This window comes from Pan troglodytes, chromosome 18, assembly GCF_028858775.2.
Source record: "Pan troglodytes isolate AG18354 chromosome 18, NHGRI_mPanTro3-v2.0_pri, whole genome shotgun sequence".
Taxonomy (NCBI): Eukaryota; Metazoa; Chordata; class Mammalia; order Primates; family Hominidae; genus Pan; species Pan troglodytes.
The window spans coordinates 37272830-37417008 of record NC_072416.2 but is presented as its reverse complement, the minus strand read 5'-3'; the positions used below and the strand labels follow the sequence as shown (position 1 = coordinate 37417008).

Sequence of the window (144179 nt, the reverse complement as noted above, 5' to 3'; positions counted from 1 at the left end):
ATGACAGATTGATAGGTGCAGCAAACCACCATGGCACATGTATACTTATGTAAGAAACCTACATGTTCAGCACATGTATCCCAGAACTTAAAGTAAAATTTAAAATAGAAATAAATAGTAATCAAAAATAAAAAAAGAAATACATACTTCATATTTTCTTAACAAAAATGAAACAATATAGGAAAACCTACACTAATATATTTGAAACAGCTTTGCCTATAATATTCATAAAATGGAAACAAATTTAAAGTACATCAACAGGAAAATAAATCAAAATATTCTCATTTATTTACTTAATGGACTGATTCAGATATACAATCTTTCTCCTTCCTCTCTCTCTCTCCATATGTACATGAAAACTTTGAGGTTTCATATCAGAGTCAGTCTACGAATTGAATAAATGACAATATGTTGATCTAATTTTATACATTAAATAGTATGAATTAATCTCAAAAATATCAAAGCCCCTTTCGAAGAAAAGGTCTATAATGTTTGATTCCATTTATATAAAGTTCAAAACAGAAAAAAAATGGATCTGTAGTGTCAGAAATCAAAACATTTCCCCTTGCAGGAGTTGACCGCAAGAACAGGGAAAACCCGCGATGTGGGGATGGACTTGCTCTTCAGCTACCTTAGGTATTGAGAACAAGGGTATTCACATTTGCCAGAAACTCTCTAGTGATACATTTCAGATCTATGCATATTTTATTATATGTAAATTTTATCTCATAAAAACAAAAAATAAAAAACTATAGAATAGTTTAAAATTCAGTAAATAATAAAATTAATATTAAAACCCTATCCAAAATATGAACATTATTATATGAATTAATAAAATGCATTCAAGTGTATGTACTAAAATTAAATCCCAGAAATCAAAAAGACAAAGGTAACATCTTAAACTTAATAATTAATATGCATGCATTTCATAGAGAAGAAAAAAAGTCAAGACATGAGGAACATATATTCTTTTTTTCCAATCAAATGTAATTAAATTATTTATACAATATTTTAACCTGTGTCATTAGTATAAATTACTAATATTTTGTGTGATATTACAACTGATAACAACTTTTAAAGAAAAAAAAGATGCTTGAGAGCACGTGAACTAAATTGAATGTATTCTCAAAGTTGGTCCAACTATTACACTTCAAAGTTCTAATAATACCCTGGTTTGAGTGGGACTTTGAAAAAATTAATTTTAAGAGATAAATTTAAAAAATAAACTGATAATCTGTAATAAAGAGAAATCAGCATTCCATATCAGAGAAAAATGAAAATTTGCAAATACATGTAAAGTCCTGAGAAGAAACCTTGAAGCACGGAAAGGGTCTCATGTATAGTAGGTTGTAATACGTCTATTGTTAAAATTATCACCTTTATGTTGTTTTGAAAAATTAAAGCTAAGCATAATGAAATTAATGTTTTTGTGCTCATCTGGTATAACAGCATGTTGAGAAAATGGAAGAGCCCTGTAACCCTGAGGAGGTGGCTTAATCCAAGGAGAGGCATCAGATTTAAAAATATATAATTAAAATTTCATTGAAAATTGAGAAATTTTGGTTGTATATATTTATGGGGCACAAAGCTATGTTATGGTTTGTGAATGCAATATGGAATAATTGAATCGAGTTAATTCACATATATATTACCTCAAATCGTCAAATCCTTATCTTTTTTGTGACAAGAACATTTGTAATTTTTTCTTGACTATTTTAAAATGACGAATACACTATGTTAAAGCTTAGAAATAGACATCCATTTATGTAAACTATAGAGAACTGTTGAAATCAATTATAGATTACTCTAATTTATATTTAGCTCATCATTAAGTTTAATTCTTTAGAAAATATTTTAGAATTATTTTGTTATAATGTTAAATATAAATGACTACACATGTATGTATAGGCTTGTGTATTTACACATATGTCTGCAGATGTAAATTAATGTCCCCATAGGTATGTAGTTGCTGGTATGGACAGACATTAATAAAACTAGGCCGGGCGTGGTGGCTCATGCCTGTAATCCCAGCACTTTGGGAGGCCGAGGTGTGCAGATCACGGAGTCAGGAAATCGAGACCACACTGGCCAACATGGTGAAACCCCGTCGATACTAAAAATACAAAAATTAGCCAGGCATGATGGCGCGCACCTGTAATCCCAGCTTCTCGGGAGGCTGAGGCAGGAGAATTGCTTGAACCTGGGAGGTGGAGGACGTTGCAGTGAGCTGAGATCGTGCCACTGCACTCTCCAGCCTGGCGACAGAGCAAGACTCCGTCTCAAAAAATATTTATAATATGAGCATGATTATATTGCCAAATATAAAATAAAATATCATAATGGCAACAATCAATTTTACCTGTCACCTTGACTAGACCGTAGTCTCATCTATTCAATCACACACTAGCCTAGGTATTGCTCCCATGGCATAATACAGGTGTTAGTGGAGCCTGCCATTATTTTTTCCTAAGTCATGAAGAGTGTTCCAGATAATCTAGTTGGGACTGATTCAAAGACAGCATAACAGAAGACGATGGGGCTCCGTGGTGGACGGCAGATGCAGATCTTCCCAGGAATTCCAGCCTGTCTTTCCCGAAGGCCAGTAGTATTGACCTTAAACTGCCTAGCCAGATTCTACAATTATTTTTACCCAGAGCTCACAGCACAATGGAATGCCCATCCCCAGCTCTTCTCAAAGTCACAGGTGAGAGTCCAAACTCAGATAGTGTGAGAAGCACAAGATCAGCTCTACATCAATATCCCATTGGAGAAAACTAGTATTATTCCCTTCATGGCTAATGTCCACTACATTTTCCAAATGCCTCCATGCACAGAAGACAACAGGAGTGTCCAGACAATGGTGAGTGAGAAAGTCCCCTCAGCCTACCCAGGTCCTGCAGACCCAAGCCCTGGAATTTTGACTACAGAAAACACATCGTCTGTTTTCAGGGAAGAGAAGAAGAAAGGGAACTGTGAGAATCAAGTCTACAGAGATGGAAAATGGATCAGCAGAAAGAGGGTCAGCTGAATCAGTCTGAGTCAGATGGGCACAGTTTTACAAGTTGAGAGGGGATAGCTGTGAAAACCATCAGGTTTTAAGGACCCTGACCCTGGGTGAGCCTCTCTCTTGGCTCCCATCAGAGCTCAAGGCCTGTTCTAATCAGAGATTCCCATGGAGGTCTCTGCTCTGAGTCTAATTGGAAAACACTCTCCAGGTTTCCCTGAGATTCCTCAGGACTCTCATCCTGACCATGAAAGGATTATTTCTGCCCCCAAAGTGACACCCTGGCTTCTGTGGAGGTGAGGGTGTTTCCTCTTGTTACAAAAACAAAGGAACAAAAAAAGAAAAAACGTTTTCCATTTAGAGACATCAAATGTTAGTATAGAATTGTAAATCTGGAGAAGTTCCCTGGGGAAATTTGACGATGAGGCTGCCCCAGGCCATGACAGAAAGCCAGCCCTCAGCAGCACCTGCACCTGCCCTGGAGACAGCCCTGTGCACAGTGTCCTGGTGCCCCCTGGTGGTCTCTGGGACCCCTTCAGGGAGGTTTGTGCCTGGGCTCTCACTGACTTCCCCTCACTGTGTGTTTCACACAGTAATACACAGCCGTGTCCTCGGCTCTCAGGCTGTTCATTTGCAGATACAGTGAGTTCTTGGCGTTGTCCCTGGAGATGGTGAATCGGCCCTTCACAGAGTCTGCATAGTTTGTGTAACCACGATCACCACTAATGTATGAAACCCACTCCAGTCCCTTCCCTGGAGCCTGGAGGACCCAGCTCGTGTAGTGGTTACTGAAGGTGAATCCAGAGGCTGCACAGGAGAGTCTCAGGGACCCCCCAGGCTGTACCAAGCCTCCCCCAGACTCCACCAGCTGCACCTCACACTGGGCACCTGCAAACACAGAGACAACCTGGTCAGAAACTGCCACATATATTCACTGCTTATCTCACTCAGGTCCTCTCAATGTCTCTAGTTCGCCATAAATCACCTTTTATAATAGCAACAAGGAAAACCCAGTTCAGCCCAAACTCCATGGTGACTCCTCTGTGTTCAGTGCTGATCACCAGATGGAAATTCCTGGGAATTCTGGGGCTGGGGCTCTTCTCCCAGAGCTGCAGGGTCAGGGCTGGGCTGGTTTTTATCAGCAGACGGAGGGCCCTATTTGCATGTCTCCTACTATATAGCAAGCTCTGTGGTGGGACAGCTGAGGAGAGGGCAGTGCCCAGAGCAGATGAGAGCATCCCAGAAAACATTGGAGGTAATCCTATCTCTCAGGAAAATATAACTTCAGATTATGTGATTGTGCCTTGATGATCAATTAGCAGTCATCATCTTATTTAATGTTTACACATTTGCAGAATATATTCAGTGCAAGTGTCAATGTTACATTTGTAGAGAAGATGAATTACATACATAACAGAGCAGTTGTGCAATGTGTCCAATATCACACATCTGGCCAGAGTTAGCCCTATTACCTGTGTCTGTGCCTCTAAACACTGGAGGAGACTGCTCCCCTGAGACAGCTCCAGGGCGATGTGGGACATGCCTAGTGAGGTTTTCAGGATGTCCCACCTGTCATAACAACTTTATGTGACTTTGCTTTTTCTAGTGTTTACCTGAAATATGCAATCAGTGTTCACATGTGTGTATTTTCAGGAGTCCGTGATTATTCAAGTGTCAATATTCATCTCTTTCTTCCTCTTCCTCAGCCAATATACTCATTTTTTGTTACTGCTTTGTTCAAAAATTCAATCCATAGTGAATTCAAATTTATAGTGTACAATTTGGAAAATGTTGGTATATGTGTGCAGCCTTTGAATCAGCACTTCAATCATGCTATTAGCAATTAAATTAACCTCTAATTTTTTTCTCTCACTTCTCTGTAATTTTATTTCACCATCTTGTTACTTTCACCACACTTTTCTCAGAAAAATTTAGATCTTCTCCATGTTAATTTAGAATAGTTGCATTTTCTACAATTTATACAAATGAAATCACAGGAGATTTACTGTGAATTCTTTAGCTTCCTACACTCAGCACAATTATTTGATAATGTCCTCACATTCTTATGTGACTGAGGCATGCCTTGATTTCAATTGTTCATTGTATTTCAGTATATGAATATTTCTCAAATTGTTTAACAATGCACCAAATAGTGGATATTTGATATTTTGTCTTCGTTTCTGAATTTTATTTAGAAAGCAAATACTAAGCATGGGAATGTAAAAAAAAAATGAGAAAATGATCTTCTTCTGGCCTCATTAATAAGAAACTTGAACAACTATGAAAAATGAACGCTTCAACATATCTGAGTTGATGTCACAGAGAAAAAAAACCCTGAAATCTGAGAAATAGGGGCCTGCAGAGAGAACTAGGGTCCATTTATTAGAGTACCTGGAGCAGGTGCCACTCGTTGTATAGTATTGAAGATAGGAAAAAGCTAACCTGGAAATGTTTCATGAGTTGTTTAGGATGTATGTGCTAAGGGTGTGAGAGTGTGAAACTCCCGGCACTTGCAGGCTTTTCCTACAGAATTGGGGAAATCCCTAGACAAGTCACCCACCTGCTGTCCTGTGGTGTTGACTGGGGAGGAAGAATAGCAGCTGTGTTCAATGCTGAATCCCCTTTCACGATATGTGGGAGACATTTATTAAATCTTGTGTCCTTCAGGCACTGGTAGAATCAACTAGAACACAAGGAAACAGAGGACACCAAGGAAACTCTACCCAGAATCACCTCCCATCTCTTTCCTGAGGAATGAAGTCCTGAGTCTGTGGGGTAAGGACAGTGGGTCAGAAGCTGAGGACACTGACGAAAAACCACTGTGGCTGGGAAGAGACACTCTGACTTGGAGAAGGGAAGGAACAGGAACACTTGGAAGACCATGCTTCAGAGCCACTCTCACCACCCATAGCTAAGAAGGAGGCTCGGTCAGAAGGTTGGAGAACATCCCCCTGTGTCCAAGCCCCTTCACCCCACAAACAATCACCAAGTAAAAGTGTCAGCAGGATGCACCTGCCACAGATGAAAGAGACAGGCTCTCTCTGGGGAGAGAAATGGGAAGAGCCAAACCGGGACACAAAAGTGGGTATCACTGGAGGAACCTGAACTTTTTGTGAACAGGAGAAGCTGACTTCAACTCTGATAGCCGTGGCAACCATACACTTGAAATCCAACCCTGACTAGATTCATAGAAATGTGGTTAATAAAGGCCCAGCAGAATGTAATGTGTGGTCGTCTCCATGAATAAAATAATAAACACAAGAAAATAAATTACAAGTGAAATGCAAACTGGAATTCTACATGCATTGTCAGCACATTCATGCTTCAGTGCACATTTTAACAAACTTTCTCTGCTAGTAGCCATGTGATATACATTCAAAACATAAATCTATACGAAGAAATTAAGACTGTACAAAATGAGAAAATCAAGATGAAGTGCAGTTTTTATCTTTGTAATTGCTATATTATATAACTGTAAAAGGAATAAAAAATTACATATTTTATAGCATATGTAAGTGCAAACTGGGAATAAACAAGAAAGAGTGGTGAGAAGGAGGAATTCAAAGCACACAGTTACACTGTCTCTGTTCTTCATATCAAGGCCATCACAGTATCTGCATTAGAATCTAATTATATACAATTCTTATAGAATCTAATTATTTACAATTCTTATTGTAAACCTTATGGCAAACAATATAATATTTATAAAAGTGAATTAGATTATATGTTAATAGAGAAATAAACGTCATTGTGAAGTGCTAATTTAAACAAGATAACAGAAAAATAATATTAGTTTAAAAATAGAACTTACTATAGTTGATTTAAAAAAAACAAGCCCCAACTAGAAGCTATGTATTAGAAAATTACAGTACATATTCACAAATGTAAAAACTAAAGATGAGAAAACATGGATTATGAAAATGTTAACCAAAATAAATCTATAGTAGCTGTATAATGTTAAGAAAAAATAGACATCAAAAAAGACTTTTAGGACTTAACAGGGATATTACATAGGATAAAGTTACCAGTTTTTTAAAAGATGCCAAAAATACTTAACAAGTATAGAATAGATGAAGAATGCACCATTCTTTGTGATTTACAAAACAAACATGATAAAAGAAGTAAAGATGTCAGTGAGACCGTGCACGTAAGGGTGCATGTAAAAACTTCCTCTTGAATTTCTCCCTGTTGCCACCCACACCAACCCCAGGCCTGGAGTCTGCTGGCCCAAGCTGATGCTGCAATCTGTGAAGGTGAATCCAGAGTCTTTGCAGGAGGGGCTCAGTGAACCGCTGGGCTGTACAATTATTCCCCCTCAGACTCCACCAGTGAACTTCACATAGGACTTCTGCAAACACAGAGAGAATGGACTGAGAACAGCCGCATGTGAAGCAGCCCCAGCTGGACCTGATTCACAAGGCCCACTAATACTGAGGGTGATGAGAAGGGAAGCCCAGATCAGTGCAGATCCCACAGTGTGGACACTGAGGAAGGGCACACACTTGGGATGGCTCCTCACCAGGGCCTGAAGGAACAGGGGATGAGCTGCCTTTCATGAGGAGGGGAGGGGACACATTTCCATGTCTTTCTTTTTGTGGTCCTGGGTGCACCGCTCGGCATTGCTCATCTGTCCTCTGTGTCTCCATTTCAGGGAGGGCAGGGTCAAAGGATTCCCGGGTCTGGAGGCACAGGGTTAATCTGCCAATTACTCTTTCTTATTCTCCAGTGTGGACACTATTCAGGTATCTTCATAGTAGAAAACATTATCATCAAATACATCCAGTAAGAACATAAAAATACATTTCCAGAGAAAACAGACATCTCTCTGTAATCAGTACACTTAGAGCTGGAAACCACTGTTCCTGACCATGTGGCAAAGTTGAGTTACAATGAAAATAATGCAGATCTACACCTTGTTAGGGAGGGGGTTTATAATTATCATTATCTTGAGATCACTTTTCGCAACATATTTCAACATCAGATATATGGACTTGTGTCAGGAAACAGTCAATGTGGACATATGTGTACTTATCTGAGTGAAGAGTTCACATGGGGACATGTTTGCTTGTCTGAGACAAGAGTAAACGTGAGGAAATGTCTGTTTTCTGAGGAAAGAGTAAATGTAAGGACATATGTGGTAGTCTGAGGAAAGAGTCCATGTGGGGACATGTGTGTTTGTCTGATGGAAGAATCCACATGAGTAAAGGTGTGTTTGTCTGACAGAAGAGCTCACATGTTGACAGGTGTGTGTACCCATTTGAGGGTAAATGAGCATTCAGGGACAGGGTATGCCTGAACTCAGCTGACGTTTGGGAAAAATCTTTCTCAATCTAGGAAAGAAAAGGAATCCTCTGGGTTACTTGCTTGTCAGGAAGAGAAAACCTGGGTCAAGTAGAAAATTGATTTTTTTCAAAAAAATATCTTTAGTAAATGGAAACATCTTATATGTAAATGAGGAAAATTACTTCCTTCTTTGTTGCATGCATCTCATAATATCCCCACACTCCCAAATATGTTATTAGATAATTTTATACAGTCTGCATTTTATCCAGGGGTTAATGAATTCCTAAATATATTTTTAATTGTGTATATTTAGGTTTATATTGTCCATCACAAAATTATGAGCTGGGACAAATTAATTGTGTCTTGTCTCAACCATTGCATATCACTAAAATAGTCTTAACTCTTCTTAAACAAGGCCTGTTTTACTTATTTCACACCCACTCTCTAAATTCTTGGAATATCCTCTCTGTTACAGAATTTCAAATAAATGAAACTATACAGTGCAATTGAAATGACTTCACAGAAGAAAGTGGAAAATGAGGTTCCTGAAGTAAGCAACTTCGAAAATGAGGTGGTTCTCTAAGTTTAAATTGTAAAGAAATCACACATAAGTACTCTATCTAGTAGATAAACATGTTTCCTACAAGGGTACAGCTTTACATTTCTGAAACCACTATGCATGTGTCCTGAAATCGTGCAACTAAGTAATCAAATGGCATATGGTTGGATGGGATTCCTCACTTTGTAGTGGATGGTTATGGACAGTCAAGAAAGGAAGGTTAGAAAGGTCCATGTGGCAGCATAGTTGGGTGGAGAGACCAGTGCGTGCTCATTTTTAATGTAATCAAGTTACAGAAGATTAGATACATAGTTTCAATGGGTCCATAAACATGATTCATATAAAAATGCTCATTTACTAGAACAGAAGGTTGAGAGGTCCCAGAAGTACTTATACCACATTAACAACACACATACCCATTATCACAATATTTTATTTTAACACTATTCTTTAAAATCAGAAACAAGCAATCTTTATATAAATGGCTAATTCTATGTATGAAAAAGGTGATAAAGAAACAAGCTTAGAATCTATTTTAATATCAGGAAACAGGGAAGTGTTCAAAAACAAAAGGATCAGCTTTGCTGTAAGGATGCAGGATCCAAACTAAATGAGCTCCCAGCACCTAATAAAGCTGTGGAGATTTGAACAAGAAAATGAATAATGTAGCATGGATCTTCTTCAGAGTATGAAACAGACATCCATAAACCAATATGGATGTTAATAGATGATTAAACAAAGAAACGATGGGAAGAAGAACACGTCTTCTTGTAGAAGTATTCCAAATATCTCAGGCAGATATTCCTCCAGTCAATAGGTGAAGGCGAAACACTCATGAGTTGATTGTGTCCTGAGATTAGAGACATGGAATAAATAATCACTATTAGTGTATTTTATAATGAGACTTCAGATATAATGCCAAATACATGATCTATGAATGAATAATTTTTTATGTTTTTTGTCTAAATTTGTGCACACACACACACATATTTTTTGAAATACCCACTGATAAGAGAGAAAAAGGCAACCACAGACTGGGAGAAAATACTTCCAAGTCATATATTTGTTAAATCAATTCTTTCAATTTGTTAAATGACTTTTATAATCAATATGCAAGTAAACTTACAACTAATGAAAAGAAAACAATGGAGATAAAAATGAACCAAATATCAGGAAAGGCATCTCAGCAAAAATTATATAAAAATTGTTTAATATAAATTTTTTTATTTGGGACATGTGCATTTAAATAAATATTAGATGCCATTACTCACCTATCAGCATGGCTAAAACTCACAATACTCATGATGATAAATGGTAACATGAATGTGGAAAAACAAGAAATGTCATGCATTGATGGTGGGAATTCAAAACGTTACATCCACAAAATGAGATTTTTTGGCATTTTTTAAATAGAGATAAAAGTAGAATTAAAATGTGAACTTGTGCTTGTGTTCCGAAGTATTTACAACGTTGATTCAGAAATTGATGTTTACAAAGATTGATTCAGAGGAAGTTCTGTATCAGATTTGTTAACGTGATTCATTCTACAATCCCTGAAATTTGCTTGCAGAATAAATGTTGTATGAAAAATATCTCAAATAACTAAAATCCTGTCCACTCAAGCCCTTGTCCAGGGGCCCATCGCACCCAGTGCAAGTAGCAGTAGGTGAAGGTGTATCCAGAAGCCTTGCAGGAGACCTTCACTGAGGCCCCAGGCTTCTTCACCTCAGCCCCAGACTGCACCAGCTGCACCAGGAAGTGGGCACCTGTGGGGAGGACACAGGATGGATGAAAGCCCCCTTGACTGGACTCCATCCCCTCCTCATTACTGGGAACTGGGAACCCCTTACCTGTGGCTGCTGCCACCAAGAAGAGGATCTTGCAGGTCCAGCCCATGGTGAGATGTGCTCTCAGGGGATTCTCTCAGGTGATTCTCTCAGGGCACAGAACATATTTACCTCAGTGGATATCAGTATATTTGCATATTCATAAGACAAAGCCTTTCTTAACTCAAAGCCCAATCCGTGATAAGAAAGGGAAGATAAATGACACATCAGCCTTACAAGAGTGAGATGAAGATGGTCGAAGTCCTAATCCTGCTTGAGGAAATGCATGCCCTGCTCCATTTACAAACATTTGTGGACAGACATCCTTTCACTGAAGAATAAGCCCATATAGAACAGGCTCCTCACTGTAAGCCTATATTTGATTAGCATAGAGACCACCTGGATCATTTTTGGAACCATCACTCTCCATCACACTGAGCAGGTGCCTTGGTCTTTTCCTGGACCCATCAGGCACCAGCACAGCTCATTGGTGACTCTGAGAAAGTGACGCTTATGTCCCACATGAGTGTCCAGGAGGGACCTCTGAGATCTACTGGGTGCTCCTGAGACACTGTCTCCAGCACCTGACTCATGTCCTGATCCCCCAGGATCTTCAATTCTATTGAACACTGTTGGTTTACAGATTTGCCCTGTGATGCATAATTAGAGCTGATTTTCTCATCTCACAGACAATGGGAATCAGAAGAAGATAAAGCAGGAGTTTGGAGTCCATTATGAACTCTCTACTCCCAAAGTAATTGTCAAGGAATTTGTGTTTAGAACAATTTTAGGTTATTTTTGAACTCCATTTATTAGTATTTTGTCAAGTATTTACATACTTTCAGTTCATATCCACAGACCCTCACCTTTCCATATTGATTTCTGACTCACTTGGTCTGTGCACCTGCCACACTCTCAGATCCACTACTGCCCTGTCACTCATACAATGTAAGCAACATTACTTAACACTGAAATCTGAATTTCTTATTCATAGGAATGAAGTTTCTTCAACTAATCTGTACCCATAGAATTAGTAAAAACATGCCCATCCTTCATATTCTCACTACTAAGATATTATAGTTCTAGAAACCCACTTCAAAAAATAGTTCTCAGTGCCTTAAGTTATATGAATGGTTTTGATGTGATAGAATATTTAAAGCACGTCAGCGACTTTTTGAACAGTTATTTTAGATTGTTTTTTCCTGACAAAGGAAAACCCAGGCCCTGAGAGGAAACTTCCTCCCCAGCTGTGCACCTGCTCCAGGGCTGGAACCTGTGCTTGGTGGCTCCCAAGTGCCCCCTTTCACCCAGGCTCTTGCCTTGCAATGAGGTTTCTGTCGGGGCTCACAGATATTTTCCTTCAGAGTCTCTAGCCCAGCATGAAGTGGCTGTGTCCTGGTTTAGAATTCTCTGCCAGTGACACCATATGCTGCCGACACCATGTCTTTTAACAATTGATTAGCCTCACTAAACCTACTGAGGGATACCCACAGAAAAGATTCTATGACTCAGAAGGGAGTCCCTTTTCTGAAGCTTCACATTTCCTGAATCAGTGGACACATAATGAGTACAAAAACTTGTAGGATTTGGGGAATGCCTAGTTTCTTCGTTGGGCTCCTGCAGTTGAATGTTGCATCTGAGAATATCTGCAGGTACAGATACATTCAGAATAAAGACACCTTTGTATATGCTATTCCAATAACACATATTCTCCTTTCTTACTATTTTCTAGCCTATAAAAGCGCCTCCTACACAGACACTAGGCCTAGGTTTATGGCTTTTTTCTCTTAGCGATCTAAGGCAAACAGAATACAAGTGGAGACTTGGGAAGTGCATGAATTTTTTTTCTCAGCTAGGAACCCTGAAAATGCCCCATGATAAAAGAATCTGAGGTCAATGGATTTGCCAAGACCTTGTCTTCAAAAAATTTATGTCAGAGGCTTCAGATTTTCCTACTGTCCTTGTCTTTTTCTCTGCCATTGTCTTTCAGTTTCCCTATGTTCTCCTCCTCAGATAGAGTCTGTGCACTGCCACACTTTCATCTTTAACCCAGATTATACTGGTGAGAAAACAAAGTGTGCATCCTGGAAGTATTATATGTTCTTACAATTGATTCTTAATAATTCAATCATCCTTTTTTTCTCTGGGCTGTGACCTATATGCAGAGTCTCCAGAAATGAAACTGATGCTTTCCCTTTTCTGGCTATAATATTATAGGATTATTTCAGTATCGGCTAATTTTATCCACTTTCATGATAAAGGAAGGCTGCTGGGAGGGTCTGTAATGGAGATGGACTACCTTACCCAATACAGATAAGGTTCTAGATATGTCTTTCCCCTGGATGGTCTATCTGGAGAAATGTACGTGTGTATTTCTCAGAGATTAGGTCTTTGGATGATTTATCCAGGAAAGGATCTATGTCGATTTTCACTCGAAGAACCTGGAGGTTCCTGGAGCAAATAAGCACAAGAGTGTGAGGTGTGGGACCTCTAAGATCTCTCACCCTCACACTAGTTCAGACATGCCCTTTATGTTTACATAGTTCAGATTTACATATAACATACCACACAGCCAGGCGCATCTAAATTGCCACATGCTCATTTAAACTCATTGGAGCAGCAGCTGAGTGCAATCATCACATTGAACTCAGAGAAACCTGGGTCCAATACACTGTTTATTGTAGCTCAGAGAAGCATCACTGAGTCCCTTGAGTGGACGTTTCTTCCCTGAAAGAGCTTCACTACCAAGTATACTAAAGAGTTGCTATGGAGCCACTGTGGGGTTGGATTTCTTTCTGTCAGCCTGTCATGCAGGGTGTTTTGAGTGATGCAGACCTTTATACTTAGATGCTAATCATTCCCAGTATTGTTGAAATGGCTGGCCACCCCTAGTCCTGTTTCTCCCCTCCACTCACCTGAATGTCTCCAAAAACCCCATGAACCTAAGGATTCTCTTTTCCATGGATGACTCTGAGGATTCTCAATCTGGTCAGTGCCACAGTCAGAGGCAGCTAATGGAGGATTCTCAGTCTGCTAATATGTTGAGCCCATAATATAGGATACATATCCAAGAGTGGCCAATTCATGTCAGTGCCAATCCACATTTAATTCAAGGGGCATGATTTTCAGTGCATTGAAGTTTAAAAGCTTCATAATTCTTAATGGAGGCACAAACTGAATGGTTTGCTGAAGAAGTGAGTTCATGGTTAAAAGAAAGCTGGCTGCACCCAGGCAGAGTCTCTTTAAGTAAAACACCTGAAATGTGATGTCCTGAAACCTTGTGGAAATTCATTTCCTTGAGTAAAAAAACAGGAAAGCTATTCTCAAATCATTGGGAGAAAACTTATCAGAAATTTTATGAACACACCAGTTGAATTCCAGTAAGTCAATCCTTGGGTTTATGTTTCACAACTCAAGAAGCAATAAAGAAATCTACATAATTGGAAGGCTGCTCCAACAGAGAGAATTTTGAACTATTTAATTAATAGACCAGTATTCATTCAAAGACACTCTCCTATGGAATCTGCAACTTAAACAGATCTCTGCAACCTGGAAAAATTCTCTCACTTATTTTTCTCTAGACATCCATAAATGCAAAAACACATTTTGTGTGTATATGCATGAGTGATCTATAGAAATACTTTGCATATCAATGAAAGTTTGGAAAAATGATAACTTCATCACTTATTGTGAACTCACACTTCACTGGTTTCCAAAATTCTCCACCTGTGTCATGGGGCAATGGGTGCCTCTGAGAATATGCTGATTTTCAGACTGAACATGTTCTCTACTCCTCACTTGACTTCATGGTTTCTCACTCACACTGATGTCTCTGTGAATGAAAACCCAACACTGATATCCAGCAGATTTTCCTCTTACAAGATTCATATTCTCTCTATCTCTTTCTTTCTCTGCATGTCTCTAACTCCCTATTTTTCTGTGCCATTACTATTTATTACTGAATCATCCTGAATCCTGCCAACAGACTCCATCTCACATTCTGCAAATATTCTGCCTTAAAGATAATTAGGGGCAAACTCATCCTTGCCCAAGGTGGGAAAACTTTCTGGACTTCCACTAGGTTTATTAGAGCCTCATATGAGAACCATGATCAAACACTATGTGTTTTTGGATTATACCTCAAATATAAAACTGTTCTTCATAGTGACTATGACATTCTACATTCCCATCATTACCATTATGCAAAACAGTGTGGTGGCTTCTGAATAAATTAAAACAGACATACCATATGACCAGCGATCCAGCTTATGGAAATATACCCAAATGGGATGAAATTACCACCTTGTGAAGATACCTGCTCTCTTGTGATTATTGTAGCATTATTCACAACAGCCAAGATATGGAAACTAAGTGTCTGTCGATGGACAAATGGATAAAGACAATGTGGTATGTGTACACAATATAACATGATTCTGCCTTATAAAATAAAGAGATGCTGCCATTTTCCACAAGATGGATGGATTCCCACCACCTCTAGCAATGCATTTTACCCATTTCAGCCCCTCCCTGGGAGCCGGCAGATCCAGGCCCAGTAGTAAGGACTGGTTGTGATGGAGTGTCCAGAAACAGTGCAGGTGATGCAGAGGGGCAGTGCAGGCTCTTCAGGTCCAGGGCTGACTCCTGCAGCTGCTCCTGGGACAGGGCATGTGAGTACATGGGGAATCAGTCCCTGTCAGTCACATGTACCTACACTCACCCCATAGACCCACATCTGAGACACTCACCCTGGGGGAGCCGTCACCAGGCACAGGAGAAGACAGACATAATGCCATCTTCTTTGTGAACACAACTCTGCATTCCCCAGATACCTTAGCCCTGCCTGAGGGGAGAGCTGTTAGCTTCCACAGTCCAAAAGCATTTTATACCCTGGAGCCTAAAGGATAGTTTGGATGTGGCAAAGCCTTGTACTTATATGAGAGAAGGACATAGGTCTGACTCCCTGTGGGTTTGAATATGTTTTATTGTTGCCCGTCTGTTTTCAGGTTGACATGAAGCACTTCCTTGCCAAAAACTACAGTCATGACATTTAATAAAATTTGCTTTATTCCTATTTTCTCACCTGTGACATTTGACCTTCTGTATCGAGTGAGCAATGTGCATACCTTACAGGAGAAATTACAAAATAATTCTCTAAGTCATCAGTATCACACAAATGCTACCCTGTCCTTACTGCCAAATATCTTCTGGAAAAATTTAAGTAAAAATAAATGACAAGTTGCATTCTTAAATTGAAAGTAGCATAACATTCAGAAACTCATGAAATCCCTTTGCCAAAGGTACTCCCACTAGAACTTAACAGCCCATGGTCTGCTTCCTCAAGGGCAAAGACAATATCACCCTATGACTTGATTCATCAAAAGCCCATGTATTTTCCATTTTACCTTCAGCATTATACTCTGATTTATCACATGCCAATACAGCGAAGTATTTTAGGGGATCGATGTGCTATGCAGAAATATTCAACAGGATGTTAAAAATGTCCTAAATAGCTTCTTTACTGCCATCAACTTGTAAATTATTTATTTTCCAAGAGACATCGGAGAAAAACAGTCACAGACATTGTAAAAGGGGCTAATTACAATTAACAACAAATGCAGCAGTGACTCCAGGATGTCAATCCATAGGTTTATGAGTGAAAATGAGGTGGGTTACATAAATTGTTTTGAGAGTATTTTCCTTGCTTGTAGAGTCAATACCAAGGTTGGCATCAATATAGGGTTAAACAGTGATTTTCTGGGAAGATGTCCTTGTAGAAGTGATTTTTATAAGGTCATGGTGGCTTCCATCAAAGGTTGTGGTTAAGCAGAATCCATTCATGGTCATTCTTGTTATCAGGAGTATGTGCATGGGAAACCTCCTTCATGGTCATTCCTAGTTCCATTTGTCAGGGTTTTAACACAAGTGGATCTATTTTGATTCTGACAACTTTCACACCCTCTTTCTAACACTACTGGTGAGGAAGGTGACTCACTCTGTGGTACTTTGCACAGCACAGGATAAATTTCACATCCACATCCCATTTTGACCACACAAGCTCATCCTCTTCACTACTGTTGGCCACTTGCATTCCCAGGTGAGTCTCCACATGACACACTGGAGGGTGCTGAGCAATGGGAGAGAGGAAAGTCCTATCAGCCTCTCCCACGTGGCTGCAGGAGCCACAGCCTGAGCCCCACCTCAGCTGCAGGGAATGGGCTTGAGACCTCGAGCTTTGGCAGCAAGAACCACATCCCCACTTTACAGGAAGCACGAACAGCACAAGGAAGAGCAAGAACAACAACAACAAATAAAAAGAAATAGAGTGGGCTAAGAGCAAAAGGGGCCCCAGATCAGTGCTGATACTAAGTTGCATACTTTAGTGTCAGGAGAAGGGTCAGGCATGAAAACTGTGAGGTTCTACACGACACTGACCCTGGCCCAGACTCTATTGGCTGTGATCACAATTCCTAAAGACCGTCCTAGTCAGGGAATCTCACTGAGGTTTCTGTCCTGAGTCTGACTGGAGAAGACTCACCAGGTATCCCTGAGTTTCCTCAATACTCTGATCCTGGTGACAATGGTTGAGGGCTTTTCATCTCTGTAAGCATCAATCGGTGTTTTGTGCATAGGAGAATAGGTTTTCATATTAAAATAATCATTTAAAAAATATGTAGAGATGACATTGGTAAGCACAAAATTCTGAACTTAGAGAGATTCCCTAGAGAAACTCTAAAAAGATGAAGTCCCACATCCTGACAGGAAACCAGCCTCCATCTGCAACTTGCCTCTGGGGATGACTCTGATCAGTGGGTCCTGTGCGCCCCCGCAGCTGATTTCCCCCAAGCATTCTGCAGAGAGGTTTGTGTCTGGGCTCACACTGACTTCCCCTCACTGTGTCTCTTGCACAGTAATACACAGCCATGTCCTCGGCTCTCAGGCTGTTCATTTGAAGATACAAGGAGTTCTTGGCATTGTCTCTGGAGATGGTGAATCAGCCCTTCACGGAGTCTGCATAGTATGTGCCACCACCAGTACCAATAGCTGATACCCACTCCAGACCTTTTCCTGGAGCCTGGCGAACCCAGTGCATAGCATAGCTACTGAAGGTGAATCCAGAACCTGCACAGGAGAGTCTCAGGGACCCCCCAGGCTGTACCAAGCCTCCCCCAGACTGCACCAGCTGAACCTCACACTGGACACCTGCAAACAGAGAGACACAAAGGTCAGAAATTGCCACACATCACATACCCACTGTTTCTCTCATTCATGCCCATTCACACTCAATATCTCTAGTTCTCCATGAATCACCTTTTAATATAGCAACAAGGAAAACCCAGCTCAGCACAAACTCCATGGTGATTCCTGTGTGTTCAGTCCTGATCACTGAATGGAAACACCTGGGAATCCCAAGGCTGGGGCTCCACTCCCAGAGCTGCAGGGTCAGGGCTGGGCTGGTTTTCATCAGGAGAGGGAGGGCTCTATTTGCATGTCACCTACTATATAGCAAGCTATGTGGTGGGACTCCTGAGGAGAGGGCAGGGCCCAGAGTAGATGAGAGCGTCCTGGGGGATTTTGATGACAATGATTGTGTTTGGGAAAATGCTGTCTTAATGTGAAATTGTTGTGCGATAAACATTTAACAACTATCATATTTTAAATTATTTTTACCTATGTGTATAAATGATGTTATTTAGCAGTCAGTGGTTTCTTCATTTACAGATGTAAAAGTGAACCCACACATGGAGGGGCTATGTATGTGTCTAAGGGCTTATATCTGGCATGAGTGAGTCCTAGTACCTGGGCCTATGCTCCTCACAGCTGGCCTCAATTGCTCTCTTAACCAACTATTGGACAGAGCTAAATGGGCCTAGTGTGGTTTGCAGAATCCACTTCCTGCCACGAGAACCTGTGTGATTTTGCTGCATTTACCTAAAAATACGGAAACATCTAGGCATCAGGCAGATAAATTTTTGATGTATCTGATATTTAATGTATTCATTTGTTCCTTCTTATCATCCCTTTTTTGTCTAAAATTTCACTTGTTTACTTGTAATAAATTTTATGAGTTTTAATTGACAGATGATAAAATTCACATATTTAACCTGCACAATAGTAAACTTTGATAAAGAAAATCTCTATTTTCAAGAAGGTGACAAGTCAACTCACCTCAGAATTCCTCTTGCTCTTTTACAGACATATTTTTGTTTTTCTCCTCTTTTCTTCTACCATTTCTTTATAAAAGTACTGATGTTTTCATATTTCTTTAGACTAGTTTTTATTCTCTAGAATTTATAAGAATGAAACAATATAGTATGTACTCTTATCTATTTGGCTTATTTTTCTCAGTAGAAATACTGAGAATTAAACCTTTTATGTTGTATTGTTTATTTTTTAATAAATAATAGGTAGCATTTCAGCAAACAAATGTAGCATAATTTGTTTTTCTAAGTTGCTAATTGGTATTCAAACTTTTCATTACTTTGGGTCTTACTAATAAATCTGCTACTCAATTTGGTAATATACATAGATGATAAATTATATATAAAATATATTATTTTTGCAACAACAATAACACATAAACAAGAGAATGTGCTATTTGGCAAATTTTCTTTAGCATGTCAAATAATTGAAGTTATGAAACAAAAAACCTGTAAACCAAAGAGTATCTGAGACTAATCTCAATAGATTTAGGAAGTTCATTTTCCAAGATTAAGGACATGCCTGTGACACCGCCTCAGGGAGTCCTGATGATGTATGCCCAAGCTTGTGGGCACAGCTTGGTTTTATACAATTTAGGGAGGCATGAGACATTAATCAATATATGTATATAAGATGTACATTGATTTAGTTCAGAAAGGCAGGACAACTTGAAGTGGGGAGAGGGCTTCTAGATCATAGGTAGGTTTGAGAGAAATGGTTGCATTATTTGAGTTTCTGATTAGCCTTTAACTGAATGCACAATTTACAGGAATAGTCACGTAGGCCTTAATCTGGCTTAGTGAAACAATAGAGCAAAGGGAGCAATCAGATATGCATTTGACTTACATGTGCAGAGAAATGACTCTGTCTGTCTTTGGCCCACAAGGATTTTACTTGTGGTCAAATTTTGAAGGAGGTCTGTAGCTTTTAAAAACCTTAGTAGCTATCATTTTAGTGAAATAATGGAGGTGGATTTGCCCCAAACAGTTTTCAGCTTGACTTCCCTTCGGCTTAGTGATTTGGTGGTCCCAAAGGTTTATTTTCCTTTCAGGAACATGGAAATCTTCAAAGAAATGAGTTCTTGTAGAGAGAAATGAAGCCATAGTGTTAGCTAAACTGAGGCCAAGGCTGCCACATGAAATATAGCCTATTACAAGACAAAGCTACAAACGTGTTGGATTGCTTAAATTCCAGTGTGGTAAACGTGTTGTCATGTAAAATTCTCAGGAACCACATACTGAAGGGCACTGATAAAGTGAATTAAATATGGCATGAGAAGGACTCCGTACTTCTGTGTTTGAGTCCTTCTGGACAAACTGTAACCTACCTGAATAGGTGGACAAGATTGAAAAGCCAACTTCAGAGCATGAGCCTGTAACAATAGCAGAGTCTTGGCCAATTCCAGCAGCCATACCTCAACCACTCATACACTCTTGAGTGTGCACATTTTGTTTAAATAAGACAAAAGCAACCTGTAACCAATCCAGCTGTTTCTGTACCTCACTTCTGATTTCTGTACATCATTTTTCTAATCTATAAACCTTCTTCCACCACGTGACTGCACTGAAGTCTCTTTGAATCTGCTGCGGTTCTGGGGGCTGCCCAATTCATGAATCATCCATTGCTCAATTAATCTCATTAACCTTAATTTGGCTGAAGGTTTTCTATTATCTGCATTCCTATACAATTGAATCCCTTTGTTCTAGAATGAGGACACTCAGATAAATCTTCCTTTCCCAAAGTGTCTGTCTGAGACAGAAGGAGAGCCCATACTACTGAAATGCGTTCAGACCCACCTCCCTCATCAGCACTACAGAATAAAGGGATTACCTACCATACAGGGGCAAGCCACTGAAACCATGATTCCAGAGGCACTGGTGGAGCCCCAGAGGAAATGGGATAAAAACCAAGGTTCTCACCAAAGTTCCATCGAAATGTACCTCCTCTCTGTCATGGAATCAAATCCTTAATCTCCAGGGCATTGCAGAAGATCTAGAAGACGATGATAATAGTGGAGACTATTGGAGGTGTGGGAGGGAACACCTGGGAAAAACAGGAGAAAATATATGTATTTAACTCAGTAGACTTCAAGCTATTTACATGTTAATTAACTGGAATATTTCATAGCTAAATACCTGATCTAGCATGAGAAATAATAGAGATGACACATGGAGAATGCAACAGTGGGAAGCTGAGGTTCAAGTTCTGATGTTTGTTTACTGATATTTGTCCGCTGGCATGTCCAGAACTTCATGAGTACAGAACTCCTCTAATAGTGAAACAAACACTCACAGGACATGCATTTTTGTTTGAAATAAGTGTAATTCAGATGCTGGTAAAATTTTCTCCTCAGACTCCTTTGCACCAGCTCCAGGGCTGACGTCTGTGTTGAGTGGGTTCTGGGCCTGCCCTGCAGCTCTGCCCTCACCCTGCTGGGGAGGATGCTGTTTGGGCTCACAGAGCATATTCTCCCAATGTTGCTCTCCCAGAATGAAAGGGCTGTCCCCTGGTTCACAATCCTCTTTCAGCAGCATCTGATGCTTTTGAAATTGTCTCTTGAAACAGTGATTTGTCACTACTATACCCAGTAAACTGCAGGGAGAGCCCAAGCACAGATTCATGAAACCACCAGAGAGTCACTTCCCTGGGACTGTCAGATGCAATGACACAGTCAAGATCCATGGTGAGTCCAGAAACTTTCAGATAATTCATAGCAGCCTCTTATTTCTCTTACAACTCTCTATTCAAAGGTCATGCCAAAAAGTATCTTCACAGAGAGAACTACATGGCTTAAAGCCCACAGAAATGAAAACATGCATGTACACACACATATACACCAACCACCCCCCCCCCCACACACACACACACGCAGAGTGGTATGGCTGATTTTTACAGTAATCGGCTCCTAATTTGGGATCTTTCCTAGTGTAAACCAAAGGTTTCTGAGACAGATCTCAATCAAATTAAAATTAATTTTCCCAAAGTTAGGACAGCCTGGAAGAAAAATAAAAGTAACCACAGAAACTGTGTGTGGTTAGTGCCATTCCTTAAAGACGATTTTTAGGGTTTTCAATATACACAGAGGAAAAGCTGGGTAGAGGGGAAATTTGGATGGTAAGAAAATTTACATGTGTAATGAAAAAGAAGCACATAGGGAAATATAAAATTACGTAGTTCTCCTGCAGTAAGTCAGCACTTTCCCATGCTGTTCTCATGATAGTGAATAAGTCCCATTAGATCTGATAGTTTTATCAAGGGGAGTTCCCCTGCACAAACTCTCTCTTGTCTGCCACCATGTAAGATGTCCCTTGCTTTCCTGACATGATTGTGAAGCATCCCCAGCCATGTGGAACTATAAGTCCATTAAACCTCATTCCTTTACAAATTACCCAGGCTTGGTTATGTTTTTATCAGTAGCAGGAGAACAGACTAATACATTTATTTTGCCAAAGTTAAGAACCCACCCATGACAAGCCTCAGGAAGTCCTGAGACATGTGCCCAAGGTGATAGAAGTACAGCTTGCTTTTATACATTTTAGAGAGACATGAGACATCAATCAATATATGTAAAATGTACATTTTTTTTTCCTTCAAGACAGGACAAATTGAAAGGTGTTTTTGCAGTTTAGAAGTAGATAAGACACAGTAGATTGCATTGTTTTAAGTCCTTTATCAGCCTACCACTGAATCCACAATTTAGTCAGACTTAGTGAATCTTCATTTTTTCATAAATGATGCTGAAGAGGAAGCAATCAGATATGTATCTGTCTCATGTGGGCCTCAGAGGAATGACTTTGAATAGAATGGGAGGCAGGTTTGCCCAAAGCCCTTTCCAGTAAAGCACGCTTGTTGTCTGGAATATCACCGAAGGTTCTTTGTGTCGTGGCTATGAAAATCAAGGACACAGACACACAAAAGGTGAGGTTGGAGCAGAAATTTAATATGTAAAAGGAAAAAAAAAAAGCTCTCTGTCACAGAAAGGGGTCCCAAATGGGTTGCTGTGCTGCAGTAAAATGTAAGGATTTTTATAAATGTGCTACTGGGGAGAGGGTATCTTATCAACATAGGGTGCAAAAACAGGACCAGGTGTGCCATCTGCATAGAGCGAAGTCTCTGGCAGCCCCATCTCATGCTTTTATTATGCAGGTGGGGACTTAGCTTGGTCTGCTCCACGTTCCTTATCTCCTTCCACCATGCATGTGCTGAAAAAGGAGGGAGGACTTTCCATGCCAGGTCCCAGGTACCTCCTTGCAGCTGGGGGCATCCCAAACCCCATACAAGCTAACAGCTTTCCTAGCTCAGTGTGACCCCAGAAAAGGAAAGGAATGTGCTCATTAAGGCCCAGTGTTTTTATTGGGACCCATCCTATGTATGTGAACTTTGGTGATTACAAACAGAAATACCCTCTCTGCCAGAGTTGTTTATCTATATTTTACAGCCCGATCTTTCAGGCTGCTCTTTGTTAGAAGTGATCTCTTTGAACTGTGTCTGATTAGAAAAGAAGTTATTTTTGAGCTGATTCTTGTTAGAAGAAAAGTTTTTGCCAGAGACTCTTTCATCCTAACTATCTACCTAAATAATTTCTTTCTATCTCCTATTGTACCAGCTGGACTCTTCTCTTTAGCTTAGTGATTTTGGGGTCTCAAGATTTATTTTCTCTTCACAATAGGCAGGTACAAAAGGAGACTTCATATGTAATTAAGTTGCTTGTATTAGTCCATGTTCAGGTTGCTATAAGGACATACATGAGGCTGGGTAATTTATAAAGAAAAATAGGTTTAATTAACTCACAGTTCTTCATGGCTGGGGAGGCCACAAAAAACTTACAATCATGATGCAAGGGGTAGCAAACACATGCTATTTCACATGACTGCAGGAGAGAGAAGTGTTAAGTGAAGAGGGAAGCCCCTCATAAAATTATCAAATCTTGTGATAACTCACTCACTAACAGGAGAAAAGCAGGAAGAAAACAGCCCGTATGATTCAATTATTTCCACCTCATTCCACCCTTGCAATGTGTGAATTATTACAATAAAAGGTGAGATTTGGGTAGGGACACAGAGCCAAACCATATCATTGATTTTATTTTCTTTAGAATTTACATTGTCTAGCTGTAAGAAAGCACAGCTTAACTTCTGCTGGTTTCAAGTTAGGAAAAATATTTAAAAAGGGAAATAATTGAAAACGTTATTTTGGAGACTTGTGCAAAGATACGCTTTAAAATTCAGTCCAAATTGTAGAAAATAATATAAATTGAAAAGCAAGTGGACAAGGTTAAAATCTATTAACTGATGCACTATAGTTTATTTTGAAATAATATTTCTCTCTATAATTCCCCAATTTTATTCGAGACAAAATCATAGTAGGACCAATTTATTTGTAAAATCAGTTTTAGGCTTATGAGACTTGGCCTGGTTTTTTTGTATAAGAGGCAGCAAAATAATCATTTAACATATTAGCTCTCTTTTTTTGTTTTCTATTTTTTGTTTGTACATAGGCAATTTTATTCATAAATTGACTTTGCTAGAAATTTTTTGTAAGGAGTCAAAGGGTAGAATCTTTAAAATCTTCAAGCCCAGTCAATATTTTATCTGTGCCACCAGATAGCTATGCGAATTGGGTTACTTTCTCTTTTTTCAAGTTTCCAAGAAAACTTGGGAGTCCTGGGTCTGTCAGAAATTAAATTGTTTACTTACTACAGTTCAGGGCCCTGTAAAAAAAAAAAAAAGGTACATGCCAGCTTTCCCAAGGGGCTTTATCAGCTCTCCAGGTTAGATTCATTTTATAAAGTAAATATGAAAATATATAATTCAAGTTAAAGACTTAGTAAAATGACCATTGTCTCCAATTGTGCCCTGTTATGGAAGAAAGCAGATTTTTATTGAACCTATGCAAATAACTATTTTGATATAAGAATACTCACAGTTTCCAAATTTTGGAGAAATTATGTATATAAGAAGATATTATGTTTTTATTTTTTTCTTAATAAAGTATACCATACTCAATTGTTAACAACTGTGAATAGCTTAAAAGACAAACTTTTCCTGATTCTGAAAAAACAGAACATAAGTAATTAGCAAATGCTTTGAAGAATAAGCCATAAAAATAATTTCAGTCTTCTGTCAATTCAGTTTATGCAATTAAGTCCTGTCCTGCTTAATATTAGATTAACAATCATCATAAATCAATCAGGTATCAATGAGAGTCTTGGAAGTTTTAATCTCTATACCAATGGCACAATTTATAAAATTGTCACAATCGTATATTTAAGAGTACTCCTCAAAATTCTGTAGATTATTATAAGCCACTTGATAAAGAATCAAAGTAAAACACCAACTGTAGATGACTGAAGTTTTAGAATAGCCATGGTTAAAGACAGAATTGAGGGGAAAATTTGGTTATTTCTGCAATAAACAGAAATTTTACATAATAATCATAAACACTACCGATAAAATATACTAAGACATATCAAATCACTTGGATCTCATACAATTTTGGAAAATATGCTCTTTAATTTATATAAATATGGTCCAATTATATAGTCCACATTTATTTAAATATAGTCCAAAGTTAAACACTTTTGCAAATTTGACATTGCTTCCTGCATATTTTAATTATACCAAATAAGCTGAATATGTTTAATTTTGGCTTTGGGGACCTAATATCAGAAAAGAATAATGAGGTCAAATGACTGAATTTAGAATTTTATTTTGTGAAGTTTGTCAAATATCAAAAGTTTACAATGTTTGATATTACAAAATAGGATTACAGATTGTTGTAAGTTATTTATTTAGTCCAGTGAGAACTCAGTGATTTTGAAAGAAAGCAAAAACTTTTATTTTTCAAAGAGAAGAATTAATTTTCTAAACAATAACCCCTTATAAGAACAGCATGAGAGAAGTTAAAACTGTCTCTCAATTCCGAAAAATAAATCTATTACATTATAATTACTTTTACCATAAAATTTAATTTCAAATGATCTCTTATAAACTTTTATAAGTTTTTCAAATTAAAAAGTGGATTAATTCTTCAAGAAACCCTTGTCAATTAATGTTTACTGTATAAAGAAACTTTCAAGTAATTTCATCTTTCAAAATTAGCTTTTACAATCTTACAAACCACTTCTTCTGTAACAGTCCCTGGGCCTGGAGTGGTTGAGTAGATTCAATTTCTGGCCTTGTGTCTTAAGTGTGTGATTAATTTTTATTGTCATTTTCTTCCACATCTCTAGATGGGGCTTCAATTGCTGTCAGAGTTTAAAATTTAGCAAGACTCGGTGTCTTTTTTATTTTTATTGTATTTATTTTTTTTTCCTGAGACAGAGTCTCACCCAGACTGGAGTGCAGTGGTGCAATCTCGGCTTACTGTAACCTCTGCCTCCCAGGTTCAAGCAATTCTCCCTGCCTCGGGCTCCCAAGCAGTTGGGATTACATGTGCCCGCCACCACGCCCAGCTAATTTTTGTATTTTTTATTAAAATGGGATTGTGCCGTTTTGGCCAGGCTCGTCTCTAACTCCTGCCCTCAGGAGATCCACCCTCCAAAGCCTCCCAAAGTGTTGTGTATCCTTTTTAGACCTAGGAATCAAAGATCAGTAATGTAGCAGCACAAGGCCTTTAAAAGTTACGCAGATAGTTACATTAACGTAATAACATTAATTTATATTTTCTCAAAATCTCAGTATTCCTAAGTAGTTGAAAAACTTAAAAACAGCTACAGAGGAAGTATTTCAAGAAAATATAAAATTTGTTTTATGCCATTTACCAAATGGGAAAAAAACACCTTCAGCAGTGTGACTGTGTTTCCCTGTGGGGAAATCCATGTAGATAACCTGCAAGTCAACTCTAATGAAACAAAGTATTTGATTAATTAGACATAGGAAGAATGTGTCTTGGATTACAAGTGAAGATTTTGGTTTCATAGACAAATATAGACATTTTAAAAAACCCAAGAGTGCAGAATACTATATTGAAATAAAACATTTTATTAAGAACTTTAATATAAAAGATTTTTAGCATCAGGCAATCATAGCAGTTAGAAGCTAACAACGTTAGAAGTTAACTCTGTTAGAGGCTAACTGCTGTAAGAAAAAAATTGTTAGATGAGCTCATGAAAAATTTGAGATCCTCTCAAGCCTTCTCAAAAGAGAATAAAACTGGCAAGACGCAGTAAGAGTTAAACTTTTGGGTTAAAAAATTAAAATATCTTATAATTTTATTGAGTAAATCAATACTTTAAGACAATTTTTCATTCTAACCAATCTTTAGTATATTTATATATTTTTATATGAAAGCCGGATCTCTACAAATCTATAAGGACTATTATAAATACTTCCCTTTTAATTATAGTCAACTTCATAATATGAAGTTATTTTAATAAATTAACTTTTTACAAACCTTAGTTTGACTTACAAAAAATGCTTATGGCATACTTGAACATATAGTTTTATTCTAAACATCACTCTTTCTTAAAGTCATTTTTATTTTAGGATAAAAAGTTGCAATACAAGATTCTTTCTCATATAAAATTATTTTTATTTTTTTATTTTAACCTTTCATACCAAAAGTACTCCTCTATGTCTAAAAATTTCTTTTTTTTTTTTGAGACAGAATCTTGCTCTGTCACCCAGGCTGGAGTGCAGTGGCATCTCTCTTATTTACTGGTTATGTTTAGGATGTTTTATAAGTAACCTCTGAATTAAATAAAATCTTTTTGTAAGAACAAATATTTTACAAAAATATTTTCTTATACTATACATTTTTTAAAATGATTAGCAATGACCTAAACATTTAGTCAATATCTATTATTTAATTAAACTTTAGATTTTTAAATTGTAGAACAAGTTTATTTAAAAGGTTTATTTTGTTACATTAACTTAATTTATTTTTTAAATAGCTTACCTAGATCATTTATGAAAACTATAATACTCATCCTTTAAAGTTTTTTCCCTGTTATCCATATTATAACCCATGAATTTCAGGCCTTTACCTAAGTAAAATTCTTATTAAATAAATGATTGTATTTCCAATAACTATTTACCTGTTTTTTATTAAAACAATAATATTAAACATCTTATTTGTCAAATTACAAAGATCATTCTGGTTTTAACTAGGTTAATAATTTTATAATCTTCATAGAAATGTTTCACACCATATAACATCCAGCTGCAATTTTAAATATAAAATCACTCGATCAATTGATATAAACCATAAGGTATTCTGATAATTGTTAAAATATTTCTAATTTTATTTTACCAATAATTTTGAAGCCAGCTTATTTATTACATATTTATTTAAGTTATATGTACTTCAGATGCATTAGGGCTCATTGACTTAATTTAAAATAGTTATTTATTTTAAAGTCAATTTTGTACCTTGTAGCCATAACACATAACAAAAAAATATATATATATGTACAGAATACATACAAGCACACATTCACACTAATACAAAGATACTAGAGCTTTTACTTTAAAACTCTAGCTATGGAATATCAATACAAACTCAACAGATGTTCAACAATAAACGGTTAGATGTAAACAGTGGTTGTCATCTTAAAACCAGTAGAAAGGCCCTGTAAACTGGAAAACAAAATATTTTTAAGCCAAAAACATATCCTCATCTTTCTTTATAAACTTCACCATAAATTGATTATACTCTCTTACTATTCTAATTTTTAGTAACCCTAATTCACAGTGAGAAGCCTAGGATTACTTAATTTAACATGACATGAGTTTAAGATTTTAAATTACTGAAGACAATTATGAGTCTAAATTTACCAAATTAATATTTGTAAAGCAAGGTAAAATGTAAAGGTGACTCTAAAAAATAGATGTACATTTTCTTTACAAAGCATTTCACTAAACAGACTTAACTTGATTGGAGGTCTTTGAAACACAGCTTGATTACATTACTGCCCTTAGAGTGGGACCATTTAAGAAAAAGGGCCAAGAAAACATGCAGTTTTTAATTCATAAAGTACAATTGCTTATGCAAATGTGCAAAGAAATGAGTAGCCTTCTATAGTGATGACCATTTCCTGTAAACTGCCCTCAGCCACACCTAACATAGCTTTCAAAGCCACCCCTAAAATTACCGCTTTCGTTCACTATTGCACACACCATGAATGAATCCTCTCAAAGTACAACGTAATTCTGGTAGCATCCAAAGCCAAAAACATGACACAATACAAGAAAGCAGGGCTTTATACTTGCTCTGCTTTATACCGAAGAATCTGCCAATGATTGAAACCACAAAGGAAGCAGAAAAACTCCCAACATGTTAGTGGCAAGATACAAGAGGAACCCTCCTCCCTGCTCCCACTCAGGGACCTGATTTGGAGCTGCCTCCTAAGGGAGCAGTGGTGTCCTCAGTGCCCCTTGGTGTCCTCACTGCTCCCTGGTTTCCTGAGCACCCCCTGGTGTCCTGAGTACCCCCTGGTGGTTGTGAGCAACCCCTGGTTTACTAAGCACATCGTTGTGTCCTGTGAGCCCCTTGTCCTCAACGCACCCTGGTGTTCTGATCGCCTCCTGTAGGTTCTGAGCTATCCCTTGCGTCCTGTGCGCCCCTGGAGGTCCTGAACACCCCCCGGTGTCCTGAGCACGGCCTGGTGATTCTGAGATGCCCCTGGTGTCCTGAGCGCCCCCCTGGGGTTCTGAGCACCCCTGGTGGTTCTGAGCACACCCTAGTGGTTCTGAACCACCTGGTGTCCCAATCGTCCCTGGTGGTTCTGAGTGCCTCCTCATGTCCTGAGTGCTCCCTAGTGGTTCTGAGTCCCCTGGTTTCCTGAGTACCCCCTGGTGGTTCTGAGTGCCTCCTCATGTCCTGAGTGCTCCCTAGTGGTTCTGAGTCCCCTGGTTTCCTGAGTACCCCCTGGTGGTTCTGAGCACCCCCTGGTGTCCTGAGCGCCCCCTGGTGTCCTCAAAACCCCCTAGTGGTTCTGAGCCCCCTGGGGTCCTAAGATCCCCCTAGTGGATCTGAGCATCCCCTGGGGTCCTGAGGGCCCCCTGGTGGTTCTGAGCACCCCTGCTATCCTGAGCTACCCCTCACCACTGTGTCTGGAGTGCCCCCTGGTGGTTCTGAGTGACCCCCCCCGCCCAGTGTCCTGAGCGCTCCCTGGTGGTTCTGAGCACCCCTGCTATCCTGAGCTACCCCTCACCACTGTGTCTGGAGTGCCCCATGGTGGTTCTGAGTGACCCCCCCCACAACCCCCAGTGTCCTGAGCGCCCCCTGGTGGTTCTGAGCACCCCTGCTATCCTGAGCTACCCCTCACCACTGTGTCTGGAGTGCCCCATGGTGGTTCTGAGTGACCCCCCCCACAACCCCCAGTGTCCTGAGTGCCCCCTGGTGGTTCTGAGCACCCGCTGTTTTCCTGAGGCTCCGCACCCCCAGGTGGTTCTGAACATCCCTTCTTGTCATCAGTGCCCCATGGTGGTTCTGAGCACCCTCTGGTGGTTTTGAGTGCCCCCTTGTGTTCTGAGTGCCCCCTGGTGGTTTTGAGTAACCCATGGTGTCCTGAGCACCCCCTGGTGTCCTGAGCATCCCCTGATGGTTCTGAGAAGCATCTACCAGGCAGTCCCCTCCTGTCCCCCTGCAGGGAGGTTGGTGTCTGAGCTCACTCAGATGTCCCCTCACTGTGTCCCTCAAAGTAATACACGGACTTTTCCTGAGCTCTCAGGTTAATCATCTTAAAAGAGAATCTCCTGAACTGAGTGTATTTGAGGATTGTTAATCATCTTTTTACTCAAGGAGAGTCCCACTGAGAACTTCCATTTGAATTATTGTTATTACCCACACCCATCCCTGTCATGAAGCCTGCTGGATCAAGCTTATGCTGTTTTCAGTGAAAGTGAATCCAGAGGCTTTGCAGAAAAGGCAGAATTCCTGGTCTGTAGTATTTCTCTGTCTGACTCCGTTAGTTAACTTCACAGGGGACTTCTGCAAACACAGAGGCAACAGACTGAGAACAGCCCCACCTTTGAGCAGCCACAGCAGGGCCTGATCCACGGGGAACCTGGATATTGAGAGTGATGACAAGAGAAGCTCAGATGAGCACAGACCCCATGGTGTGGACACCGAGGAAGGGCACAGATGTGGGGTGGCTCCTCACCAGGATCTACAGGAACAGGGGATGAGCTACTTTTCATTTGCAGAGGAGGGGCTTCATTTCCATGTCTTTCTCCCTGGGGACATGAGTGCACTGCTCAGCAGGCCTCTTCCCATCTCTGTCTCTGGATTCCAGGGAGGGCAGGGTGAAAGGATTCCTGGGACTGGGTGTTCAGGGTTGATCTGCCCATTACTCTTTTTTTTCTCATATGTGGACCCCTATAGGGTATCTTTACAGTATCAACATTTATCAACAAATAAGTACAGTAAACAAATAAAAATAAACCTTGCCCAGAGGAAATGGACTCCTGCCTGTAGGCTGTGCAATTAGAGCTGTAAAGGACTGTCTTCTACAATAAAGGAAAGTCTTCAGTTAGAATTTTAAAAATGACGATTTCTACAAACTAGCAGAGCTGGAGTCCATAATTACCACTATCCTAAGCTCATCTTGCCACATAACTGTTCATTGTCAGCTATATGTGCTTGTCTGAGGAAAAAGTCAATGTGGGGACATGTGTGCTTATCTGAGGGAAGAGTTCACATGAAGACAGGGGTGCTTGTCTGAGGGAAGAGTCAACCTGAGGATGCGTTTGTCTGAGGGAAAGGTCCACGTGGGGACAGGTGTGGGCATTGTCTGATGGTAAATGCCCATTCAGAGACGGTGTGTGCCTGGACTGAGCTGAAGTTTGAGGGAAATCTTTCTCAGTCAAAGGAAGATGCGAATCATCTGGATTAATTGCTTGTCAGCAGGGAAACTTGGTTGCACATGAACCTGATAAAAGAAAAGTCTCTTGTGAATGGAAACATCTTATGTGCAAATGGGGAAAGTTACTTCATTCTTTGTTGCCTGCATCTCATGCAATTCCCTGCCCACACGGTGTAAATGTATTTGATATTTTATTTTTGTACACTCTGCATTTTATCCTGGGGTTCATGATGTGCTACATAATTTTATAAGTTGTATATATTTAGATTCATAGTTTACATCATAGAATTATGAGAATTAACAAATTGTGTCATGCGTTCACTACTGCAGATCATAAAAAAGTTTCACTGTTTGCAAACAGTACCTGTTTCTCCTAATGCATACCCTCTCTCTAAATTTCTAGAAAATCCTCATATATTTATGACATCTACAGTTTTGTCTTTTACAGAATGTCAAATAAAATGTATACAACATATTTCAAATAACCTCACTGAAGAAGGTGGCACATAAAGTTTCTCACCTATATAACTTAGAAGTCAGGGTGTTCTGTAAATCTAAAGTATAAAGAAACTGCACTTAAACACTTTTTTTCTAGTCAATAAACATACTTCCAACAGGGGTACAAGTTAACAATTCTAATACCACGATGCATATATTCTAAATTGTACAACAAATTGAATGAATGGCAAATGATGGGAGGGGTTCCTCACTTTGCAGTAGGTGGTTATGGACAGGCAAGGAAGAAAAGCTTGAAACATTCATGTATCATCATAGTAGATTGTAGATACCAGTGTTCTAAAGTTTGATGCAATAAACATACAGAAGATTGGATACATAAATAGATTAGATGGGTCCATTAACATGGGTTAATATATACATACACATTTTCTAGGCCTGTTAGCTTAGAGATTCTAGAAACACTGACAGTACATTAACAACACACACACCCAACATCATAATTTTGTGTTTTAATATAATTCTTTAATATCAAGGACCAGCAATCCTTGGAGAAATAACTGATTCTATGTGTAGAAAAGATAATAGAGATAATGAGCTTAGTATTTCTTGTAACACCAGGAAATAGGGAAGTGATCAAAAACAAAAGGATGGGGCATGCTGTAAAAATACAGAATCCAAACTAAATGAGCTCACAGAACCTAAAAAAAAGCTGTGGTGATTTGAGTGATAAAATAAATAATGTAGCACCAGATCTTCTCCATAGTAAAAAATAAACATTCATGAGCCAACACCGATATTAACAGATTATTGAATAAAGAAAATTAGAAAAAAGGCACCTTCCATTCAGAAGAATTCTAAACATCTTAATAATCTTCTCATTAAATAGGAGAAATTCAAATAATTATGCTGTGATTGTGGCCTGACATTAGAGACAAGAGAAAAATCCTGTTAGTGGAATTCATAATTAGTTTTTAGATATCATGCCGAAAGTATGAGCTATGAAATAATTATTTTATGTAAGTTTACACACACACACACACACACACTATATATATATGCACACACACACATATGTATATAAATATTTTTCTGCCACAGACACTGATATGGGAGTAAAACAACAACTACAATTTGGAGAATACACTTGTAAAACACATATTTGTTAATCAATTTTTTGTTAACTTCGTGAGTGACTTAAATAATGGGTATATAAGGAAACTTACAACTGATCAAAAAGAAACAATGCAATAAAAAATAATCCACATACCATACGAGACACTTCATCACAATTATATGAAATAATTAAATACAAAATTTTAATTAGAAATATGTGCGTTTAAACAACAATGAGATATCACTACTAATCTATTAGAATAGTTAAAATACGCAATACTCATAATGCCAAATGGCAATGAGGATGCGGAAGAACAAGATCTATCATGCATTGCTGGCATGAACACAAAATTATAATTGCACAAAATGGAAAACATTAAAACATTTTGATATTTTATATAATGGAGATAAGTGTAGAGTTAAAATGTGATCTAGCAGCTGTGCTCCGAAACATTAACAACACCCGTTCCAAAACTTATGCTCGCACTAATATTTTCAGAGGAATTCTATTATTGGTTTTATTAATTTGATTTGTTTTCCACTCCCTGAATTTTGCTTACAGAATAAAAGTTGTATGGAAAATTTCCCACATAATTAGAGTCCATACACATTTCTATTTTCCTTTTTTCAGCAATGACTTAAACTCGCTTTCTAAAAAAAGTCTTTAAAGCAAATAAAATCCCTGTCATCTCTCAAGCCCAGCACTGCTGCCACCTCCCTCAGGATTTCTGACTGCCTCAGGATGTGGGTTTTCACATTGTGTGTCTCGCACAGTAGTACACATCTATGTCCTCAGATCTCTGACTGCTCTGCTCCATGTAGGCTGTGCTCGTGGACATGTCCCTGGTCATGGTGACTCTGCCCTGAAACTTCTGTGCATAGCCTGTCTTACCATTGCCAGAGTAGATCCCTCCCATCCATTCAAACCCTTATCCAGGGGCCTGTCGCACACAGTGAATATCGTAGCTGGTGAAGGTGTATCCAGAGCTTTGCGGGACACCTTCACTGAGGCCCCAAGCTTCCTCCTTCAGCCCCAGACTGCACCAGCTGCACCTGGAATTGGGCACCTGTGGAGAGAATACAGGAGTGGATGAAATTCTTTTTGACTGAAAAGAGTCCTCTCATCCTTCGGAGTAGGTGGTCCTTTACCTGTAGCTGCTGCCACCAAAAAAATGATCCTTCAGGTCCAGTCCATGGTGAGGAGCTGTGTTCTCAGCAACTTCTCTAGAGGAGGGATGTGGTTGTTGGGTGATGCTCTCAGGGCACAGGAATAACCATATTTAATCTCAGTGGATCTCATGATATTTGCATATTCATGATTCAGAGAATTTCATAACTCAAGACCTGATTCAGGACAAGAAAGAGAGGATAAATGGCACATCAGCCATACAAAAGTGAGATGGTGATGGTCCAAGTCCTAATCCCACTTGAGGAAATGCATGCCCTGCTCCATTTCCAAACACTTTGTGGACAGAGGTCCTTTCACTGAAGAACCAGCACCCACAGGACGCGTTCCTCACAGTGAACCCATATTTGATTAGCATGGAGACAATCTGGATCATTTCTTGGACCATCACTATGACACTGAGCAGATGCCTTTGCCTCATTCTGGTCTCATCAGCCACCCGCACAGACCACTGGTGACTCTGAGAAAGAGACTGCTGAATGTCCCATGTGAGTGTCCAGCAGGGCCTATGGACAAGCTATGAGATATGCCGGGTGCTCCTGAGACAGTGTCTTCAGCATCTGCCTGAGATCCTAAGATCTTTAACAGAAGACTTTTAGTTTACTGATTTGGCCTGTGATGTGTGATTGGCGCTGATTTTCTCATAAGACTGACAATAGCAATGAAGGGTTGGCATAGCAATTTGGAGTTCTTCATGAACTCCCAGCTCTCAAAATAATTTCCAAGGAATCTGTGTTTTGAATAAGCTTGGGTTTTATTTCTCACTCTATTGAAAATAATTTTGTGATGTATTTACATCAGGAAACAAGACACTCTAACAAGAAAGCTGTTTTTAGGTGAGGTGCAAAGTAGTGGAGAGATGGAGGTGTCCTTGAATTCTCAGAATTGCTGGAACTTGAATACCAAGTTCACCTCTGAAAGGCAGTAGTCTATCTGTGAGGATATCAATCAGCTCTGCCTTCAGGAATCTTTGGATGTGGAAAAGATCGAGAGTGTGATTTATTTTTATCCATCGTGGTTAGAGGGAAACTTCCGGTCCCAGGAAGTGGGTGATTTTAACAGAAGCACCTGAGACCTTTCCTTCTGAGTCGTTTTGAATCCTGAGATCTATTGGAGATCTTAGGAGAAAGCAATGGGGCAGATCTCCATTCTCCTTAATGTGTGATCCTGAGGATGTGGCCTGACCTCTGTACACTTCCGTGTTAAAAGATGTAGATTGGGGATTGCAGTGACAATTTCATATGCAAACTCTATAATAGGTCAGCACTGGAGAATAGTCTCATCACCAAGATTACTGCAATTACCTTTCCTGGGAACCAGAGAGAACCTCCGTGACCCCTCTCATCTGAGCACACAAGGAACTCTGCTTCTGCCCTGACAGATCACACCTGTGACATGGGGCAGGACAATGACAATCAAGTCTAGTGTCCTCATTCATATATTGACCAATCTAGCTCAATCCTTCTATCTCCGAAAGGCCCTCTCCTCCACTGAATTGCATGAACATACCTTTGGGTGTGGGGCATTACAGCTTTGTTATTTGATATTAGTTTAGTGAATTACATAATAAATAATCTGCCTCCATGGACGCTGGCAACAGGAGAATCATCAGAAGCTGGGTGAGTCATATAATCAGGACAAAACTGTGCTCTCTTCTTCGGACCTGGAAAGAGTGGGCTGACCTTGTGTGGGGCAACAGAGGGGAGGAGACAGACCAAACATCCAGAACCAGATGAGCACCTCACTTGCCAGGTAGTCTCTGGGCCTTTTGTTTGAACACATGCAGAAGGACCTGTGCTCACCTTCAGGAAAATGGTGAACTTGGAAAAAAGATCACAGTGACCAATAATTTTTTACTTATCGAGAAAAAAGTGTCATAGGTCTCTATGCATCAGTATGCATGTGTACAGGTTGCTACACAAAAAAGAGGAAATTATATTAGCTGGAAAGAAAACCAAAGAGCTTCTGAATGTGTAGATGTTGTTATTCTCAAATATGCTAGCTCCCATTTTAGGATGCTGCTCCCTAGGGGCCAGGACACTGGGGCCGACAGAACATGCTGCTGAGGCTCAGTTCTGGACAAGAGCTACTGAGAACCAGAGACTCACTTCTTCCACACAGCCTCACTGATGGATGAAGGCTCTGCCCTGGGTGCAGCAGCACTGAAGACGTTGGCCCCCTGGTTCCCAACCCTGCTTCTATGGAAGAAGGTCTACCCCAGCAAGAGCTGCATGCTGATAAAGTGGAAAGTTTCTCCCCAACCCTGCACTGAGCACTCAGCTCCTACATTGAAGAAGAAAAACACTCCTAATCTCCACCTGCAGAATCTTATCTTGGAGCTCTGTCTTAGGAGCAGGGGTGAGGCTGAAATTTGGTCATAAAATAGAGTCCTGAATCTGGTCTTGAAGGACCTGACTTCATTTACAACAGAGTGTGGAGAATTACAAAGCCCAAGAGTTGCTTCAAAAACGGTGGAGGCTGTGGTAAAATGCACTTGGACGGAGATGGGTGAATGCATGGGAGATCCAGGCTAAACTGCAGGGCTACTGGCCTGCAGGAGAGAACCAAGAAGAAAGAGAGCTGGGAAGAGTTCTCCTGGGATCAGTACAAATGTCAGGCACTGTTTGTTCAAAGGCGCCCATGTTTGTTTGGTTCCATCTGTAGAGCAACTTAGACCTCAGTGCATTGTTGAAAATATAAACTTCCAACTGCAAGTAGTGGAGCTCAACATCTGGTCCTGGTCAGGGAAGAGACAGAGAGAGCCCAGCCCAAACCAATGACATGCGAGGGTGACAGTGAAATCCACAACTGTGTCTCTGGGGATCTTTCAGGCAGGCCTTCTGTCACTCAGAAGAAAGTCTGGAGTTCACCTGTAATGCTTTATGTCAAATTTTCAAAGACATTCATGTTGTTTTTAGTTTCTAACATACACACACCACACCCACACTCACACACAATGTTAAACATCTGAATACATGTGTGTGAACATATGATTTTAATCCTTTGTAGGACATACTTAGGAGTGAGAGTTCTAGGTCATGGATTAAGGACATGTTTAATTTTATAGGAAACTGTAAATGATTTTCCCAGAAACTGTTTCATTTTGCATTCCCACTAGCAATCTATTAGTCTCTAGGGTGCCTGACTTCTTCACCGACGCTGATATTGTCAGTATTTCTTCTTTATTTTTTGTCTTTCTAGAAAGTCTATGGTAGTGTCTCCTTTTGGTCTTGATTTGCAGTTCTCTAGTGGAAAATCACATTCATATGCTGGTGTGTCATCTGTACATCTTCGAGGTTTGCCGGTTCATATTATAATTACATTGGTAGATATATGACTTGCAAATATTTTCTCCTTTGCAGCTTGTCCTTAATTTTATTGATAGTCACTTGAGTAGAAAATGTTTTAAAATTTGAAGTTCAACTAACATTATTTTCATTTATTGGTCACAATTTTAATTTTCAGTATTGTTGATCAACTGTTAATAATCATATTTTAATTATATTTGTTTTTATTTTATATGTATAAATTTGTGGGGAGTGACTGCAATTTTGTTACATATATATATTGCATAGTAGTCTTGGCTTTAATGTATCCATGATCCAAATAATGTACATTGTACCCATTAAGTAATTTCTCACCATTCTCCCACCTTCTGCTCTCCCATCTTTCTGAGTCTCCAATGTCCATCATTCCTTTCTCTATGTCCCTGTGCACATATGGGTTAGCTCTCATTTATAAGTGAGAACATGTGGTGTGTGATGTTCTGTTTCTCATTTATTATACTTAAAATAATGATGAATTCCATCCATGTAGCTGCAAAAGATATGATTGCATTCCTTAATATGGCTGGATAGTATTTAAATGTATATATATGTAACATTTTCTTTATAAAATTATCTGTTGTTAGGCATAGGTTAATTCCTAAGTTTGATGACTGGGCTATTATGAATAGTTCTGCAAGAAAACAAAAGTCTGCTTATCATTCTGATATAATGATTTATTTTTCCTTTAGGTAGTTGTTTGTGGTTATCGAATCAAAGTAGTTCTACTTTTACTTCTTTGAAAAATCTCCATACTGTTTTCCATAGAGGCTGTGCTAATCTACATCCTCACCACAAGTGTCCGAGCATTCCTTTTGCCTTCAATCCTCACCAATACCTGTTATTTTTGGCTCTTTAATAGTAGCCATTCTGACTGGTTTAAGAAATATCATTGCAGTTTTAATTTGCATCTCCCTGATAATTAGTGCTGTTTAGCATTGTTTACTTATTTATCATCCAGCATTTTCCCATGTATATCAATACATCAACTGGTGTACCTTAAATACATACAATTTTATTTGTCAACTTTAGCTCCATAAAGCTGAAAATGTAACTCAGTCTTATAATAAAAAAATGCATACTTATATTTCTACGTATTTTATCAATATGTGAGAATATAAACAGAAAAACTTGTACGAAAATAGTTATAACAGTTTGTTTATAATATTTATGTTGGAAAGAAATTTAAATTTCATCAACAGGAAAACAAATATACATATTGTCATTATTTCACACAATAAACTGATTACTTAATAAACTGTCATTTACTGATGTTATGGATTGATTCAGATATGAAATATTCATGTGTGTATTAGTACGTACATATGTATATATATGATGACAAAACCTTGAGACATGAAATTACATAAATAAACCTAAAAAATAGCAAAAATAAGTTCAAAACAGAAAAAATTAACCTATAGTGACAAAAATTAGAACATTTTTCTATTTGCATTTTTCTGATGGTTAGTGGTGATGAGAATCTTTTAAAATATTGCTGGCCACCTGTAAGTCTTCTTTTCAGAAGTGTCTGTTCTTGTTATTTGCCCATTTATTAATGGGGTTATTTGTCTTTTGATTCTTGATTTGTTTAAGTTTCCTATACATTCTTGATATGGTTTGATTGTGTCCCCACACAAATCTTATCATGAATTGTTGCTCCCATAATTACCATGTGTTGTGGGAGGGACCCCGTGGGAGATAATTGAATCATGGTGGGGGGGTCTTTCCCATGCTATTCTCATGATAGTGAATTAGTCTCATGAGATCTGGTGATTTGATAAAGGGGAGTTTCCCTGCATGAGTTCTCCTCTCTTGCTGATGATTTTATAAAGGGGAGTTTCCCTGCATGTCCTCTCTTCTCTTGTATGCCACCATGTGATATGTGCCTTTCACATTCTGCCATGATTTCGAGGCTTCCCCAGCAACGTGGAAGTGTGAGTCTATTAAACCTCTTTCTCTTGTAAATGCCCAGTCTCAGGTACGTCTTTATCAGCAGCATGAAAAGCAACTAATACAGTAAATTGGTATCAGTTGAGTGAAGTGCTACTGATAAGATACTCAAAAACATAAAAGCGAATTTGGAACTGGAAAACACGCTGAGGATGAAACAGTTTGGAGGGCTCAGAACAAGACAGAAAAAAATGTGTGAAAGTTTGAAACTCTCTAGAGATTTGTTGAATGGCTTTGGCCAAAATGCTGATAATGATGTGAACAATAAAATCCAGGCTGAGGTGGCCTCAGATGGAGATAAGGAACTTGCTGGGAACTGGAGCAAAGTTGACTCTAGTTAGGCTTTAGCAAAGATACTGGTGGCATTTTGCCTCTGCCTTAGAGATTTGTGGAACTTTGAGCTTGAGAGAGATGATACCAGGTATCTGGCAGTAAAAAATTCTAAGCAACAAAGTATTCAAGTGTGACTTGGGTGCTGTTAAACACACTCAGTTTTAAAAAGGAGGTAGAACATAAAAGTTCAGAAAATTTGCAGCCCGACAATGCAATAGAAAATAAAATCCCATTTTCTTAGGATAAATTCAAACCAGCTGCATAAATTTACATAAGTAATGAGGACCCAAATGTTGGTCACCAAGACAATGCAGAAAATGTTTCAGGGCATGTCAGAGACTTTTGTGGAAGGTTCTCCCATCGTAAGCCAGAGACCTAGGAGGAAAAAATGGTTTCATGGGCTGGGCTCAGGGTCCCTCTGCTGTGTGCAGTCTAGGGACCCAGTTCCTTGCATCGGAGCTGCTCCAGCCATGATTAAAAGGGGCCAAGGTACATACAACTCAGGCTGTGGCTTCAAGGGGTGAAAGCCCCAAGCCTTAGCATCTTCCATTTGGTGTTGAGCCTGCAGGTGCACAGAAGTCAAGAATTGAGGTTTAATAACCTCTGCCCAGATTTTGGAGGATGTATGTAAATGCCTGGATGTCCAGATAGAAGGTGGCTGCAGGGAGGGGCCCACATGGGAACCTCTGTTAGGGGCAGCAAGGAAAGAAAATGTGGGGTGTGTGCTTTCACACAGAGTCCCCACTGGTGCATTGCCTAGTGAAGCTATGATTAGAAGGCCATAGTTATTCAGACCCCAGAATAGTAGATCCACCAACAGCTTGCACCATGCACCTAGAAAAGCCATGGACACTCAGAGCAAGCCAGTGAAAGCAGCTGGGTGAAAGACTGTACCCTGCAAAGCCAGAGGCATATAGCTGCCCAAGACCATGGGAACCCAACACTTACATCAGCATGACCTGGATGTGAGACATGGAGTCAAAATAGATCTTTTTTGAGCTTTAAGATTTGACTGTCCCACTGGATTTTGGACTTGTACAGGGCCTTTAGCCCCTTTGTTTTGGCCAATTTCTGCCATTTGGAATTGCTCTATTTACCCAATACCTGTACTCCCATTGTGTCTAGGAAGTAACTAACTTACTTTTGATTTTACAGGCTCATAGGCAGAAGGGACTTGCCTTGTCTCAGATGAGGCCTTGGAATGTGGACATTTCAGTTAATGCTGAAATAAGTTAAGAATTTGGGACTGTTGGGAAGGCATGATCCATTTTGAAATGTGTGTACATGAGATTTAGGAGGAGCCAGGGGCAGAATGATATGATTTGACTGTGTCCCCACCCAATTCTCATCTTAATTGGAGCTTCAGTAATTTCCTAATATTGTGTAATAAACCCCCTGTGAGATAATTAAATCGTGGGGGCGGATCTTTCCCATGCTATTCTCTTGAGAGTGAATGTCTCATAATATCTGATAGTTTTATAAAGGGGGATTTTCCTGCACAAGTTCTCTTTTCTTGTCTGCTGCCATATGGGACGTGCCTTTCACATTCCACCATGACTGTGAGGCCTCTCTAGCCTTGTGGAACTGTGGATCAAACCTCTTCTTCTTCTTTTTTGATAAATTGCCTAATATCGGGTATGTCTTTATTAGCAGCATGAAAACCAACTAATACAATTCTGGATATTAGGGCATTGTTGGATGCAACATTTGTGAATAACTTCCCACAATCTGTAGGTTGTCTGCTTACTATGCTGATAGTTTTGTTTGTTTGTTTGTTTGGTTGGTTGGTTAGCTGGTTGGTTTGCTGCATAGTAACTCTTTAGCAAATTAGTCTCTCCTTATCTATTTTTGTTTTTGTTGCAATTGCTTTTGGATACTTAGCCAAAAAGTATTTGTCAAAGCTGGTGTCGAGAAGAGTATTTTCATGTTGTCTTCAAGGATTTTTATAGTTTGATGTCTTACATTTAAATCTTTTATCAATTTTGAGTTAATTTTTATATATGTTGAAAGCAGACATCCAGTTTGAATCTTTGTCATATGGCTAGCTAGTTGTCCCAGTACCATTTATGGAACAGGGAATTCCTTTCTCATTTCTTGTTTTTTTGTCAGCCTTATCAAATATCATATGGTTGTAGGTGTGCAGCCTCACACCACTCAAATTTTTATCACTAAAATGTCAAAAACCAATGGATACTGATGGGGCTGTGGTGAAAAGAAAACACTTACACACTGTTAATGGGAATATAAATTAGTCCACCCACTTTGGAAAGCAGACTGGAGATTTCTCAAAGAACTTAAAACGGAGATATTATATGAACCAGCTATCCTTCTACATGGTATACACTACAAGGTAAACAAATAATTCTACCAAAGAGACACATGTGTGTGTATGTTTATTGCTGTGTTATTCACAGTGGCAAAGACAAAGATCAGCCCAGATGCACATCAGTGGTAGAGTGGATATATAAAATGTGGTATATGTAAAATGTATAATACTACACAGCCATAAAAAAGAATGAAATCATGTCCTTTGCAGCAAAACAAATGGAGTTGGAGTTCTTAATCCTAAACAAATTAATTCAGGAAAAGAAAACTGAACACCATATATTCTCCTAAGTGGGACCTCAGCATTGAGCACACATGGATAAATATGGGAGCAACAGACACTGTGGACTGCTAGACAGTGGAGGGAGAGGGTGATGAAATCTGTATTCCAAACCTCAGCATCACCCAATAATCCCATGTAACAAATCCACACATGAACCCTCTGTTTCTAAATTATAAAGTTGAAACAAAAAAAAAAATCCTTATGTGAGAACTAACTGGAAGCACTGAAGAGGACACTTTGTGGGGAGATGGACCTGTTCCTCACCCTCACTTAGCTGCTGTAGACAAGTATGTGCACATTTGCCTGAAACCCTCTAACTGTACCTGGAAAATCTGTGCATTTTGTATATGCTAATTTTATCTCACAAAAATGGAAAATAGACAATTGTAGAAAAATATTTTATATTAAAATTAAAATCTTAAAATAAATATGAAAATTCAAATACAAAATGAGAATGTGATTGTTACAATAATTATTAATGTGCATTCAGCTATATCTACTAGAATAAAATCACAGAAATAAGAAAGATAAATGTAAAATCTGAAAATAAAAAAATTAATGAACACACTGAAGACACCTGGGACCCACAGGTGGGGTGACTTGACCTTCAGTCATCCTCTTGGTGATTTGAGGGTTTTCCCAGGAAACGATGAGACATAGTTTTTCAATGGGGTTCTGGTGACCCTGGTGAGATGTCTGAAGGTCCCCGAGGCCTGACCATCCAGCCAGCGCCCCTGGCCTGTGGACGCCCTGCCTGCCCTGCAGAGGTGGTTGGCAGTGCCACCTGGCTTTTGGCCGGGTCCTGGGGAGGCAGAGAGAGGCCAATTTTGGTTCTCACTCCTGGCCCCCCAGAGGGCACAATGAGGAGCCAGTAGGGAGAGGATAGGAGAAGAGGAGGAGGAGGAGCGGTGTCCCCGGCAGCAGGATTCCCACTTGGAGCACAAAGTGAAGCAAGCACAGGGGAGGGGGACTAGAATCAGTCCCCCACAGCAAGCACAGAAAGGAGGAGCTGCGCAGAAGGCAGAGCCCCCCAGCCCCTGGGGCCTGGCTGGGGAAGGTCCGCACTTGGGGAGAGCTGGAAGCTGTTGAAGGTTTGGGGGGAGGGGAAACGGGTTGTGTTTCTTCATTTCTTTTTTTGTTTTTGACTTTGTTGGTTCATCCTTATTTTCTAGCTTTGGATCATTTTTGTACCAAGGCGAGCAAGCCTTTTTGAAAAATAACAAAAGAGGAAAAAAAATCCCTCCTGGAAAAAAAAAAAAAACCCTGGAAAATAGAAAAAAAAAAGGACCTCATAAATGATGCAATTACTTTTAATTGCAGGCAACTCTTTACATTTAAGTGAAGTGTCTTAACATTTTATACGGTTTTAAAAATATATTTACATATTATATATATAATATACATAATATAAATATATATAAATATTTAAAAAAGAAAAAAGAAAACCACGGCACTCTTCCTGGCCACTGTTTTGGCGGGGGAGGGGGGCTGGGGGGGCGGGCACGTCGGCCTGGCTTCTGTGGTCCCAGTGAAATGGTCTGGTTTGATTTGGCCGTACAGAGATCCCCTGACTTGGGAGGGGAGAGGGGAGTGGTGCCCCCTCCTCCCTCCACTCCATTACTCTCTACTTGCTACTTCACTTGCCCCCAGCTCCCACCCTCAGCCCTGTGACTGGAATGTGTGCCCCACCGTCATTGTCCTGAGTTGAATGTCCCTTTGTGGGCGAGGTAGGGGGGCAGTGTCCATCCACGAAGGGGCAGAAGGAGGGAGCCACGGGCCCTGCCCCACCCGCTCGGGGGAAGCCCAGTGGGATTTGCATCTTTCTTTCCCTTTGGTTCCCGCACATTTATGAGCTGGGAGGCATCCGTGTGGAATTGCGTGCAGCCTGTGTGTGTGCTGGCACAAGCCCATGCACTGTGTGTGCAGACGCATGGCGCCTGCACCCACAGGCATGGCCGAGCACATGTGTGGGGGAAGGCGTGGGCACATAGGTGCATGTAGCCTGTTTGCGCATTGGCACGTGCCTACCTGCATGTTAGCGTGAGAGGAGCTTTGTGTGTGAGAACATGTGTAATGTGTGTGCAGACATGCCGAGCGCCAGAGACTTGTGTGTGGGCCACGTACATGTGGACAGAGACACATACATGGAGGTGCATGTAATCTGTGTCTCCGAGTGTGTGTGTGCACGTATGTGTGCTGGTGCAGACCCAGGTGTGTGGGTGTACCTCTGTGTGCGTGTGTTCCATCATCCCTGCACCACTGGCTCCAGATCCCTTCCTGAGCCCCCGTCCCCACTGGCCCTCTCACAGCCTGCAACACATCAGTGCCCCCAGCTGCATGCGCCTCGCTGCTCTGTCCATCAGTGTGTGCTTGACCAAGAGAAAACTAAGACGTCTCGGGGGACCCCTGTACCTGGTCCTCTCAGCCCCCGCCCACTGTGCTGTGTTACTCGCATGGGGGATTTCCTGCCCCTTCCACAATATCCTGTTTCCCCCAGGAGCCTCAGGCTTGGAGTGGGGTCCCCAGGGGGCCCCCTGGGGTGAGCCCCAGCTCCACACCCTGCCCCATCCACCCTGTAGGGCCCATGTTGGTGTAGCGGTGATGGCTTCTGTGGATATTCTGTGACCTCTGTCGGTGTAACTTGACAATTTCTAAATGGAAAAGGGTTGCTGTGTTTTCTCTGTCTCTTTTTTTTAATGTCCTTTTTTCTTCTCCCCACCTCCCTGCTCTCTTTCCTTTTCAGTTTTTCTAGCCAAGTGTTTGGGGCTTTAATAAAACTTGTTTCTTTTTCCTCTCCTGGATCTCCTTCCTATAGGCTGATGTCTCATTATTTCTCTGCTTCACTCTGGAGGATCTGGAAGGTGCTGGGATGGGTGGGGTGGCAGGTGGGGAATCCCTGGCAGCCACTGGCCTTCAGCTGGCAGAGCATGAAGGGGAGGACAGAACAGGGCCCCTGGGATTAGCCAGGTGGGCTGGTGTAACACCAGTAATCCCAGCTACTCGGGTGGCTGAGGCATGAGAATCGCTTGAACCCAGGAGGTGGAGGTTGCAGTGAGCCGAGATTGCACCACTGAGCTCCAGCCTGGGTGACAGAGCGAGGCCCTGTCTCAAAAAACAAAAACAAAACAAAACAAAAAAACAGTTCTCGGCTTGGCATTCCAGGAGGTGTCCTGCCTAACCCTCACAACCATCGGTGAGGTAGCTACCGGCACTACCTACTCAGGCAAGTGACAAAGCTCAGAGATGTTGGGCATCTTACCCAGAGTCATACAATTGGTAGGTTGTACACAAACCAGTAAGTTTGAATCCAGCTCTGCCTGACACCAAAGCCCATGGTTACCCTAAAACCAAGCAGGGCTGATGACCTCCAGCAGTCCCCTGAATTGGGTCTCAGCCTCCTGCCCTTTGAGTGAGATGACCCTTGGTGGGGGTCCACCAATCTTTTCTTTCTTTTCTTTTTTTTCTTTTTTTTAGACGGGGTCTCCCTCTGTCACCCAGGCTGGAGTGCATGATTACAGCTCACTATAGCCTCAACTTCCCTGGGCTCAGGTAATCGTCCCATCTCAGCCTCCCAAGTAGCTGGGACTACATGTGCCTGCCACCACACCTGGCTACATTTTTTGTATTTTTTGTAGAGACGAGGTTTCGCCATGTTGCCCAGGCTGGTCTCGAACTCCTGAGCTCAAGTGATCTGCCCACCTCGGCCTTCCAAAGTGCTGGGATTACAGGCGTGAACCACCGAGCCTGGCCACACCCATCTTTTCTAGATGCAGCAGCTTTCAAACCCGTAAAGTGGTAACAATACAAAATGCATTTGACACCTCTGTGCTTTAGGTATGTACAGACATGTGCACAAACAGCCACAGCAAAGCAGCACCTGCTACACAGAGCACCATGGTGTATGCCACGGGTCCTGATTGGGTTTTACAGGCTTTCCCGGAATTCTGAAGGCTGTGCCACTGTTCCAGCATATTCTAAGAGTCCCCGAGGCTGCCTTCCAGCTGTTCTGCATGACTGAGGGCTGGCATGTTACCGAATCTCTTCTCCCCCCTCAGCATCACTTCACTTCCATCCCTGAAGGTAGTGACCGTGTCCTGGAGCCACAATCTTCCAGTCATCACAGGGGCCCCAGTTGCAGTTTCTTCTCCTAAAGACCTCTTTGGAGACAGAGGGCAGCAACCTGCCTACTGTCTGCAGGGAATGCCCCTCCATGAGTCACCCACCCACCAAAGCCCAGCAACCCTTGAGACTCACAGAAAGCCAGTCCCCAGCCTGCCCGTAGCCCATCCCTATGTCCTTTTTAGAATGTCAGCAGATCTTGCCTTCTCTCTGCCATCCTATTCCCCAAAAACTGGGAGAGGAGCCAAAAAAAACCCTCTCCCAGAATCACTGCACTCATGACAGTTCAAGATCAAGTAACAAACGGAACCATCCGCTGCACACCTGGAAGGAGGCCGGCACTCATTCAGCCACCAGATGCCTATCCAGGATGCACTCCCTGTGAGGCACTGCTCATCCACTCCTTGGGGCTGGGGCTCTGTCTGGCAGGGGAGCTTCCAGGACAGCCAGCAGACAGAACACAGACACCCGAGCTCAACCAAGGCAGGTGCTGGGAGCACACAGGAAAGAGGCCAGTGACAGGTGTGGCGGGGAGTAGCAGGGTTGGTCACATTTGAGAGGAGACCTTGTGGGTGGGTGAGGAGTGGGCTTTGGGGGTGCTGGTGGCTGAGGGTCCCAGGCACAAGGCCCTGGGTGGGACGTAACCAGTGGGTTCTGGAAAATGAAGGAAATCCAAGAAGAGTGAGGAGGGGAAAGTGCAGTGTGGTGGGCAGAAGACACCTCATGTGAGGCCTTATGGGCTGTGGTAAGGAAGGTGCCATGGAAAACAATAGGAGGTTTTAAAGTAAGAAAGTGTCATGAACTGACATGTTGTTTCAGAAGTTGTCTCAGAGTGGGCTGGGCGTGGTGGCTCATGCCTGTAATCCCAGCACTTAGGGAGGCCGAGGTGGGCAGATCACAAGGTCAGGAGTTTGAGACCAGCCTGGCCAACATGGTGAAACCCGGTCTCTACTAAAAATACAAAAATTAGCTGGGCGTGGTGGCAGGCACCTGTAATCCCAGCTACTAGGGAGGCTGAGGCAGGAGAATCACTTGAACCTGGGAGACAGAGGTTGCAGTGAGCCAAGACCATGGCATTTCACTCCAGCCTGGGTGACAAGAATGAGACTCCGTCTCAAAAAAAAAAAAAAAAAAAAAAGTTAATCAGAGTGGCATGCACCTGCAGTTCCAGCTACTGGGGAGGCTGAGGTGGGAGGATTGCTTGAGGCCAGGAGTTCGAAGTTTCAGTGAGCTATGATGGCATCACTGCACTCCAGTGTGGGTGACTGAGGGACACCCTGTCTCAAATACAATACTGCCTACTGTCTGCAGGGAAGGCCCCTCCATGAGTCACCCACCCACCAAAGCCTAGCAACCCTTGAGACTTACAGAAAGCCAGTCCCCAGCCCTGTCTCAAAAATGAAAAATAGGCCTGGCGTGGTGGCTCACACCTGTAATCCCAGCACTTTGGGAGGCAGAGGCGGGCGGATCATGAGGTCAGGAGATCGAGACCATCCTGGCTAACACAGTGAAACCCTGTCTCTACTGAAAATACAAAAAAAAATTATCTGGGCATGGTGGCGGGCGCCTGTAGTCCCAGCTACTCGGGAGGCTGAGGCAGGAGAATGGCGTGAACCCGGGAGGCGGAGCTTGCAGTGAGCCGAGATCGCGCCACTGCACCCCAGCCTGGGTGACAGAGTGAGACTCCGTCTCAAAAAAAAAAAAAAAGAAAAAAAGAAAAACCGGAACTTATCCCTCCCAATAGCCATGCTTTATTAATGTTTTATAATACTAATTGCTACAATTTATGAAGAGTCCGTTAATCTTCTAACAACCCAGACAATAGATATTATTACCTCTGTGCTATCAGTGGGGAAGGCTGACTCTGGCCAAGATTTGAGCGCGATCTGACTGCCTTCAGAGCTCAGGTTCCTGATGGAGAGGAGGCAGGCGCTACTTGACGTGTAGTGGTCGGGGAAGCCCTCAGCTTCTCTCCTTCACTGTCTGCACATCCTCTCTGGGCCCCCCTGGGCATTTTCTGACTGTTTGATCATTGAGTGGCTTAAGTGGTCCCTGAGCTCAGAGTGACAGAGCACCATCCACAGGATGGGGGCCTGGGGCTAGTGGCATCTGTGCCCCTTAACTGAGAACAGGCTTCCTCGAAGCTCACTGGTGCTGACTGGCTGATACCACTCATAATGGCACACCTGGCAGGGGGATCCCTCCATCCCCTCCCCTTTGTCATTGCTCCAGAAATCTTCACTCAAAATCTCAGCCTGTGCTTTAGTTCAGGGTGACAATCATGCTGCCTCTCCATGTCCATACTAGAAGGGCAGGAAAAAATCTCTGTTCCTTTCACCTAAGCCCTCATAGATTTGGAGTTTTCCCAAAGAAATGTTTCCTGCCGGGCGCGGTGGCTCACGCCTGTAATCCCAGCACTTTGGGAGGCCGAGGCAGGTGGATCACGAGGTCAGGGGTTCGAGACCAGCCTGACCAACATGGTGAAACCCCGTCTCTACTAATAATACAAAAATTAGCCGGGCGTGGTGGCAGTTGTCTGTAATCCCAGCTACTCAGGAGGCTGAGGCAGGAGAATTGCTTGAACCCGGGAGGCGGTGGTTGCAGTGAGCCAAGATTGCACCACTGCACTCCAGCCTGGGTGACAGAGCAAGACTCTGTCTAAAAAAAAGAAATGTTTCCTATGAAATATATCAAACCCCACTGGAGGCCGGGCGCAGTGCCTCATGCCTGTAATCCCAGCACTTTGGGAGGCCAAGGCGGGTGGATCACGAGGTCAAGAGATCGAGACTATCCTGGCCGACATGGTGAAACCCTGTCTCTACTACAAACACAAAAAATTAGCTGGGTGTGGTGGCGAATGCCTGTAGTACCAGCTACTCGGGAGGCTGAGGCAGGAGAATCGCTTGAAACTGGAAGGCGGAGGTTGCAGTGAGCTGAGATCGTGCAACTGCACTCCAATCTGGGCAACAAAAGTGAAACTCCATCTCAAAAAAAAAAAAACCCACTGGATAGGCAGAGCAAGTTTTACTGTATTTTATTTACCCTATTTTATTTGTTTGAGACAAGGTCTTGCTTTGTCACCCACACTGGAGTGCAGTGGCGCCATCATAACTCACTGCAACCTCAAACTCCTGGGCACAAGCGATCCTCTGGCCTCAGCCTTTTGAGTAGCTGGGACTACAGGTGCAAGTCACAACCCCTGGCTAATTTTTCAATTTTTGCAGAGACAGAGTTACCAAGGCTTATTTTGAACTCCTAGACTCAAGTGATCCTCCTGCCTTGGTCTCCCAGAGTGTTGGGATTACAGGCGTGAGCCAGCAAGCCTGGCCTAGAGCAAGTTTTAGAGTACAGTTTGTTATTGTTTGTATGGCTGCTTTTTTTTTCTTTCTTTCTTTTTTTTTTTTTTTTTTACAGAGTCTCACTCTGTTGCCCAGGCTGGAGTGCAGTGGCACAATCTCAGCTCACTGCAACCTCCGCCTCCTGGATTCAAGCAATTTTCCCACCTTAGCCTCCTGAGTAGCTGGCACTAGAGGCACGTACCACCATGCCCAGCTAATTTTTGTATTTTTAGTAGAGACGAGGTTTCACCATGTCGGCCAGGCTGGTCTTGAACTCCTGACCTCAAGTGATCTGCCCACCTCAGCCTCCCAAAGTGCTGGGATTACAGGCATGAGCTACCACGACTGACCTGTTATGGCTTTTTAAAATTATTTATTTATTTATTTATTTATTTTATTTTTTCAAGACAGGGTCTTGTTCTGTCACCACGGTTAGAATGCAGTGGTACTATCTCGGCTCACTGCAGCCTCGACCTCCTGGATTCAAGCAGACCTCCCACTTCAGCCTCCAGAGTAGCTAGGACTACAGGTATGTGCAACCATGCCTGGTCAATTTCAGTTTTTTGTACAGCCAAGGTCTCAGTATATTGCCCAGGCTGGTCTCAAACTACTGGGCTCAAGTGATCCTCCCACTTCCACCTTCCAAAGTGCTGGGATTACAGACGTGAGTCACTATGCTTGGCCTGTTACGGCTTTATTGAGATTTATTTCACATACCACAAAATGCACCCTTTTAAAGGCTACAGTTCAGTGATTTTTAGCATATTCACAGATATGGGTGACCATCACCACAATCTAACTTTAGATTATTTCAACTCCCTGAACCCTGACCACTTGACAGTCATTCCCCATTCCTGCACCCTCCTCCCTGCCACCTACCTCCTCACCCCGACCCACCGCCCTATGGAATTAGTAATTTACTTTCTATCTGTATGGATTTCCCATTGCAGACACTTCCCACAAATGGAATTATACAACATGTCATCTTTTGTGATAATCTTCTTTCTACATGTTTCCAAAATTCATCTATGTTGTAGCATGTATCAGTACTGATGCAGGGCAGGCAAGCCCCCAAATTGGGGTTTAACAGAGGAGGATTCTTGGTTTTGTCTGGGAAATAATTCAAGGGTGAGCCGGTGGTGTTAGACAGCAGCTTTTATTGAAGCGACAGTGCACAGCAGCAGAGGTGCTGTTCCTTGTGGAGCGGGGCTACCCCGCAGGCCGTGTGCTCAGAGTAGCAGCTCAGAGGTGGGTCTGCACTCATAGTTATACCCACTTTTAATTGTATGCAAATTAAGGGGTAGATTATGCAGAAATTTGTAGGAAAATTTTGGTAACTTTTGGGTCATTGGGTCGTTGCCATGGAAAGGGGTGGTAATTTCTGGCTATTGCCGTGGCAATGGTAAACTGAAATGCTGCACTGGTAGGCATGTCTTATGGAGAACTGCTTCCACTCCATCTTTGTTTTAGCTAGTTCTCAATTTGGTCCAGTGTCCAAGAGCTGACTCTGGAGTCAAGTCCCACCTCCTACCTCAGTATTTCATTCTTTTTTTTTTTTCCTTATTTCTTTCTTTCTTTATTTTTTTGAGACAAGAGTCTCTCTCTGTTGCCTAGGCTGGAGTGCAATGGCGTGATCTCGGCTCACTGCAACCTCTGCCTCCCAGGCTCAAGCGAGTCTCCTATCTCACCCTCCCGAGTAGCTGGGACTACAAGTGCGTGCCAGCATGCCCGGCTAAGTTTTGTATTTTTAGTGGAGAAGGGGTTTCACCATGTTGGTCAGGCTGGTCTTGAACTTTTGACCTCAAGTGATCCACCCACTTTGGCCTTCCAAAGTGCTGGGATTACAGGCATGAGTCACTGCGCCCAGACTGAATAATTTTTTCTTGTATGGATATATCATATTTTACTTATCCATTCATCGGTTGATGGATATTTAGGTTGTCAGTACATGAACATTTGTGTACAAGTTTTTTTGTGTGTTGACATATGTTTCAGCTCTCTTGAGTATATCCTAAGGAATAGAATTGCTGGGTTTTACAATAACTCTAGGTTTAACATTTTGAGGAACTGCCAAACTGTTTTCCAAAGTGGCTGCCCCACCAGCCACGTAATAAGCATTCTAATTTCTCCACATTCTTGTCAACACTTGTTATTGTCTGTCTTTTTACTGCAGCCACCCTAATATGTATGAAGACGTAGCTCATGGTTTTGATTTGTATTCCCCTGATGACTACTGATGTTGAAAATCTTGGCCAGGAGCAGTGGCTTATGTCTGTAATCCTAGCACTTTGGGAGGCTGAGGTGGGCGGATCATGAGGTCAGGAGATCGAGACCATCCTGGCTAATGGTGAAACCCCATCTCTACCAAAAATACAAAAAAATTAGCCGGGCATGTTGGCGGGCACCTGTAGTCCCAGCTACTCGGGAGGCTGAGGCAGGAGAATGGCATGAACCCGGGAGGCAGAGCTTGCAGTGAACCGAGATCGCACCACTGCACTCCAGCCTGGGTGACAGAGCGAGACTCCATCTCAAAAAAAAAAAAAAAAAGAAAATATTTTCATGTATATAATAGCTATTGGCGTATCTTCTTTGGATAAATGTCTTCAGATCCTTTGCTTATTTTTATTTAAATTGGGTTGTCTTTTTATTGTTGAAGTTTTATTGTTCTTTATATATTCTAGATATGAGTCCCTTGTCAAATATATGATTTGAAAATGTTTTCTCCCACCAGGTGTGGTGGTGCATGCCTATAATCCCAGCTCAGGAGGATCACTTGAACCCAGGAGGTCGAGGTTACAGTGAGCTATGATCATATCACTGCATTCCAACTGGAGCCACAGAGTGAGTCCCTGTCTCAGGAAAAAAAAAAAAAAAACCACACACACACACACACTTTTTTTCTTCCATCCAATGATTGGTTGTCTTTTCACTTTCCTAATAGTATCCTTTGACACACACAGTTTTTAATTTTTATGAAGTCCAATCTTTTATAGCTTGTGCTTTTGGTGTCGCAGCTAGAAGATCCTCACACCTCAGCCTCCCAAGTAGCTGGGACTACGGGCATACACCACCATACCTCACTAATTAAAAATTTTTTTTTGCCTGCGCATGGTGGCTCATGCCTATAATCCTAGCACTTTGGGAGGCTGAGGTGGGCAGACCACTTGAGGTCAGGAGTTTGAGACCAGCCTGGCCAACATGGTGAAACCTCGTCTCTACTAAAAATACAAAAATTAGCAAGGCGTGGTGGTGGGAGCCTGTAATCCCAGCTACTCGGGAGGCTGGGGCAGGAGAATCACTCTAGCCCAAGAGGTGAAGGTTGCAAGGAACTGAGATCGTGCTACTGCACTCCAGCCTAGGCAACAGGGTGAGACTCCATCTCAAAAAATAAAAAAAAAGAGAGAAAATAATTTTTTTGGTAGAGAGGGGGTCCTGCTATATTGCCCAGGGTGGTCTTGAACTCGGTGTCCAAAAGTGCTGGGATTACAGGACCTGCCACCACACCCGGCTAATTTTTGTATTTTTAGTAGAGATGGGGTTTCACCACGTTGGCCAGGCTGGTCTCGAACCCCCCGGGCTCAAGGGATCCGCCTAACTCAGCCTCCCAAAGTGCTGGGATTACAGGCGTGAGCCATCGGCCTGGCCTCTTCTCACATTCTTGATGATGTCTTGTGACGTACAGAAGTTTTAGATTTTTCTGTTTTTTCTTCCATTGTTCAAGCTTTTGGTGCCAAATCTAAGAATCCATTGTCATATTCAAGGCCATGAAGATTTACCTTATGTTTTTTTTCTAAGAGTTTTAGATTTTATTTTAGAGTCTATGATCTATTTTGAGTTAATTTTTGTAGACAGAGTGAGATAGTGGTCCAATTTCATTCCTCTGCATGTGGTTATCCAGTTGTCCCAGCACCATTTTTTTTTTTTTTGAGATGGAGTCTTGCTCTATCGCCCAGGCTGGAGTGCAGTGGTGCAATCTCGGCTCACTAACCTCCGTCTCCTGGGTTCACACCATTCTCCTGCCTCAGCCTCCCAAGTATCTGGGACTACAGGCACCCGCCACCACGCCCGGCTAAGTTTTTATATTTTTAGTAGAGACGGGGTTTCACCATGTTAGCCAGGATGGTCTCGATCTCCTGACCTTGTGATCCGCCCACCTCGGCCTACCAGCGTGTTGGGATTACAGGCGTGAGCCACTGCACCCGGCCTCCAGCACCATTTTTTTAGAAAAGATTATCATTTGCCCCATCGAATGGTCTTGGTAACATTGTCAAATATCAAATTGACATCCAGTGTGTATCATGGATGTAAAAAATATATGTATCAGTTGACCATAAATGTTTGGGTTTATTTCTGGATCCCTAATTCTTTTCCATAGGTCTATTTATCTAGCCTTATGCCAGTACCACACTGTTTAGATTACTGCAGCTTTGTAGTAAGTTTTGATATTGGGAAATGTAAGTATTGCTACTTTGTTTTAAATTTTGTTTTCACTATTTGAGGCCCCTTGGAGTTTCCTATTTAGTGGATTCCTTAGAATTTTCTACATACAATCTCATGTCATCTGCAAATAGAGACAGTTTTACATCTCTATTTGTGGATGGCTTTTATTTCTTTTTCTTGCCTAATTGCCTGGGCTAAAACTCCCAGTAGAATGTTGACTAGAAGTGGTAAGAGTGGACATCTTTTCTGTTTCCTGATCTTAGAGGGAAAGCTCTCAGTCTATTAATTTAATAGCATGAAATACTATATTAGCTGTAGTTTTTTTTTTTTTTTTTTTTTTTTTAGACAGTGTCTCCCTCTGTCACCCTGGCTGGAGTGCAGTAGCTCAATCATGGCTCACCGCAGCCTCGATCTCCTGTGCTCAAGCAATCCTCCTACTTCAGCCTCCCAAGTAGCTGGGACTACAGGTGTGAACCACCATGCCTGGCTAGTTTTTGTATTTTTTGTAGAGACGGGCTTTCACCATGTTGCCCAGGCTGGTCTTAAACTCCTGGGCTCAAGCAAGCCACCCACTTCAACCTCCCAAAGTGCCAGGATTATAGGCATGAGCCACCCTGCCTGGCCTAGCTACAGATTTTTCATAGGTATGTTTATCAGGTTGAGGAAGTTTCCTTCTATTCCTAGTTTATTGAATTTTATAATCATAAAAGAGTGTTGAATTTTGTCTTGCTTTTTCAGCATCTATGGAGATGATCATGTAATTTTTATTCTTTATTCTCTCAATTTTGTGTGTTTCATTGATTGATTTTCAAATATTAAACCAACCTTGTATTCCTGGGATAAATCCCACTTGGTCATAGTGTATAATCCTTTGTATACGTTTCTTGATTTGTTTTGCTGGTGTCTTTTTGTTGTTGTTGTTTTGAGACAGTCTCGCTCTCTCTTCCATGCTGGAGTGCAGTGGCGTGATCTCAGCTCACTGCAACCTCCGCCTCCTGGGTTCAGGCAATTCTTGTGCCTTAGCCACCAGAGTAGCTGGGATTACAGGTGTGTGCCACCACACCCAGCTAATTTTTGTATTTTTATTAATAGTAGAGATAGGGTTTTGCTATGTTGGCCAGGCTGGTCTCCAACTCCTGGCCACAAGTGATCCGCCTGCCTCAGCCTCCCAAAGTGCTGGGATTACAGGTGTGAGTCATCACACCCAACCGGTTTGCTTGTAGCTTGTGGAGGACTTTTGTTTCTATAGTCACAAGGGATATTAGTCTGAAGTTTTCTTGTGATATCTTTTTCTAGCTTTGGTATCAGGGTAATACTGGCCTCACGGTTCCTTCCTCTTCTTTTTTTGAAAGAGTTTGTGAGGGATTTGTACTAATTTTTCTTTAAATATTCGATAGAAATCACTAGTGAAGCCATCTGGGTCTGGAATTTTCTTTGTTGAAAGTTTTTAAATGACTAATTAAATCTTTTTCCATGTTGTAAGTCTGTCCAGATTATTTATGGGTTCTCCTTCTTATGTCAGTTTTGGTAATTTATGTCTTTCTAGGAATTTTTTCATTTCTTCTATTTATCTAACTTGCTGGCTTGCAGTTGTTCACAGTGTTCCCTTATTATCCCTTTACTTGTGTGTGTGTGTGTGTGTGTGTGTGTGTGTGTGTGTGTGTGTGTGGAGATGGACTCTTGTTCTGTCTTCTAGGCGGAGTGCAGTTACACGATCCCAGCTCACTGCAACCTCTGCCTCCCAAGTTCAAGTGATTCTCCTGCCTCAGCCTACTGAGTAGGTGGGATTACAGGCACCCGCCACCATGCCTGGCTAATTTTTGTATTTTTAGTAGAGACAGGGTTTCACATGTTGGCCAGGCTGGTCTTGAACTCTTGACCTCAAATGATCCACCCGCCTTGGCCTCCCACAGTGCTGGAATTACAGGTGAGAACCACTGCACCCAGGCCCCCTTTACTTTTTATAAGTATTGATAGCTCCCTTTTCATGCCTGAGGTATTAATCTGAATCTTCTCTGTTTTTTTTTTTTTTTTTTCTTGGTCAGTCTAGCTAAACAGTTGTCATTTTGTTGCTCTTTTCCAAGAAAAAACTTTTGGTTTTACTGACTTTCTCTATTTTTTCTATTTTCTATTTCATTTATTTTTACTCCTACCTTTATTATTTCCTTCCTTTGGCTTTCTTTTGGTTGAGTTTGCTCTTCTTTTTCTAGTTTCTTAAGGCAGAAGTTTAGGTTATTAATTAGAAATTTTTCTTCTTTTCTAATATTGACATAGTTACAAATGTCTCTCTAAGCACTGCTTTAGCTGCATCCAGTAAGTTATGTTATGTTGTGTGTTAGTTTCCATTCATCTCAAGATATTTTCTAATTTCCCTGTGATTTCATCTTTCACTCATTGATTATTTAGGAGTGTTTTTAAATTTCTACATATTTCTAGCTGGGCATGGTGCCTCACGCCTGTAATCCCAGCACTTTAGGAGGCCAAGGCAGGCAGATCACTGGAGGTCAGGAGTTCGAGACCAGCCTGGCCAACAAGGTGAAACCCCGTCTCTATTAAAAATACAAAAATTAGCCGGGTGTGGTGATACACTCCTGTGGTCCCAACTACTTGAGAGGCTGACGCAGGAGAATCACTTGAACCCAGGAGGCAGAGGCTGCAGTGAGCTGAGATAGCACCACTGCACTCCAGCCTGGAGGACAGAGCAAGACCCGCCTCGAAAAAAAAAAAATTCTACATATTTGTTAATTTCCTCGGTTGTCATTTTCTAATTTAATTCCATTGCAGGTGGGGAACAGACTTTATATAATTTCAATCCTTTTCCATTTGTTGAGGCTTGTTTTAAGGCCTAGTATAAGTCTATCCTGAAGAGTACGTCATGCGTAGCTGAGAACAATGTGTGTTCTGCTGCTGTGTGGAGTGTTTCGATGTCTTTCAGGTCTTGGCTTACAGTGTTGTTCAAGGGTTCTACTTCCTTGTTGATCTTCTGCCTCGTTGTTTTATCCGTTATTGAAAGTGGGGGCTGGGAGCAGTGGCTCACGCTTGTAATCCCAGCAGTTTGGGAGGACGAGGTGGGTGGATCACGAGGTCAGGAGATTGAGACCATCCTGGCTAACACGGTGAAACCTCGTCTCTACTAAAAATACGAAAAATTAACCGGGCATGGTGGCGGGCACCTGTAGTCCCAGCTACTCGGGAGGCTGAGGCAGCAGAATGGTGTGAACCCGGGAGGCGGAGCTTGCAGTGAGCAGAGATCGTGCCACTGCACTCCAGACTGGGCAACAGAGTGAGACTCCGTCTCAAAAAAAAAAAAAAAAGGAAAAGAAAGGTATTGAAGTCTCCAACTACTATATTGAATGATCTAATTCAGTTCAGTTCCCTTCAGTTTTATTAGTTTTTGCTTCATGTATTTTGGGCTCTGTTGTTAGGAGTATATATGTTTACAATCATTTTATCTTCCTCATAAACTGCCTCTTTTATCATTATAAAAGATATTGTATCTTTAGTAACAATTTTTTTTTTTTTTTTGGAGACAGAGTCTTGTTCTGTCGCCTAGGCTGGAGTGCAGTGGTGCTATCTCGGCTCACTGCAACCTCCGCCTCCCAGGTTCAAGGAATTAGGAGCTCCTGTCTCAGCCTCCCGAGTAGCTGGGACTATAGTGCATGCCACCACGCCCAGCTAATTTTTGTAGTTTTAGTAGAGATGGGGTTTCACCATGTTGGTCAGGCTAGTCTTGAACTCCTGACGTCAGGTGATCCACACATCTTAGCCTCCCAAAGTGCTGGGATTACAGGCGTGAGCCACCTCACCCAGGCTTCAGTAAGAATTTTTGTCTTAAAGTCTAATTTGTCTCACGCTTGTGTAGCCACCCTAGCTCTCTTTTAATAACTCCTCACATGGTTTCTTTTTGCATCTTTCTACTTTCAACTCTTGTGTCTTTGACTCTAAAGTAAATCTCTCACAGATCATTTTATTTTATTTTATCCATTCTGGGCTGGGCCCGGTGGCTCACACCTGTAATCCCAGCCCTTTGGGAGGCCCAGGTGGGAGCATCACTTGAGCCCAGGAGGTTGAGATCAACCTGGTTAAGATAGCATGACCTCCTCTCTACAAAAATTTTGTTTTTAAAATTAGCCAAGCGTGGTGGCGTGGCCCCGTAGTCCCAGCTATTTGGGAGGCTGAGGTGGGAGGATTGTTTGAGCCAAGGATGTCAAGGCTGCAGTGATCTAGGATCACACCACTGCATTCCAGCCTGGGCAATTGAGCAAGACCCAGTCTTATAAAAAGAAAAAAATAATAATCCATTCTGCCAATTTCTGCCTTTTGATTGGGGTGTTAAATTCATTTACATTCAATGTATCACTAATAAGCTAGGATTTATGTCTGCCATTTTGCTAATTGTTTTCATATGTCTTGCCTTTTTTGTTCCTCTATTCCTTGATTCTGCCTTCTTTCTTTCCTTCCTTCTTCCTTCCTTCCTTCCTTCCTTCCTTCCTTCCTTCCTTCCTCCCTTCCTCCCTCCCTCCCTCCCTCCTTCCCTTCCTCTCTCCCTCTCTCTCTCTCTCTCTCTTTCTTTCTTTTTTTTTTGGAGACACAGTTTCACTCTGTTGCCCAGGCTGGAGTGCAGTGGTGCCATCTTGGCTCACTGCAACCTCCGCCTCACCAGTTCAAGCAATTCTCCTGCCTCAGCCACCCAAGTAGCTGGGATTACAGGCATGCACCACCACCCCCAGCTAATTTTGTATATTTAGTAGAGACGGGGTTTCACCATATTGGCCAGGCTGGTCTCAAATTCCTGGCCTCAAGTGTTCTCCCCACCCTGGCCTCCCAAAGTGCTGGGATTACAGGCATGAGCCACCATGCTTGGCCTCCTCTGATTCTTGAAGGGGCCTGAAGTAGATAGGGAATCCCTGCATTCCAATATCTGTTGTCAATGCAAAAATTTTCACGGCCAGTTCTCTGTCAGGGTCAGGGTCATGGGGAGGTTTCTTATGGGGCAAGGGTTGGGGTCAAGGAATTTGAGGAACTTGAATAGGGCAGGGAAATCAGAGCCTGGTCAGGAGCTAGACTTCTCCCTGTACCAGTGGGGGTGCTCGGGGATTATTGCAGGCCGTAAAGAAAGCTAAGCATTAGGCGAGGGACCACCAGAGAAGACAAAAGTGGTCCCCTTCCTCAAGAACTTAGAATTAAGATGATAAGGAGAGTGGGGTGCCATGGCTCATGCCTGTAATCTCAGCACTTTGGGAGGCTGAGGCAGCAGGATCCATTGAAGCCAGGAATTCAAGAACATCCTGCACAAAGAAGCAAGACCCCATTTCTACAAAAAAATACAAAAACATTAGGCAGGAGTGGTGGTGTGTGCCTGTAGTCCAGCTAACTCAGGAGGCTGAAGCAGGAGGATCACTTGAGCACAGCAGTTAGAGGCTGCAGTGAGCTGTGTTCAGGCCACTGCACTCCAGCATGGGTGACAGAGCGAGACCTGTCTCAAAAAAAAAAAAAAAAAAAAAAAAAAGATGATAAGGGAGCCTTCTGAGTAAAGAACAGCTCCACTCCACCTGCCGTGGAGCTGAGAGACCGCCATGTGTGCCTGCCCACACTCCTACCCAGGACAGCCTAAACCATCCACACAGGGAGGCGGGATCAGAATGCGGCTGTAACCTGGGGCACCGACGCCTGGGTGTCCTGGACACAGCCTGGAGAAAGTCTACAGACAGGGCTGTCACATCTAGAACAATGGTTTCTGATGAGCTTGGGAGCACCCTGTCCAAATTGAATCCTCCCTAGAAACCCAGCAATGTGAGACAGAAACAAGAGTGGCTCAGATGGAGGCCGTGGGAGCTTGGATGCCTGCACGCTTGGTCCTCTCATATACCTGTTGGTGGTCACTACCCCATGGTGGCTCCAGGGAACACAGTTTGGCCATCACGGACCTGGGTTTTAGAGTCAGGCAAGAGAGACAGAGGCTGGCAGTCGTGAGTGTCCGGCACTTGCAGGATTTGTGCCCACCCTCAGGGCTCACAGCCTGGTGGGAGGCCAGGCCCTGGTGCCCAAGGCAGCCCCTTCCCTACAGCCGGGACAGGAGGCCACAGGCTCTCAGACACCTGGTGCCTCCTGCTTCCCTGACTCTGATTCCTGGTCTCCCCAGTAGATGAGACTGAGACCACTGCGGCAAACACAACTCAACGTCCCTGTCCCTGCAACAGTTATTCCTATCGCTGTACTTAATAGACTGGCAGCCTCATCCATGCCTCCGTTTCTTAGAGGCTTGGCCAGCTGGTTTCAGCTCAGGCTCAGGACAGAGCCAGTCCGTGTGCCAGAAAATCAAGAAACACTCAGAGCCTGAGAACAGAGGATCAGAACTCAGATACCAGAGCACCACCAAGGAAGGAGGCCACCTAACCAGCTCCCCTGCTTGAGGCCCAAGAATATGCCCAATCTTCTAGTTACTTAAGTTCTCTGAGCCTTGGTTCCCCCATCTGTAAAATGGGGATGGTACAAAATTCAAGGTCTTCCGTAAAAATGAAATGAAACCGATGTTTGTGAAAAGTTATCTGCATACTGGCTGGCACCTAGTAGGTGCTCAGTAAATGTGCATTCCCTCCTCTTTCATCTCATGCTAGTGATTGTGATGAACTCACTGGGTCACAGTGAAGTCTCTGAGTCAGTTTACAGTAAAGACGTACTCTCTGAAATGCACGTTCTATTGTTCAAGGCCCTATAATTGAGAAGGCCTCCTGCAGGAGTCAGGCAGGCCCAGACTGGGAAGCGGTAACTGCTAGGGTCTCAGGAGGAAGGAATTTCAAGCCAGGAGGCTTCAGGGAGGCAGTGGCCTGTGAGCTCTGGGGAGGTCAGTGTTGAGTCCACTGGAGACACGGTGGGGTCCCAGGAAGCAAATGAGGACATCTTCTGGCCAGAAGGGACTCAGAAGGGGCTCTCCGGGGAGTGTGGAGAAGCCAGGCCCAAAGGGGCAGGGCATGGCTGCTGGGCAAGGTGCTGGCTCTCGACAAGGGGCCGCAGCCTTCAGAGGCCTCAGCCTTCCCATGATGCTCCTCGGCCCCTTCAGGAAATCTGCCTTGCTTTATGGGACCCATTTCAGACTTCCTTCACTCTGCTCAGACTTTCCCTGCCACCTTCATGCCCAGCAGAGGTCCTCACCTTTCACTTCGCTGAGGAAAGAGCCATCAGCTGGGAGCAACCCCAATGACCTGCTGCCAACACTGCCTGCTAGTGTGCCCCTGCCACCTCCCTCTCTTCCTACTACACCTGGGGATGCATCTGCTAGGAGCACAGGCTACTGCTGCTTCATGGGCTCTGGGCCCAGCTCTTCCTCTCTCTCTGTCTCTCACCTGGATCATTGCCCTTAGCAAGTAAATATGTGCTTTCATCTTTTTTTGTTTGTTTGTTTGTTTTTGAGATAGGGTCTTGCTCTGGGTCTTGCCCAGGCTGGACTGCAGTGGCATGATCATGGCTCATCACTGCAGCCTCAACCTCCCAGGTTCAAATGATCTTCCTGCCTCAGCCTCCCAAGTAGCTGGGACTACAGGCATGCCCCACCATGCCTGGTTATTTTTGCATTTTTTGTAGAGTTGAGGTCTCACTATGTTGTCCAGGCTGGTCTCGGACTCCTGGGCTCAAGTGATCCTCCTGCCTCGGCCTCCAAATGTGTTGGGATTACAGGCATGAGCCACCATGCCTGGTTGCTTTCATCTTTTAATGAAAGTTTCCCTCAAGCCACATATTTTCCCATTTTTGTTCTGTAAATATCTCTTCACAATCGGACTTCTCACAAGAGTGGTCTATGTATGCGCTCTTCCCTCCCTCACTTTATTAGCTCATTCCATCTGGTTTCTGCCTCCACTGTGCCTCCAAACCTGCCAGACAGATAGTCTATTTCTTCATTAGCTTAGTGTCTGTCTCTCAGTAGAAGATAAGCTTTGTGAGGGCAGGAACCTATCTGTTTGGCTCATTATTTATATTTTCAGTACCCAGCACAGTACTGATATAAAGTAGACATTCAACAAGTATTTGTGGTATTATCATATGAATTAGCCCTATCTTTTTCAAAAGCATTGTTAGGTTTTGGTATCAGGGTAATGCTGGCCTCATAAATGAGTTGGAAAGTGTTTCTTCCTCTTCTATTTTCCTTTCTTTTTTTTTGAGACGGAGTCTCGCTCTGTTGCCCAGGCTGGAGTGCAGTGGCACGACCTCGGCTCACTGCAACCTCCTCTTCCCAGGTTCAAGCAATTATCCTGCCTCAGCCTCCTGAGTAGCTGGGATTACAGGTGCATGCCACCACACCCAGCTAATTTTTTTGTATTTTTAGTAGAGATGGGGTTTCACCACGTTGGCCAGGCTGGTCTTTAACTCCTGATCTCAAGATCCGACCTCAGCCTCCCAAAGTGCTAGGATTACAGGTGTGAGCCATGGTGCCCAGCCATTCTCTTTTATCTTCCAAAAGAGATAGTGGAGAATTGGTATTATTTCTTAAATAACTATTTAAATAACATTTAAATAATTCAAATATTTAAATAACTATTTAAATATATCAATATTTAAAATTATACTATTTTCTATTTAGAATATTTTAAAATTATTAAAGTAAATTGTTTAAAAATTTTAAAAATTCCTTAAATATTTGGTAGAATTTAACAGTGAAACCATCTGGTCCTGAAGTTTTCATTGTTGGGGGGTTTTAAATTACATATTCAATTTCTTTAGGAGGTATAGGACTATTCAGGTTATCTATTTTTTCTTAAGTGAGTTTTGGCAGTCTGAATCTTTCAAAGAATTGGTCTATTTCATCTAAGTTATTGAATTTATGGGCAACTTTATGCCCATAAATTCAATAACTTAGGGGTCTATAGCCAGGCGTGGTGACTCACGCCTGTAATCCCAGCACTTTGGGAGGCCAAGAGGGGCGGATCACGAGGTCAGGAGATCAAGACCATCCTGGCTAACCTGGTGAAACCCCATCTCCACTAAAAATACAAAAAATTAGCTGGACGTGATGGTGGGCACCTGCAGTCCTAGCTACTCGGGAGGCTGAGGCAGGAGAATGGTGTGAACCCAGGAGGTGGAGCTTGCAGTGAGCCAAGATGGTGCCACTGCACTCCAGCCTGGGTGACAGAGCAAGACTCCATCTCAAAAATAAATAAATAAATAAATAAATAATAAAAAATAACTTAGGGGTCTGTAGTGATGTCCCTCTTTCACCCCTGATACTGATAATCTGTGCCATCTTTCTTTTTATTCTGTTAGTCTGGCTAGAGGTTTATCAATTTCATTGATTTTTTTTTCAAAGAACCAGCTTTTGGTTTCATTGCTTTTCTTCAACTGTTTTCAATTTCATGGATTTCTGCTCCTCTCTTTGTTTCCTTCTGGTTGCTTTAGGCTCTCCAAAGACCTTAAAGGATATCTGTTTTATTTATTATAGCACCCCACAGATTTACTGATATTCCCATTTTATAGATGAGGAAGCTAAGGATCAGAAAGTGGTTAAGTAACTTGCCCAATGTCCCAAACTACTAAATGGTGGAGCCAGAACTCAAACCCAGGACTGTCTGACTCCAGAGTCTGTGCTTCTAACTACTGAGTGACATTGCCTCCTAGCCACATAACTCCCAGGCCAGGTCCTTCTACTACAGCAGATGCCTCACCAAACACTGCCAAGGTAAGCAACTTCTCAGCTTACCTTGGGCACTCGGTACCTCCTGCCTTCCCTCCCAGGGACCATCAACTTTCCCCACGGTCCAATTGCCATTCCCTCAATTCCCTTGAACAAAAACCAAAGTGGGCTGGCTTGTACAGGGATCAAGCCTTCAGAATTGCCTTCATACGTACCTTGGACTTGACTGAACTACAGGTGGTAGAATCTGTTGGTGAAAGACAGAAAAAAAATGAAAGTTGCATCAGGGAAAAAGAAAGTTGAGTCTTATGCACACATTTCCTCTCCTCAAAGGCTTCAGAAACCAGGGAATTCTGAAACATGAGATCTCCCCAGGCCCTAGGAGTATGATGGACCTCTGATGTCCATCTATGGGAAAGGGATGGAGCAGAAAATGATGTTAATTGCCACTTCCTCTAGAGGCAGGAAGTGACATCAGGCTGCCAGCCACTGGCCCCTCATTTACCAATGGCTAAGGGCAAGGGGGCATTGTCTTTGAGCCTAGTTCCTCTCCCCTTCCCCGCACGTCCCTGTTATTCTGAAGCACTGGAGAGAAAATGCCAAATATCAGGTGCAGTCCATAGAAACCACCACAGTGAAACACAGCAAATCACAGATGCTCTGGAGAAATGGAGACCACACAGTGCACAGAGAGGTGGGTGCCCTACATCCACCCCCGAGCACACAACAAAGAAGAGGGACCACATGAATAATGGATAAAAGGGCAGAAATGAAATGGGTGGGACGCAGGACGTGGAGTGGGCTGGTGATTAGAGCCTTGATAGGTTCCACCTCCAGACCTGGGGTCACCCTGCCTCATGGGCAGGGTCCCCAGTTATCACCCAGTTATGAAGGAGACTAAAAGCATGATTTCTATGGGACTTGGGTCCCACTCCCTTAATATCACTGGGGTGGAGAAGGAACCAGAAACACGTCCTGGTGGGTCCTCTCCAAGGCTAGAGAGGGAGCAGGTTGGTCCAAGGGCCTCCTGGGGTCCCACAGGGTAGTGGGCAGGTGTGGTTAATCCACACTCTCTGGCAGGCAAGTTAGATGCCCCCCTCTCCGGACCCCTCCCCCTGCACAAGGTGAGAAAAGCAAGATGGGCAACCACACACGACACACGGGGCGCGGGGGACGGCGGGTGATTAGAAGAGACATGGGGTCCCTCTCTGCCGTCCCACCCCCATGTCTTCTGGCCCCTCCTGAGCCTGCTTCTGGTGACTAGGGAGCTCCTGTGTGCCTCTGTCAGAGACAAACAGAAATGCTAAAACTAAAGGGAGGGACAACAATGACGGGGGGAGGAGTCAGTGGCTGCAGCCACAAAGGGAGTGGCCCTCATCTGTCTCTGAGCATGTAAATCATCTGTCCTCTGCCATGAGAGGGCCACAGGCCCTGCAAACAGGACTTAGGGCCCCGGTTTCTTAAGCAGGAGGAGGCGGCCCATTGGGGTGACTGAGGCAGGAGTTAGAGATAAAGAGAAGCTTCTGGGCGTGGCATCGCTGGTCTCCAGAGAGTGTCAGTCCCCAGCCCGGATGACTAGCAGTGGTGAGACTCGGCAAAGAGAGGCCACAAGGTCTGTGGCACTGCAGAAGGGCAGCAATTCGATGCCCAGGTGTCCAGGCAACGGGGAGGGCCCTGGGCCCAGTGAGTGCCTCCTTCCTCCTGAGAAGGGCCTCTAGGATGGGAGGGGCATGGACTGCTGGGGCAAGTGGATAACAAGCAGGGGTAACTGGCATGTCAGTGTGGGGTCCTCACAGTCCGGGACATTCTGCCTGCCTCTGTGCCCACCCAGCCTTCTTATAATCACCCGCCACTGTTAGTGACCGAGGCCGCGACACTGCACTGTACCTTTTAAATCTCCAACAGGTCCGCTGGAGGAGGGGAGGGGGAGGAGAAGAGAAAGGGGTGGGAGGAGAGCACAGGGAGAGGAGGAGGGAGAGGTGGGGGTGCAAGGAGAAAAGGAAGAAAAATTAAAAAGAGGAACATGCCCAGAGGGACACAGCCAGCCCATGAGAAATTAAAGGCTGAGGAAAGAAACCAGTGAGAGAGGGGGAACAAAGCTCAGACCCTGCCTGGGGCGGGGCAGCTGCACGGACAGGAGGTGGGCACGGGGCAAGCTGGACTTCCCCAGGGAGGGAGAAGGCCCCCAACAGCCCCATCTCCATGGTGGCTGGCAGGGGAGGGCCCCGCTGGGGTGGCACAGGGAAGCTGGGCATCTGGCCAGGCATCTGGGACCCTCAGGAATGCAGTGTCCACCCTCCCGCCTCCCCACTCCCAGGCCCCTGTGCTCACCTGACCCCGGGTCACCAGGGGGCACTGTCCTGCCAATGTTGGGCAGGAGGTACTCAATGTTGGGCACTGCCTGAGGCTCCTTGTTGCCCACAGGGGTCTGCGAACAGGAGGAGGGGTCAGCTGGCATGCCCTCAGATGCTGGGCTGCCGACCCCCCAGAGGGGGGTGCCCTGATGACAGAGCCCGTGTCTCCTCCATCAGACCGGGCTCACTGGGGCAGGGACCGTCTCCCTCATCAGCCGAGTGCTCTTGAGGATGATTCCTACATGTCCCCTGTTAGACAGCTTTGTGCCTTCCTCAACATCTCAGAACCACGAAGGCCAGAGCGGCCCCTTCAGCTAGGGGCAGGAGCTGTGTCTCCCGCACTAGACTGGAACTCCTCCAACCTAAGTCCTTCTCAGTAGCCTGGAGGGCAGGAGCTGCCTTTACTCCTGAATTGGGTTCCCTCTGAGCAAGGCCTGTATCTCCCCCATTTAGACTGGGGATTCCTGAAGGCAAGCTTTGTGCTTCTCTATCAGACTAGGGGCTCCTGAGGAGAGGGTCTGTGTTTCCTCCATCAGACTTGAGGGAAGCCTCAAGGACAGACACCTTCCCCAGCTTAAGTCTCGCTGCCTGCCCCACCCCCAAGGACTGGGGCTCACCCCAGACCAGCCCCCATGCCAGCCCAGCCCGCGGCATCACTTACTCTCTCTCTCCCTTGTCCTCTTCGTCACTGAAGAACCAGTCTGACTGCAGAGAAGACAAAAGGAAGGGATGAAATCAGCATGGGAAAGAAGAGTCTCTTCCACCTGCTCATTCCAGAGGACCCACTCAGGCGGTAAGGGGTGCCTCTCTCTCAACAAACCCCAGGCTGGCGGGGCTGCAAAAGAGGGCTCAGAGGGAGCTTGATGGACGCTAAAACCTGACTCCACAGACTATGAAAAACACTGGGGGAGAGAAAAGGTGGGACCCCAGTGTGGGAGGAGACACGGCAGTGAGTGGGAGCAGCCACCTCAGACGGGAGATAGGCTTAGGGAGAGCTTTGCTTTTACTTGCTTTTCTCTAAACACTGTCCTGGGCACACCCCTATGGTATACTCCCCACAGCGAGCCGGGGGGCAGGGAGGCACCAGTGCCCTTAGTGTTGGCCAGGTCCATGGCTGTGACAGCTGAGCATGCCCCAGGCCACCTGCCACCCATGGGTGCCACACTGACAACAGGGGTGTCACATACTCAGCCCAGAAAAGGAAAATGACAGGAGAAAGGTGTTGGAGGTTTCCTGAGGGGCAGGAGGCGAGAGCTTTCTCATAAAGGCCAAACAAGAGACAAAATAAAGACCCCCACAGTTTAATATATTTTGTAAAATTTGAGAATCTTGAAGATAAAATTCTAAGTTTTCTGAAAAAAAAATCCAGATTGCTTATAAATGAACACATATCACAGGTGCTTGGAACCTTCAGCAGCAAGACACAAGAAGACAAGACAAGAAAGTAAGTTTTGATGTGTTGAAGGAACCTAGAATTTTATACCCTGCTAAACTCTCATTTAAAAAAATGAGAATGTAAAATAAAGCTATTCTTTTTTTTTTTTTTTCCAACAGAATCTCACTCTGTCACCCAGGCTGGAGTGCAGTGGTGCAATCTTGGCTCACTGCAACCTCTGCCTCCTGTGTTCAAGTGATTCTCTGGCTTCAGCCTCCCAAGTAGCTGGGATTACAGGTGCATGCCATCACGCCTGGATAATTTTTGTATTTTTAGAAGAGATGGGGTTTCGTCATGTTGGCCAGACTGGTCTCAACTCCTGACCTCAAGTGATCCATCCACCTCCACCTCCCAAAGTGCTGGGATTACAGGCATACCACAGATTGTTTTAATCACCCCTTAAGTGAACCTCCTGCTCTCTGGAGCCACCACACCTGGCCTTGAAATAAAGCTATCCTGAGACAGCAGAAAATTTATTACACAAAGACTCTCTTAATTGAATACTTGAGCAAGTAAAGAGATGGACTTCGGCAAGCTCCAAGAAATAACTAAGGCACTTTTGGCTTTTATTGTATTTATTAATTTATTTTTGAGATAGGGTCTCTCGCTGTTATCCAGGTTGGAATGCTGTGGTATGATCCTAGCTCACTGTACCCTTGAACTCCTGGGCTCAAGAGATTCTCCCACCTCAGCCTCCTGAATAGCTGGGACTACAGGCATGTGCCACCTTGCACAGCTAATTTTAAAAAAAATTGTAGATTTTGGGATTACAAGCATGAGCCACTGCACCCACCACTTTTGGTTTTTAGATGTGGTGGAAGGAAGACACAGAAACTGATAAGCATTAGAAATTGACAGTGACAGGCTGGGTGCAGTGACTCACACCTGTAATCCCAGCACTTTGGGAGGCTGAGGTGGGTGGATCACCTGAGGTCAGGAGTTTGAGACCAACCTGTCCAACATGGTGAAACCCCATCTCTACTAAAAATATAAAAATTAGCTGGGCATGGTTGTGCACACCTGTAATCCCAGCTACTCGGGAGGGTGAGGTGGGGGAATCACTTGAACCCGGGAGGCAGAGGTTGCAGTGAGCTGAGGTCGCACCACTGTACTCCAGCCTGGACAACAAGAGAGAAACTCCATTTCAAAAAAAATAAATGAATAAAAATTAAGGCAATTACCCTTTACCCCCCCTCAACACCTATGAAAGAACAGGAACAGGCAATTTATAATCTCATTATGTAGACTTAAAACACACAAAGAATATTATATATATTTAAGGATAGCCATGCATTTACAATAAGTGGAAGGTGTCCTGGAAGGACACATATTAGCCTATTAAGAGTGGGCACCTAGGGGAATAAAGAGGGGAAACAAGGGGACTTGCCTGAGCATGCGCCATGAGCCTCAGTTATTATTGCTCATGATCTGACATGTGATTAAATCAAACAGCACAGGAAGGCCAGAAGGGAAACAAGAAAGAGATAGAAGAGAAGAGAGCAAAGGAAGATAAGAAGAATGCAAGCTCTGGCCGGGCACAGTGGCTCACACCTGTAGTCCCAGCACTTTGGGAGGCTGAGGCAGGTGCATCAGCTGAGGTCAGGAGTTCAATACCAGCCTGGCCAACAGGGTGAAACCCCAGCTCTACTAAAAATACAAAAATTAGCCTGGCATGGTGGCATGCGCCCATAATCCCAGCTACTTGGGGGTGCTGAGGTGGATCACTTGAGCCCAGGAGCCGGAGGCTGCAGTGAGTGGAGACCGCGCCATTGCACTCCAGCCTGGGCGACAGAGTGAGACTCTGTCTCAAAAAAAAAAAAGAAAGAAAAGAAAAAGAAAAATGGAAGCTCTGGAGTCAGTTATCTTGGTTCGAGTTCACCTTAGCCAAGTTACTTTCCCTCTGTAAGTCTATTTACTTATCTCTAAAACGGGCATGATGTGAGTACCTCCTTCTAGGCCTGAGGAGGATTGAGATGAAACACTGTATGGAAAACGTTGAGTGCAGCACGTTGTTAATGTATAATAGATGTCAGCTACCGTTATTCAAAAGTGCGGCTTCCAGAGACAGGCTGACCAGGGGGAGCCTGAGGATCGGCCCAAAGAAGCCAGCTGTTAACTCGAGTTGGAAGGTGCCCAGAAGTACTCTGCAAGCCACAGCGTCTACAGGAAGTGCCCAGGTGGCCACGGCTCTCAAGAGGAATCCACACTAGTTCCTGCCACCCTGTTTCTGCACATGCTGTTCTTTCCGCCTGGGATGCCCTTTCTCCCTGCTCTGCCTGGCTAAGTTCTCATCATGGTCCTCTAAGGCAGTTCAAGAACTCCATGACTACGACCCCAGCCCTGCACCCAGGGCCAGGGTGGGTCCTTCTGTGGGGCTTCCTTGGACATAGCCCAGAGCAAAAAGAGATGCAGCTCTTACTCTGATAAACATTATTAAATGAATAAATGAATGAGAAACATCATTTTATGGATTTTGTGTGTGTGGGGGGGGCAGGGTCTCACTCTGTCACCCAGGCTGGAGTGCAGTGTCGCAATCTCGGCTCACTGCAGCCTCCCACCTCAGCCCCCCAAGTAGTTGAGACCACAGACATGCACCACCACACCCGCTGGCAATATTCCTTCTGAGCAGGCTCCCATTCACCTCCGTGTTCCCAGCATGTCTCTGGATCTGTCTCTGGCGTGGAATAATGACCACAAGGAAGAGGATGACAGTCAGTTCTCACACAACACTTAGGACCTGCCAGGCACCGCCGTGAGTGCTTTAGCAGACATTCACAACAATGTGAGGTAAACAGTATTGTCATCTCTACTTTACAGGTGTGGAGACTGAGGCACAGCAGGTAAGGAACTTGTCCAAGGCCACACAGCACATAGGAGCAGGCTGGCCCTAGAGCCACTGCCGTCAATCCCCCACCCCAGGGGGCACTTGGCAATGTCTGGAGACATTTTTGATTGTGACAACTAGAGTGATATTCCCAGCATCCAGCAGGTAGAAGCCAGCGATGCTGCTAAATGTCCTATAACACACAGAACAGCCTCCTACAATAAAGACTTATCTGGACCTCAGTGGTCACTAGTGCTGAAGCTGAGAAACATTAGGTATCACTGCCTTTGCTGAGTGAGTCCCTGAGCAAATGCCCTGGGTGATCTTTGTTTGGGTTCCACTTGACTTCGTAAACATAGGTAGAGGCTCCTGGCAACTTGCCTGCTGCAAGATCAGACATCCAGGTTTGCTCTCCTCTCTGCTCTGCCATATCTTGCTGCGTGGCCCTGGGCAAGTCGCTGTTCCTCTTTACCCCTCAGTTGCCACCCTCTTTCCGACCTGAAGACTGGTCTGGGTGCCCCAAGTGACAGCAGCACTGCCCTGGCTATGGAGCCTCTGGGCTAGACAGAGCTGGCACGCTTGGGTGGGCAGGCTTTCAGGGCTTGCAGAGTGGGTGGCTCATTCCCTTGACAATCATCCAGGGCTGGTTACGTTCAAATGCCAAGGAGGCAGAGAAGGGAAGGACACTAGCTCAGTTAGCTCTCGGGAATGAAACTCTGAGTAGAAAAGCCCAGCCTGGCCGGGCGTGATGGCTCACACCTGTAATCCCAGCACTTTGGAAGGCCGAGATGGGAGGATCGCTTGAGTCCAGGAGTTCAAGACTAGCCCTGGCAACATAGTAAGACCTCATCTCTACAAAAGAATACAAAAATTAGCCAGTTGGTGTGGTGGTGGCATCTCTAGTCCCAGCTACTCAGGAGGCTATGGCAGGATCGCCTGAGCCTGGAAGTGGGCCATATTTACCCACTGCACTCCAGTGTGGGCGACAGACTGACTCTATCAAAAAAAACAAAAACAAAAACAAAAAACCCAGAAAGCGAAAAGAAAGAGAGAGAGAGAAAGAAAGAGAAAGAAAAGCCCAGCCTGATATAACCTCAATTGGCAATTTACTCATTCATTTATACTCCACAAACACTGAGTATCCACTGTGTGCCAGGCGCTAGTGTCAGTGCTAAATGAGACAAACTCCACCTTCTCCACCCTGCCCTGAGCAGGGACTCCCCCTTGGGGCTTTGGCCTCCTTCCTCCCTGAAGGCTGCAGTTCCTGACACCTCAGCTGACCTCAGACCTTGGGCTTCCAGGGGCTTCTCCAGGAGCACAGGGCCAGACACCCACTCTTCCCTGCTGCTGCCCCCAAAACACACCCTCTTAGGAGGTTCCGGGGCTCCCTGGTGCCCTGGAGAGCTAAGCTTTCCCAAGGCCTCACCAGGATCCCCGACACTGCAGGGCAGCCCTGGCCTCCCAGACAGCTCTGGAGTGGTGTTCCCAGTGTCCGGATGCAGCCGGCTGTGATGCTCCCTCCTGTGGCTCAGAGCCCTGAGCATGCAGTGAAGGAGGAGATGGGCAAGCAAGGCTGTTAACATGGCTCAGCTGCCCACCACCTCGCGTCCTTACCCTGGCCCCCTCCCTCCGTCCCAAGCCAGCTCAAGGAGGGACCTAGGAGTCTGGCCTTTGGGTTGATAGCAGGAGGAAAACACAGGCTTTGGTCAGTCAGATCTGGCTTGAAATCTTGGGCTGCCACTTATTAGCTGTGTGACCATGAGCAAGTTGCTTTGCCTCTCTGAGCCTGTTTCCTCCTCTGTAAAATGGGGGTGATAGGGCCCAGCTTTCCTTCCTTAAAGTGTCTAGGGGGCTTGGGACTGAGGCTTCCCTTCCTCTGACCAGCTGCCAGTCTTATTTCCCCTGGCAGGAGGGGCTCTGTTCTCATCCTCTGTGGGCTGTAACAAGAATTGGAAATGGAAAATCTACGATTCATAATGACATCTGTGTGTGCCCCAGAAGGCGGCAGTGCTGCCTTAGGGTTGGGCTCTGGAAGACCAAGGCCTCCTGAGCCCTCTGCTGGCCACTCTGGGTTCTCCTCCGCCCATGCACAGTAACAAGAACCTACAGGACCAGGGCTGTTGGCATCCAGGAAGCTATGAGAAGGGAGGTGGCCAGCCCAGTACATGCCAAGCACTGGTGCAGGATCCTGCCTCAGGCCAAGGCCCTGTGCCTTGCCCCATCCACCCCTTGTTACCATGGACATCACCACTACCTCCCCAAAACCTCAGTGGGGCCAGCAGGGAAAGTCACTAGAGCCGGGGCCTCCTGATGTCAGGCCAGACCTTGGCCCCCATCTGCTCGTGTCTGCCAGGACACCTCTCCAGGGGTCACCATCTGAAGCTGCCCCTTCCGCCCTCCACCTGTAGCACCTTCCCTGCCCTTCCTCCTCTTCTGCTTTTCCCAGGCATCTTGGACGCTCGGGGGCCTCTTGACTCTCCTGCTGGGGACACAACATCCCAGGGCAGCAAGGATTCCAGGATCCATTCCTGCCTTGCCTTGAAATGCAGCCCATGGCTTTGGAGGAGTATATACCACCCTAGCAGCATGCTCTAAAGCTGCCGAGCCCTTCCTGGGGCACACCCCGCCAGGCTGAGCAAGAGTGAGGGGCTCAGAGGAACATGGCCTGGGCCCCAGGGGCTGCCGGGTGACCCCCGGAACAGGGGCTTACGTGCTGGATCAGTGTCTCCACGATCTTGTAGCGGTCAGGCATGTGGGTCACCATGTCTGTCATGTTGTCCTCAGACATCCTCACCAGTGTCCGCCCAAAGACCAGGGCCAGGTTCCGGGGTTCCATCTGGGCAGCAGGGAAAGCAGGTCACTGTCAACATCCTGAACTCAGTCCTCCCTCACTCTGGCCCCTAAGGCTTCTGTCCCCAACTACATCCTCACCAGTCCCGAGCTTAGAGGGTGGACACCCCCTTGTATGGGCATGGAGATGCTTGATGAGTAGAGCACAGGCCAGATTTCAGCCCCTTTCATCCCCAGGCCCAGCAGCCATGAGCAGTGCCCAACCTGCACACCTATACAGGGCAGCCCTGAGTGGTCAGTGCCAGCAGTGGGAGACCCTGCAGTAGGAAACATGTTGGAGGTCCCAGGGGTTATTTTAGGCCTGGGAAAAAATCCGATCACTTCCAGGTGCCTGTAATCCCAGCTACTCGGGAGGCTGAGGCAGGAGAATTGCTTGAACCCGGGAGGTGAAGGTTGCAGTGAGCCGAGATCGTGCCAAGGCACTGCAGACTGAGTGGCAGAGTGAGACTTCGTCTCAAAAAAACAAACAAACAAAAAACACAAAAAATCCTATCACTCCCCTCATTTTCCCCACTGCAGAACCAGAAGGCATAAGGGGTTTGATGAGGAAAATGCAATGCGAGGGACTTGAGCTAAGTCGGAGGATGGCAATGCATCGGATACGGGGAGCCGGGGTTCCCTGCCTCTGGAAAGCCCTCAGAAACTCAGGAGATGGCTCTCTGGGGGAAAGCACTGACCAGCATGTAGGAGCGGGATGGGGACGGAGCAGTCATAGGAGGAGGGCGTGCCTAGAGGGGCCTGAGTTATTGGACCTGCAGGAGCTCAGTGCGTGCTGAGGGCCCCCACACAGTAAGTCCGTGCTTGCCTCCCCCAGACTCCATGCGGGACTCCTACCCACCTTGTTTTTCTCAGAGTGGTCAGCGATGGTCTCGAGATGGCCCACAAGGAATTTGAGCATTTCAAAGTAGTGTCCTGGGAGATCCCGGATCTGAGCAGGAGAGAGGAGGGGCATGGGGACAGGCTGTAAGGGCCTGCCCCTGTCCCCCGTCACCACCATGCCCCAAAGATCTCCCACTACCATGCCTCAGGGAGTCTGGAACCTATCCTCTAACCCCCCGTTCTCTTGTGTGGATGGGGAAACTGAGGCCCTGAGTGGAGCAGGGCAAGGCCACAGGGGTCGTGGGCAACACCGGACTCCCTGCCTCCTGGGACAGAGGTGCTCAGGCAGCTGCCCCACCTCGTGCCTGGCAGCACCTCTCTCTCCTTACCAGCTTCCGCAGCGTCCTCATCTGCTCCCGCGCGTCCTCAATGCAGTTGGCCTCGATGAAGTCGTTGTATTTGTCTAGAACACAGCAGAGACTCTTTAGAGAGGTAGGGGCAGCACCTTCCCCTGTTCTCCAGGCCGAGGGCCTTGCTGGGAGGGCTGTGTTTTGAACTCCTCCAGTTCGGGGGCTCCAGCGTGGGCGACAGCCTCTTGTGTATGTGAACACACCCACCACAGCTGCACTCACCACAGCTGCACTCACCACAGCTGCACTCACCACAGCTACACTCGGGTGTGCACCTGACCTGGGGTAGCCCAGCTGTGTTCATTTGGGAGGCAATACGACCTGAGGTGCATGCTGATCGCAGAAAAGGGGTCCATGCCCCCATCTCCAGGACATGGACACCAAGGTTCAGCAGGTCAGAAGAGAAGGGCACCTGGAGAGGAGGAGGGGCTTCAGACAGCCTCGACCAAGGATTCCCCCAACTCCCTTCAGAACAATTCCATGGGGACCTTTAAAAAATGGAACATGATAAGCCTATTCTGAAATTCATCTGGATGAGCTAATGCACAAAGACAGCCAGGAATAGTTTTTAAAGAAAGAGTAACGCGGGAGGATCTGCCCTACCAGGGACTGAAACATCCTGAATGGATGGCACAGCTGAAGCCGGCTGGCACGGCAGAAAAGGCAGAGCAATGTTAAGGCTAGAAAGGGGGGAAGCGGGCCATGTGGATATTTATTATATGATAAAGGCAGCACTTCCAATCGGGGGGAGGGATGGGGGCCTCAACAGATGTCCCCGGGACAAATGGCTACCATCGGGGGCGGGGGGGATCATTTCTAGCTCACAATACACAAATGCAATCACATGGCAGAGCCAATTGTGAAAATTATAAAAGCACTGGGGAAAAAATAAGAAAATATTTTTATAATCCTAAGGCCATCCTAAACATGAGATGCAGAATCCATGAAGAAAAGATGAACAGCTTTGGTCACATTTTAAACAATTGTTTTTGGCCAGGCACGGTGGCTCATGTCTGTCATCCCAGCACGTTGGAAGGCTGAGGCACATCAGCTGATCACTTGAGGTCAGGAGTTCAAGACCAGCCTGGCCAATGTGGCAAAACCTCATCTTTACTAAAAATATAAAAATTAACTGGACATGGTGGCAGGTGCCTGTAATCCCAGCTACTTGGGAGTCTGAGACAGGAGAATGGCTTGAACCCGGGAGGCCGAGGTTGCAATGAGCCGAGATCGTACCACTGCACTCCAGCCTGGGTGACAGAGTGAGACTCAGTCTCAAAAAAATAAATAAAATTAAATAAAAATAAAATTAAAAATTGTTAGGCAGGGCACGGTGGCTCACGCCTGTAATCCCAGCACTTTGGGAGGCCAAGGAGGGTGGATCATCTGAGGTCAGGAATTTGAGACCAGCCTGGCCAACATGGTGAAACCCCGTCTCTACCAAAAATACAAAAATTAGCTGGGCATGATGGTGGGCACCTGTAATCCCAGCTGTTCGGGAGACTGAGACAGAAGAATCGCTTGAACCCAGGAGGCAGAAGTTGCAGTGAGCCGAGATCGCACCATTGCACTCCAGCCTGGGCGACAAGAGTGAAACTCTGTCTCAAAAAACAAAACAAAACAACAACAACAAAAAATTTGTTTTCAGTTTCTATACTGCAAAGTGAAAAGGCAAATGGCAGGCCAAAGCAAATATTTGCAAAAACTAACAAAGGGTTAATATGTGTAAAACACAAAGAGCTTTTCTCCCACAAATCAACATAAGAAAAAGATAAACAACCCAACAGAAAAATGGGCACATGGTCTGATCAAGCAATTACAGAGAAAATAGAAACAGCCAATATGCTAATGAAAAAAGATTTAATCTCCCTAGTAATGAGGGCAATGAAAATAAAAACAATAATGAGATACCATTTCTCTTATCTGATTAGCAAAAGTTTAAAATATTAATAATATTTAATGCTGTCTGGGTGAGGTGGCTCAAGCCTAAAATCCCAGCACTTTGAAAGGCCGAGGAGCGATGATCACTTTAGACCAGGAGTTGAAGACCAGCCTGAGCAACGTAGTGAGACCCTGCCTCTACCAAAAAAAAAATTTTTTTAATTAGATGGGTATGGTGGCACAAACCTGTAGTCCCAGCTACTCAGGAGGCTGAGATGGGAGGATCACTTGAGCCCAGGAGGTTGAGGCTGCAGTGAGCCATGATTGCGCCACTGCATTCCAGTCTGGGCAACAGAGCAAGATCCTGTGTCAAATAATAGTATTTTTATTTTTATTTTATTGTATTATTTACTTATTTATTTATTTTGAGATGGAGTCTTGCTCTGTCACCCAGGCTGAAGTGCAGTGGTGCGATCTTGGCTCACTGCAACCTCTGCCTCCTGGGATCAAGCAATTCTCCTCTCTCAGCCTCCCTAGCAGCTGGGACTACAGGCACCCGCCACCACACCCAGCTAATTTTTGTATTTTTAGTAGAGACGGGGTTTCACCACAGTCAGGCTGGTCTTGAACTCCTGACCTCAGGTGATCCACCCACCTCAGCCTTCCAAAGTGCTGGGATCACAGGCATAAGCCACCATGCCTGGCCTTCAAATAACAATAATAGTTGTAATATCCAATGCTGTTGGGTATGTGGAGAGACAGACTCCTACATTGTTAGTGGGAGTCTAAATCAGGGCCTCTTTCTCAGAGTGCAATTGATACTGGTCTCAGAAAGGTTCACCAGGACTTTGACCCAGCAATTCTACATCTAAGAATCCCCTTAGAGAGCACAGATCCAGGCGTGCAAGGACTTATTCAAGGAAAGCCATTGCAACAGGTTGTGTGATAGCAAACCTTTGAAGACAAGCTAAATATCCATCAATAGAGGAGTACTTAAAGAAATTATAGTCTATTCAAACCATGAAATTCTATGTGGCTGATTTAAAAGAAGAATGAGGTAGAGCTCTCTGCACTGACACGAATGAATCTCAGAATTACAACTCTGCTTTTGTTAAAAACAACTCAACCAGCGGTGTGCTGGAGTCCGCTCAAACCAGCTCCTGAGAGCGACTGTGTGCCTCTCTTCCCAATTCCATGTTGGTGACATCATGTTGGTGGCTTGAAATAAACCATGGTAGGAGTATTTACACCATAGAAGCTGGAAAACGCTAGGCATTAGGGCTTTTTTCTCCCAGAAACAGATGTTAAACATCTGCCAGCACACCCCTGAACCCACGCAACTCCAAACCCCACGCAGGCACGTGTGTATCTCTGCCATGCATATAAGAGGGCCAGGAGAGAAACACAACAGATTGTGAATAAGCAGTTCAGCAAACGGCCAAAGCCCATCAGCGCCCGACGCCTGGGGTGGAATCCTGGCTCTGCCATTTACAACCTGTGTGACCTTGGGCAAGGCATTAAACCTCTCTGAGCCTTGGTTTCCTCATCTGTAGAGGGAAGACAATAGCACCTTCCTCATGGAGTTGCTGTAGGGAGTTGTGCTTGGCACACACTAATGCTCAGAAAGTGTTAGCCACAACCTCCCGTGAAAGGGAGGAGGAGATTCACAGGGTCCTGTGCTGTTTTTATTCACATCTGTACAATCTATGTTTTTTTTAATAAGCTTTTGTGTTAAAAAAAAAAAAAAAAAGCCAGCGTGGTGGCTCATGCCTGTAATCCCAGCATTTTGTGGGGCTGGGGCAGGCAGGAGGATTGCTTGAGCCCAAGAGTGCAACACCAGTCTGAGCGACATAGTGAGAAACTCCCCCCATCTCTGAAAAAAACTTTTAAATTAGCTGGGTGTGGTGGTGTTCACCTGCTGTCTCAGCTACTCAGGAGGCTGAGGTGGGAGGATCGCTTGAGCCCAGTAGCTTGAGGCTGCAATGAGCCGTGATTGCGCCACTGCACTCCAGCCTGGGCGACAGAGCAAGACTGTCTCCAAAAAAAAAAAAAGAGTAAAACCAACAAACCAAATGCAAAAGTAGTGGTCAGGGTGCGGCACAGACTGGTGTCCCCTCCCCATCCCCACTTCCACCTCCTACTCACCATCAGGCTCGGGCAGCTTTCGGAAGAAGGACTTGAGCAGGCTGTTGATCACATTGAGGTCTTGCCAGCGCTGGGGGAGGAGTCAGATGTCAGGCCACAGGCAGGCCTAGCCCAATGCCCATGCCTCCATGATCATTCACCCCAGAGCCCAATCAAGCCCACCAGGCCCTCCCTGGGACCCACTTAGACTAAGCTCTCTACTCATCAGGATGGTGGCAGCAGAACTGAGTCCCCAGAGAGGTCCTGTGCCCACACTCACACTTGGCCCCAGCCCCTCCCTGCTCCTGCCAGCGCATGGGCTCCAACACCTCCCCATTCACAGAAAGTCCCAGGCACTGTGGGGACACAGTGAATGGCAGCTGCTGCCTCCACTGGACACAGTTTAAGCATCCGTGACACAGCAGTCATTCATGCCAGCTCCTTCCTGTCTCAGGTCCTCTGCATGTGCTGGTTCCCTCAACCAGAACTTTCCTCCCCGCCTCCACACAACTGGCTCCTCATCCCCACCTAAAAGTCGCTCTTCAAAGAGGCCTTCTCCGACCCTCATAGCTAAAGCAGCCACCTTCACCACTGCCCTGTCACCTGCACCCCAGCCCTGACTTTGTTTCCTTCATGGCGCTTAGCCCAATTTGTCATTATTTTCTGCTTTTGTTTCTATGTTCATGCCTGTCTCCCTGCAGGACTGTAAGCTCCAGGAGGAGCCAGGATCCCGTCTGTCTCATTTCCCACTGTGCTCCTATCACCTAGCTAGGACAGTTAACCTGATACTTACATGGCCCTAAATCAGTAGTTCTAACAGAAGGAGGCAATTTTGTCCCCCAAACTCCCACTCCATCCCCAGAGGACATTTGACAATGTCTGGAGCCATTTTCATTTTCCCAACTGGGAGGTGACACTTGCATCTAGTGGATCGAGGCCAGGGATGATTCCAAATTTCCTCCAGTGCACAGGGCAACCCCACACAACAAATAATTGTTCTTCCCAAAATGTCCACTGAGGTTGAGAAACCCTACTCTAAAATAAATGGTTGTTGAGTACAAGAACTAACGGCCGGGTCGTTGTCCCTTCTGTCCTCCAGGGGGCACCATCACCCCACACTGCAACCAAATCGGGCACAGCCGCCCCGCTGGGAATGGCTCAGAATAACTCAGGCCCAGAAAGCGACCTAATACCCCCAACAAAGAGACACAGCACAGCAGTACACACACTCATTACAATGGATCCACAGCTTAATGCCAGACAATCCCATAAACAGTACACTCCCCACAGGCTCACCAGGGGTTAGATTCATCCCCCACTACACTTACTCCCAGCACGACCCACAATAAATGACACAATGATATCCAAGACAAAACAACACACCCCATATACCTTGTATGCCCCCAGCTGGCCCTGGCTTGGACCAGTTGCCTGCCAGCATGGCCCCCTCATCTCACACACACCCAGTGCGGCTCCTGCCCACCCGACTCCGTTACCTCCTGGCCCTCAGGTGTGAGCTCCTCTCGTCTCCCAGCTGCCAAACCCAATGCCCTGGCCAGTGCTTCCTGGCTCCTCCAGAGTGAAGTGTCTGCCCTCACCCCAGCCTCACCGGCGGTCCTCTCCTTCTGTCCCACTCAGCGCGTGGCCCCTGCTGTTCTGCGGCCCACCCTTGGTCATCCCATGCCCCAGCTGCAGCAGGACCCATGCCACTCTCTAGTCCATGCTCAATCTAGCTCCTGTTTATGGCCTCGCCCCATGCAAGGGACTTTCCATACCCCAAATCCAATGGAGCCACTCCCTGAGACGGCCCCTCCCTTCCACCTCTCCTCACGCTGCCCTACTCCCTGGTTTCTGCCAGGGGAAGATACCACCAGCCCCAGCTCAAACATGCGGCTCTTCCTCGCCCCTCCTTCCTCCCTTTCATGCAGCCAACTCTTAGGGTTGCTCCCATCCTCCCCCTTCCCCCGGGACCACCAAGTCCTCCTGACACTTAGCGCTTCCATAGATCAGTGACTTCTCCCCAGACCCCTGCCCTCCGCATTCGTATCCAATGGACATGAGCAGGAGCATTACTCTTTCTTGAACTTTGTACTCACGATGCCTCCCCAGCTTAAGAACCATCAAAAGCTCCCTACTGTCCATCAGATCAAGGTCGAAGTTTTCAGTGAAGCCATCAAATGCCCTCTCTGTCCCCCTGGGGCCTCACCCTCCCCACCTCCAAGCCCAGGAGGTAGATCCACTCTCTGTCCTAACCCTCAAGCCCTCCCTGGCCCTTGCTGGGGTTTTGGAAAATGCCATCGTCTCACACCCCGAAAGGCTTCCTGTCCACCTGCCCCCTCCTATTCATTCCTCCAATACTCTAATCCTCCAGCCACCACCTGCTCCAGCCTGAGCACCCTGTCCTTCCTCATCACAGTGTGATCCCTGATGAGAGATCATCTTTTTCTCCTGTCCACAATTTCACACACACTTGTCTCAGCTCCTCATTCTCCAAGGACAGGAAGACTTGTGTATTCCATGAGCCTTCATGTGTGTGACTCATGGGACATCACTGCCCATGTTCATGGTTTTCCAAAATATCTTTTTTATCAGAGCCCCTTTGGGCAAATAAAATTGTACGTGAAAACCCAGTACAACAGACAGGGCAAAGCAGGGTTGCTCTAGCAAGGACACGGGGTCCTGACCTGACCCTGGCCTCCCAAGGCCCCTCTGGGGAACCCTAGGACTCTGGGGAACACCCTTTGAGAATCGCCAGCCCTGCTGGAAACACTTAAGTGTGATTGCAGATTCCTTCACAGGCTGGTCTCATCTCGCCTGATCAGCCACTTCTCTTTCCATGTTGCAGCCACCCAAATGGCTGGCCATTCTAGAAAACATCATATATTCCCCTTTTTCTAAGCCGGCAGTTTGTAAAACATGATCTGTAGGCAATATCTAGCCACAGCCTTCTTTTGGATGGCCCCTGAGCTAAGTATGGTTTTTACGTGGTTAAAGGATTAGGAAGAGAAGGAGGAGGAAGAGAAGAGGGGAATGCAACAGAGCAAACTACAGCAGAAAATATTTACTCTCTGCCTTCTACAGAGAAAGCTGGTTGACTCCTGGCACACTTTCCGCGTCTACACCATTGCGCAGGCCATTCTGCTGCCTGGAATGCCCTCACCTGGCTTTCACCGGCCTTTGGTGAACTCTACTCATCCTAAACACTCGGACAAAACTGCCGTTTGTGAGCCTCTGCCTCAGAGCTCCCCAGGCCATGACTGCATTTACTTGGTCAGCTTCAGCCTGGAGTGATGCCCATCCCCGGGCTGGCCAGCGGGGGCAGGTCCCATCTTGCCCATCTTGGTGTTCTGGACCAATGCCAGGCATGTCATAGGGCACAATGCATGCAACACAATAGACCACAGAACTCTCCAAGCGGAGCACCACCCACACGCCATCTCAGCCCCCCTTCCACAGACCCCCCAGCTTCACCCACCTCATCCTGCTGGTTGATGTCACCAGGCCCACGGTTGAGCTGCTCCTGTAGGCTGGACACCACTGCATTGTTGCCGGGCACTCGGTAAAAGCCTGTGGACTCCAGCCCTCGTGCCTCCACAATGTGACAGCATGCAGCCACAATTAAGGGGACGTGCTGGGGACACAGGGGAGGGATGTTAGGGGGGACAGGGGCCAGAGTAGCTGGGGAGGCCAAGAAGGGGACAATGCAAGGCCCAGAGCTGCTGCTAGGAACCCTTGGGGGGAACAAAAGGCCCTTGCTGCCTCCAGTCTGGGAGCTACAAATGACACCAAAGCCTCGCCATGGTCTGAGAAGGAGCCGGGCTCAGCATCAGCCCTGCTGCTCCCTCCCTGGGAGGCCCAGGGCAGGCGGGGACCTTCCCCTCTCTGGGCTGTTTTCCCAGCTGTGTTTGTACAATGAGGTGGAGAGCTTGTTCCATGTCCCTTGCTGCTCTGACCCTCTGTGCCTTGGTCTCCCCCTGCCGGGCCTGCTCTGGCGTGTGGCAGAGACCCACCTGGTTCTCCATGGCTGGCTGGCACTCCTCCAGCCTGACCCCAAATGCCCTTGGGGCAGCCTTCTTATTTTTCTTGATGATGTTGATGCCCCAGGGGGTTTTGGGGGCTGCAGCAGTGTCATCTGAAGTGGGAGAGACAGAGCCAGAGTGAGCTGGAGTATCCAGGAGGGTCGCACACATTCACTGCCACATTCACACATTTGGACGTATGGGGATTCCATCAGAGAAGAAACCAGATGCCCAGGGCTGATGGGACATTGTATGGCAAGAGAGAAGGCCTGAAGGGGAGGATGCTTACCCCAAAGGAGAGGCCCAGAGCAATGCAAGGACTTCTGTGTGGCTCGTGGGCCAAAACTACAAGGCGGAAGCCATAGAACTTTGTTTCTTTAGAGACAGGGTCTCTGTCGCTCAGGCTGTAGTGCAGTGGTATGATCATAGCTCAATGCAGCCTCAAATTCCTGGGCTCAAGCAATCTTCCCTCCCCAGCCTCCCGAGTGGCTGGGACTATAAGCTCATACCACCACACCTGGCTAATTAAAAAAAAATTTTTTGCCAGGCACAGTGGCTTATGCTTGTAATCCCAGCACTTTGGGAAGCTGAGGCCGGCAGGACCACATGAGGCCAGGAGTTCGAGACCAGCTGGCCAACATGGCAAAACCCTGTCTCTACTAAACATACAAAAATTAGCTGGGCGTGGGCCGGGTGCGGTGGCTTACGCCTGTAATCCCAGCACTATGGGAGGCCGAGGCGGGCGGATCACAAGGTCAGGAGATCGAGACCATCCTGGCTAACACGGTGAAACCCCGTCTCTGCTAAAAATACAAAAAAATTAGCCAGGTGTGGTGTCGGGCACCTGTAGTCCCAGCTACTCAGGAGGCTGAGGCAGGAGAATGGTGCGAACCCAGGAGGCGGAGCTTTCAGTGAGCCGAGATCACACCACTGCACTCCAGCCTGGGCAACAGAGCAAGACTCCGTCTCAAAAAAAAAAAAAAAAAAAAAAATTAGCCGGGCGGGGTGGTGCATGCCTGTAATCCCAGTTACTAGGGGGGCTGAGGCACAAGAATCGCTTTAACCCAAGAGGTGGAGGTTGCGATGAGCTGAGATCATGCCACTGCACTCCAGCCTGAGTGACAGAACAAGACTCTGTCTCTAAATGAATAAATAATATATAAAAAAATATTTTGTAGGGATAGGACCTTGCTATGTTACCCAGGCTGGTCTCAAACTCCTGGCCTCAAGCAATCCTCCAGCCTCAGCCTCCCAAAATGATGCTGGGATTATAGGTGTCAGCCACCATGCCTGCTGGCCCAAGGGAACAACTTTCTTTTTTTATTTATTTATTTTTTTTTTTTTTGAGACAGGGTCTCGCTCTGTCACCCAGGCTGGAGTGCAGTGGTGTGATCTCGGCTCACTGCAACCTCCACCTCCCAGGCTCAAGTGATTCTCGTGTCTCAGCCTCCCAAGTAGTTGGGATTACAGGCGCACACCACCACGCCCGGGTACTTTTATTGTATTTTTTTTTTGAGACGGAGTCTTGCTCTGTCACCCAGGCTAGAGTGCAGTGGCGCGATCTTGGCTCAATGCAAGCTCCGCCTCCCAGGTTCATGCCATTCTCCTGCCTCAGCCTCCTGAGTAGCTGGGACTACAGGTGCCTGCCACCACGCCCAGCTAATTTTTTTGTGTTTTTTAGTAGAGATGGGGTTTCACCGTGTTAGCCAGGATGGTCTCAATCTCCTGACCTTGTGATCCACCCGCCTCAGCCTCCCAAAGTGCTGGGATTACAGGCATGAGCCACCGCGCCCGGCCTTTTGTATTTTTAGTAGAGTTGGGGTTTCGCCATGTTGGTCAGGCTGGTCTTGAACTCCTGACCTCAGGTGATCTGCCTGTCTTGGCCTCCCAAAGTGCTGGGATTACAGGTGTGAGCCACCTTGCCCAGCCAGGTAAGAACTTTCTAATAGCCAAAGGTGAGGGAAATGGGAAAGGTTGCTCTTGGAAAGGGTAGGCCTCTCATCCCTGCAGAGACACCAGCAAAGATTAGAGGACCACCCAGCAGGGATGTCAGGGAGGGGAATCAGGCTCCAGGCCCTTCCACCCCAAGACCCTGGAGCCCCCAGACCCTCACAGGCATGCACACGCAGAAAGACATACCGGTAACCCTGGCACACAGTCAGGCACACACGAGCAGACACAGCCCAACACACACACACATGCCCTCCCCTCTCCATGCTCTCTTCCCCAACACACCACCCTGTCTCAGTGGCCACCTTCCTACCCTTGCTCCCTGCGGGCAGGTCCTGAGTCCTGAGGCCACGTGCTGCACTCTGCTTGAGGAACTCAGACTTGAGGCCCCCCCAGGCCGCGAGAGCCTTTGGGGGAGGAATCAGCTTTGGGCCCAGAGCTATGGCTGTGTAGGAAAAAGGGGCAGAGGAGAGGTCTTCACTTGGGGTGGCCAAGCAGGCCACCCACCCTGGCCTCCTGCCCCTCGGGACATCCCCTCCACCCTGAGGCAATGCCTCCATGCCAAACTGCAGCCTGGAGACCCTGGATACCCTGGATACCCCTTCCCCCAGCAGAGGGCAGCCCTGGAGGTGGGCCAGGAAGACATCCTCTGCCTTCAGCCCCCTACCACCCCCACAGAGGAGACTGCTCCGTGAGGGCTACGCCTCACCTCACTTTGCGATAATCATTAAGCTTCTTGCTGATCAGAGCTTGGTTGGCACAGCCGGGGTCCTGAAGCAGGAGAGGAGAGAGCGGATCATGTCAGTGCCCACAGCCAGCCCACCCCTGGGTTCATCCCTAGCCCTGCTTCCCCTCTTGTCCACCTGCCAGGTGGACAGCCAAGACCCTGGAGTGAGAAAGACCAGGCCTGGACTCCCCAGCACCCTCTCACCAGCTGAGGCCTTGGGGAAGCCTCTTAGCCTCTCTGAGCCTCAGTCTCCTCGGTAATAAACATGGGGGGCTAAAAGGGAAGGCTCGGGGCTGGGTGCAGAATCATGCAGCACTCGCCACTTTCCTGGCAGATGCTGAGCAGGCATGGAGGAGGTGCCCCAGGAGGGACTGCTACTGCCATAGTGATGTGACTTGGAACCCCCCTGACTAAGCCTTGTTGGAGACAGCCAAGCCAGGCCCCCAGAGGAGGAGGCCCAAATTCCAGGTGCCTTCCTCCCTGCAGTGGGGAAAGCTGTTCCCGGGAGAGCAGAGCCTGGTCAGCGAGAGGATGTGTCCTCAGCAAGAGGCCATGCACTAGCACCCCCTCCCACGGCCAGAGCAGGCCCAGGCCCACTGCCCTCTTGGCAGAGACCCCAGGCCCGGGACGCCCACATGACTTTGTGTGGGTGTCTCAAGGCACTTCTGTGCAGGCTCCTGGCCAAAGAAGTAAACAGGGAGGAATCCCTACCTAGGCCCCTGGAGTGTAGCTACGGCTGACCGCAATGGGCGCCACTAAAAAAAAATTCTTCGGCTGGGTGCAGTGGCTCACACCTGTAATCCCAGCACTTTGGGAGGCTGAGGTGGGAGGATCATGAGGTCAGGAGATCAAGACCATCCTGGCTAACACAGTGAAACCCCGTCTCTATTAAAAAAAATTAGCCAGGCATGGTGGCATGTGCCTATAGTCTCAGCTACTCAGGAGGCTAAGGCAGGAGAATCACTTGAACCTGGGAGGCGGAGGTTGCAGTGAGCTGAGATTGCGCCACTGCACTCCAGCCTGGGCAGCAGAGCGAGACTCTGTCTCAAAAAAAAAAAAAAAAATTCTCCCAAAATCCCTGCCGAGGCCCTTGGCTCCAACCCTGCCCACCTGTGGCCAAAGGCCAAGACTCTCAGCCTCCTCACAAGGTCAATGTGTTCATCCTCCTGCAGACAGGCCAGCCCAGTGCAGTTCTGGTGCGGGGAAACTCATGCCCTAACACACTCCATAGGAGGCCCCTGCTTTCCTCGCCTGCTGAGAAAAGCTGAGACTGGCCTGGAGCTGACCACTCCACATCAGAGCCTGCTCAAGGCGATCCTAACACAGTCACAATAATCCCTGTCATCATTAGGGTCAGGATGGTGACTGCCGGTCCCCGCACCCGAGGACGCCAGGTCCTCCGTGAGCCCTGCCCTTGCACCCTCGTCACCCCGAAACCTAGGGGGACACAATCACGAGGTGCACTCCTGTCAGCCCCCCTTTCTAGCAGAGGGAAGTGAGGCTCAGAGCGGACATCCCAGGTCCACAGCCGGTGAGAGGCCACCCCTCCCGCCCTCTGTGGCCGCCGGGCTGGCCGGGCCCTCACCTCGCCCTCGGCCCTGCTGTTCTCCCGGATCGCTCTGATCCAGCCCAGCATGTCATCCCAGTCCTCAGCCTGAAAGAGATATTCACAGAAGTCAGCGGTGGTCAGCCGGAACACGTGCCTCCTCTTGGTCTCGCTGTAGGAGATGTCCACGAGGCAGGAGCCGATGCAGACGGGCGCCGCCTAGTCCTCACCTGCGCCGGCCGCCGCAGCCCCCGCCGCTGCCGGCCCGGGCTCCCGCCGCTCCTTGCTCAGCGAGAGCGAGCGCTCCCGCAGCGCGGCGTACACTCGCTTCCACTGGCTCAGGCCGCTGCCCGCTTTCTGCAGGGAGACACGGGGTTGGGGGAAACAGGAGTGGTGAGAGGTCAGTTCTGCCCACTGCTCTCACAGTAGCAGACAGAGGACAGCCGGGGGATGGACCCCACGCTGCCTACCAGGAGCCCCCTGCTCCACCCGGCTAGACCTGGGCAGCCTCCTGCCCACAGCCCACCAATGCTTTCTCAGTCCCTCGCCTGCCTAGACACCCCTACCCATCACCCTAAAGCCCGCCAGCAGACCCCAACCCTCTCCCCCTCTAAACACTAGCATCAACACTCACTGAGCAGTGGCAATGCTCAGACACCCAGCATGGCCCTCCGCACATGAAATCCTCGGGAAGCCATTCCCAGCCCACGCCTCTCCCCAGGCTGCCCCTCATCCCAGCAAACCTGCTCAGAAGCTGTCCGCACTCTTAGAGGGTTGTTCTCCCCACTTTCCTGCCGCCCACCCAAGACTCCACTTGCCCAGAAGCTCCTCTCAGGGACACCCAGAACCGCCATGTGGCCAAAGCCAATGGCCGCTTCTCCCCAACTTGCCTTAACCCCTTGGCAGCATCTGACACAGCCAGCCCCTCCTTCCCTCTCCAGACCCCATCTCGGCACCTGAGACCCCACGTTCCCGGCTTTCTTCCTAATGCCACTGGCTCCTTCCTAGTCTTCTCTACTTCCCCTCCCCCACCCTCTACACCTGTAGTTAAACAGCCAGGAGACTCGTCCCCACGGGACATTTGTGTGGAGGGAGCTGGAGGGTGTGCTATGGCATCTGAGGGATGCGGCTAAACATTGCGCAATGCACAGGATAGCCTCCCCCAACAAGGAATTATCTGGCTCAAAATGTCAGCAGAGCGGAGGGTAACAGACCCCGCCCTAAAGGAGGCGGAGCTCCAGAACTTTGTCCTGACTCTCCCCTCCTCTCCTCTCCCTGCACACCTCCCTCAAGGATGTCACCTGTGCCGTGCCTTTAAACCAGGTCCATCTGCTGATGGCCATTCCTGAGCCCAGCATCTCCCCCAGCCACAGCCCGGCACCCCCACCCTGCTCAGTGTCTTCATTTGCAGGTCCCATGGGCACTTTGCACAATACTTGCCAGGCCATGTGATTTCTTACCATCAAACCTCTTCTCCACTCTCTACCCCCATCTTTTCCAGCTCAGTCAATCCATCCAGATGTCCAGAAACCTGGGAGCTGCCCTTGACTCCTCCCTTTTCCTCGCCCTTGACATCCCATCCATCAGGAAGTCACAACTGTTCTGCCTCCAAAACATCCCCTGTCTCTGTCTTTCCTGCCAGAGGAAAGACATCTTTCCATGCCATCAACGCCTCTTGCTTGGAGGATGCACAGACCTTCCCAGTCTCTACTCTTGCTCCTGCATCCATTCTCCAGCAGCAGCTGCAGCGATCATGTTAGAATGAAAAGGAGATCACATCTCTCCCCTGCTCAGCATCCTCTCAAGAGATCCCATCGCCCTCAGAATCAAATCTAAAGTCTCCTGTGGTCTGTCCCTGCCTTTCTCCAAATTCATCTTCACACCTTTCTCACTATGTCAAGCCAGGGGCCCTTGCAGGTGAGCGAGCCAAGCCTTTCTTTTCTCAGGGCCTCTCCGCTTGCTGTTCCTTCTGCCTAAGCCCCCCTCCCTCACTTCTATATGTGGCTGCTTCCTTCTTCCCCTTCAGATCTGAACTCCAGCTTCACCAATGTCACCTCCTCAGCGAGGCCTTCTCTGGCCATATTTTTCCCTCAATGCAGCTCCCGCTTCTGATCAGCTTGATCCTTTCCAAGAACTTACTGCAGCCTCAGGCTGTCCTGGGGACAGGGAGCTTGTCCGTCCTCTCATTTCCATATCCCAGGGCCTACAGCAGCATGCAAGCGCTCATCAATATTTGCTGAATAAATGAATTAATGATCCTTGGAGCACCCTGAGGGCAGGAGCTCCATCTCCCATCAGACCAAGAGCTCCTCTCTGCTGGCTGGTGGCTCCACATCCAGCACAGGCCTCAGCTCTCCGAACAAACCAGACAAAGAGATCCCGTGGCTGGCAGATGGGCACAGCCCACATCTGGCCTCCCATCATGTGGATCCTGAGCTGTGAGCCCTGCTCATCACAGAACTGCTGGAGGGGGACAGGGACATTCAGAGTAGGAGACAGCAGAGCCCTCCAGGGAGAATTTTAATGTGACAGTGAGGTGGTGACAAGGGCACCTCTCTGAGGCTAAACCAGCGGCATGACCTAGGACAAGTCAACCGCACTCCCAGGCCTCAGTGTCTCCGGCTGGTAAATGAGTGAGGGAGTTGGTCACCAAGGCTGCATGCAGCTCCTATGCTGGGGCTGAGGCTGCGGGGACAAGTCACTGTCCCTTTCCCTCCTCTGCCTGACAGTCCGTGTCTCTGAAAGAGGCTGGGGCTGGGAGGGAGCACAGAGAGGGTGCCCACGGCCTGGGTGGACCAAGGGCCTGAGGCTGACTTGAAGACTCTCCTCTAACGTCCAGGCCACGGCACCAAAGGAACAAGTGACATCGGGTTTTGGCCAGCAAGGGAGTGGAGGCCTGGTCCTCCAGAACTGGCCAGTAAGCAGGAAGGGGACAGCTCCTGTCCCTGAACTGGGCTCAGGGCCCCCAGGAGCTGAGGGTCAGGCTCCCCAGCAGGGGGAGCCAGCCACCCTCACAAGGACCCTTCATGTGGCTCACACGTTAGACTGGAAGGGCTGGCCCACTTGCGGCTCTCCTCGCACAGTGCACGTGGCTGGTCCCTCCTTGCCTCATGGCTCCCACCCCACGGGTCGCTGCCAACTTGCTGGCTCTTTTTGGTCTCTGTTGGCCTCCCCGGCCCCCCCACTTCTCTCAGGGCTCAGCCAGGTCTCTTGCCTTCTTCCTTCAAGCCCCTGCACAGAGGCATATGTAACTCGTGGGTGCTGACAGACAAAGGCCGTCCCCAGGTGGGCCTCCCTCTAGTAACACGCCCTCAGAGCCTCTGTCCCCAGCACATCTCCACTGGGGTCTGTCCCAGGGCCCTCAGACTCACATAGCCCCAGTGGAGCCACTTGGCTTCCTCTCCCCAAACCTGCTCCTCCAGTGTGCCATGGCCCAGGGAGGGTCCCACCACCCACCACCCTCCCTCAGCCCAAGCCAGGAATCCAGGAACCTTATCGCCTCCTCCTCCTTCCATACCTCCCAGCAGCCGGCAAGCCCTGACCGTCCTTCCCATGGAATCTCTCTCTAAAGTGTCCACTCCACCCAGCCCCACACCACTGCCTTGGGTCAGGGCCCCCACCCTCACTCACCTGGACAAGGGCAATGGGATTGGCTCCTCCTGTCACAGACATAACCCCAGTCTCCTGCCAGCCCCAGCCCACATTTAAAACCCTGGACAGAGCCGGGCACGGTGGCTCACGCCTGTAATCCAAGCGCTTTGGGAGGCCAAGGCAGGCAGATCACTTGAGGTCAGGAGTTCGAGACCAGCCTGGCCAACATAGTGAAACCCAGTCTCTACTAAAACTACAAAAAATAGCTGGGTGTGGTAGCAGGCGCCTGTAGTCCTAGCTACCCAGGAGGCTGAGGCTTGAGAATTGCTTGAACCCGGGGGGTGGAGGTTGCAGTGAGCTGAGATCGTACTACTGCACTCCAGCCTGGGCAAACAGAGTGAAACTCCGTCTCAAAAATAGATAAAATAAAATAAAATAAAATAATAAAACCCTGGACAGGCTCTTCCTGGGTATGAAGGCCCCACACTCTGGGCAGGCGCCCAATTCCCCAACTCATCTTCCACCTCTCGCCCTGGCTCCCAGCACACCTCTCCCCACCTCTCCCCAGGACCCTCTAAAGAGACATCCTCCCTGTCAGGCCCCTCCACTGTCTCCCAGTTTTGTGGCTTCTCATCCTTTCATGTCTCAGCCTCTGGATACCTCCCTACCCACGCCCACCTGCCCCTGCACCCGGGCGTCACGGCAGTCTGTGCACTTGGAACCATGATGCCACATGCGTTCTCTCTGCTCAACAGGAGCAACAGGAGCCCCAGGAGGGCAGGGCTGCCCTGGCTCCCTCACCACTAACTCCCCAGAACCTCCACGGAGGCTCCCGAGCAGGGAGGCCTTAGTCATTCTCCATGGAGGCGCATCAGTCCCGCCTCGACTTCACCCTCACGTAATCCACAGCAGCCCTTGGGGTAGGATAACATTGTTCCCATCGTACAGATCAGAAAGTGAGGCTCGGGGAAGGTAAGTGGGGTGCCCAAAGCCATGTGCTTGATATGTGGCTGGATAGAAACTCGAAGTCTGTCTGCTTCAAAGCTTATGTTCTTTCCAGGGACCCCCAAGACCCCAGAAGGCAGGGCAGAAAATTCAAATAGCAGTAAGTGGGCTGGGCACAGTGGCTCACGCCTGTAATCCCAGCACTTTGGGAGGCCAAGGCAGACAGATCATTTGAGGTCAGGAGTTCGAGACCAGCCTGACCAACATGGTGAAACTCCGTCTCTACTAAAAAAATACACACAAAAAAAAATTTAATTGGGTTTGGTGGTGAGTGCCTGTAGTCCCATCTACCCAGGAGGCTGAGGCTGGAGAATTGCTTGAACCCAGGAGGTAGAGGTTGTAGTGAGCCGAGATCGCACCACTGCCCTCCAGCCTGGGCAACAGAGCGAGACTCCATCTCAAAAAAAGAAAACAAATAGCAGTAAGCAGAAGTACAGCAGCTTCAAGTGCCGGGCACTGGGTAAACCCTTTACTTAGATCATCTCATTTAATCCTTAGCAATAGGCTTATGAGCTAGGGATTACTGTTAGCTCCATTTACAGACGAGGACACTGAGTCACGGCCAGGTGAGTCACCCAGGCTCTCAGAGCAATGGGTGATGTAGTCAAGAGTCAAACCCGGGTTCATCCTAATTGCCGGGAGGGAAGGCAGTGGTCTCTCCTCCCACTTCTCCAGCCCACAGAGCAGCCTGGGGCCAGGATTTGCACCCCATGGATCCAGGGGCTCTGCCCTTCTCCTCTCAGGGTCCTGCTGGTTCCCTCCCAGGCCCTCCCCAAGTACTCCCCGAAGCCCCCTTTGCCTCTCACCTAGATCTCCACGGTGGCTCTAACTGGTCTTCTTGCCTCCAGCGTGGCCCCTCCCTAACTCACTCCCAGGGAGCCAAATGAATATTTTAAAGCTGTAACTCCCTTGGCAAGAGCCCCCGAGAGCTTTTGGTTGCCCTTAGGATGAACACTAAGCCCTTTGCTGGCTTGCCTGCATCTTCTTGGGCCTTAACTCTCCTACAGAAATCACCCCGGCCTTGCTCCTTGTTTTCCATGAGCTCCAGCGGCCATCTTCAGGATGGCCTGTCAAGCCAGGGCCACTGTGGGATGGTTTTGCCGGAATTCCAAGCACGACTCGATCAGATCCATCCCACAGCAAAATCCACCTCTCTTGTTAACTTCTTTTACATAAGTTCTTTAAATCCCCCTGCCAGGAAGTTCTTCCTAGCATCTAACCTCCATCCTTCATGCAACAACCTACACTGGTTCTCTCTGGCTCCAGAGGCTGTCAGGGTAGGCCTAGGAGAGGCTGGAGGGTTCTGCTGGAGCCAGCTTCCACCTCATTCCTCCACCCATCTTACCTTCCCCTTCTTGGTGAGAATCTGCTTATAATACAACCAGCCTTCTCTCCTGATATCGCTGAAGGTCGCATCTGAGAGGTCAGAGGTTGAGTGTCGCTTAGAAGGAGCGTCAGCATCTTCAGAGGTGCCCCAGCTATCCAAGGACTGCAGGGGGACAACAGAGGACAATTTAGGTGGCTCCCACAATGCCAGCATCTCAGGAACCCCATGGACCACTTGTGGCCGCACAGTCCTGATATATGTCTGTGCTACACCCCGATGTGCCATGCGACCTCATGGGCGTTGCTTGTCCTCTCTGGACCACTTGTGTTGAGGTCATGAGACATACGTAAAGGAGAAGCCAGAAAGGAGGAAAGGCTATGACCTGTCAGCAGACCACACGCCTCACCACGCTAGAGGAGCCAATTCGGAGCCTCCCGTAACTTTGTAGACTTAGAAGAATTAAGGAAATGGAGGAAGTGATCGTGTCAACGAGGAGTTAAATAAACAGGGGAAGTGGGAACATCAACAAAGGCTGAGTGAGTGGAGCAGGTAGTCATGTCCACGAGGCGTTAAACAGAGGAAGTGACAGTGTCAACAGGACTCCAGCAAGAGGGCGCAAGTCAAGGGAGAGTTAAGTAAGCAGAAGAAGTGATAAGAAATAAGCTAGGTGCCAATATCACCGGGGTGTTCAACCAACCAATGAGACAGAGCGCTTGACATCAAGATGGCTTTTCCAGTCCATCTATAATCAAAAACAGCCAGGGAAAGGTGGGGCGGGCACGGTGGCTCATGCCTGTAATCCCAGCACTTTGGGAGGCTGAGACAGCCAGATCACTTGAGGTCAGGAGTTCAAGATCAGCCTGGCCAACATGGTGAAACCCCATCTCTACTAAAAACACAAAAATTAGTCAGGTGTGGTGGTGCATGCCTATAATCCCAGCTACTCGGGAGGCTAAGGCACGAGAATCAGTTGAACCCAGGAGATGGAGGTTGCAGTGAGCTGAGATCATGCCACTGCACTCCAGCCTGGGCAATAGAGTGAGGCTCCATCTCAAAAAAAAAAAAGAAAAATCTTGCATGAAAAATATATATATGATTTTAAAAACAACAATATGTCCAGGTGTGGTGGCTTATGCCTGTAATCCCAGCATTTTGGGAGGCCGAAGCAAGAAGATCACTTGAGGCCAGGTGTGGTGGCTCACGCCTGTAATCCCAGCACTTTGGGAGGCCGAGGTGGCTGGATCACCTGAGGTCAGGAGTTCAAGACCAGTCTGGCCAACATGGTGAAACCCAGTCTCTATTAAAAATACAAAAATTACCCAGGTGTGGTGGCACACGCCTGTAATCCCAGCTGCTCGGGAGGCTGAGGCAGGACAATAGCTTGAACCCAGGAGGTGAACGTTGCAGTGAGCCAAGATCATGCCACTGCACTCCAGACTGGGCAATAGAGTGAGACTCTGTCTCAAAACAAACAAACAGCCAGGGCTATCACAGGCCTGATCTTGCCTCCCCAGGTCCTGAGGCTGGGAACTCCACCTGTCCACCAATCTCAACCCTGTGTCCAGGCCACACCTTTCCAGTGTCCACCCCGACCCCATCCCATGAAGACAAGACGCGATGCAAATACTGACTGAGGGTAGTGAAGGAAACAAATGAAGCCCCAAATATAAGCTCGGGGAGCTTCTATTCTAGCTGGGGAGCCAGGCAGGGAGGAAGGGAAACACCAATTGTGCATGAGGCGTGCTGAGGAGGAAAACAGAGTAGCGAAGGGAGGCGTGAAATGTCAGGAGCGGAGGCTGGAATTTGAGGGAAGATCTAAAAAGCCGCGAAGACAGTGGAGAAGTGAGTCGTGTGGCTATGGGGGATGGGTCTGGAAAGAGGCAGTCCAGACGGGGGCCCCTGGGTGGGGCTGCATGGTGTCATTCAGGGATGTCGGGTCCCACAGCAGAGGGCCGGTCCCGCGGTGGACACAAGGGTCAGGGGTGCAGGGAGGAGGGGGAAGGCAGGAGCTGGAGCAGGAACCCCCATGCCGAGGCTGTGGCCCCACCTCCCTGACACCCTCTCTCCCCACACCCTCACTCCTGCGCACGCACACACACTTGCAGCTCACCCCGTCTGTGAAGAAGCTCCGGAGCAACGGCAGGCTGGGTATGCGGTTTGGCAGGTGCCTGGGAAGCAAGGGTCGAGGGTGAGGGATGTGGGCAGCAAAGCTGGGACCTCACTATCTCGTCACCCACCAAACCCCAAGCCCAGAAGTCTTCCAGCGGGGGAGGCACACTGTCCCATGCATAGAGGACCCCCAGGGCCAAAAGCCCTGCCCCAGAGCAGCTGGCCAGGGTGGCTGTGGCCACCCCACCCCATGTCCAGACAGGGCCTCACCGCAGAACCCGGCCCTCATCGCGGAAGGTGTTGAGTCCATCATCGCAGGACTTGGAGCGCTCCGTGGTGATGGCCAGCAGGTAGGAGGAGCGGCGGCCAGCCTTGATGCTGCCTGCAAAGCCGCCCGCATCAGGCCTCAGGGTCAGCGGGACAGCAGGTCAGGGGCTTCCCAGAGCCCTCCCTTCTAGGCAGGGGCAGGAGGTGACTCTCCCAAGGTGCCCCAGGAGAAGCGGAAACCAGAGGAAGAGGCCAGACATCAAGCAGCAGACCCAACAGAGACCCCTGGGACTGGGCAGCGAGGGAAAGGGTGGGGCTGGGGGTGTGGGGAGCGCTCACTGCAGTCCTGCGAGTAATGCCGTCCGAGGGTGAAGGTGAAGGTCGGGGAAGATGGGCTGGTGCCCAGGACAGCGGCTGAGTTCATGGCACTGGAGACCACAGCAAAGGCAGGGACATGCTTGGCTTGGAGGTCAGTGCTGGGGCTGGTGGGCTCATCTATGCATGCGGAAGGAGAAAGGTGTGAAGGTGGCAGACAGCGGAACCTGCTTGCCTCCACCCTAGCCTTGCCAGCCCCCGTGCCACTCACCTCCAGGCTCAGACACATCCCAAAGGGTCCTGCTGGCAACATGCCCACTGTCAAGCGTGACTGGCCCACTGTCCAGACTGTGGCCATGGAATCCTTACCCTCAGGAGTGGGGCTGAGACACCCTCCTTAGACCGGGCTCCTGAGGACAGAGCCAATATTCCCCCATCAGACTGGGAGCCTCCTGAGGGCAGGGACGGTGTCTCCCCCATCAGACTGAGGGCACTCAGAGAGAATGAATTATGTCTCCCCTCTCAGACCAAGAGCCTCCTGAGGGCAGGGACAGCGTCTTCCCCATCAGACTGAGAGCTTCCTAAGGGCAAAAGCTCCCCCATCAGCTGGGGCTCCTCAAGGGCAGAGATGACATCTCCCCCTCAAACACAGTGTGCTCTGGAAGAAGAGACTGCCTCTCCTGGCCACAGCCTAGAGCCTTTCATCAGGGGTCAGTGGTGTGGATGGGGCCCTTGAGACAATCCAGTGAGATCTGGAAGTGAAGAAAAAGATTATAATCTGGGATAAATATAAAAAATTACAATAAAATTTTTATTGCAAATTTACAAATTATGATTGTTTATATGTACATGGTAAAGGGCAATGTTATGATTTGTGAATACAATATGAAATAACTAAGATAATTAAGAAATAACTGATATAATTATCATTCATTGTTTCAAATTCTTATCTTTTATTGTGACAACATTTAACATTTACTCTTAGCTCTTTAAAATGACCAATGTACTATTTTAAATGAACCAATAGAAACCAATTTATGTAAACAATTGAAAATCTGGGAAATCAATTATGAATTACTGTAATAATTTAATAATTAAAAGTTAATAATGTAGTTAATTAAGTTTGATTTTTTTCAAACTTTTTTTTATCATTTCATTGTAATGTTTAATACAAATGCCTACATATATATGCATTGGTCTGTGTATTTATACATCTTTCTATGGGTATAAATTTTTGTCCCTATAGCTATGTAGTTGCTGATGTCAACAAATGTTAATAAAACTCTGGAAGAATCAGTGCAAACAATTAGGAATGTTTATTTCTTGAAAGTATATACTTAAAAATATAATAATATGTAGAATGTTAATAATTACTAAAATTTAAATATTAATGATAAAATTCATAATAAATATAAGTAACAAAATATCACAGCCTAGAAGACGCCAGAGTCCTGCGAAGATAAACGTGACTTTTCCAGCTGAGGAGAAAGGAAACCTCTCCCGGCACCTGCTCCTGGGACCTGTCCCGTCCTCAGTGGGTCCCGAGCTCCCCCTGGTTGCCCCGCGCGCCCCTGCAGGGAGGTTTGTGTCTGGGCTCACACTGACCTCCCCTCACTGTGTCTGTGGTACAGTAATATACGGCCGTGTCCTCGGTTTTCAGGCTGTTCATTTGCAGATGCAGCGTGTTTTTTGAATCATCTCTTGAGATGGTGAATCTGCCTTTCACAGGTGCAGCGTAGTCTGTTGTCCCACCATTAGCTTTGCTTTTAATACAGCCAACCCACTCCAGCCCCTTCCCTGGAGTCTGGCGGACCCAGCTCATCCAGGCGTTACTGAAAGTGAATCCAGAGGCTGCACAGGAGAGTCTAAGGGACCCCCCAGGCAGTACCAAGGCCTCCCGCAGACTCCACCAGCTGCACCTCACACTGGACACCTGCAAACACAGAGACACTAAGGTCAGAAACTGCCACACATATCCACTGTTTCTCTCACTCATGTCCACTCACATTCAATCTCTCTAGCTCTCCATAAATCATCTTTTAAAATAGCAGCAAGGAAAACCCAGCTCAGCACAAACTCCATGGTGATTCCTGTGTGTTCAGTCCTGATCACTGAATGAAAATGCCTGGGAATCCCAAGGCTGGGGCTCCTCTCCCAGAGCTGCAGGGTCAGGACCGGGCTGGTTTTCATCAGGAGAGGGAGGGCCCTATTTGCATGTCACCTGCTATATAGCAAGCTCTGGGGTGGGACGCCTGAGCAGAGGGCAGTGCCCAGATAAGGTAATGATGACCTGCAAGAATCTGGTGACAATGATGGTGTTTGGAAAACTTGCTGTCTTATTAGGAAATTGTGCTGTGATAAACACTTTGCACTAATCACTCTCTTACATTTTTACATATTTGTGTAAATCATATTTTTAGGGGTCAATGGTTTCTCTATTTACAGATGGCGAAGTAAACCCATACGTGGAGGGGCTTTGTATGTATCTAAGAGCTCATACCTGAGGTTAGTGAGCCCCAGTATCTGGGCCTGTGCTCCTCATCCACTGGCCCTATATTACTCCCTAACCCAACTCCAGGACAGAGCTGGGCATACCTAGTGTGGTTTGTGAAACCCACTTTCTGTATTGAGAACATGTGTAATTTTGCTGCATTCTAGCATTCACCTAAAAATATGGTGAGAACTAGGGTTCACGAAGGTAAATTATTAGGTGTTTCTGAAATTTAGTATTTTTTCTATCTTTATATCACTTACATCTTGTGCAAGTTTTCATTTGTTTGCTGGTAATAAATTTTATAAATTTCAGTTTACTGATAATAAACTTCACATATTTAAAGTGTACAATTGATAAACCTGATGTAACCATCCTAGTTATCAAGGTGAACCAGAAAATTCTCAAAATTTCCCTCTCATTCTTCCATATTACTCCTCCTTTCCTCTTCCCTTCTTCTACCATTTCCCCAAATGGTAAATTCTGATCTTCTTTATATTGCTGTAGAGTCAATTTAATTTATCAGAATTTATTAAAATGGAATAACATAGTACATATTCTTGTTTGCTTTATTTTCCTGAACATCAATACTTAGATATTTTACCTTGTTGTTATATTGCTTAAGTTCAGTTTTTATTTTCCAGAATTTACATAAATGAAATTATATGGTAAATCTTCTCATTTGTCTGGTTTATTTTACTCAGCAAAAATACCTAGATATTTTACCTTCTTGTTGCATGTATCAGACAATTATTTATTATAAATGTTGTGTAGTATTCCATTGAACAAATTTACCATAATTTGATTTTCTGTTAAGCAGCTTAACAATGTTCAAATTATTTTATTACTCTAGTAGTACTAAAAATCTACTACTCAACTTGAAAATGTACATAAATGAGGAATATATTTTCCTTTTTTCTTACAACTACATCAACAATAACAAACAGTCAAGATGAAATTTTGCAAATTTCTGAATGCTTAGGATAACTGAAGTTAAAAAGAATCTTAAATTTAACAAGAAGCAAGTTCTTGTAGAGAGTAACAAAGCCAGCATATGAGATTACCTAAGGCAGAGTCTGGCGTATGAAATATAGGCTGTTAAAGATAAAAATACAAATATATATGGGATTGCTTGAAATTGAATATGGTTAGCTTGTTGTAGTTTGAAATTCTAAGGGACCGCATACTGAAGAGCTTTCCTATCCTCTTGAATCCCTTTCCCCAAAAAAGGGGCAGTCACAAAATCTTCCTTTCCCAAAGTGTCTGTCTGGGAGAGAACAAGAGCCCCCATTTTTGAAAGGCATTCAGACTTGACTCCCTTATATCCACTACAGAACTAAAAATTACTTTGCAGGGGAACCACCAAAACCAGTACCCTAGGGGCACTGGTGCAACTCCTCAGGAATTGAGATGGGAACAGAGGTCACTGCCACGAAGTTCTGTTGAGACATAACTCTCTTTCTTATGGAATCAGAGCTTTAGTCTGCAGGGCAGGGCAGCAGATCTGGGAGGTGATGACACTGATGGGGAACACTGGAGCTGTGGGAGGGAACACCTGGGGGAAACAGGGGGGCTGTACCCCAGTGGAAGGGACAAGAACACACAGATGAGCATCTCATCTGGAGGAGGGTCAGGAACACTCAGAAGGTCACACCCAGACTTACGGGCACAATGCCTTTCTAGGAATATGGACCGAGATGAGGTCAGAGACTCTTCCTTCAGTGTAAGGGCTTCCACTAATTTATCAATTGTCAGTTCCATATAACAGAGGAATGCACCTGTGGGAGCTGAAAGAGATTCTCTGGAGGATGGAACAAGGAGAAGAGACGCAGTCACGCAGCAAAGAAAAACAAGATACCACTGGAGCATCTGTAGTCTCTGGTGGACATAGAAGAACAGACTTCAATTAGTTGTTGAAACCTTTATATCAGTCTTTACTAATTTATATGCTAAAATAGTTGGCCTCATCAATGGAGTCTTATTATCCCCATCAGGGATGAGTGTCCATGTGGGCACGTGGTGCAGTTCTAGTCATGGGGGCAGGGGAGGTGGTCTGTTCGAGTGTTCCTGGTCCTTCAGAGGAGAATTGCAGAACTGTCTCTGCCCCTTTTCCAGCCAATATATAAAATATGTTATGTGACCATGGGAATATTGTCACCATGTAACTGCATGATGGGAGTCACCTGAGGGGTGAAGCTGACTTTCTGGATGCATCAGTGTGGAAAATTGAGAAAAGAAACTTCTTGGGCACATGAGCTGTCAAATTATTCAATCCTGGAGCCACTCACTTCCAGAGGCTTCCTGTTTCATCAGGTTGTGATTTTCCTCATTGTGTAGTCAGCCTAGGTTGTCTTTCTTCACTCTCTGCTAAAATAGTCACACATAATATCTAGAAGCATTAAGATTAATAAGTAACTAATTTGAAAATTAGAACAAGTCCCAAGTGAAGTCAAAGTTACTGTGTGGTTGACAGGAAACATGGCTGGATACTAAGAGTGTGTTCACATCTGTTTTATGTAGATTAGCAACATATTTTGTATATCCCTTAAGTAATACTTTCATTGAGACTCCTGATTTAACACTATTTCTTGATGAATAACACCTAAATCATAAAGGTGGAGGTTATTACCTAATAATTCATATTACTGGTACAAACTTTCACCTAGGGTATATGCCTATACCTGATGTAAAATCAGCCCAGAATGGAGAAGTTACTTCTCTTCTTAGAGCTTGTCAATTAACTAAAAACCAGGATTAAATACAGATGTTCTACATTAGTGTGTAATTTTGAAATGTGTTGCAAGCAGAGGAGGTTCTTATGTCTCCTAGAAGCCCCATCAAAATGGACAAAAAAAGACACTTTTAAATAAATTCCTACATTATAGAGACCTGACATATGAATTTGAAACCAAATGCCAACAAAGGAGAAAACAAACAAATAAAACAACTAGTATGGAAGCTAGAATAATGTGATGCACCATTACACCAAATATTCAGTCTTAACATGGTTTTTAATATTATGTAAACATGGAAGGTATTGCCATTGTTCATATGATACAGAATCAATGGCACTCACAATCATCTGAATATGTTGAAAAATGGCATCTTCAAATAAAAATTATGAAAACTTCAATAAAATATTGAACTCTATTCACCAAGGGTTATACCATTAGCACTATGGCATGATGGTTTCCTCCCTCAGCACACATCAGTTATTACCATATGACTTGGTAGCTGGAAGATTCACACTTTCGAGATTTTACCCTCATCACATACCTTTGTCCTATTGCATGCATGTGTTACAAAATATTGAAAATGATTTTTGTGTTATACACACTCCAATGACTAAAAATTTAAAGTTGCCTTTTTACCACATCTTTTAACAGCATTTTGTGATATCCAACCATGAAGTTATGTCTATTGTGTGTCTTTTATCACACAATGTGAATCTAGTTAGGAATCGCAGGAGCTTCCTCATTTGACACCAGTGGGTGTTTCACACTGTGCAATCCCCTTCCTGTGAGTGGGAAGCCTCACTCTGACCCACCACGAAACCATCACAAAAGCCCTGAGCCAGTCTGCTTTCTGGCTCTATCGAGCCATTTTGGGTATTCCTTAGAGACCAGCACTAATCTCAACAGACGCCTCAAGAGGTAATTAACTTTTCCATATTCACATCGAGGGAGTACGCAGCACCCACAGATGTGACATCCACATGACATTTTAGTTGAGATCCCTTCGCCTTTTTGAGGTGTCAGCTAGAACTGACGCTGTGAGCTTGTTGTCATGGCTGCTAAACACAGGACCCACCTGTTCCCTGAACCAACTCCAGGACAGAGCTGGACGTGCCTGGTGTGGTTTGATAAACTCCCATTTTTAATAAAATCATGACATTATTTTGCTGTATTCTAGTGTTTCCTTAAAAATACAGGTAGACCCAGCGTGTATTCATGTGTATATTCAGGAGTCACTGATTTCTCATATATATTTAATGGAATATGTAATCCTTTCTTTAAATTATACTTTACGTTCTGGGGTACATGTGCAGAATGTGCAGTTTTGTTACATAGGTATACACACGCCATGGTTGTTTGCTGCACCCATCAACCTGCCATCTACCTTAGGTATTTCTCCTAATGCTATCCCTCCCCTGGCCCTTTACCTCCTGACAGGCCTCAGTGTGTGATATTCCCCTCCCTGTGTCCATGTGGTCTCATGGTTCAACTACCACTTACGAGTGAAAACAGCGATGTCTGGTTTTCTGTTCTTCTGTTAGTTTGCTGAGAATGATGGTTGTCAGCTTCATCCATGTCCCTGCAAAGGACATGAACTCATCCTTTTTTATGGCTGCATAGTATTCCATGGTGTATATGTGCCACATTTTCTTTATCCAGTCTATTATTGATGGACATTTGGGTTGGTTTCAAGTCTTTGCTATTGGGAATAGTGCCGCAATAAACACACGGGTGCATGTGTCTTTGTAGCAGAATGACTTATAATCCTTGGAGTACATACATACCAAGTAATGGGATTGCTGGGTCAAATGGTATTTCTAGTTCTAGATCCTTGAGGAATCGCCACACTGTCTTCCACAATGGATTAACTTATTTACACTCCCACCAACAGTGTAAAAATGTTACTATTTCTCCACATCCTCTCCAGCATCTGTTGTTTCCTATTTAATGGTCACCATTCTAACTGGTGTGAGATGGTATCTCATTGTGGTTTTGATTTGCATTTCTCTAATGACCAGTGATGAGGAGGATTTTTTCATGTTTTTTTGGCTGCATAAATGTCTTTATGTCTCCGTGGGACATAAAGAACGTGGAAAGAAAGGGGGTGGGTGTGGTGGCTCATGCCTGTACTCTCAGCACTTTGGGAGGCCGAGGTGGGCGGATCACATGAGGACAGGAGTAGGAGACGACCAGCCTGGCCAACATGGCGAAACCCTCTCTCTACTAAAAATACAAAAATTAGCCAGGCGTGGTGGCATGTGACTGTAGTCCCAGCTACTTGGGAGGCTGAGACATGAGAACTGCTTGAACCCAGGAAGCGGAGGCTGCAGTAAGCTGAGATTGTGCCACTGCCCTCCGGCCTCGGCGACACAGAGAGACTGTGTCTCAAAAAAAAAAAAAAAAAAGAAAAAGAAAAAAGAAAAAAAATCAACAACAATGACAAAGAAACAGACAGATAATAGGAGTGGCACGGGTGCTCCAAGAGGATCAGGAGGCCCAAAGAAAATGGACTAGCTGAGGCCACTGTTCATGACATCAGAAACAGAGCTGCAGTCTCGACGTCCACCATTGAGGAATTGGGTAGACACTCAGGAACACTCAAGAACGCTGGAGAGGCCAGGCACAGTGGCTCATGCCTGTAATCCTAGCACTTTGGGAGGATGAGGTGGGAGGATTTCTTGAGCCCAGCAGTTTGAGATCAGCTTGGGCAACAGAGCAAGACTCTGTCTCTACAAAAAATTTAAAAATTAGGACGTGGTGGCACGTGCCTATAGTACCAGCTACTCGGGAGGCTGAGGCAAAAGGGCAGGGCTGCAGTGAGCCATGATCACACCAATGCACTCCAGCCTGGGTGATGGAGCGAGAACTTGTCTCAAAAATAAGTAAATAAATAAATAAATAAATATGCTGGAAACAGGTCAGTTGTCCCAGAAAAACATTCATGATAAACTGAGTAGAACATTCAAGTCACCAAGGCGCATTTAAAGCATGTGGTGCTTTAAAGCCCCATGGTTAACTTTTTTTAAACACGGGAATGTTTTTGAAAAGCATGTGGAGGCTGGGCATGGTGGCTCAGGTGCTGCATCCTCCTGTGTTCCCATCCAGTAGCCTGATCCAAAAAAGCCATGAAGTTGGTCTTGCGTGACTTCTTAGAAAAGGAAATGGTGATCCCAGGGATCAGTGTGGATTCACCAGTTGCCCATAAGCGATCTAGTTAATAATTTCTGGAATTTTGGCAGAAATATATACTCCTTGCTAGTCTAAGAGTTAAGGCTAGAACCAAGACAGGGGCAGAGGCCGGGGCAGATCTAGGGCACAAGAAGGGCAGGCTAGGGCAGGGCAATGGCAAGACCAGGCCATGGCAGGGCCAGCCCAGGATAGAACAGGGCACAGGCAGGGCAGGGCCAGGGCCACGGCTGGGGCAGGACAAGGACCAGGATTGGGGTCCAGGCCAGGGCAAGGGTATGGCCAGGGCAGAGGTAGGGCCAGAACCAGGGTCTGGGCAGGACCAAGGCAGGTCCATTGCAGGGCCAGGGTTCAGACCAGGGCCAGAGCAGGGCTGGGACAAGGCCAGGGCCAGGACCAGGAAAGGGCAATGTCAGGACAAGGGCAATGGCAGGACCAGCAACGGGGCTAGGGCCAGGACAGGGACAGGGACAGGGTCAGGGCTAGGGCCAGAATAGCATGCCAGGGTACAGCCAGGCCAAAGTAGGGCCAGGACAGGGTCAGGACCAGGGCTGGGACAGGGTATGGCCTTAAGTAGCAAAGGGCCAGGGCCAGGGTCCATGCCAGTGCCAGCGCCAGTCCAGGGCAGAGGCAGGGCCATGGCCAGGTCTAGGACAAGGCTAGGGCAGAGCCAAGGTCTCGGTCAGGGTCAGCACGAGACCAGGACAGAGCCAAGGGAGGGACAGGGCCATGGTAGGGCCAGGTTAAATCAGGACAACACACCTGCAAATCCACTTCAGGGCCAGGGGCAGGGCAGGGCCAGTTCAGGGCCAGGGCCAAGACAGGGCCAGGGCCAGAGCTTTCAGGGTCATTGGCAGGGCCAGGGCCATGGCAGGACCAGGGTCAGGAGCAGGGGTCCATGGCAGGCCAAGGCCACAGATAGGACCAGGTCTGTGCTAGGGCCAGTGTGAGGGCCAAGGCGGGGTCAGGGCAGGGCCAAAGGGAGGGCAGGGCCAGGGCAGGGTGGAGCAGGCCCAGGGTAGCACAGGGTTAAGGTAGGGCACGACCAACCAGGGCAGGTCTATGGCTGGGGCAGGGGCAGGGCCAGGGCCGGGGCAGGGCCAGAGCCAGGGCCGGGGCAGGGCCAGAGCCAGGGCAGGGCCAAGACAGTGGCAGCTCCAGGGCAGGGCCAGGGTTACGACCATGGACATGTCCAAGGCCAGTGCCAGGGCAAGGGCAAGGGCAGGGGCAGGGCCAGGGTCATCTAAGAACCAGGGATAAAGCCAGGCCCAGAGTAGGGCCAGGACAGGTACCTGGCAGGGCTAGGGTCTGGGACAGGGTCATGGCAGGGCCAGGACCAAAACCAGGTCTGTGTTATGGCCAGGTCCAACACAGTGCCCAGGTAAGGCTAGGATGAAGGCCAAGGTAGGGCCAGGGCAGGGTCAAAACCAGCCTAGGGCCAAAGCAGGGCCAGGGCCGGCAAGGCAGGGCCAGGAAAGAATAGGGCCAAGGCAGAGCAGGGCCAGGCCAGTGCCAGGACCTGGGCAGGGCCAGGGAACAGCCAGGGCAGGGCCAGGGCCAGGGCCATGGCCATGGCCTGGGCAGGACCAGGTTCAGGGCAGGAGCAAAACAAGGGCAAGGACAGTGCAGGTTCTTGGCACAGCCAGGGTCCAGGACAGTGTCAGGGCATGGCCAAGGCAGGGTCTGGGCCATGGTAAGACCAGCAACAGGGCTGGGGCTAGGCCAGTGACAGGACCAGAGTCAGGGCAAGCGCCAGAGCAGTGCAAGGCCAGGGTAGAGCCAGGCATTTCAGGGTCAGGGCCAGAGGAGAACCAGGGCAAGGTCTCAAGCAGAGAAGGGCCAGGGCCAGGACAGGTCCAGGGCAGGGCCATGACAGGGCCAGGGGCTGCGTTAGGGCAAGGTCTCAAGCAGAGAAGGGCCAGGGCCAGGACAGGTCCAGGGCAGGGCCATGACAGGGCCAGGGGCTGCGTTAGGGCAAGGGCAGGGCCAGAGCAAGGTAAGGGTCATGGCCAAGGCCAGGGTAGGGACAAAGCAAGAAATATGGCAGGACCAGGGGCAATGCCAAGGCCAAGGCTGGGCCAGGGCTGAGTCAGGGCTGAGTCAGGGCAGGGCAGGAGAGGGCATGGTATGGCCATTGCAGGACAGGACAAGAGCCGGTCCACAGAGAGAGCAGGGCTGATGCCAAGAAGGAGCCAGGCTAGTGCCAAGGCTGAGGCAGTGTCAGAGCATGTCCAGGGCAGGGCTGGGGCCAGGGCCAGAACCAAGCCAGGGCACAGCCAAGGCAGGGTAGGGCAGGGAAATAGTATGGCCGGGTCAGTACTGGGACAGGGCAGAGCAGGGCAAGGTGATGGTAGGGGCAGGGCAGGGACAGACCAATGCAGAGCCATGTTACACCGGGGCCAGGACACCTCCAAGTCCACTTCAGGCCCAGGGCTATGGCAGGACAAAGACCAGGGCCAGGGTCAGGGCCAGGTCTGTGCTAGGGCCAGCTCCGGAGCAGGGCCTAGTGAAGACTAAGGTGAGGGCCAAGGTAAGGCCAGGGCAGGGTCAAAGGCAGAGTAGGGCCAGGGCAGGGTCAAAGGCAGAGTAGGGCCAGGGCAGGGTGATGACACATCCAGAGCACAGCAGGGCAGGGTGATGGCAAGACCAGGGGCAGACCACTCTCAGCTCAGGGCCAGGGAAAGGCCAGTGCAGAGCCAGGAAAGGGACTGGGTCTGGGTCAGGGCCAGGAAAAAGGCAGAGGAGGGCCAGGGCCATGGCAGAGCCAGGGCAGGTCCTTGACAGGACCGGGTTCCAGGCCAGAGCCAGGGCAGCAGCAGGGGCAGGGCCTGGATAAGGGCAGGGCCAGGGAAATGGCAGGACCAGGGCTAGGGCCAGGGCCAGGCCATAGTGAGGGCAGGGCAAAAGCCAAGGCAGGGTCAGGGCAGGTCCAGGGAGCGGCCAGCACCAAGTGGGGCCAAGGCACAACCAGCGCAGGGTAAGGCAGGGCAATGGCACCACTGGACCATGACAGGGCAAGGTCAGTGTCAGGAGAGGGCAGAACAGGAAGGCCCATGGTGGGGCCAGGGCAGGGACGGGCCAAAGCAGGGCCAGGACATGTCCAAGACAAGGTCAGGGCCAGAACAGGAGCAGGACCATGACCATTGGCAGGGCCAGCGCCATGACAGGACCAGGGTCAGGACAAGGGGCAGGGCCAGAGCCAGGGCCAGAGCCAAGGTCAGGCCAGTGCAGGTTCAGGGCAGGGCCAGTGCCAGGGCAAGACCAGGGCAGGGACAGGGTAGCACAGGGTCAAGACAGGGTCAGGATGGGACCAGAGCAGGACAGGGCCTAGAGTCCAGGTAACAGTAGGGCAGGTACAGGGCAAGGCAGGGCAGTACAGGGCCAGATCCACGGCAGGGGCAGGGCAAAGACAGGCCCATTGCCAATGCACCAGCCTTCCCTACAAAGCTCCTACCGCCTGGCCACTGCTGCAGCCCATCCATCGCTGTAAGGCTGACCCCCAACCCCGGCTGCAGCCGCCTGCCCTCCTAGCGCGGCCACTCTCCTACCGCTCTGGCGCACTGCAGTCTCCGTCGCTGCCACCCACCCGCAGTGAGGCGAGCTGTGGTGTCGCAGGCTCTGGGTGTCTCCTCCTCCTCCTGGCATGGAGCAGCTGGGCAGGCAAAGCCAGAAAAGCCTAGAGGAAGATGTGAGGGGTGGGAGGGTTAGAGCCTCAACTTGTCATGCTGGCCACTGAGTGGCAGGGGCCAGTTTCAGCAAAGGCACTCACATCCACCCTCCAAAGTCCAGCCTCTCCTTTTGGCCCAAGCTGGCTGGGAACGGGGGTCTGGGGTGGGTGCTGGAGACACCACAGCACCCAGCTCCCCACTCCACAGAAACCAATGGGCCCACCGGGTCTGCACTCCTCGGGGAGCAGGAGAAGCAGAAAAATTCAGACCCAGCCAGCCCTCCACACGCAGGTGCCAATTCCTGTTCTGGACGCCTCCACACACAAAGCCCTGTCTCCTGTGGTGTCCCCAGGGGTGCCTGGCAGCCTCTGAGGCACAGACCCAGAGTGCACAGGCCCAGGAACCACGGTGGGTGTGGGGGCTCTGCTGTGCTCAGGATTCCCATGCAAACGCTGTGTGCCTGCCGCACTCCAGTATGACCAAGTGTGGGTCACCCTCTGGAGTGTGGAGTCAGGGAGAGGAGAACCACTCCTTCCTTGGATGCCAACTCTGCTGACCTCTGCCAGCAATACAGCCCCTGATAGCACCAAGCTCACCCCCCCCACAGCTAGTCCTGCCCTCAGTAGCACCCCCCACCTCCGTCCCCCAATGCCACCAGTAGCGTATACCAAATAGTGCCCTAACCTGTCCTCCTCCACGGGCATTGCAGCCCCAGAAAACACCCATAACCCACCCTCTCTGCCATGGGCAGTGCAGCCCTGTACAGTGCTACCAACCAGTACCCCTAATGCAGGCAATGACACCCTGGATAGCGTCCCCAACCCACCCCACACTGTGACCTAAGGTGCAGCCCTGGATAGCCCCTGTCCTGCCACTCTGGTCGTGCTGCACATCAGCCATCCAAGAGTGAGATGCTAATGCTCCAAGTCCTAATCTCACTTGAGGAAATGCATGCCCTGCTCCACTTCCAAACACTTTGTCGACAGAGGTCCTTTCACTGAAGAACAAGCACCCACAGGACATGCTCCTCACAGTGAACCCACATTTGATTAGCATGGAGACAATTGGGATCATTTCTGGGACCATTACTGTCTATGACACTGAGCAGATGCCTTTGCCTCATCCTGGTTTCATCAGGCACTAGCACAGCCCACTGGGGGCTCTGATGAAGTGACCGCTGGATGTCCCCTGTGAGTATCCAGCAGGCCCCATGGACAAGCTCTGAGATCTGCAGGGTGCTACTGAGACAGTGTCTTCAGCATCTGCCTGAGATCCTAAGATCTTCAATAGAAGACTCTTGGTTTACTGATTTGGCTTGTGATGTGTGATTGGTGCTGATTTTCTCATAGACTGACAATGGCAATGAGGTGTTGGAATAATAATTTGGAGTTCTTCATGAACTCCCAGCTCTCAAAATAATTTCCAAGGAATTGGTGTTTTGAGTAAGTTTGGGTTTTATTTCTCATTCTATTTAAAATAATTTTGTGACATATTTATATCAGGAAACACAAGACACTCCAATGAGAAAGCTGTTTTTATGTGAGGTACAAAGCACTGGAAAGATGGAGGTGTCCTTGAATTCTCAGAATTGCTAGAACTTGAATACCAAGGTCACCTCTGAAAGGCAGTAGTCTATCTGTGAGGACATCAATCAGCTCTGCCTTTAGGAATTTTTGAATGTGTGGACAAGATCAAGAGTGTGATTTATTTTTATCCATCCTGGTTAGAGGGAAACTTCCAGTCCCAGGAAGTGGGTGATTTTAACTGAAGCACCTGAGAGCTGCAATTCTGAGCAGTTTTGAACCCTGAGATCTATTGAAGATCTTCGGAGAAAGCAGTGGGGCCTATCTGCATTCTCCTGAACGTGTGATCCTGAGGATGTGGCCTAATTTCTGTACACTTTGATGTTAAAAGATGTAGATGGCAGACTGAAGTGACAATTTCATATGCAAACTCTATAATAGGTCATAACTGGAGAATAGTCTCATCACCAAGATTACTTCACTTACTTTCCTGGGAACCAGGGAGAACCTCCGTGAGCCCTCCCATCTGAGCACACAAAGAACTCTGCTCCTGCCCTGACAGATCACACCTGTGACACGGGTACTTGAGGACAACAAGAATCAAGTCTATTGTCCTCATTCATATATTGACCAATCTAGCTTGATCCTTCTGTCTCTGAAAGGCCTCTCCTCCACTGAATTGCATGAACATACCTTCTGGTGAGGGGCAGTGCAACTTTGGTATTTGATATTAGTTTAGTGAATTACATAATAAATATGCATCCATGGATTTTGGTAACAGGAGAGTCATCAGAAGCTGGGTGAGTCATATAATCAGGACAAACCTGGGCTCTCTTCTTAGTACCTGGAAAGAGTGGGCTGACCTTCTGTGGGGCAACAGAGGGGAAGAGACAGACCAAACATCCAGAACCAGGTGAGCTCCTCACTTTCCAGGTGGTCTCTGAGCCTTTTGTTTGAACCCATGCAGAAGGACCTGTCCTCGCCTTCAGTGAAATGGCAAAGTTGCAGAAAAGATCACAGTGACCAATAATTTTTACTTACAGAGATAAAAGTGTCATAGATCTGTAAACATCAATGTGGGTGTGTATACGGTTTGTTAGGGTGTTCTCATACACCCACAAAAAATGAAATTATATTTTCTGGAAAGAAAACCAAAGGGCTTCTGAATTTGTAGGTTTTGTTATTCTCATATATGCCAGCTGCCATTTTAGGATGCTGCTCCCTAGGAACCAGGATATTGGCCCTCTGACCCTGCTGAGAGAACGAGCTGCTGAGGCTCAGTTCTGGACAAGAGCTACTGATAAGAGACTCACTTCCTCCACACAGCCCCACTCATGGCTGGAGGCTCTTCCCTGGGTGCAGCACCACGGAGGACATTGGGTCCCTGGTTCACAGCCCTGCTCCTGTGGCAGAGTCCACCCCAGCAAGAACTGCTTGCTGATAAAGTGGGAAACTTCTCCCCAACCCTCCGCTGAGCAGTCAGAGCCTATGCTGAGGGAGGAAAAAGCTCATCTGTCTCCATCTGCAGAAACTTACTTAGGAGCTCTGTCCCAGGAAAGAGGGGCTGCTGTAATTTAGCCACAATATAGAATCTTGAATCTGGTCTTTACCTACATTCATTTACAATAGAATGTGGAAAAGTTCAAAGCTTGAGTGTGCTCTCCAAAATATTGGAGGCTGTGGTGAAAGGAAGGCCCTTGGAAAGAAACAGGTGGATGCATGGGAGACAATGGCTAAACTGCAGGCCTGCTGGCTGGCTGGCTGGAGAAAACCAAGGAGGGAGAGACCTGGAGTTCTTCTGGGGTCAGAACAAATATCAGACACTCTTCAAACAAGCCCAGTTTTGTCTGTATTAGTCTGTGATGCAATTCAAACCTTAGTGCTTTGTTGAAAAGAACAGAATTTTCAATCTGCAAGTGGTGGAATTCAACATCTGGGCCTGGTCAGGAAAGAGACAGAGAAAGCTCAGCCCATACAACTGATATCTGAGAATGGCAGTGTTTCTTACAACTATGTCCCTTTGGTCGTTGAGACTGGCTTCTCTCAATTAGCGTAATGTCTGGAGTTCACTTGTAATAGTTTGTGTATCGGTCATTTGTTAGTTTTTATGCTGATGGTATTCAATGTATAGATGGTGCCTACCTTCTTTGCCCATTCGAATTTTCATACATTCATGTTATTTTTAGTTTCTAACACACACACACACACACACACACACACACACACACACACACACTATGTTGAATATTTGCATAGAGGTTTTGTTTGAATATAAAATTATATTTCTCTGAAGCAAATATTCAGGAGGGGGATTTTTAGGTAATGTGTTAAGGGCATATATAATTTTACAAGAAACTAAAAATTATTTTCCTGTGTAGCTGTTTCTATTTCCATTCCCATTAGCAATGTTTTAGACTCTAGAAACCTGGTATGCTCACCAGCATTGGTGTGATCCATCTTTCTTCTTAATTTCAGCCATTCTAAAAAGGGTGTTTGGGTATCTTATAGTGGTCTTGATTTGAATTTCTCTGATGAAAAATCCTGTTGAGATCCTGTTTATATGCCTATGTGTAATCTGTACATCTTCTTTAATGAAATGCCTGCACAAAACTTTGCCTATTTTATCCATGGGTTGCCTCTTCTTTTATTCACTGTTGAGTTTTGAAGTTTCTTACTATAATTACACAGGTGGTGATATGATTTGCAAATCTTCTCATCTAAAACTTGACATTCATTCTCTTAAAATCACTTGAGTACAAAAGGATTTTAAGTTAAATAAAGTTCAACTGATATTAATTTCATTTATTGATCATGATTTAAACTTTAATTTTCAAGATCTTTGGTCAACTATTTTTTATTTATTTATTTATTTATTTATTTTTATTATTATACTTTAAGTTTTAGGGTACATGTGCACATTGTGCAGGTTAGTTACATATGTATACATGTGCCATGCTGGTGCGCTGCACCATCTTGTCATCTAGCATTAGGTATATCTCCCAATGCTTAATAATTTTATATTTTCAATTGTAATTGCTTTTATCTTTATTTGTATAAATTTAAGGGCTACGGGTGCAACTTTGTTACACGGAAATATTACAGTGGTATTGGCTTTAGTGTACCCAACACCCAAGTAACGTACATTGTACCCATTAGGTGATTTTTCATCATGCTCCCAACTCCTACCCTCCCATTCTGCTAAGTCTCCAATGTCCATAATCCCTCTCTCCATATCCTTGTGTACACACTGTTTTCCTCCCACTTATAAGTAATAATGTGTGATATGTGGCTTTCTGTTTGTGAGTTAGTTCACTAATTATAATGTCCCCCAGTTCTAGGCATCTTGCTGCAAAAGACACAGTGTCATTCCTTATTGTGGCTGACTTGTATTAAATTGTGCATATATGCTATATTCTTTTATAAAATCATCTGTTGGTGGACACTCAGGTTGTCATATATGCTATTGAGAATAGATTTGTGGTAAACATAGAAGTGTGGGTATCTTTTTGAAATAATGATTTCTTTGTCTTTGGGTAGTTACCCAGTAGTGGGATTGGTAGAATAAAGGCCAGTACTGTTTCTCATTTTTTGGAAAGTCTCCATACTGTTTCCTCTCTCTCTCTCTCTCTTTTTTCTTTTTTTAACTATACTTTAAGTTCTGGGATACATGTGCAGAATGTGCAGGTTTGTCACATAGGTATACATAGGCCATAGTGGTTTGCTGCACCCACCAACCCATCATCTACAATAAGTATTTCTCCTAATGCTAACCCCTCCAGCCCCCCACTCCCCAACAGTCTCCGGTGTGTGATGTTTGTTCCCCTCCCTGTGTCCTTGTGTTCTCATTGTTCAACTCCCACTTGTGAGTGAGAACATGTGGTGTTTGGTTTTATGTTCCTGAGATAGTTTGCTGAGAATGATGGTTTCCAGCTTCATCCATGTCCATGCAAAGCACATGAACTCATCCTTTTTATGGCTGCATAGTATTCCATGGTGTATATGTGCCACATTTTCTTTATCCAGTCTATCATTGATGGGCATTTAGGTTGGTTCCAAGTCTTTGCTATTGTTAACAGTGCTGCAATAAAAATATGTGTGCATGTGTCTTTATAGCAGAATGATTTATAATCCTTTGGTATATACCAAATAATGAGATTGCTGGGACAAATGGTATTTCTAGTTCTATCTAGATCCTTGAATAATCACCACACTGTCTTCCACAATGGTTGAAGTAATTTACACTACCAACCACAGTGTAAAAACGTTCCTATTTCTCCACATCCTCTCCAGCAGCTTTTGTTTCCTGACTTTTTGGTCATCACCATTCTAACTGGCATGGGATGGCATCTCTTTGTGGTTTTGATTTGCATTTCTCGAATGACCAATGATGATGAACTTTATTTTATATGTTTGTTGGCTGAATAAACATCTTCTTTTGAGATGTGTCTGTTCATAACCTTCCCTCAATTTTTGATGGGGCTGTTTGTTTTTTTATTGTAAGTTTGTTTAAGTTCCTTGTAGATTCTAGATATTGGCCTTTTGTCAGATGGATAGATTGCAAACAATTTCTCCCATTCTGTAGGCTGCCCATTCACTCTGAAGATAGTTTCTTTTGCTGTGCAGAAGCTCTTTAGTTTACTTAGATCTCATTTGTCAATTTTGACTTTTGTTGCAATTGCTTTTGGTGTTTTAGTCATGAAGTCCTTGCACATGCCTATGTACTGAATGGTATTGCCTAGGTTTTCTTCTAGGGCTTTTATGGTTTTAGGTCTCACATTTAAGTCTTTAACCCACCATGAGTTAATTTTTGTATAAGGTGTAAGGAAGGGATCTAGTTTCAGTTTTCTGAATATGGTTAGCTAGTTTTCCCAACACCATTTATTAAATAGGGGATCATTTTCCCCATTGCTTCTGTCAGGTTTTTCAAAGATCAGATGAGTGTAGATGTGTGGCATTATTTCTGGGACCTCTATTCTGTTCCATTGGTCTATATATCTGTTTTGGTACCAGTACCATGCTGTTTTGGTTACTGTAGCCTTGTAGTATAGTTTGAAGTCAGGTAGCATGATGCCTCCAGCTTTGTTCTTTTTCCTTAGGATTGTCTAGGCTATATGGGCTCTTTTTTGGTTCCATATGAAATTTAAGGTAGTTTTTTTCTAATTCTGTGAAGGAAGTCACTGGTAGCTTGATGGGGATAGCATTGAATCTATAAATTACTTCGGGCAATATGGCCATTTTCATGATATTAATTCTTCCTATCTATGAACATGGAATGTTTTTCCATTTGTTTGTGCCCTCTCTTATTTCCTTGGGCAGTGGTTTGTAGTTCTCTTGAAGAGGTCCTTCACATCCTTTGTAAGTTGTATTCCTAGGTATTTTATTTTCTTTGTAGCAATTGTAAATGAGAGTTCACTCATGATTTGGCTCTCTGTCTTTCTATTATTGGTGTATAGGAATGTTTGTGATTTTTCCACATTGATTTTGTATCCTTAGACTTTGCTGAAGTTGCTTATCAGCTTAAGGAGATTTGGGGCTGAGATGATGGGGTTTTCTAAATATATAATCATGTCATCTACAAACAGAGACAGTTTGACTTCCTCTTTTCCTATTTGAATACCCTTTATTTATTTCTCTTGCCTGATTTCCCTGGCCAGAACTTCCAATACTATGTTGAATGGGAGTGGTGAGACAGGGCATCCTTGTCTTGTGCCTGTTTCCAAATCCACCATGATCAAGTTGGCTTCATACCTGGGATGCAAGGCTGGTTCAACATATGCAAATCAATAAACATAATCCATCACATAAACAGAACCAATGGAAAAAAAACACATGATTATCTTAATAGATGCAGAAAAGGCCTTCAATAGAATTCAACACCCATTCATACTAAAAACGCTCATTAACTAGGTATTGATGGACTGTATCTCAAAATAATAAGAGCTGTTTATGAGAAATGCATAGTCAATATCATACTGAATCCATACTGTTTTCTATAGAGGTCGTACTCATCCACATTCTCATCAACAGTGTCTAAGAGTTCACTTTACATTTCATCCTCTCCAACATCTGTTATTTTTGACTTTTTAATAATAGCCATTGTGAATGGTATGATATCTCACTACAGTTTTAATTTGCATTTCCCTGATGATTAGTGATGCTGAGCATTTTTTATGTATCTATTGTCCATTTTTATGTGTTATTTGCAAAAATGTCTACTCAAGTTGTTTGCTCATTTTAATGGGGTTATTTGGTTCTTGTTTTCTTTCGTAGTTGTTTGAGTTTCTTGTTAATTCTGCATATTAGTACTCCGTCAGAGGCACAGTGTGCAAATATTTTCTATCATTCTGCACTTTGTCTGTTCACTCTGTTGCTGTGAAGAAACTTGTTAGATTCATTAAGTCCCATTTGTCTATTATTTGCTTTTTGCCTTTTGGTTTTTGGCTTGTGCTTTTGAGTTCTTAGTCATAAATTATTTACCTAGGCCAGTGTCCAGAAGAGTTGTCCTGGTGTTTTATTTGAATACGTTTACAGTTTGAGGTCTTACATTTAAACCTTTAATCTATTTTGTGTTAATTATTTACATGTTGAGGGTGGGTGTCCAGTTTAATTCATGTGCATATAGCTATCCAATTTCCCCAGCACCCTTTATTGAATGGGGTGTCCTTTCCCTGGTGTATACGTTGGTTAATTTTTGTTAACTTTGTCAAAGATCACTTGGCCATAGATTATGTGGCTCAATTCTGGGTTCTGTAAAATGTACCCAAGAGCCTTGATTTTCCTGGGGCCTCAATACTGATCTGCTCACTGCTTGAACTCCGTTGACTCAGTGATGCTCCTATCATTGTAGTGGTTTGTTGTCATGCAATGGCTTTCCTAAAATTGTGGACAATTTTGTTTTCTTTTTTTTTAAATTATTATACTTTAAGTTTTAGGGTACATGTGTACAATGTGCAGGTTAGTTACATATGTATCCATGTGCCATGTTGGTGTGCTGCACCCATTAACTCATCATTTAGCATTAGGTATATCTCCTAATGCTGTCCCTCCCCCCTGCCCCCACCCCACAACAGTCCCCAGAGTGTGTTCCCCTTCCTGTGTCCATGTGTTCTCATTGTTCAATTCCCACCTATGAGTGAGAACATGTGGTGTTCGGTTTTTTGTCCTTGTGATAGTTTACTGAGAATGATGGTTTCCAGTTTCATCCATGTCTCTACAAAGGACATGAACTCATCATTTTTTATGGCTGCATAGTATTCCATGGTGTATATGTGCCACATTTTCTTAATCCAGTCTATTGTTGTTGGACATTTGGGTTGGTTCCAAGTCTTTGGTATTGTGAATAGTGCCGCAATAAACATATGTGTGCATGTGTCTTTATAGCAGCATGATTTATAGTCCTGTTCAAACATGAGCTAGGAATTTCATAAGAAAAGTGTTGTCGAATTTTTCATTTCTTTTCCACATTGCTCCTCAGACTTACTGAGATGGGTTTCTGATGTCAAGCTGAGGCATTTTACTTTCCAAGTGTTGGATTTTATACTTACCTGGGTATTTAATCACCCCCTGTGTGGAAATCAGCCTCATCTATCACACCTTCCCTATAAAATTTCTAGAAATTTATTTGTGCACTGCAAGTGTGACACTCCATGATGACACATTCCATCTTTCTTGTTGTTTCATAAAATTACTTTATTAGTGTAAATTTGTCTCTGCAAGAAAAGATGGTATCTGGATTTTAATTAATCATCCTGCTCTTTTAACTCCACATTCTTCTCCAACACTATTTCCTGCAGTTTAAGAATGTCATATGTTATAGATATTTGTATTCAGCCCCTTGGAAGGATATGAGCTCAAGAAATAAGTGGCCACATATCAGTGATGCATGTGGCCGAGGTAATGGGACTCTTAGATGCTCAATCTTTGTCAAACAGGATACAGCCTCTGCTTACATGGATCACTAACAGGGAGTATGCCATTTAATAATACAGAATAGGAAAACAGACAGGGCTCTGAGTCTGGTTGGTATAGGAAACACAAGCCCTGGCAGGAAATGGCATCTCAGTCACACTTTCCTGTTCTGCAGAGGTAGGGAGGGAGCACCACTGAGACGCAGCCTGGGTTCTTGTACAGGAGGCATCCTGGGCTGTGTCTCTGTGCTCTCCATGCACAGTAATACGTGGCTGTGTCCACAGGGTCCATGTTGGTCATGGTAAGGACCACCTGGCTTTTGGAGGTGTCCTTGGAGATGATGAGCCTGTTCTTCAGAGACGTGCTGTAGGATTTTTTGTCATTCGAAAAAATGTGAGCAAGCCACTCCAGGGCCTTCCCTGGGGGCTGACGGATCCAGCTCATACCCATTCCAGAAGTGCTGAGTGAGAACCCAGAGAGAGTGCAGGTCAGCGTGAGGGTCTCTGTGGGTTTCACCAGCGCAGGACCAGACTCCATCAAGGTGACCTGGGACAAGACCCCTGTGGAGAAGACATAAGAAGATGAAGCCCACAAAGGAGAGAACTGATGTTTCACTTCTGAGGAAGTCCCTGACCACAACACTCACAGGAAGGGGTGGTCAGCAGCAGGAGTGTGGAGCAAAACGTGTCCATAGTGGGGCACAGGAGTCACTGAGCGAGGCCCCATTCTCGGCTTTGGAACCCAGAGGAGGGTGGAGCTGGTGGAGATTTGCATCCCCTCATCTGAGTCCTACTCTATGGGGTGCACTCAGGTCTCAGGACTCAGTAGGGGAGTGCATCTGTGGTGAGGAGCAGTGAGCCCTCAGGTGTGGACTTCCACGTGTGCTCTCCATGGGGGACTCCATCTCATTTCAGGACCATGCCTCTCAGCCAAGGCTCTGAGATTCCTGCTCCTACAGACAGGGTCTTCTCTAAGTCTCACCCAGGCAGCATGCAGCTTTCTGGTTTTAGTCCTAGAGGATGAGAGGAGAAATCAATAGAGATGGTTTTCTTTCTTCCTTCAGGAGAAATGAGAGTGGGAATCTGGTAGAGCAAGGGGCTTCCCATAAGTTTCTGATAAAAATCCTCTTTGTTTAGGGGGAAAGTGATGATTTTTTTAAATGATAGAGAATACATCAACAAAACATTTAAAAATGTGTAAAGAAGTGTAAATAGCATCTCAGCCATTTACACACTGCAAGACACACTGCTTATTAGTGTGTCTGCACATAGGTGCATTCCTGTAGGAATGTTCCATGGATAATCAATCTTGTCTTTATGCCCTGTCAGCCCTTTAGGAAGAGTAGACTGCATCTCTGACATCCCTCTTCCAGCGCATGAGTGAGCAGAGGCTTTAAACAGGGTAATTGGAGGAATCCCAGGGGAGCAGCGGGCTTTTTAATCCCGACTCCACGGCTTTTTGTGGCTTTTGGCCGCCGCCGCAGGTTTCTCCCGCCGCGGCTTTCTGCCCCCCGCCGACGAAGCTTTTTGCCGCTGCGGCTTTTTGCCCCCGCCGCCGCGGCTTTTTGCGGCTTTCTGCCTCCGCCGCTGAGGCTTTTTGCCCCCGCCGCCGCGGCTTTCTCTGCCGCGGCTTTTTGACCCCGTCGCCGCGGCTCTTTGCCCCTGCCGCCGAGGCTTTCGGCCTCGTCGCCGCGGCTTTCTGCCCCCGCCACCGTTGCTTTTTGCTCCCGCCGGCACGGCTTTTTGCCTCCGCCACCGCGGCTTTTTGCCCCCGAAGCCACGGCTTTTTGCGGCTTTTTGCCCCCGCCGCCACGACTTTTTGCCCCCGCCGCTACGACTTTTTGCCCTGCCACAGCGGCTTTTTGTGGCTTTTGGCCCCCGCCGCCGCGGCTTTTTGCCCCCGCCGCCACGGGTTGTTCCCACCGCGGCTTTTTGCCTCCGCCGCCTCGGCTTTCTACACCCGCCGCCGCAGCATTTTGCCTTTGCGGCTTTTTGCACCCGCCCCCCCATGCCACTTTTTGCCCCCGCCGCCGCGGCTCTGACTGCGGGATCCGCCAACTAGGCTGCCAGCTCTACCGGCGTCCTGGCTCGGGCAGCGCCGAGGGGCGCTCCTCGTCCAGCTCTCCCGGCTCAGGGGTTCCTTGCCTAGACGCCCGCGCCCCTAGCTCCCCGCCTTGACCGCTGCAGCCTGCATAGAATGGCGCTGCGCCTGGCTGCGATGGGAGAGAAGAAGGAGGGCGGTGGCGGGGGTGATGCGGTGGCGCAGAGGGAGGCGCAGGGGCCGCCGCTAGCCGGGTGCTGCAGTAGTGCGGGCAGCTCCAGAAGTTCATAGGCATCTCCATCGGCAGCCTGCTCGGGCTGCGCACCCAGTGCGCTGTGTCCAACGACCTCACCCAGCAGGAAATACGGACGATGGAGGTAAGGGGGTCCGGGACCCCGGCTGGGCTCGAGGAGCGGCCCGGACACCTCCCTTGGGGCCCCAGTTCACTCCTGGCCGAGTTGCATCCTTGAGCCCGCGTGGCCCCCTTGGAGGCTTCTCCTCCCTGCTGCACTAGCTGATGCGGCAGCCAGAGGACCCCGGACCAGCCCTCACCTTGGGCAGGATTTGTGGGGCGGGTGCGTGGTGGGAACTTGGATGGAGGCTCGAGGGGCCTGTGGGCGGGGTGGGCTGCACACAGACATCCCCTTACAACCCGAATTTCCATCTGGTCCAGCCCTCTCGTCTTGTAGGTGAGGAAACCGAAGGCCTGAGGGAGAACTGACTTGCCAGGAACCTCTCTTAAAGAGAATTAACAAAGTGTGGTTATTAAAGGAGAACTGAGTTGGGAGTCAGACCTGGAAGACCACACCCTTGGTTAAGACATTATACCACCTTGAGTCTGGCCTGTTGACTGAGGGTGAGCCACTCGATCCTCGTCTGATTGTGGGGTCTTGACCTCAAGGGGTTTCCTGCAGGAAGAAGCAGATGGGTTTGCTTTCCTAGCTCTGTCCACTACCTTAGGGACCCTGAGGACTGGAGAGATTCTTGGAGAGCTATCTAGTGTATGTCATGGGTGGGCCTTTTTTGAAGGTCAGTCTGCCCAGTGGGCTGGCTCAGCCCGAATGAACTGTCTTGAATCTTTGGAGTTGTCTGTGTACTTTTAAGGGCTTCTCATCCTTGCACCAAAAGATCCCCTGGAAATTAGGTGGGAAAACCTTAACTTTCATGGGGCCTTTTTCATGCACATGGCCAGGTGTGGTGGCTCACACCTGTTATCCTGTCCTGGATCCCTTGAGTCAAGGAGTTTGAGACCAACCTGGACAATATAGTGAGACCATGTCTCTACAAAAAATAAAATGTTAGCCAGGAGTGGTTGTGCGCATCTGTAGTCCCAGCTACTACTGTGGCTGAGGCAGGCGGAGCACTTGAGCCTGCACTGAGCTGTGATCTCACCAGTGTACTCCAGCCTGGGCCACTGAGCAAGACCTTGACTCAAAAAAAAAACAAAAAAACAAAAAATATTCTTGAAGATTTTGCATTCTGTCCCACTATCCATTGGTTTTCATGTCTAGATAATGTCAGAAATTCTTTACAATTGCTTCCAGAAGGAGTAGCCTTTTGATCTAGTGCACAGGTGTCCAGTCTTTTGGCTTCTCAGGGCCACATTGGAAGAAGAATGCTCCTGGGCCACACATAAAATACAGTAATGCTAACGATAGCTGATGAGCTTATAAAAAAAAAAAAAGGTTTGTGCATAATTTTCATGATACCCACCACCACAGATAGGGGGAAAAGTCCTTTTAGTCAAAGGGTTGGACACGGCTGATCTAGTGTCTTGTCATCTGTTTTGGCTTTCTCCCTGAATCTAGAATGCAGGTAGAGATGTAGAGACGTGCTCTCAGGACAGCTGTTGAGATAAAAAAATTCGTTGTCATTTATTCCCAAGGACACCTGTTTGTCATTTGCATTAAAAAAGTCTCCATTCAAACTGCTGTCACATATAAAACCTGTTTATATAAGTCTGTATTTTTCTGTTGTCTTGACATTTGTGGGCAGTAGTGTGTTTTAACCGAGCAAACTGTCCTTCAAATAATGAAGCCGAAGTCAGCTTACCTGCTTGCCATGTTTCTTCCCCTTCCATTTTTCTAACCTCAGGATAATTGTAAGAATGAATTAAGATTTGTGTTTAAGGCCAGGCACAGTGTCTCAGGCCTGTAGTCTTAGCACTTTGGGAGGGGGAGACGGATGTATCGCTTGAGCTCAGGAGTTGAAGACCAGCCTGGGCAACATACTAAGACTCCGTTTTGTCCAATTAAATTAAAATTTAAAAAAAGAAGAGGAAAAGACTTGTGTTTCAAATTTAAAAAAAGTGGGGGGAAGTGTAATGCAAAATGTGGACTATGCCAGCTATGATTAGGAAAAATAATTTTTCCTACAGCATTATCTGTAGACTTGTATTAGCAGCATACTGGTCATAAGCGTTTTGCTTTCCTCAAATATGATGAGGTAAGCTACTTTAAAGTGTGGTGGGGCTTTCTTCTGCGTGGCTCCTGGAGGTGTTCAGTCCCAATTTAGCCAATTAATTTGGGTTTAGTTTTGATATGGATAAGGGAGACGAGCTTCATTCGTGGTGCACACACAGTTTTGCCAATAAGGAAAAAAAAAGCAACCTGAATGTTCCTACTCATTAGATGCTATCTGGAGAGCTCCTACCCCACCCCCGCCAAGGCCTGGGCCCTTAAAAAGACTCAATGCAGCCTTTCTGTATCTCATACTGTATTCTGCAAGATGCTCCTGTGAAAGAAAGTTGTGCTGCATCAGCCATCTCCCTCCTGAAGATCCCTGCGGATGAGGATCTGCGTTTAAAAGGTTCTGAGAACTCCTGCAACAACAGTTCTCAAACTTATTTGTCCAGGGGATCTTTTCTTCCACTGAACATAGTTGGGGAGACACGGCCTTAAGCCTTGAGCAGAGAAAGAGACAAGAAACAGTTGGCTCACTTACAACCAAGTGTTGTGTTTATGTTTTAGGTTTTTATGAAACTGAGGTGCTGTTTGAAGTTCTAAATGAAATTGGGTGGTTGAAGAGAGGCTGGTATCCCTGTAGACTTAGCCAGCCATGGGAGGTTGCCTTTTGTTGAAGGAGGTGTTTTACAAAGGGAAATAGGGTGTCTCCTGGGCATCACATTAGCACTTAAATGCATGTATCACTGAAATGAAATGAAATGATGAAATGATTAAATGAAATGAAATGATGAAACGAAATGATGAAATGAAGAAATGAAACGATGAAATGATGAAATGATAAAATGATGAAATGAAATGATGAGATGAAATGAAATGGTGAAATATTGAAATGAAATGATGACATGAAATTAAATGATGAAATGATGCAATGAAATGATGCAATGATGAAATGGAATGATGAAATGAAATGATGAAATGATGAAATGAAATGAGGAAATGAAATGATGAAATGAAATGATGAAGTGAAATGATGAAATGAAATGATGAAATGAAAAGATGAAATGATGAAATGAACAAATGGGATGAAATGATGAGATGAAATGAAATGATGAAATGAAGTGAAATGATGAAATGATGAAATAATGAAATGAGGGGTGGAGCCAAGATGGCTGAACAGGAACAGCTCTGGTCTACAGCTCCCAGCGTGAGCAACTCAGAAGACAGGCGATTTCTGCATTTCCATCTGAGGTACCGCGTTCATCTCACTAGGGAGTGCCCAACAGTGGGTGCAGGACAGTGGGTGCAGCGCACCGTGTGCAAGCTGAAGTACAGCGAGGCATTGCCTCACTCAGGAAGTGCAAAGGGTCAGGGAGTTCTCTTTCCTAGTCAAAGAAAGGGGTGACAGACGGCACCTGGAAAATCAGGTCACTCTGACCCTAATACTGTGCTTTTCCAATGGGCTTGGAAAACAGCACACCAGGAGATTGTGTCCCACACCTGGCTCAGAGGGTCCTACGCCCACAGAGTCTCTCAGATTGCTAGCACAGCAGTCTGATATCAAACTGCAAGGCAGCAGTGAGGCTGGGGGAGGGGTGCCCACCATTGCCCAGGCTTGCTTAGGTAAACAAAGCAGTCAGGCAGCTGGAACTGGGTGGAGCCCACCACAGCTCCAGGAGGCCTGCCTGCCTCTGTAGGCTCCACCTCTGGGGGCAGGGCACAGACAAATAAAAAGTCAGCAGAAACCTCTGCAGACTTAAATGTCCCTGTCTGACAGCTTTGAAGAGAGTAGTGGTTCTCCCAGCACGCAGCTGGAGATCTGAGAATGGGCAGACTGCCTCCTATAGTGGGTCACTGACCCCTGAGCAGCCTAACTGGGAGGCACCCCTCAGTAGGGAGAGACTGACACCTCACTCGGCCAGGTAGTCCTCTGACACCAAACTTCCAGAGGAACGATCAGACAGCTGAATTTGTGGTTCACGAAAATCTGCTGTTCTGCAGCCACCGCTGCTGATACCCAGGCAAACAGGGTCTGGAGTGGACCTCTAGGAAACTCCAACAGATCTGCAGCTGAGGGTCCTGTCTTTTAGAAGGAAAAGTAACAAACAGAAGGACACCCACACCAAAAGCCCATCTGTACATCACCATCATCAAAGACCAAAAGTTGATAAAACCACAAAGATAGGGAGAAAACAGAGCAGAAAAACTGGAAACTCTAAAAAGCAGAGCGCCTCTCCTTCTCCAAAGGAACGCAGTTCCTCACCAGCAATGGAACCAAGCTGGATGGAGAATGACTTTGACGAGCTGAGAGAAGAAGGCTTCAGACGATCAAACTACTCCGAGCTACAGGAGGAAATTCAAACCAATAGCAAAGAAGTTATAAACTTTGAAAAACAATTAGATGAATGTATAACTGGAATAATCAATGCAGAGAAGTGCTTAAAGGAGCTGATGGAGCTGAAAGCCAAGGCTCAAGAACTACATGAGGAATGCAGAAGCCTCAGGAGCAGATGCAATCAACTGGAAGAAAGAGTACCAGTGATGGAAGATGAAATGAATGAAATGAAGCAAGAAGGGAAGTTTAGAGAAAAAAGAATAAAAAGAAATGAACGAAGCCTCCAAGAAATATGGGACTATGTGAAAAGACCAAATCTATGTCTGATTGGTGTACCTGAAAGTGACGGGGAGAATGGAACCAAGTTGGAAAACACTCTGCAAGATATTATCCAGGAGAACTTCCCCAATCTAGCAAGGCAGGCCAACATTCAGATTCAGAAAATATAGAGAATGCCACAAAGATACTCCTCAAGAAGAGCAACTCCAAGACGCATAATAGTCAGATTCGCCAAAGTTGAAATGAAGGAAAAAATGTTAAGGGCAGCCAGAGAGAAAGGTCGGGTTACCCACAAAGGGAAGCCCATCAGACTAACAGCTGATCTCTCAGCAGAAACTCTACAAGCCAGAAGAGAGTGGGGGCCAATATTCAACATTCTTAAAGAAAAGAATTTTCAACCCAGAATTTCATATCCAGCCAAACTAAGCTTCATAAGTGAAGGAGAAATAAAATACTTTACAGACAAACAAATGCTGAGAGATTTTGTCACCACCAGGCCTGCCCTAAAAGAGCTCTTGAAGGAAGCACTAAACATGGAAAGGAACAACCAGTACCAGCCACTGCAAAACATGCCAAATTGTAAAGACCATCGAGGCTAGGAAGAAACTGCATCAACTAACGAGCAAAATAACCAGCAAACATCATAATGACAGGATCAAATTCACACATAACAGTATTAACTTTAAATGTAAATGGACTAAATGCTCCAATTAAAAGACACAGACTGGCAAATTGGATAAGGATTCAAGACCCATCATTGTGCTGTATTCAGGAAACCCATCTCATGTGCAGAGACACACATAGACTCAAAATAAAGGGGTGGAGGAAGATCTACCAAGCAAATGGAAAACAAAAAAAGGCAGGGGTTGCAATCCTAGTCTCTGATAAAACAGACTTTAAACCAACAAAGATCAAAAGAGACAAAGAAGGCCATTACATAATGGTAAAGGGATCAATTCAACAAGAAGAGATAACTATCCTAAATATATATGTACCCAATACAGGAGCACCCAGATTCATAACGCAAGTCCTGGGTAACATACAAAGAGACTTATACTCCCACACAATAATAATGGGAGATTTTAACACCCCACTGTCAACATTAGACAGATCAACGAGACAGAAAGTTAACAAGGACACCCAGGAATTGAACTCAGCTCTGCACCAAGCGGACCTAATAGACATCTACAGAACTCTCCACCACAAATCAAAAGAATATACATTTTTTTCAGCACCACACCACACCCATTCCAAAATTGATCACATAGTTGGAAGTAAAGGTCTCCTCAGCAAATGTAAAACAACAGAAATGATAACAAACTGTCTCTCAGACCAGAGTGCAATCAAACTAGAACTCAGGATTAAGAAACTCACTCAAAACCGCTCAACTACATGGAAAATGAACAACCTCCTCTGGAATGACTACTGGGTACATAATGAAATGAAGGCAGAATTAAAGATGTTCTTTGAAACCAACGAGAACAAAGACATGACATACCAGAATCTCTGCGACACATTCAAAGCAGTGTATAGAGGGAAATTTATAGCACTAAATGCCCACAAGAGAAAGCAGGAAAGATCCAAAATTGACACCCTAACACCACAATTAAAATAACTAGGAAAGCAAGAGCAAACATATTCAAAAGCTAGCAGAAAGTAAGAAATAACTAAAATCACAGCATAACTGAAGGAAATAGAGACACAAAAAGCCCTTCAAAAAATTAATGAATCCAGGAGCTGGTTTTTTGAAAATATCAACAAAATTGATAGACCGCTAGCAAGACTAATAAAGAAGAAAAGAGAGAAGAATCAAATAGATGCAATAAAAAATGATAAAGGGGATGTCACCACCGATCCCACAGAAATACAATCTGCCATCAGAGAATACTACAATCGCCTCTATGCAAATAAACTTGGAAATTTAGAAGAAATGGATAAATTCCGCAACACATACACTCTCCCAAGACTAAACCAGGAAGAAGTTGAATCTCTGAATAGACCAATAACAGGCTCTGAAATTGTGGCAATAATCAATAGCTTACCAACCAAAAAGAGTCCAGGACCAGATGGATTCACAGCTGAATTCTACCAGAGGTACAAGGAGGAATGGTACCATTCCTTCTGAAACTATTCCAATCAATAGAAAAAGAGGGGATCCTCCCTAACTCATTTTATGAGGCCAGGATCATCCTGATACCAAAGCCTGGCAGAGACACAACCAAAAAAGAGAATTTTAGACCAATATCCTTGATGAACATTGATGCAAAAATCCTCAATAAAATACTGGCAAACCGAATCCAGCAGCATAGCAAAAAGCTTATCCACCATGATCAAGTGGGCTTCATCCCTTGGATGCAAGGCTGGTTCAGCATACGCAAATCAATAAATGTAATCCAGCATTTAAACCTAACCAAAGACAAAAACCACATGATTATCCGAATAGATGCAGAAAAGGCCTTTGACAAAATTCAACAACGCTTCATGCTAAAAAATCTCAATAAATTAGGTATTGATGGGACGTATCTCAAAATAATAAGAGCTTGTATGACAAACCCACAGCCAATATCATACTGAATGAGCAAAAACTGGAAGCATTCCCTTGGAAAACTGGCACAAGACAGGGATGCCCTCCCTCACCACTCCTATTCAACATAGTGTTGGAAGTTCTGGCCAGGGCAATCAGTGAGGAGAAGGAAACAAATGATATTCAATTAGGAAAACAGGAAGTCAAATTGTCCCTGTTTGCAGATGACATGATTGTATATCTAGAAAAACCCATTTTCTCAGCCCAAAATCTCCTTAAGCTGATAAGCAACTTCAGCAAAGTCTCAGGATACAAAATCAATGTACAAAAATCACAAGCCTTCTTGTACACAAATAACAGACAGAGAGCCAAATCATGAATGAATTCCCATTCACAATTTCTTCAAAGAGAATAAAATACCTAGGAATCCAACTTACAGGGGATGTGAAGGATCTCTTCAAGGAGAACTAGATTCAATGCCATCCCCATCAAGCTACCAATGACTTTGTTCACAGAATTGGAAAAAACGACTTTAAAGTAAGTATGGAACCAAAAAAGAGCCTGCATCGCCAAGTCAATCCTAAGCCAAAAGAACAAAGCTGGAGGCATCGCACTACCTGACTTCAAACTATACTACAAGGCTACAGTAAGCAAAACAGCATGATGCTAGTACCAAAACAGAGATATAGATCAATGGAACAGAACAGAGCCCTCAGAAATAATGCCGCATATCTACAACTATCTGATCTTTGACAAACCTGAGAAAAACAAGCAATGGGGAAAGGATTCCCTATTTAATAAATGGTGCTGGGATAACTGGCTAGCCATATGTAGAAAGCTGAAACTGGATCCCTTCCTTACAGCTTATACAAAAATCAATTCAAGATGGATTAAAGACTTAAACGTTAGACCTAAAACCATAAAAACCCTAGAAGAAAACCTAGGCTTTACCATTCAGGACATAGGCATGGGCAAGGACTTCATGTCTAAAACACGAAAAGCAATGGCAACAAAAGCCAAAATTGACAAATGGGATCTAATTAAACTAAGGAGCTTCTGCACAGCAAAAGAAATTACCAACAGAGTGAACAGGCAACCTACAAAATGGGAGAAAATTTTCACAACCTACTCATCTGACAAAGGGCTAATATCCAGAATCTACAATGAACTCAAACAAATTTACAAGAAAAAAACAAACAACCCCATCAAAAAGTGGGCGAAGGACATGAACAGACACTTCTCAAAAGAAGACATTTATGCAGCCAAAAAACACATGAAAAAATGCTCATCATCACTGGTCATCAGAGAAATGCAAATCAAAACCACAATAAGATACCATCTCACACCAGTTAGAATGGCGATCATTAAAAAGTCAGGAAACAACAGGTGCTGGAGAGGATGTGGAGAAATAGGAACACTTTTACACTGTTGGTGGGACTGTAAACTAGTTCAACCATTGTGGAAGTCAGTGTGGCGATTCCTCAGGGATCTAGAACTAGAAATACCATTTGACCCAGCCATCCCATTACTGGGTATATACCCAAATGACTATAAATCATGCTGCTATAAAGACACATGGACACGTATGTTTATTGCGGCACTATTCACAATAGCAAAGACTTGGAACTAACCTAAATGTCCAAAAACGATAGACTGGATTAAGAAAATGTGGCACATATACACCATGGAATACTATGCAGCCACAAAAAATGATGAGTTCATGTCCTTTGTAGGGACATGGATGAAACTGGAAATCATCATTCTCAGTAAACTATCGCAAGGACAAAAAACCAAACAACGCATGTTCTCATTCACAGGTGGCAATTGAACAATGAGAACACATGGACACAGGAAGGGGAACATCACACTTTGGGGACTGTTGTGGGGTGGGGGAGGGGGGAGGGATAGCATTAGGAGATATACGTAATGCTAAATGACGAGTTAATGGGTGCTACACACCTACATGGCACATGAATACTTATGTTACAAACCTGCATATTGTGCACATGTATCCTAAAACTTAAAGAATAATAATAAAATAAAATAAAATAAAATAAATATATACACTAATACAGATTAACGAACTAAAAAAAAGTAGAGAAAGGTCATTTAAAAATATAAAGGATACAGTAGTAATCTAACACGTTGAAATCTAAGAGGGAGAAAAAACTGGTCTGAACAGCATTTTAAGTGGCAATGTTAGAGGTTTTATCAAAATCGATCAATAATATTCAACCACAGGTTCAGGAGGCTTTGCAAACCAAAGGAAAACACACACAGAGGACACACCTAGAAACATAGTGGGACAATTTCTAAAATGTAAAAGAAAAATGTAAGGAGCACTTGATAAAAAAATTGGGCTAACTACAAACAGAAAGAGTTGACTGATAACCTCAAATGAAACAATGAAAGCCAACAAGTGAGGTATTGATATCTTTCAAGTCCTGAAATAAAATAAGTGCCAACCTAGAACTGTCTACTTGGTGGACATATACATCAAAAGCAAAGATACAATAAAGAATTTATCCCAAGCAGACCCACAGGAAAGGAAATACTAAAGATTATTCTTCAGGTAGAAGAGTCATGATCCTTGATGAAAGTTTGCAGTTAGAAGAACGATTTTTTTAATTAAAGAAATAAACATAGAGAGAAATTTAATTGGATATCGGCTGTATAACAGAATGCTATCTCATAAAGTTTAAAATGTATCTTCCATACAATAGCAGAAGCATATAAGTTGTGAGTTGGATAAATTAATTTTAAAATATTAAGTATTTTTTTTGCAAATAGACAAGTGTACCAATTATATTAGACCCTGAAGTCAAGAATGCACTTTGTAATAAACCAGTTAAAACATAATCAGACCAGATTTTTTTAAATGGACTCTCTTAAAGTTTTTATAATTTATATTTATATTTCACATATGTTGAAAGTAAATAATGGAAAAGCACGCAATGCGAATATTAACCAAAATATAGTTTTCGTTGTACTTATATTCACATTTCAAAAGTTGGACACAGTTAAGTCTCAGTGATTTTTTTACACAACGGAGGCAAGCTGTGCAGTTATAACTAGTATTATATTATGCTCTTGGCCTGATTACAGAAAGGAAAGGGGCGATCATACCAGACAATGGCAGAATGAAGCAACAAGGAGTAGAGTTACAGAACATGATGCTGTAACTGGGACTGGAGTTACTCTTTTAGAGTTAAAGAATAGTAAACTGGACAAAATATATGAAACTTTTTTTGAAGTACTGAACATCAGGCAGCACAGGACTGTGCTCTGCAAGAGAAGAGAAGGAGCCAGAATGAGTCCTGCTTTATTCCCAGGTTCTGCGTGACAGCAGTAGAGAGGAATCACAGAGAGAGCAGACATTGTCATTGCACTGAGGAACCAGATAAAAATCAAAAAAGGTTGAGCAGCTGGAATGTGTAGTAGAAGAGAAAGTTTACAGAAAAAGGAACCAAGAATAAGCCTAAGGTTTCTCCCAAGTCCCTAAGCGAAATGTACACAGGATGAAATTCTAAGGAGCTCAGCAAAGGACTCTACCAAGGAGTTGGAAGAAGAACAGTTCCCTGGCATCACATGACAGGAAGACATGTTAGCTCTGACCAGCCAGAGAAGGGAATCCCCTCTGTATATCCAGGGTATTCAGTAAAGACCACTGGAGGTTCATGCCCTAGTGACAGTGCTCATTTAGCTTCAAATTACAGATGGCTCTAGACTAACTCAACAAAGTTTAAAGAGAAGATTTAAAACAACAACAGAAAAACAATCATCCTGAAGTTACTGAACTGCCTGCCACAACATTGTTCAAAGGTAGCCAATAAAATCTAGATATTCAATAGCATAACATCAAAATACCCCCCCAAAAAAACTCTGACATGCAAAGAAGCCGGAAGATATATATTATTAAGATATATGTTAACAGGATAAATATAAGTCATTTATAAATGACAGAGAAGAAGGAATTTTCAAGGTCCTTAAAGTAATATATTTTATAAATACATATAGATAAATACATATATATGTCAAATTACTTAAATGAAAATTGAACATAGGAGAAAATAGAAGTTATAAAATGAAAAATGTGACATGTATAGATGAAAAATAAATATTTGAAATAAAAATTCCACGAGATAGAATAAGTAATGGATTTTACCCTAACATCAGAAAATTTATAGAAAAAATAGAAGCTTTACAAACTAAAGGACAAAGGGTAAACTAAAATAAGAAAGCCAGAATCTCACTGATACGTGAGACAATATGCAGCAGTGTAACATACATGTAATTAATATCTCAAAAAGGATGGGTGGGGCAATTATAGTTGAATAAAGAATGGTACACTCATTCCTGAGGGCACCGAGGAGGGAGGATAGCTTGAGATTCCTAAGGGAGGGTATTATCCATTCATGAAAGTCCATCCCCATGACCCAACACCTCCCAGTAAGCCCCACCTGCAACATTGGGGATAAAATTTTAACATGAGATTTGGAAGGGGCAAGCATTCAAACCATAGCAAGAGTTAAATTTCCTTTTAAAAAAATCACTGATATGATTCCATTTCACCATAGATAAAAAGTATTATTTCAGCCTACCATTGAGTGTACTTATAGGTCACCAAAAGGGCACTCTGTCTCGGAAATACAGATTTGCCTAGAGGTATCCTATTGCAGTCAAAGAAACAGCAATGAGGGATAGAAAAGGTTAGTGATGGAGACACCAACGCTGCATTTTACAACAAATAATGTAAAAACTTTACGGATTGGTTCTGCTAACTTACTACAGTTTACATTCCTCTCAGGTGGGAGAATTGTTGAGTTTTTTCTTAAGATAGAAAAGCAATTCAGATAATCTGAAATCTCCACAAGAAGGATAAGAAGAACAGCAGAAACTATTCTAGGCAGGAAGTCAATCCTTTCAACTGTCTGTGATCCATAGAAACCATTGTCTGCACTGGGAGTCATATGAGGTACAGACAACAGCCAGACCTCTGATCCTCTCATTAGTGATTTCAGAAGAAATTACCAGTCAACTGAGTAATTCACTGAGTAAAGTAAACATTTGGCACTGAAAGAGATTAGACGGATAACTATTTGTATCACCATGTTCATGAAGCTGGAATATTTTCCATTACTGGTATCACATCCGAATGGAAGTTGTTAAAAGGTCTCTCATCTTGTAAGATGGATATGAAATAACATTTTCTGTGAAATGAAATTATTAACACACCTACGAGGTGGATGGAAAAGAAAAATAGAATAATCAGCTTGAGTTCTTCTTCTTGATAAGACAACTTACTAAAAACATAAAGAGAAAAATACAAGTTTAAAATAATTAACCAGAAGAAGACAACTCTAGATTTTTTAAATTGCTGATAAGATTTTAATTTGCTCTAAGTTGAAAATAACTATATTGCTTGTGTTTTAGGGCACATAATGAGCAAGGCCTCTGACAAAATTCAACAGCCCTTCATGCTAAAAACTCTCAATAAATTAGGTATTGATGGGACATATTTCAAAATAATAAGAGCTATCTATGACAAACCCACAGCCAATATCATACTGAATGGGCAAAAACTGGAAGCATTCCCTTTGAAAACTGGCACAAGACAGGGATGCCCTCTCTCACCGCTCCTATTCAACATAGTGTTGGAAGTTCTGGCCAGGGCAATCAGGCAGGAGAAGGAAATAAAGGGTATTCAATTAGGAAAAGAGGAAGTCAAATTGTCCCTGTTTGCAGACGACATGATTGTTTATCTAGAAAACCCCATCGTCTCAGCCCAAAATCTCCTTAAGCTGATAAGCAACTTCAGCAAAGTCTCAGGATACAAAATCAATGTACAAAAATCACAAGCATTCTTATACACCAACAACAGACAAACAGAGAGCCAAATCATGAGTGAACTCCCATTCACAATTGCTTCAAAGAGAATAAAATACCTAGGAATCCAACTTACAAGGGATGTGAAGCACCTCTTCAAGGAGAACTACAAACCACTGCTCAAGGAAATAAAAGAGGATACAAACAAATGGAAGAACATTCCTTGCTCATGGGTAGGAAGAATCAATATCGTGAAAATGGCCATACTGCCCAAGGTAATTTACAGATTCAATGCCATCCCCATCAAGCTACCAATGACTTTCTTCACAGAATTGGAAAAAACTACTTCAAAGTTCATATGGAACCAAAAGAGAGCCCGCATCGCCAAGTCAATCCTAAGCCAAAAGAACAAAGCTGGAGGCATCACACTACCTGACTTCAAACTATACTACAAGGCTACAGTAACCAAAACAGCATGGTACTGGTACCAAAACAGAAATATAGATCAATGGAACAGAACAGAGCCCTCAGAAATAACGCCGCTTACCTACAACTATCTGATCTTTGACAAACCTGAGAAAAACAAGCAATGGGGAAAGGATTCCCTATTTAATAAATGGTGCTGGGAAAACTGGCTAGCTATATGTAGAAAGCTGAAACTGGATCCCTTCCTTACACCTTATACAAAAATCAATTCAAGATGGATTAAAGACTTAAACGTTAGACCTAAAACCATAAAAACCCTAGAAGAAAACCTAGGCATTACCATTCAGGACATAGGCGTGGGCAAGGACTTCATGTCCAAAACACCAAAAGCAATGGCAACAAAAGCCAAAATTGACAAATGGGATCTAATTAAACTAAAGAGCTTCTGCACAGCAAAAGAAACTACCATCAGAGTGAATAGGCAACCTACAACATGGGAGAAAATTTTCGCAACCTACTCATCTGACAAAGGGCTAATATCCAGAATCTACAGTGAACTCAAACAAATTTACAAGAAAAAAACAAACAACCCCATCAAAAAGTGGGCAAAGGACATGAAAAGGCACTTCTCAAAAGAAGACATTTATGCAGCCAAAAAACACATGAAAAAATGCTCATCATCACTGGCCATCAGAGAAATGCAAATCAAAACCACTATGAGATATCATCTCACACCAGTTAGAATGGCAATCATTAAAAAGTCAGGAAACAACAGGTGCTGGAGAGGATGTGGAGAAATAGGAACACTTTTACACTGTTGGTGGGACTGTAAACTAGTTCAACCATTGTGGAAGTCAGTGTGGCGATTCCTCAGGGATCTAGAACTAGAAATACCATTTGACCCAGCCATCCCATTACTGGGTATATACCCAAATGACTATAAATCATGCTGCTATAAAGACACATGCACACGTATGTTTATTGCGGCATTATTCACAATAGCAAAGACTTGGAACCAACCCAAATGTCCAACAATGATAGACTGGATTAAGAAAATGTGGCACATATACACCATGGAGTACTATGCAGCCATAAAAAATGATGAGTTCATATCCTTTGTAGGGACATGGATGAAATTGGAAACCATCATTCTCAGTAAACTATCACAAGAACAAAAAACCAAACACCGCATATTCTCACTCATAGGTGGGAATTGAACAATGAGATCACATGGACACAGGAAGGGGAATATCATACTCTGGGGACTGTGGTGGGGTGGGGGGAGGGGGGAGGGATAGCATTGGGAGATATACCTAATGCTAGATGACGAGTTAGTGGGTGCAGCGCACCAGCATGGCACATGTATACATATGTAACTAACCTGCACAATGTGCACATGTACCCTAAAACTTAAAGTATAATAAATAAAAAAAAAAGAAACTGATTCATAATTGTATATTTAACATGAAGGTGAATGCAGAATTTCATGTGTCAGCAAATAAAATTTTCAAAATGATGCAAAAAAAAAAAAACTGAACTCATACCAAATATCTTTTCTGACCACATTAAATGAAATTACAAATTCATAGCAGAAGGAAAAAGGAAAAGTAATAAATATGTGGAAATACAAAAATATACTCTCAACCAATTGGCCTGTGTGGTTAATATTAATTGTCAATTTGATTGAGGGATTCTCAGATGCCTGATGAAGCACTGTGTGTGGGTATATCTGTGAGGGTGCTGCCACAGGAGAATGATGGATGAGTTAGTGGACTGAGAGAGAAAAATCCATCCTCACTGTGGGTAGGCATCATGCAATTGGTTGCAAGTGTGACTAGAACAAAAAGGCAGAAGAATGGGAACATTCAGCTTGCTTGGATTTCTTTTTTATGCACCTTCTCTCTCTTCCAGAGCAGTATGCCTTTTTCTCCTCTTGCCCTTGCACATCAAACTCTAGGTTCTTTGGCCTTTGGACCCTGGGACTTGCATCAGCAGCCTTTTGGAAGCTCTCAGGCCTTGGGCCTCAGACTAGTGGCTGCACTGTCAGCTTCCCTGGTTTTGAGACTTTCAGATTTGGACTGAGCCATGTCACTGGCTTCCTTGGGAGCCATGCTGTAAGCTTCTCTCATTTTCCAGCTTATAGATGGCCTATTGTGGGACTTTGCCTGTGTAATTATGTGAGCCAATTCTCCTTAATAAATTATATTTCATATACATGTAAATATATTCTCTTTTAGATGCATGTATATGTATCTCTGTCTATTATCTGTTATCTATATCTATATCTATATCTATCTATTTCTTATTGGATCTGACCCTCTGGAGAACTCTGATTAATACATAGTCAAAGAATAAGTCACAAGGAAAATTAGAAAATGTCTTGATACAAATAAAAATGGAAACACAACATTCCAAAGCTTGTGGGATGCACCAAAATGAATATGAAGAGGACAGTTTATATATCTAACTACCTACCTTAAAAAAGAAGAAAGATCTAAAATCAGCAACTTAACTTTACACCTCAAGAAACTGGAAAAAGAAGAACTCAACCCAATGTTAGCAAAAGGAAGGAAATAATAAAGTCTAGAGCAGAAGGCCAGGTGCAGTGGCTCACGACTGTAATCCCAGCACTTTGGGAAGCTGAGGCAGGTGGATCACCTGAGGTCGGGAGTTCGAGACCAGCCTCAGCAACATGGAGAAACCTGTCTCTACTAAAAAATACAAAATTAGCCGGGCATGGTGGTGCATGCCTGTAATCCCAGCTACTCTGGAGGCTGAGGCAGGAGAGTCACTTGAACTGGGAGGCGGAGGTTGCAGCAAGCGGAGATCACGCCATTGCACTACAGCCTGGGCAATAAGAGTGAAACTCCATCTCAAAAAAAAAAAAAAAAAGGCTAGAGAATAGAAAAAACCCAATGAAACTAGTAGTCGCTTCAAAGTTCAACAAAATTGACAAATCATTAGCTAGAATATTTAAGAAAAAAAATAATGAAGACTCAACTTCTTTTAGGAACAAAAGAGAAGACACTGCAACAGATATTTACAGAAATAAAAACGATTCTAAGAGTCTACTATGAATTATTATATACTGACAAGTTGGATAACCTAGGAGAAATGAACAGATTCCTAGTAACATGCAAGTTACCAAGACTAAGTCACAAAATAAAAAATCTTAATAAACCTATAACTAGTAACTGAATCAGGAATCAAAAACCTCCCAGCAAACCAAATACCTGATAAGGGGTTAATATCTAAAATATATACAGAACAACAACTCAATAACAAAACAACCTAAATGAGAAATGGTCAGTTGACTTTGCTATGGTCCAAATGTTCTCCCAATATTCATATGCTGGAGCCTAATATTCAATGTGATAATATTAAGAGGTGGGGCATTTTGGAGATGATTAGTTCATGAAGTCATAGCCCTCAGAAATGGGACTAGGGCCTTTATAAAACAGGCTTAAGGGAGTTTGTTTTCCCTTTTGAACATGTGAGGACACAGAGAAGGTGCTGTGTATAGTGAACATAGTGACCTCACCAGTCACTGAGTCTGTTGTAGCCTAAATCTTGGACTTTTCACACTCCAGAATGCAAGAAATAAATTTCTGTTGTTTATAAATTACCAGCCTAAGGTATTTTGTTATAGCAGCAGGAATGGACTAAGATAGACTTGAATAGACATTTTTTCCAAAAAAAATACAAATAGCCAACTAGCATATCAACCCAACACTACGTGGAAGCTGCCAAGCCTTGGGGATTGAACTCTGAAGCAATAGCCTGAGCTGTACGTTGGCTCCTTTTAGCCATGGCTGGGACCCAGGGCACCAAGTCCCAAGACTGCACAGAGCAGCAAAGTTCTGGGCCTGGCCCACAAAACTATTTTTTCCCTCCTAGGCCTCCAACCCTGTGACAGGAGGTGCTGTCGTGGAGAACTCTGACATGCCCTGGAGAAAATTTCCAAATTATCTTGTCAATTAACATTTGGCTCCCTGTTACTTCTGCAAATCTCTGCAGTAAGCTTGAATTTCTCCCCAGAAAATGGGTTTTCTTTTCTATCACATCATCAGGCTGCAAATCTTCCAAACTTTTATGCTCTGCTCCCTTTTAAACATAGGTTCTAATTCCAAACCATATTTTTGTGAACGCACAAAACTGAACACTTTTAAGAGCACTCAGGTCATAAATTGAACACTTTGCTGCTTACAAATTTCTTCTACCAGATGTCCTGGATGGGTTCCAAGATGGCCAAATAGGAAGAGTTCCGGTCTGCAGCTCCCAGCATGATCGACACAGAAGACAGGTGATTTCTGCACTTCCAACTGAGGTACCTGGTTCATCTCATTGGGACTGGTTGGAGAGTGGGTGCAAGCCCACAGAGGGTGAGCTGAAGCAGGGTGGGGCGTCGCCTCACCCGGGAAGCACAAGGGGTTGGGGGATTTCCCTTTCCCAGCCAAGGGAAGCTGTGACAGACTACTTGGAAAAACAGGGCACTCCCGCCCAAATACTGCACTTTTCCCAAGGTCTTGGCAACTAGCAGACAAGGTGATTCTCTCCTGTGCCTCGCTCAGTAGGTCCCACACCCATGGAGCCTTGCTCACTGCTAGCGAAACAGTCTGAAATCCATCTGCGAGGTGGCAGCCTGGCTGGGGGAGGGGTGTCAACCATTGCTGAGGCTTAAATAGGTAAACAAAGCGGCCAGGGAAGCTTGAACTGGGTGGAGCCCACCGCAGCCCAACAAGGCCCATTGCCTCTAGACTCCACGTCTGTGGGCAGGGATAGCTGAACAAAAGGCAGCAACTTCTGCAGACTTAAACATCCCTGTCTGACAGCTCTGAAGAGAGCAGTGGTTTTCCCAGCATGGCGTTTGAGTTCTGAGAATGGACAGACTGCCTCCTCAAGTAGGTCCCTGACCCCTGTGTAGCCTAACTGGGACACACCTCCCAGTAGAGGCTGACAGACACCTCATATAGGCAGCTGCCCCTCTTGGACGAAGCTTCCAGAGGAAGGATCAGGCAGCAATATTTGCTGTTCTGCAACATTTGCTGTTCTGCAGCCTCCACTGGTGACACCCAGGCAAACAGTGTCTGGAGTGGAACTCCAGCAAACTCCAACAGATCTGGAGCTGAGGGTCCTGACTGTTAGAAGGAAAACTAAAAAACAGAACGGAATAGTGTCAACATTAACAAAAGATCATCTACACCAAAACCCCATCTGTAGGTCAACAATATCAAAGACCAAAGGTAGATAAAACCAAAAGGATGGGGATAAACCAGAGCAGAAAAGCTGAAAATTCTAAAAATCAGAGCACCTCTTCTCCTCCAAAGGATCACCACTCCTTGTCAGCAATGGAACAAAGCTGGACAGAGAATGACTTTGACGAGTTGACAGAAGTAGGCTTCAGAAGTTTGGTAATAACAAACTTCTCCAAGCTAAAGGAGGATGTTGGAACCCATTGCAAGGAAGTTAAAAACCTTGAAAAAAGATTAGACGAATGGCTTACAAGAATAAACAGTGTAGAGAAGACCTCAAGTGACCCAATGGAGCTGAAAACCATGGCACAAGAACTTTATGACTCATGAATAAGCTTCAATAGCCGATTCAATCAAGTGGAAGAAAGGGTATCAGTGATTGAAGATCAAATAAATGAAATAAAGTGAGAAGACAAGGTTAGAGAAACAAGAGTAAAAAGAAATGAACAAAGCCTCCAAGAAATATGGGACTATGTGAAAAGACCAAATCTATGTTTGATTGGTGTACCGGAAAGTGATGAGGAGAATGGAACCAAGTTGGAAAACACTCTTCAGGATATTATCCAGGAGAATTTCCCCAACCTAGCAAGGCAGGCCAACATTCAACTTCAGGAAATACAGAGAACAACACAAAGATACTCTTTGAGAAGAGCGATTCCAAGACACATAATTGTCAGATTCACCAAGGTTGAAGTGTAGGAAAAAGTGTTAAGGGCAGCCAGAGAGAAAGGTCAGGTTAGCCACAAAGGGAAGCCCATCAGACTAACAGCTGATCTCTTGGCAGAAACCCTACAATCCAGAAGAGAGTGGGGGCCAATATTCAACATTCTTAAAGAAAATAATTTTCAATCCAGAGTTTCATATCCAGCCAAACTAAGCTTCATAAGTGAAGGAGAAAATAAAATTCTTTACTGACAAGCAAATGCTGAGAGATTTTGTCACCACCAGGCCTGCCTTACAAGAGCTCCTGAAGGAAGCACTAAACATGGAAAGAAACACCCAGTACCAGCCAGTGCAAAAACATGCCAAGTTGTAAAGACCATCAATGCTAGGAAGAAACTGCATCAATTAATGGGCAAATAACCAGCGAATATCATAATGACAGGATCAAATTCACACATAACAATATTAACTGTAAACGTGAATGGGCTAAATGCCCCAATTAAAGGACACAGACTGGCAAACTGCATAAAGGGTCAAGACCCATCAGTGTGCTGTATTCAGGAGACCCATCTCATGCGCAAATTCACACATAGGCTCAAAATAAAGGGATGGAGGAAGATCTACCAAGAAAATGGAAAACAAAAAAAGGCAGGGGTTGCAATCCTTGTCTCTGATAAAACAGACTTTAAACCAACAAAGATCAAAAGAGACAAAGAAGGCCATTACATAATGGTAAAGGAATCAATGCAACAAGAAGAGCTAACTATCCTAAATATAAGTGCACCCAATACAAGAGCACCCAGATTCATAAAGCAAGTCCTTAGAGACCTACAAAGAGACTTAGACTCCCACACAATAATAATGGGAGACTTTAACACCCAACTGTCAATATTAGAAAGATCAACAAGACAGAAGGTTAACAAAGATATCCAGGACCTGAACTCAGCTCTGCAACAAACAGACCCAATAGACATCCACAGAACTCTCCACCCCAAATCAACAGAGTATACATTCTTCTCAGCACCACATCTCACTTATTCTAAATTTGACCACATAATTGGAAGTAAAGCACTCCTCACCAAATGTAAAAGAACAGAAATCACAACAAACTGTCTCTCAGACCACAGTGCAATCAAATTCAAACTTAGGATTAAGAAGCTCACTCAAAACTGAACAACTACATGGAAACTGAACAATTTGCTCCTGAATGACTACTGGGTAAATAACAAAATGAAGGCAGAAATAAAGACGTTCTTTGAAACCAATGAGAACAAAGACACAATGTACCAGAATCTCTGGGACACATTTAAAGCAGTGTGTAGGGGGAAATTTATAGCACTAAATGCCCAGAAGAGAAAGCAGGAAAGATCCAAAATTGACCCCCTAACATCAAAATTAAAAGAACTAGAGAAGCAAGAGCAAACACATTCAAAAGCTAGCAGAAGGCAAAAAATAAGATCAGAGCAGAGCTGAAGGAGACAGAGATACAAAAAACCCTTCAAAAAAGCAATGAATCCAGGAGCTGGTTTTTTGAAAAGACCAACAAAATTGATAGACTGCTAGCAAGACTAATAAAGAAGAAAAGAGAGAGGAGTCAAATAGATGCAATAAAAATGACAAAGGGGATATCACCACTGAGCCCAGGGAAATAAAAACTACCATCAGAGAATACTATAAATACCTCTACACAAATAAACTTGAACATCTAGAAGAAATGGATAAATTCTTGGACACACACACCCTTTCAAGACTAAACCAGGAAGAAGTTGAATCTCTGAATAGACCAATAACAGGCTCTGAAATTGAGGCAATAATTAATAGCCTACCAACCAAAAAAAAGTCCAGGACCAGATGGATTCACAGCTGAGTTCTACCAGAGGTACAAAGAGGAGCTGGTACCATTCTTTCTGAAACTTTTCCAATCAATAGAAAAAGACAGAATCCTCCCTAATTCATTTTATGAGGCCAACATCATCCTGATACCAAAGCCTGACAGAGACACAACAACAAAAAAAGAGAATTTTAGACCTATATCCCTGATGAACATTGATGCAAATATCCTCAATAAGATAGTAACAAACTGAATCCAGCAAAACATCAAAAAGCTTATCCACCATGATCAAGTTGGCATCCCTAGGATGCAAGACTGGTTCAACATACGCAAATCAATAAATGTAATCCATCATATAAACAGAACCAAAGACAAAAACCACATGATTATCTTAATAGATGCAGAAAAGGCCTCTGACAAAATTCAACAGCCCTTCATGCTAAGAACTCTCAATAAATTAGGTATTGATGGGACGTATCTCAAAATAATAAGAGCTATTTATGACAAACCCACAGCCAATATCATACTGAATGGACAATAACTGGAAGCATTCCCTTTGAAACCTGGCACAAGACAAGGATTCCCTCTCTCACCACTCCTATTCAACATAGTCTTGGAAGTTCTGGCCAGGGCAATCAGGCAAGAGAATGAAATAAAGTGTATTCAACCAGGAAAAGAGGAAGTCAAATTGTCCCTGTCTGCAGATGACATGATTGTATATTTACAAAACCCCATCATCTCAGCCCAAAATCTCCTTAAGCTGATAAGCAAATTCGGCAAAGTCTCAGGATACAAAATCAATGTGCAAAAATCACAAGCATTCTTATACACCAATAACAGACAAACAGAGAGCCAAATCATGAGTGAACTCCCATCCACAATTGCTTCAAAGAGAATAAAATACCTAGGAATCCAACTTACAGGGGACGTGAAGGGCCTCTTCAAGGAGAACGACAAACCACTGCTCAACAAAATAAGAGGACACAAACAAATGGAAGAACATTCCATGCTCATGGATAGGAAGAATCAATATCGTGAAAATGGCCATACAGCCAAAGGTAATTTATAGATTCAATGCTGTCCCCATCAAGCTACCAATAACTTTCTTCACAGAATTGGAAAAAAACAACTTTAAAGTTCATATGGAACCAAAAAAGAACCTGGATTGCCAAGTCAATCCTAAGCAAAAAGAACAAATCTGGAGGCATCACGCTACCTGACTTCAAACTACACTACAAGGCTACAGTAACCAAAACAGCACGGTACTGGTGCCAAAACAGAGATACAGACCAGTGGAACAGAATAGAGCCCTCGGAAATAATACCACACATCTACAACCATCTGATCTTTGACAAACCTGACATAAACAAGAAATGGGGAAAGGATTCCCTATTTAATAAATGGTGCTGGGAAAACTGGCTAGCCATATGTAGAAAGCTGAAACTGGATCCCTTCCTTACACCTTATATAAAAATTAATTCAAGATGGATTAAAGACTTAAATGTTAGACCTAAAACCATAAAAACCCTAGAAGAATACCTAGGCAATACCATTCAGGACATAGGCATGGGCAAGGACTTCATGACTAAAACACCAATAGCAATGGCAACAAAAGCCAAAATTGACAAATGAGATCTAATTAAATTCAAGAGCTTCTGCACAGCAAAAGAAACTACCATCAGAGTGAACAGACAACCTACAGAATGGGAGAAAATTTTTACAATCTACCCATCTGACAAAGGGCTAATATCCAGAATCTACAAAGAACTTAATCAAATTTATATGAAAAAATCAAACTACCCCATCAAAAATTGGGCAAAGTATATGAACAGACACTTCTCAAAAGAAGACATCTATGCAGCCAACAGACACATGAAAAAATGCTCATCATCACTCGCCATCAGAGAAATGCAAATCAAAACCACAATGAGATACCATCTCACACCAATTAGAATGGCGATCATTAAAAAGTCAGGAAACAACAGGTGCTGGAGAGGATATGGAGAAATAGGAATGCTTTTACACTGTTGGTGGGAGCGTAAACTAGTTCAATCATTGTAGAAGACAGTGTGGCAATTCCTCAAGGATCTAGAACAAGAAATACCATTTCAACCAGCCATCCCATTACTGGGCATATACCCAAAGGATTGTGAATCATGCTGCTATAAAGACACATGCACACATATGTTTATCGCGGCACTATTCACAATAGCAAAGACTTGGAACCAACCTAAATGTCCATCAATGATAGACTGGATTAAGAAAATGTGGCACATATACACCAAGGAATACTATGCAGCCATAAAAAGGATGAGTTCATGTCCTTTGTAAGGACATGGATGAAGCTAGAAACCATCATTCTGAGAAAACTATCGCAAAGACAGAAAACTAAACACCACGTGTTCTTACTCATAGGTGGGAATTCAACAATGAGAACACTTGGACACAGGGTGGGGAACATCACACACTGGGGCCTGTCATGGAGTGGGGGGGGGGGATAGCATTAGGAGATATATCTAATGTAAATGACGAGTTAATGGGTGCAGCACACCAACATGACACATGTATACATATGTAACAAACCGGCACATTGTGCATATGTACCCTAGAACTTAAAGTATAATAATAGAAAAACTATGACACTCTCCTACATACCATATCTGTACAAAAATTATAAATTTTAGATAACCATCCAGAGATATTTCTCTAATTCTTGGAAAAAATATCAACATTGAAAACATCAAAAAAATTAAACAGTTCTTTCTTCATCCAAAAAAAAAAAAAAAAGAATGATAGGGAATCCTCCCTAACTCATTTTATGAGGCCAGCATCATCCTGGTACCAAAGCCTGGCAGAGACACAACAAAAAAAGAGAATTTTAGACCAATATCCCTGATGAACATCAATGCGAAAATCCTCAGTAAAATACTGGCAAACAGAATCCAGCAGCACATCAAAAAGCTTATCCACCACGATCAAGTGGGCTTCATCCCTGGGATGCAAGGCTGGTTCAACATATGCAAATCAATAAACGTAATCCATTACATAAACAGAACCAAAGACAAAAACCACATGATTATCTCAATAGATGCAGAAAAGGCCTTTGACAAAATTCAACACTCCTTCATGCTAAAAACTCTCAATAAACTAGGTATTGATGGGACGTATCTCAAAATAATAAGAGCTATTTATGACAAACCCACAGCCAATATCATACTGAATGGGCAAAAACTGGAAGCATTCCTTTTGAAAACCGGCACAAGACAAGGATGCCCTCTCTCACCACTCTTATTCAACACGGTGTTGGAAGTTCTGAAAAGTGGAATCAGGCAGGAGAAAGAAATAAATGGTATTCAGTTAGGAG

At 45.0% G+C, this 144179-nt stretch overlaps 1 protein-coding gene and 1 gene segment (V, D, J or C); both read right to left on the bottom strand.

Annotated features, from left to right (window-relative positions):
* Window positions 1–3563: 3563 nt before the first annotated feature.
* On the bottom strand, window positions 3564–4035 carry LOC100609197 (immunoglobulin heavy variable 3-11-like). The segment is given in 2 exon segments: window positions 3564–3892; window positions 3990–4035. Coding segments are annotated over 2 exon segments (375 nt in total).
* A 59864-nt stretch (window positions 4036–63899) lies between these two features.
* Window positions 63900–108510, bottom strand: LOC101059732 (rho GTPase-activating protein 23-like). Its single transcript, XM_054668258.2, is given in 24 exon segments — window positions 63900–64420; window positions 66505–66601; window positions 67185–67232; window positions 73497–73622; window positions 74475–74564; window positions 74845–74918; window positions 78892–78961; window positions 82346–82501; window positions 82881–83002; window positions 85153–85231; window positions 85233–85284; window positions 85549–85610; window positions 87152–87469; window positions 93054–93197; window positions 95146–95203; window positions 95415–95526; window positions 95751–95906; window positions 96063–96090; window positions 97342–97659; window positions 102453–102531; window positions 105189–105381; window positions 106531–106571; window positions 107593–107814; window positions 108443–108510. Coding segments are annotated over 24 exon segments (2775 nt in total). The 3' UTR covers window positions 63900–64358.
* Window positions 108511–144179: the final 35669 nt, after the last annotated feature.